This window comes from Lethenteron reissneri, chromosome 32 (genome assembly GCF_015708825.2).
Source record: "Lethenteron reissneri isolate LAM-NWPU_2019-01 chromosome 32, ASM1570882v1, whole genome shotgun sequence".
NCBI lineage: Eukaryota > Metazoa > Chordata > Hyperoartia > Petromyzontiformes > Petromyzontidae > Lethenteron > Lethenteron reissneri.
The window spans coordinates 11,137,281-11,259,176 of record NC_083810.1 but is presented as its reverse complement, the minus strand read 5'-3'; the positions used below and the strand labels follow the sequence as shown (position 1 = coordinate 11,259,176).

Below are 121,896 nucleotides of genomic sequence, written 5' to 3'. Positions count from 1 at the left end.
TCCCTAATCTCTGCCATTACATACAATGAAACAAGAAAAGGTAAAAAAAGAAAAAACAGAGCAATGTAATACAATACACTATTCGACATTATTGTAAAAAAAAAAGTCCATCCTATGTGTTAGTGAATTTTTAAATATTTTAGGCAGGAAATGGCAGGAAATTCTGTTCAAATTTAGATTATTTTTTTCTGGGGGGGGGGACCCCCAGACCCCCTGGAAGATTTGGTCCCCCCCAATGTTGACTCCACGGCTACGGCCTTGGTGTCCAACAGGCATCCAGGCTGCTGTGGATCTCCACTGTCACCAGAACTGGCAGTGCAGCCCAATCCCCTGCTGTACTGCACTCCGCTCCAACGTCTATGGCCCCATGCCTTCGCCAACAACAAGCGCTGACCAAACCGGTCTTGGAGAAGTGCGGTCAAATAATCCCTCCCTCCACCCCCCATGACCCACACGGCGTGGGCAGGCCCTCGTGGGGTAGAAGCTGACAAAAGGGCTGCGCGGATGTACACACGTACAACAACAACAACACGCGCGCAAAGTTGTTGTTGTTGTTTAAACCAATTAAGAAAGAAAGAAGGGCACGTGTCTGTGCACAGTGAGGGTCAGATTTTGGGATGCGCGGGCTGTCAGTGGGGGGGGGGATCATAAACTCCACCGTGTACACTGTCACTCAAACATCCCGGGAATGCGCGGGGCAGAACGAGATTGTCGCATCAAAAACAATGTAAGCAGAGCTTAATCCAAGTATTCCACACCCCCATCATACAGCTGGACAAACGTGGCTGTAGCTGGGTTTTTTAAAATTATTTTTCTTCGGTTCACCTTACTCAAATAGATCTTCACTTTGCCTCCAGGGGGCTTTTTTCTGCGATTCCATGCAATTAAATTAAAACAAAACAATATTAACCAAAACAACCGCAGAGCCAATTGGGATCGGACTTGGCTCTGTGGTTGTGTAATTTTTGTTCAGCATGCCACCGCGAGTCACCTGGGAATTTTGGTCGTTCTTCCAGCTTCTGGAATAGCCTGATCGTGGGCCTCATCAAGGATTAAAATGCCACGTGGGTGCGGCTGTGTGACACGCCGAATAGATCCTCTGCTGTGGCAGACAGAATCCAGGGAAAGCGGGGGCCTCAACGCGGAGTCGGATAAAATCTGATTTGTGGAAGTGTCCTCCAGTTTTTCCTTCTGGACTTTCAGCATCACGGGGCGATTTGGATTTTGCGGGAGCAGTGATGGCACGAAGCATAAGCAATCAAAACTAAATTCTTAGAGCCCCAAACAGCTCAAGGGGCCCTGGATTCATGAAAATAATAAGGGTGAACCAATATATCAGCTCAAATTTAAATTATAATAAAGTTATAAATGACGCAACAAAGCTAATTTATCTCTATCATCCCTATAATCTCTTCCCTCAACCAACTCCATATTTAACCTCTTGTCTACATCTCTTATTTCACTACATCTCTGCCTTATCTATACCTCTTTTCTCTCATCTTTTCATTTCTCAATCTCGTCCATCTCTCCTGTTACATCACTTGGAGTTTCTTGCTTAGAGCCCCCAATTGCCCAGCACCACCGCTGTGTCGCAGAAACCCAGCGGCTGATGGGTGCGCTGTGTAAAGTATCCATATATGGCAAGTCCTCGCTTAACGTGTGGTGTTCACACAATGCGTTTCGCTATAACGCGTTTTTTTCCATTAGAGAAACACTCCTCGTACAACGCAGAATGCGCCCGTTATAACGCGGAACGCCCCCTGCCCCCTCCGTTATAATGCTAAACTCGCCCGTTATAACGCGGAACACGCGCTGATATAACTCAGTTTCTGTAGTGGTCAACGGCGAATTACTTTCTTGAGCTGCGTGGACGAGAGGTACGATACAGTTCATGGAATGATATAAGTAATGCGGTCGCATACCCTGAGTTGTTTGTTTCGCTATCTCACCGTGTGTGCGTAGTAGTACATCTTAGCTCGCCAAACTTTATCGTGACGTTCTTTATGGGGAAATTTTTTCGCTGAAAGCATTTTTCGCTCGATGTTGCACTTTTCAGGAATGCATCTACCACGTTAAACGAGGAATTACTGTACATTTGTTCAGTTATGTGCACTTCACATACTTACAACCACCTACAAAAAATGTTTTTTTTTCAAATATATGAATGCACAAAATATCTTCATCCCAATACACCGTATGAAAGACATTGTGTGTGTTTCATCGCAATAATATTATTCACTACGCTCTATGTCTCATTTGTTCTTGAACTACACCTTATACATTCTTAATCTGAACTACAACCGTTAACATTGTTATCAGTGCCCAATGCCGAAAAGCTATGAAAGCTATCCGCCATCATATCCGCCATGTATTCATCAGAGCAAGTTTTCTTATCGCCATGGTCAATCCACTGCGGGGTGAAGATATCCACAAGTCGCCGCCACCACCTTCCGTGCTCCGGTGTTGTTACAATCCACCCAGCACGTGCACCCTAGTTACATTTCACTGCTCCATCTCCTCAGTGGGCAGGCAATCGGATGTGTTAAATTCCTTGGCTGGCACTCTATCACGCATGTCGGTTTTTAGGTAGACACTGGCACTGAGGAATCTACTCAGAACTCTGCGCTCTGACGTTGACACTCAGTTTGCGTAATTTAAGCGTGGAATTCCTTGGAATCAACGCAGAGGTCATAAGGCTCAGAGACTCCCGAAGTCATCAGAGTGATTGCTGTTGCTAAATCTCGCATATGGGAATTTTATGTAAAAAAAATTAAAGTTATAATTTTAGCGAAGAGGCAAGATGTTGTGTTAGCTGCTGCCTTCTCGCCGTCCAGTGTGTTGTGGGGATGTGCACGTCTTGCTTGTTTGGTACGATGTCCAACTTCGTGGTTCTTTCGGTAAAGTCACGTAGAAGGGAAATAATAAAATAATAAAAATAAAACATTATAAAATGATTCCCTGCAGTCACGAAAGCTTTAAATCGAAACGATGTCCAACGTTTCACTCCACGTTGCGGGTGCTTCTTTAGTTCCATCATGAACATTGGAAAGCAAATACAGCACAACCGCGAAAACCTACACAGTGTTAGAACCTGCCTTATTGCATCGTATGGAAGTTTATGTATTTTTATTATTATTATTGCTATTATACATTATAAAAAATATATTAAGTTGTCAGAAGAGAATCGCATTCACATCAAACCAAAAATAACCAAAGTTTTTCAAATGCTTTATTTCATGCAGACATTGTATTATAAACAAGTTAGCCAAAGTACGACCGTGGAATTCATAATAATTGCAAAGAGCACACACGTGAATGTCACAGTGAAAAATTTCGCTGCGATAAACATTTTCATGGAAACCTCGATTGCTTTTTTCACGGATGACTACTGGGCATCTGTGAAAAAGAGCGTCATAGTTCATCGCGTTCCTGCAGTATAAATACACATTCTGATTCTGCTTTCAGTTGCCAACGTTAGGCAGTTAAATGATAAAATGCACCAGTCTCCAAATTTGCTTTTTTGGGATGTTTAATATTCACGACAAAGTTGCATAAAGGGAAAGAAACATCTTTAAAACATGAACTAAAACGTTAACTACAAACACTGGCTGCTGTCAATGACCAAACATTGTCTGTTTAAGGAACACAACTATTATCAATAACAACGAAGTCAAAGTCATTTCTTTATTTAATGAGTTCTCATGTCCTGTCTTAGAGCTCTGAGCCAGCAGTGGAAACTCTGCATTCCCATGGCAGGGGCCGAGTCCATTCATAGGACGACCACTGACGATTTCCCCACAACATGGCACCGGCTTTATGATGGGCCGAATCAGCTCCCCAAAACCAGGATTTGAACTCGCTTGCAAGCCACTCGCTCTACCCATAAGCCACCTGGTCTGAGTTTTTGAAAACTCATATGAAGTTTCAATAAACTCATTGGACAATATATATTCCCTCGCTCACGGAGATTAATTGATGCATTCATCGTTTGCACACTGATTCATTTAGTAGCAGATCACTGACGCGACTAAAGCATATAAAAGAGAAATTGACACCAACTATATAAAATGGCATATTGGAGACTATATGAGATTATAATTTAAGTATTTGTTTGTGTGTGTACATCTCTATGAACATTTTCAAAGAACCTTCAATTAAAAAAAACCCTCTGGTGGAAGTACGTGTATGAAGAGTATTAACACGTAGGCTTTCACGACCAATAATATTCATAATAAAGGTTTTTGAGTTAGATCGCGTAAATACTCAAATTGTAAATGTTGTGAATTTACTCACCAACACACCGGTGGGCTAAAGTAGTAATAATTGGCGCGTTGTTTATGTGACAAACCTTACTGGCTATGTCGGATGGTGGAGGGATACGACACATTTATGCTTACGTGATCTAACCCAAACACCGTTATTATGAATGAAGAGTATTAATCGATAAAAAATCAATCAGATCCTAAAATGAATTGCGTAGTTTCCCAGGAAAAAAGTATGATGTATGTACACATTTTGTTGCAAAGAGATCTTTGAAAATAGTTTTAAGAAAGTAAAGACTGTACTCCTTTCTTCATTCCATTTTCTTACTCGAAAATGTTTTTTTGTCCTGGAAAAAAAACAACAAACAAACAATCATCAAAACACACACAAAAAATCCACAATTACAGTACGCACGGTTCATCAAATGTTTAACATTGTATAGTACTTGAAACACAGAAATAATGTCATATTGTGATCATCAAAACATGTATTTACAACTTTGCCTCAATCTGCCGCTGAATGAAGGCCTCCTCATGCTACGTCAGTCATGAGCGTTGTTTGACCACACTTCAAACGTGCTCTTGAGTGCAGTTTGGTGAAGTCTCCAGGACTGGTGTAGATATCACCTGGTACTGACGTTAGCCACGGTCAGGAGTCAAACCCACGTGCCCAGGTTCATAACGTAGTGCCCAAATTACCGTGCTAATGCTCCCCCGGGTAGACTTCAACAAATCACGTCTTAATTTTGGAGCTTTCGTGACTGCAGGAATTATTCTTTGGTTCTTTCGGTTAAGTCACGTCTAAAGATAAAATAATAAATTAAATAATAACATATTACGACGTTTCGATTGCAAAACAAGCAATCATCATCAGGCATAAAAGAAATAGCAACAAAAATCTAACTAGAAAACTATAGACAGACATACAAGCAGACAGACATCACAAGGACACACAGAGAGAGGACACATATCGGCACAAAGAGAGAGGTCGTTTCTGTGACGTCTGGGAAGCTGCCATGGTGTAAGACTACACTGGACTTACAACCCAGAGAGGTTTCAAGATCAGCACTTGCCCACCGAGCGGTATAAATGGCTACACCGTAGTTTGTCGATTGCCAGGTGGTGTGTGGTGGGGTAAAGTGTGGGTACTCCCACCTATTTCGAAGTCGCTTGGCCAGCGGGTAAGAGTGGGGTCAAAATGCTCCCTGGAGCTCCTTTTCTTGCGCGAGCAGTTGCGTGAGCAAGCAAATGCCGCCGTGGCTGCACCTTTGCCTTGATTTAATAACTTATCCTAGTGCTAGAATCATTCACTCGAGGAACTATGAAGTGCATCGGACAAAGGGCCGGCACTGTCACAGACAGAAATGTGCGGTGCGCTGCGAGCATTACCGCTCTGCGCCGTGTTACCGCCGGCTGTGTTTTGACACATGTCGGCACATTTTTCAAATGTTGTACATTTCTGACAGGACCATTGGGGTTCACGCTTTATTATTTTTATTTCCTCCTGCTGCACTGCAGACTGGAGGAGTCGCCCCCCCCTTCCACCTCTCCCCCTCCCACCGTCCCCCCGCGTGATATTTTTCCAATATCGTCACCCTTTCCACGCACGACACCTCAATAACCCCCAGCAGAGGATTTTTTTGTCTCGCCTCGCTGTAATCTTTACATCAATGGGTAGCATTACGTGTGACGGACCACCGCTAGCTGAAAAGCATTTTTGTTATTTTCCTACATCATCGCCATGTCTGCCCAATGATGTAATTCCCCTTACAGGAATTTCGCAGATCGCTGCTGGTTTACATTGATCGCAATGTTGAAATGACCGCCTGTACTGCACCTCTCCCAGTTATGATGTTGACCTCGGTGACCTCGGCGACCTCTCGCCACTGGGGTTTATTCTTTATGAAATGCAACGTCGGGTTTTCGGAAGGTCCTTTAAGCAAAACATCCAGTAATTCCTGCTCGGGCCAAATGAAAATCCACAAACACGCGAGGACGGCTCGGACGTGTGGCTCAGAAGATAACACAGGAGGATGAGTCACTTGTCTGAGGCCAGATTCTTCAATCTGCACGTCGGCTCAGGCAACAGGTTTCATCGAGTGTTGAATTTAGATTACGCAACAAAAAAAACCCACGTAGAACCCAGTTGCACACCTGATATTGCCCTGCACGCCTGAGCGCTTGTGCAGGGTATTTATTGAAAGATTAAATTTAGCGACACGAGCAGCTATTCAAGGCTCGCAACGCACATCACTCCTCCGCAAATTGCGAAAAGCACCAGACCATACTACGTGAAGAGTGATTAAAACTTTTGGACAGTGAGATATTGTTTCACGCATCCGATTGTTACAGCCACGCGTTTATCAATGCGGTCACGCTGACTGCGTTTTATCGGTTAGTACGCAATAACGGATCTTCACCCTGACATTAGTTTAGGTATGATATTTTTTTTTAAATACTGTCTTCTCTAAATAGCCTCACTCCCGCTCCTAATTCCGTGTGCCTTACACTACACGCACGTGCCATGCAACTTGCCACTCTATTCCGTGAGAAGTTTCGGTTTTGCGTTCGTGCCATTTTTGCCACGTGCTGAGGCCGCCTCAATGTTTTGTGTCTCACTGACAAGGTCTCAACCCCGAGAATGGAGAGAAAGAGAGAGAGAGCTGTGCATGCAATTCACGTGCCAGAGGCTAGCACGCCGAGGAAGCCGGGAGTCCAGGTCTCAATCCTGGTCTCCGCATGTACAAAAGAACGGGAATAATTGCGCTGTCAAGGCCCCTGCTTTCAGGGTTTTTATGCCATCACCTCTGCCAACAGCCACAAAGGTGGATGCAGCAGGGCAGGAGGCAATTGTGTTCTGCGCGTTGAAGAAACTGGCCTCAGCAGTTCGCCAGATGTGTTCAACACAATCTGCCTGTAATGCCGTGACATCTAAATGTTGTATGACGAGCATACGACTTTCAAATAAAAGTGTGGATTTAAATGTGCCTATATTGCCAATAGCTTTAGGGTAAAAGTATAGAATGTAATTGAAAACGTTCCTCATGGAATACAAATATGTAATAACGAATAATGCTGTAACCATCATTTTTTCACTACTGACAAGGGATAATCGACTTTTATTGAGTTTTAATCTAATTAATGATGACCAGTCAACATGATGTTTCTTTTAAGGAAAGTAGGCTAGGACAGCGAAATTGCCTCACTCTATGCGAATTCTATCCCGTTCTTACATACATACATTAAAAAAAGCCCATATTAAGCACATAACATGGGCATCGTACCTCCGATCGTCACGGTTGGCTACGTACGGTGCAAAAGAAGTTCAACTAACGTATATCCGTACACCTCGCTGGAAAAAATGTTGGCCGGTGTTCAACACTCGCGATGGAGTGACAGCCGTAAGAGGCACCACGCCGAGGAATGGTTTTACACCGCCGATATGGAGAGATGAGATCGGCTCATGTGCAAGAGCTAGATGGATTGTTGCTTTCGGACACCATGAAAGATACGATGGCACATCATCCCGTTTGATAGATCACGGCCGTCGATGACAATGGTGATTGATCATGATAATACAACTAATTTACATTTCTAACGCGCATTTCATCCGTAGATCTCAATGCGCCATGTGTGAAAAGTAGAAAATATAGAGAACCAGGGTGAATGACCAGAACTGAGGGGTAGAGGCTAATTTAAAGAGGAACAAACATGATCCCTGCCATGACAACGTGGAATTTCGAGATGAGTGTCCCCCAATGCTCATTCGTGAGTGCCACTCCAATGCTCGTTTTAATATTAGGACCCTACTTTTGCATAAATAACATTGCTATCTGAGCAGCAGGACTGGCACAGGCCATATTCTTAGGTTTTTTTCGGTAAAGTCACGTAGGTAAAACATTAAAATTAATAAAAGTAAAATAAAACAAAAATAAAAATCACGACGTTTCGGAGGCAACACAAGCTTCCGTCTTCAGGTGGAACCGTCACAGCCACGACAGCTGTATCAAGTAAATGAGAGATCACAAGAGCTACCACTCCGTATATATAATGGTTGGAGAGGGGAAGGGCCAAGTAAGGCTGACAGGCCAGTTTGGTTTGCATTGCCAACCACTAATCCAAAGACATGCGAATAGAAGTCCCTTGAAGTTTACAAAATGCCACAGAGATATATCAATTCATGGGAATGGTTTCCAAGGCATGCATGTTTCCAACTAACACGTTTGTGATCAACGCGTTACCAACACTACTTTTAAAAATGAAAGACTCGCCATTGGAAATCCGATACATCATTCAAATATAGGCAGTGATCCGCACTAAAAAAAATATTTATTCGGTTTCAGTAAAATTGTATGAATTGAAGTAGAGAAATAACGGGCAATTGTATATATATATATATACGTACACATCTATTGTTAGTTGCGGAGAGCAGCGGCACAGTGGTTAGCACACTCCGCTATGAGCCCGGTAACTTGAGTTCAATTCCCAGGCACAGCTGACATCAGTGGTAATATCTGCACCAGTGCTGAGTGCCCCCTTCGCCAAGTGACACTTGACCAGCACGGTATCGTTATTTCAATGCAGACCGCTGAAAGTTCAAGTTCATTTATTAGGTATAGACCTGTGAGCCATTCGGCTCTTGAATCGGGTGCAACCGCAACAAACAAAAACATGAACAAAAACATTTCAAAGTGAATATGTGACTAAGTGCAAACAGAAAATCCAAGAAAAGACAGCAAAACCTTGCAGAAAAAAATCACCGTACACCAACGCTGTGTGCAAAAATCCCAGTGGGATGCAAGTCAAACAACCAACAACAACAACAACCACAAGACAACTTAGATTAAGACTGTCATCCAGAAGTGCATTGACAAAGGGCCGTAGATTGTGACTGCATTTAGTGAGATGTGTCAATATTATCTTATGATTGTAACATCTTTTTGGCTGAAAATGAGACCACGTTAAAATTGATTAAGCAATCCCATTAAATGTAACGATATTGAACCACAATAAACATTTACTATCTGTACCAGCCTGAAAGATTAAACTGCATTTAATGGCGTGTTTGACTTTTGGCTGAAGCTGAATTAAACACACAAAGGGCCAATGCCATTAGAAAGTAAAAGTGAAACTACGCAGACTTTAAACTGTCACTGCTGCAATGGGAGTAACGGGTTTAACACAACTCAGACACACCGAATACCAAGGGAGAGAGGTTTAGCCTAATCTCAGTGTCTGCTTCTTTTTTTACGAGATAATTGTCCTTTAAGAAAATATTCCCCCAACCATACTTGCTATTTCACAAACTGATAAAAACAAAATGTACGGCACATATCCATCCACACAAACCATGTTACTGATGGATGTGAATCATTTCATTGCGTTTCAAAGCAGCGGGTGTATTTTGAAAAAAATATATATAATAACGTCAACTTCCTTTCGTTTAACCATTTATTGCGACACTCCATTAACAATGGTGCATAGGCACAAATAACAAACATCATAGTGATGTCACGAAGAAGGGCTCTAGCTTGAAATGTCCCAAATTATACATAGAGTACGTAATTTTTCCTTTTAGGGCAAATGTATGGAATTTTTGCGCCGTTTAACCAAACAAGCTATTTTCTGTATACTTTGTGGATGTGCAATAACTTTATTTGTTTAAAGTAAGGCTCTTGATTTCTGGTGCACATGCCTCTACGTTCAGCAGCCACATGTCCTCACGTGACAATGCACAGCACGCTGAGCCTGAGAGTTGAGAGGGGGATGGGGAGAGGGGCCCAGACCACCTGTGCAGTCAAAATTCTTACTTTCACGCAGTGGCGGCTCCTGCAAAATCTCTCAGGGGGGGCAAATGTCTGGATGATTGATAAGGATAAGGTCCACCCATGCAATGAATAAATTAACAGCTTAAGCATGTAAAGGCAACTTCACTTCTTTAATATTAATGAAAAATAAAGTGACTCTTACAATACATCTTGTTTGTTTATATACTCACTATTAAAACAAACCACTCAAGTTTATTTTATTAAAGATTCCACTAGGTAGCAATAAATTATATTGTTGGATGAAACGTGCTTACGTATGATGACGTAAGCACGTATGATGACGTAAGCACGTTAGGGCGAGCCCTTCCGGAAGCCATAGATAATGCATTGGAGCGCCCCCGTTCGAAAAAAAACATCTTTCAATGTAAGTCTATGGGACCACTCGGGGCGATTCTCAGCCGGAGTGAAATCGCCCCAAAAGAGGCGGTACTCCACAGAACGTGACATGACGCTGATTGGACTATATCCAGAGGCTGCAGTGACGGCTAGCGTGACTCTGTGGTTGAATGACATTGGTGGTGCGTCGCCCAATCGCCCTAATGAAGAAACCGCCCCTGCTTTCACGTGAATTAATGTCCATGGTTAAATATCATTCTCTAAAATACAGGGCGAGGTTAGGCCACGTATGATTTACTGGTACTGGTCAATCTAAAATACAGTACAGGGTCAAGTAATTACTTATATTTTGCTGTCTGTGCACCAAAAAATCACTTGGAATTATTAAACTTTGACTGAAATAATATATTTTTAAAAATACATATATTGTGCCTTTATTCAAAATGACATCTAGCCAATGTGATAGTCTGCCGACTTTATGCTTGCATAACTGGCCTTCAACAACATGCTTGCATTGTAGGTTCTTTATTTTTTTCACGCCAATGCATGAAGTCAACTGAAAGAGATACATCTTGTTAAAATGAGCATTGAGGTGGTGCTCATCTATCTGGTAACATCCACATTCCTATGGTTGGGATGAGTCTATCTTATCCTATTGTAATTTATATAGCGCCTTAAGGAAGGCGCAAAACAAATCGTGATTTTTACAGCAGAAACGTGATGGGATGAGAAAAAGGGCGGCAGTGCACGAATATGTCGATGATGATGTGCGAAATAAACGATGATGAAAGTGAGGACGAGCACGAGCGGTTAATGATGAGGGTGATGAATGGGTAAGGAATTTGGGAAAGAGGATGATGGTGTTGGTGATGGAGAAGGGAGGGTGAAAGAGGAGTTTGAGTAAGCGTGGGTTGTTAGTGATTTTTCGTGGTAAGAACCACTGTTGACTTCCCTACAAAGTGGTACTCGTTTTATCGACCCCAGAGAATGGGATTAGCTCAAATCCCCAGCCAGGCTTTTAACTCGCAACCTAACGATTGGAAGCCGCTCGCTGACTCTACCGTTCTCACGCTGACAATTTACGCTCCATGGACTCCGCGCTACTCTCCACGGCAATATCAAAGAGGCTGGGTGATCGTGCATGCTACTGCTATGCACAGACACTGTGGAATGCTGCTTTTCCTATCCAAGTCAAAAATTGTGACCGTTTTGATTTAAAGCTTTCGTGACTGAAGGGATTCATATTCTTGGTTCTTTCGGTAAATTCACATAGAAGGGAAATAAAACAATAATAAAAATATTAAACAATGAAATGTCTCACGACGTTTCGACTGCAACACAAGCAATCATCATCAGGTGTGAAATCCACAGCAATTTTCTTGCTGTGGATTTTCTTGCTGTGGATTTCACACCTGATGATGATTGCTTGTGTTGCAGTCGAAACGTTGTGAGAATTTTTATTGTTTTATATTTTTATTATTTTTTTTATTTTATTATTTCTCTTCTACGTGACTTTACCGAATAAACCAAGAATATAATTGTGACCGTGTTAGAGCATTTACATCTAGTTTGAAAACCTAGTGTCATTCATTGTTTTTTTTTGTACATTGATTGGATTCTACCCATATTGCGAGTGTAATTATTATCATTAGCTTTTATCATAGTTGTTCATTGTAGCTGTGTTGTGAAGGTGATTATTGTTGCTATTTATATTTAGTTTAGAATCTATTCATAGTTGGGAGTGTAGTTCTATTTGGACGACGTCTTGACATTTTGTTATTAAGGTCGCTTTTTAAAATTAAGATTAGCATCATCATTACCCATGCCGTGTCATAGGGTGCAAACAATATCCACACACCTTTAGCCCTGAATATAAAGGGAGCAAGAATGTGTGGGCGAGGGGTAAGGGGAGCGGTAGCGCAGTGGTCAGGACAGTGCACTATGAACCCACGGCACCTAAGTTAAATCCCTGTCTGCGGCTATAAACATCCGTTGTGAGAGGTCTTCTGACCCAGGCACGGCTCCTGCCATACCGCTCAGCTGAGTGCCTTTTCTCAAATGACACCAACGTGGCAGTGGGTTGTCAAACGGCCGATATTTAATATGACTCTTACGAAGGGATGAAGGACAATTTGTTAACTCTTCTTGGTTTTTTCGGTAAAGTCATGTAGAAGGGAAGTAATAAAATAAAAATAAAATAAACATAATAAGATCATTCTCAGCCACAACGCAAGCAGCCGTCCTCAGGTGAAGAATGCAACACCACCAAGCTTCATTCTTCACATGAGGACGGCTGCTTACGTTGTGGCCGAAACATCGTGAGAATTATTTATTATGTTTTATTTTTATTATTTTATTATTTCCCTTCTACGTGACTTTACCGAAAGAACCAAGAAGATGAATCCCTGCAGTCACGAAAGCTTTAAATAGAAATGTGTTAACTGTTACAAGTGAAATGCATTGAGATGTATTTTAAAGTAATAAAAAAAAATCATTCAAAGTGTTCCGCTAAACCTCTTAGTATCATGCCACAGGTTTTATTTCGTTGAAATTCTATGTGCATTAATTATTTACGTGCAAACTCCACAGCCAGTGTTCTACTTGAACAAACTTACCGATCACGACCGCAGCGAGAATTTCCCTTAGCAAATAGCCGGCATTAGAACACTTAAATTGGGGGAAATGGAAAAGTTGATATTTTAAACTCTTAAAAAGTATTATTTTCTCCTCTAACCTTCAAACACCACCGCCTCCACCACTTAAAAAAAAATCCTCCATCAAACTGGAGCGAGGAAAATATCGCGTGTAACCTGCAGCTCCAAGAACAGTGGCTCGTGACAGCTTCGAATGAAAGACAAACACCCCGAGTGAATTATTGTCCCATTCTCGTGCCGTGACAGTTCAGGACAAAGAGGAATCTCATTGCATGCTCGTTGGCCCGTAATTGCAAAGTTTAACTCTTCAGCTTTAAGTCACTGGCCGTGTTCACCTGTGTAAACAGTGCCATTTGGCAGCACTGCTAAGGAATTAAAATAGCATTGAAATTGTAACCCCCACTTTCGCCTCCTAACCGTATTTCCATTTGCACGTCGGAAAACGAAAATACTGCAGATTATTTTTAAATAACAAAACTGTTTCTTAATATATTTACGAGTTTTAAAGAGAACTGTTAAATATACAGAATATAAAACGCACATGCTACACAATTGCCTTTCGTTCTTGTTTCACACTGTGAGCAGTTTTACTCTGTTAGGTAGCCTGTATCGGATTTAGTACGCTAACTCACATGTCTATTATAAGATGGTAGCAGCTGGCGCTGATACATCGGGAGGCCCTACAAAGTCTCGGTAGGTTTTGATGCACTTAGGCGATAACAGAGAGCCAATGATTCAGCGGGCATATTTTTGCCAGTGCCACCAAAGTAATGCAAATGCCTTCCAACGTCGACATCCCTCCCAGCGTTCTACTTTGAGTACAAGAGGGCTACTTAAAACCGAGGCCTCGCAAGGCTCTGCGCGAGAAATAGATTCAACTGACGAGGCGCAGGGTTTTGTGAGGGCATTCACAGCTCAACATCAAATATGAGCAAAACGTTTGGGAAGAAAACAAACACATTGGCAGAATTCTCCATCAACAAATACTGCCTTAGAAGTGGAATAATGCGGTATTGGATAATGTTCTTTCGCGAGAGTTCTACTCATTTCCGATCAGAGAGATTAGAGAGGATTATGAGTCGTATTATTTCGCAAGGTGGCTATTAATCGTTAATTAACTCGCTGAAACAATGCGAGAACGAAACTCCCGAGGCAACAGGTTCGCTGCACTTGCGAGCACATGTTGTGACTTGAACATTAGGCATTGTTGTTTTATATTTGGGAGGGGGCGAAAACGCATCATTGTTGCACAAAGCATCCCCTCGATATTACAAACGCCTCAACACGTGATCCTAAGATTGAGGCGCAATGCCTAGGGGCACATTGTAACAAATTACGCACGCTAATTGAACACATGCCACACAAGTTGCAAACAGCAGCACTAACAGGTACCCCCCCCCGTCCCAACCATTTGTGCTCTGTGAAGGCGGTGGGAATAAGGGAGAGACAGCTTAACGTTCCTAATGAGGACAAGGTGCTCCCATCTCTAACAACAGAAGGCCACAGTCGATGGATGTGCCATCGTGGGAGCTCCTGTACTGGGGTTGGTGTGCGTGGTCTCGCAGGTAAAAGGCTTCGAACGATCTCCCGCGGGCGTTTCCTCGCCCCATGTGTCACCCTCACCGTGCGATCGGTATGGATTTAAAACTCTTAGTTATTTCGATAAAGTCACGTAGGTAAAAAAATGAAATTAAAATTAATAAAAATAAAATAACAAAATCACGACGTTTCGGAGGCAACACAAGTCTCCGAAACGTCGTGATTTTATTATTTTATTTGTATTAATTTTAATTTCATTTTTTTACCTACGTAACTTTACCGAAAGAACCAAGAGTATGAATCCTTGCAGTCACGAAAGCTTCAAATCTAGAATGGATTTAAAACTCCCACCCCCGCCAGCTCTACACAAAGCGTCAGCTGCGCATTCAGCCCAGAGACGCAATCAAGCGGTGGAGCGGAATACGTGTAATTTTCAACAACAACAACAAAAATCATTCGCACGCCACACCTTGGTGGTGGGTTTTTTTTGGCGAACAAGCGGTGGTGTTGTGGCGGTAGGTGACGCGGGGTTGGGGGTGACGCTTTGCGGCGAAGGGCGTCAATGGAAACAATGCTCTCCTCCAAAAGCGTTCGTAGGGGCACCTCCACCCCCCCACTCCGCTTCTGTTGCTAAATGAAGCGGCTCCCAAGCAACTGGGACAAACTGCATCGCAACCGGCCGAGGTGTGTGTCAAGCCGCTAGGAAGGCCACCCCCCTTCCGTGTCGCAACCGTAAACAAAACAGCAAAAAGGGCCAGGTGACGCTTTCAGACTCTCAACATTGCCCCAGTGACATTTTTTTTCTCTTCTATTAAATAAGCATAAGCACGTGAATCATGAGCGCGTGTGTCACGGGGAAAGCTGTGCTCGTGTGTGCGTGCGTGCCCACCGCTATGGGGGAGCGGTGGCTTAGCGGTTAGCGCACTGCGCTACGAACCCGGCGAGCCAAGTTCGACTCTGGCTCACGGCGAACTCTCGTGACGATTATTATCTGAGTCGGTCTTGGGCCTCTTCCCCCCCCCCCCCCCCAGGTCAACCTGGTGCCGTGTGTTAAACATCGACACTGGGGAGACAAAGGCGGCCGGGCGTCGTGTTGGCCACCCACCCCCTCGTGTGCCGTGCCGGCCTTCATAGGCTGCTGCTCGCTGACAGCACTTGCCCCAACAGTCTGTTAAAGGCTATACGGGGGATCTTTGTCTTTGTCAATGTTGGGCCACGCACGTGCAACACAGCAAAGGCATTTTTACTGTAGAGAGTCTGAAAATGTCAAAGTGCTTTTAAATGCGTCATTAGAATGGTGCCAGAGAGGCGAGATTAACATCGTTCCCCACGCATGAATCAGCACGGGGTAAAGGTTACCGCTAGTTAATTATTAATATGTCGTTTTGTTGCGTGAGCAGGAGGATTTGAAAGAGGAGGCGCCGTGAAGAGGAATTAAATGAGTGGAATCCGTTCATCATTAGCAGCTTGCCTTTACATTGGAATAACACACGCAAATAAATAAATAATTGAGCACCCCCTTTATTCTATTTTACTGCAGGCAAGCAGTCGCAGCGTGGCCACGACAGCATGGCTAAAGCACACGTTTACAATTTGCGTGCATGTACAATGAACAAATGCAAAAACTTTTTTAACACATTCCTGCGGAGGGAGCTGGTAGGAACGTTGGGTTGCTCGGTCAATGGCCAGGGTCAACGGCGGCGTGGTGTATTCCGCAAATATGCCCGACTGTGAGGGCGGGCACAAGCCGGCGTGAGTAGGTTAAACGTTGAGTTTTATAAGGGCACCACGGGGTGACCAGCCCCTCCCCACCCAGCCCCACGCTCCCCACCCAGCCCCTCCCCACCCTCCCCACCCAGCCCCTCCCCACCCTCCCCTCCCCACCCAGCCCCTCCCTCCCCACCCAGCCCCTCCCCACCCTCCCCTCTCCACCCAGCCCCACCCCTCCCGTTTTTGGATGCACGACGGACGGACGGACACAATTATCTCCTGTGGGCTGGTGTAACCAGGAGGTTCCTACCAGTAAAAAATATAATTTAAGCCCACTTCTTTTGCAATACTGTAATACAATTTAAATTGTGATACTACGTTGACTGTCGTGCATAGGTACAAATAACATAAACTCAACACACGTGTCGGGCCATGGATCCTCATCGCAGCACAGCGAACGCATTCCTCTACTATGAACGCCCCTCTCTGGGGCTATTGAAGTAGGGTCATTGCCCGAGACGTCGTCTATTGTAGATTTTGATTTCGTTCGCCACGGGGCGTCCGAGTTATTGGCGGGTCTCTTGAGATTTGGTTTTCCTTTGTGCAATAATTGTTTCCCAACTCTCCCTTCATGGAAAAAGCATCACCTTGAGTGGCTTAAGGCTTTGCAACGATCCCGTCGCGAGCAGCCTGTGCCTTGTCAGCCCTTTTGCAACCCCCTGGCTCTGGCAAACTCCACCATGGCAACAACCCTGGCGCTGCGGGCAGTGGCAGGTCTCGCGACATGCCTCCAGGGAGCTGCAGCTCGAGGGCAGATGGGAAGCGTCCTGTTGAATGTGCCCTTGGGGAGGACCGGCTTCCCGTGGAAGGTATCCGCGGTCACAACGGACACACAGTGGAAGCATTTCCATGTACGAACTTAAGTAATTAGGATGAGAGGAGGGGGGATTTATAAAAACAAAACATGCCAAACAAACCCCTGCCCTCGATGAAAGCTGGCATGAAGTTGAAATAGATCTCATGAGTTATTTGTATTTTTTTAAGTTAAAGGTGCAGTCCTGCAATTGCCTTCACTTGAGATTGCTCCATGTAAAAGCCCCTCTCGAGGCTATTTTTGGCCTCGTTGTTTCACGCTGGCAAGATGTCTTGGAAGAGGTGGCAGTGCCCATTGGCTAATGGCAGTGGAGTCATTTAAGGAGCTTGCTCCATTGTTTCAACTGCCGTGCCGGGAGATTGAATCAAAGTCACACCATGGCAACAACCCCGTTTTATTTACAGTGTTATACTGCTCTCTGGGTTTAAAATAAATTAGATGATTGGTTTGACTGCAATTCGTGATGCATCAGTGCTCTGCAAACTCTGAAATTAAATAACGTTCAGACATTTTTGAAATGGCTGTGAACATTTTCCGTTGCCTGCACAGTTCATAAAAAAAATATTTTATGTCAATTGAAACGGTAACCCGTTACGCTTGTACCCCGCCCCTTGGCAGTATGGTTAATATACCAAGGATTTCCCTCAATTTCTCCACAGAACAAAAAAAATAGAGATAAAAAAAATTAGATACCGGTCCTACTTTCATGAATGAAACAGATACTATAAATATCATTGTGCCTTCGAGTGTCGTTTACGTTCATGGGCGGGGGAAAAAATAATCCATGAAAGAAATCATAAATCATGGATTTGCATTTAGCAGGAACGTAAAGATTGGCTGAGCATATCTGGTGCTGCAAGGCAAAAACTAAGGTCTAGTAAGCCTCACTGTGAGCTGCCAGTCTTAAAACCGGCTCCACCACAACTGAACCATCAGTTGCACAACCAAATCACTCTGGGAATATCACAGTACTGGATTGCCCCGCGACCGCTTTGTCCTCATCTCTGAGTAGTTGTGCAACACGGGCAGTAAGCAGAGTATTCAAAATTGTAACAACCAATTGGGGTTCGCATATGTGTGCGCGATGAAATATGCCAAATCACAAATCACCGAGCAGTCCGATGCTTCTAAATTCACAGCCGCTAGAAGTTTGCTTGCAGTGGACGCACCCAACCAAGTTACGACTTGCAGACCCGGCCCATGTTGGACATCTGTCAAAAAGAGCTTCATAGCTCATCGGATTCCTCCTCCTGCAGTCCAAATATTCTGATTCAGATCGCTCGGGGTCGGACCCGGCTTCATGAACCAAGCGTGAGAGAAAGCCATCAGCTCGGGGAGAGATGTTGGACTCTTTCCTTCCACTCCACCTAAGCGTCTTTATAAAAGGCCCCAAAAACACCGTTGCCAGTACTCGGACACTGTGCTGCAGTTGTGGCCCAAGTTAACGTGAATGTCAATTAACAAACAAGCCGAACGTACAATGAAAACGAGAACGAATTTTGACAATGAAGGAAAAAAATTGGCATTCTACTTTAGCAAACGAATGAAAGATTTGGGGGGGGGGGCGGGTTAATGATGTCCATGCCTGTGTTTGGGGGAAAGTCACCGTGGCCTCGTGTTTGGCCCAAGCGAGTGCAAGGCCAGCCCCTGGGTTCATTTCAAAACACTCGCCAAACAAACCTCTCTCGCGTGACAAGTGATTGGAACTAATTATTTCCTCAACAGCACAAAATGCTGCTGAGAAGGTCAAGGACGTTAGCGTTTAACAGGTGCTCCAGAACACGGCCATTCAATGGGGGTTGTGGCTGCTTTGGCCGAGTGTGCCAAGTGGAGCGAGCAAGGGGCCTCCCTTGTCCACATAAGCAGTGCTCATGCCTTCAAAATTATTTCGTTTACTCAATAAATCAGTAAAGCAGAGGTACCCGGCTTACCGTTGCCGTAAAGTTGTTTACTTATTCATCTCGGCAAAGCCTCACCGAGCCTGAAGACTACATTTCAGGAAGGTGCCGTATTGGTATGTTTAACCGATTCCATTCATGGGTGGTGGCATGTGGGGAGGAAACCGGAGTTCCCGGAGAAAACCCACCGTGCAACAACAACAACAACAACCGCTATTCGCTACTAAGTGGCGGTGACGTCACCACGACGCTTGTGCCAGGCCAAGTGCGTCTTGAGGCCACGTGAAGTGTCGAACGCCCGCTGGCAGGAGGTCACGGGGCAGAGCCAGGTGCCACGGGTCGACTGACCGAGATGACCGTGCATACGAGGGGGTGACACACAACAAGCCCCACACAGCCAGGCGGAGGCGAAGCCAGTTGCTGCCACTGTGACGCTGCCACTCGGCTGTCGTGAGAGGCGAGTTGTGATGGGAATATTCCTCGTGCCTCTGTCGTCGAAGGTGCAAGAAGATCCTTTGCTGGTTTCGTTCACAAGTGCAGGAAGCACAGGGTGCGAAATTGCTTACCCAGTGTAATTGAACATTTCGTTTGAGACTGACTCCCAGAACTTTGACAAACCTCATCTTCATTCCACCACGTAACTTTAAATTGCAACAAAGAAAACATTGTGTAACCTCCAAGATCCTGCCACTGGCTTAACCGTCTCAGTTCAGTGACATGATCATTACTGTGCTAATGTGCAAACTAGGCTGGTGAGATATATTGCCTGAATCTATTTAAACACGATAAATGGATCTCTCAAACAAAGTGAAAAACCGTGAGCCCATTACTCGGAACAAGTTTCCATTAAACCCTTCAAATTAGGTTGAAGTGGAAAAGAACTGCCATTAAATATATAATGTCTCAAAGTTGTCGCATATGAACGCAATAGCCATGCCTAATGGCTCATGGTGCGGCCTGTAGAGCAGTACTGGCTGCTGGCTCATGCCACCTGACTCTTAGCACTCATTGCCCTGTGCTTTCTGCATGGGTCCCAGACACTTCAACCCTATCAGCAGTCACTAAGAGAACATGGGTCAGGTCGCTGGGGGGGGGGGGGGGGTCCCCCATTCACTGCCGGTGGCAATTAGAGAGCAGCGGATGTGTGCGTGGCCTGGGATTTGAAATAAGGCCGCTTGGGGCTAACACTGCAGTGCAATAGCCGCTGCATTGACAATGTTGCTAAACCTGAGCCTCTTGAAGATAAATATTTGAATGTATTTACACAATAAAACAAAGATCCCCTGTGTAAGCCACACGGGCTGTTGGAGCAAGTCGTGGTGGCTACAGCACCGAAGAAAGCTGCCATGGGGCACGCATTAGACGGTGGTGTGGCCGGGAAAAAAACATGACGCCTTTGTCTCTCCAGTGCTGATGTGTACACACTACATCAGATACCCACTTAAGGCTGAGTTGACCTAGGGGCGAATCCACAAATGTTGCATATAGATTCGCCACTGATGTTGAGCGGGAATCAAACCCGGGTCGTAGCACAGTGCGCTACGAAACTATCACTCCCCAATACCGCTTCATCATGAATATAAACATGCACACTGTGCGTTGACCCCATACTAAACCTATTTTTGTAAAATTGCAGTCCACAACATAACTTACGTTTGATTATTTTTCAAAGCGTGTACCACCAGCATGAGCTTAACAGCTTGCAAAGTAAAAAGAAAATACGGTGTCGAGAATGTTACCGTGTTACCGAAGCTCATAGCTTTTACTGGCCGTGTTGTTACTGGAAACATGCCCAGTGCCGTGAATATTCAGTCAAACACCTTCACTTTGCTGAATCAACAGGATTCTAATTTATTCCAGTCGACAAAAATAGTATTAGGACATCAACCATCCAGAAGGCCCCGAATCTTGCTGCGTTTTCTTAATGACCGCAATTCACGGTGAATGTGTAAATTAAAATGCAGGAAATTGCCCGCATCAATCACACAACGTCGAAATAAATAAGTAATAATAAATTGTAAGTAAAACAATCATCGAAATGGAGAAATATGCTTTACAGCTGGTTAGGAGGGTCTTCTGTAAAATACGATTCAACGTGACGGCCGGCACGTGACGAGGGCACGTGTTGCAGTAACTGCTGCCCCCCCTGGCCACGTGGTTGTCACAAGGCCAAACTAGCCGGAGAAAGTGGTTCCCAAGGTACCCCATGGAATAGATTTCATGTCGAGTATGGTGACGGTTAATTTAGCGCTCGAGAAAAACAAACAAGTAAAAAAAAAACATGATAATTTAAAAAGCGATGGAAAAATGTGTTCTCTCCGTAAAGGACGCCGACCAAATATGGAATACATTTTGAAATTTCAAAGAGCTGCGTCTCATCTGAAGGCTCCCTTGACCGTACCGAGACAACATCTTTGGACACATGAAACAAACAAAAACTATTTTTTTCAAGTCAATGTTAACATCGTTGCCTGGAAATCTACTTCATCGAGACATTACGGATTTTTTTTCCTACATTTAATAATTGCAGATCGCCGATTAAAGTTGTTGCAGCTGTACTTGGTGACATCTAAGATTGAGACCTTTCTTGAAACTGTATTGAAGCGACATGTAATGCATCGAAATGCAGCGCTCGCTTGGATTTTATTTATCAAACTTTATTCAGCAGATTTTCACTCGAAAATCGTTGGCCCATCTGTGGCACATGTTAAAGCGTTACTTGGAAATGAGAGAGAAAAAATGTCCCCAGGAACGTTTTCATCAGTGGAACACACTTCCAGTTGTAACATTAGCCAGCGCGTTACTCCGCAAACGATGACTTTGGCATTCATCCAGCCGTAAAGTTTGATACAACCGCATCACGTAACGAGCCTGCATCGGGCTATGCTACATTTAAATGTGCGAGCCAGAAAGATGTATGATGCTGCATCTTAAGGACCGGGGGGGGGGGGGGATTAGTCTGATGACAGATTCCCACGATCAATGATTTTTCACGTTCCCCTGCAAACAGAGTCTTGACACCCAGTGGCTTATCGGCTGGCAGATCTTCCATCACTCCCTTTAATGCCGTGTTATTTAGTATCTGTTATCGGGCAAGTGGTGACAATGATCATATTTTTTTTTCTTCCCCCGGGAGATCTAATGCGCGTCTGCGTCCGCGTCCGCACACCTGCAGAATTGTTTTCCTTGTTACCTTATCGTCGGTGCCGAGTCATGAGCGAGAAACGTAAATCGTTTCCAGGCGTTTCATGTAACAGATACCTGGAGTTATCCATCCGATAATAGAAATTAACTTGCAGTGTCAGGTTAGACTTTTTAACACGTAGGCTTTCGCGACCAATATTATTCATAATCAACGTTTTTGGGTTAGATCGCGTTATTTATAAATGTGTCGTAATCCTCCACCACCCGACACGGCCAATCAGCAAAAAAAGTGTCACGTTGACAAAAGACAAATAGTTCACTGCTTTAGCCCACCGGTGTGTTGAAGCGTGAAACCACAACATTTACAATTTTTGAGTACGACGTTTCGCTGGTAATTGCATCCAGCATCATCGGGCAATTCGCCAGGTTTGACTATGACCTCGGACTGAATCATCCACAATGCGCCTCGCGCCGTTGTAGCACAGAAGATGAGCAGGCTTGAGCCTGGATTGTGCAAGGACGGGCGACCACCATGCATACAACAGGTATGGAAGGTGTTGTTGGCGGCAGAGGGTAGTGTACTCTCGCCTTCGCCAACTTGCACTGACCAGCGTGGTGAAGTAAGGTCAAATAAGCGTCGCTGCGTGCACGTATGTATGTTGAACTTCTTTCACACCGTACGTATCTAACCGCGGTAATCGTAGGTGTGTGGTGGGGGGGGGGGGAAGGACAACAAACTAAACACAAAAACGGTGCTAAAGAAATAAGTTTTAAATCTAGATGTTTGCAAAGCTTTGGGAGGCCCACACCCAGCAAGCCCCTCAACAAATGGGTCGTACAAGTTTGTGCTGAAGCATTTGATTGTTTTTTTTACAAATATTTGTGCTGGATTAACGATTCTGCAATCCAAACAAATAACCGGCACATATATTTGAGTAACAACAATGCATTGCTGTGTGATGATGCATCTGATAATTTGCCCATAAATTCTATTCAAGTTTGGGACGTAGCTGTGAGAATTCGTTTTAACCTGCACGGAGAAAATACATCTTAAGCCACTATCCATCATTTCACCGTCACATTTTGTTCATCAATGCTTTTCATTCTTCTGTTTCTGGCTAACGTCAGAGAGAGAGCTAGGTGGCTTTTAACTCCTATTCTTGACCTATTTCTAGCAACTCACATTTTTCCCAAAACATCTTAAAAGTCAAGAAGGCTTAAAACAGCTAAAAACTACCCGCACTCACTCAAACAGTTTGCTGGTAAATGCTCACACTTGGGCACTGAGATCTCTAATGAAAGCAAGCACTAATTCATCAAAATTATAGCAAAAATATGTCAAAGCACACACGTACACACAAGCATGCAAAGAACCCCTTGTATGGCCATGCAAGTTGTTGAAGCGATTGCTGTTAACGAGCTCCCATGAAGGATGACACGGCGCAGGAGGAAGGTGGTTGTGACCAGAACCACACACGTGCCACCTTCACCACGCGTGGCTGGGAATTGAAGTCGTGAATCACTGCGACACGGCCCCGCGTAGGAAGACAACGATTCCACGTGGAGTGTCGACACGCAGACCACCAAAGGGCAAACGACGTTTGAGGGAAAATGCCGTCAGTGAGCGCCTATTAAGGCCAGCACGGTGTGCGAGCGAGATTTAAAAAACGTATCCGATGTTTCAAACTGCCACGCCTGGAGATTGGATGGTAACAGTGACCGGTATGAATAACCATTATACATTGATTCTAGATTTGAAGCTTTCGTGACTGCAAGGATTCATATTCTTAGGTTTTTTTTCGGTAAAGTCACGTAGGTAAAACATTTAAATTAATGAAAGCAGGTATTGTACTTCCTGTGATTTTTTATTTATTTTTATTTTACTTTTATTTTATTTTTATTTTACCATTATACATTGGCTGCACCCCAATGTGCAGTGTAATATAATGAATCGAATTGTATTCCTGCCCGTGTTTCACCCAATAAAATCTTATTTGCGCCACCTGTCTCATGGAAGAGGATCTGAAATAGGTTTATTGATCGTTACAGATCCCAGGCACTCCTCCAAATGCTTGCAGACTTTTGGCTGAAACGATGTAAAAACTTCGAACGTGTCTGCATGGAACTCACACATGCCGGCCGCAAATACAACCCATCCAAAACAGAATTTATATGGTAGGTTAAAAAAAAAATCTTGAAGGATGTTATTTCTAAAAGCATACTTGCCTGCATGGAAATATGCACTTGCAAGATATATACGTTAAATGCAAGAATATAAAATAAAAGACAGATGGCAGACTTATTTTTTTTTCCGCCCTTAGCACTACTGCGCACCGCAGAAGCAACCTTTTGGCTACGCTACTCAAGGTGTTGCTAACCGTATTAAATTAGATCTGAATTTCTGGATCTGAGAAGCAAGGAGGGATGCCACTATTTTTTGCACTCTGTGAGAAGGGAGCAACTGCCCAAGTCGTTGCACCACCCCAGTGCAGCAGGTACTACTACACACTTCTGTGCATGACGAGCATCGGTTCGTGAATTGTGACAATTCGTCGAATCGCCAGCGCACGAACTGTTCAACCTCCTGTCCCCGCGGAACGTCCGACATGCACTGACCTGTGTGGGCAGGTAAATGGACCGGAGGAATTGAATGCGCTCGAGAGGATCTCCACGGTGGAGATGGAGCGCTGAGATCAATTCGTGTGCAGGTGCTAAGGCGAATTATTACATAGCAGGATCGTGAAAGGAGGAGGCGACGGTTTGTGGAGGCCTTCATCCAGCAGTGGATTGACCATGGCTGCTGCTGCTGCTGATGATGATGATGACGAAGATGTAAAAGAAGTCACCTATTTCTTGGGGTATAATGATGTGACCAATAAACCACAACAGTAAGCAAAACTAACAGTTGAAAATCAGATAGGTTTTCTATGGTCAAGACCTTTTGGCAGCCGATCTTATAATCAACCACAATGCCTTACAATGTGCATGAGCTGTGGTCTCATATGCATCCTGCAGATGAGCCACGGTTAGAGCAGTGGAGCGTTAGTGCCAATCGCCCGCAGTGTCCACATCTGAGTCTTTGGAACAACGTTCTCCGTCAGAAAAGACGTAAATATTCAATGCTTAGGAACTCTTGCGACCATATGAGGAGCAGATTTATGATTTAAAACATTTTCCATCATATGTCAGCTGGCTATACAATGTCCCACCCCCCCCCCCCATATTTCATAGCCAGTCGCCTTTTATTTTTAACTAAACATTTACCCCCCCCAAAAAATCTTCCTTTTTTATTTTTTTTGGCAAAGAATGTTATCCCCTCTACTCTACTTTTGCAGCAGCAGCAGCTGTAAAGACTTTTGGCCTGCCAAAAAATGACACCAAACAGGCACCCATTGAAGACTTGTTTCAGACATGCGGAATTTACTGTCCAATTCTAATAGCACCCTGCCAGCCAACAGACCATTGCGCTATACATGCGTTTCAGCGATAGAGAATGGGGCCTTTGGAGCGGCCTTGTTTGCTTCATGGTAGGGCCATGGTAGTGTGCCGCACTGAACGTGCAATCCAGAGGTCGCCGATCTGGCTAAATCTCCCGGCACGCCAGTTGAACTAACGGGGCAAGTGTTTTTTGAAACACCCGTCCCACACGCCCGTGCCCACCCAGCAGTATAAATATAAAGTGATCACTGGCAGAGAGCGAGAGCTGGCTGAGTGCAATGTCGACAGCGGTGACTGGGAGGAGACAGCGCAAGACGGGTCCCTGCGGAGATCCTGCATGCTCAACCGACGATGTCGAACTAGCTGAACGCCGACACGTGACCGCAGCTGCCGAGGAGAGAGCAGCACCGAAGGCCCCTTTCACGCGGCACTGCATCGTCATCCTTCACGTGCGAACTCCGCATTCACTTCTGTGCCACGCGGACCGCACGGATCTAATAACCTTTGCTCGGGCAGTCATGATCGATCTGACGAGACGGTGAATGGATTGCAACCGCGGTTTGATTCGGTGGGCAGGTCGCAATGTGGTGGGGCAAAGTGTGGGCACTTCCCACGGCTTCCAAGTCACCTTCTAGCCAGCGTAGAAGAGTTGGGCCCCTCCAGAGCTGAGGCCCTCCAGCCAGGGGTTACGCGAGCAAGCAGAAATTGCAGTTTTTTTCGGTAAAGTCACGTAGGTAAAAAAATAAAATTAAAATTCATAAAAATAAAATAAAAATCACGACGTTTCGGAGGCAACACAAGCTTCCGTCTTTAGGTGGAACCGTCACAGCACGAGTGCTGTAACAAGTAAATGAGAAATTCCAAGAGATACTAGTAGTCTCAAGCCGCACCTTACCATAATAATAAAAAGTGGGTCGTTCCTGGCCCTTCCCCCCCCCCCCCCTCAACCATTATATATACGGAGTGGTATCTCTTGTAATCTCTCATTTACTTGATACAGCTGTCGGGCTGTGACGGTTCCACCTGAAGACGGAAGCTTGTGTTGCCTCCGAAACGTCGTGATTTTTTATTTTTATTTTACTTTTATTAATTTTAATTGTATTTTTTTACCTACGTGACTTTACCGAAAAAACCTAAGAATACAGATACTACCCCGTATATATACCGGTTGAGGGGGGGATGTGCCAGGCCAGGCCCCCTTTTTATTATTATGGTAAGGTTGGTGCGGCTTGACCAGTATATATACGGGGTAGTATCTCTTGGAATTTCTCATTTATTTGATACAGCTATCGTGCTGTGACGGTTCCACCTGAAGACGGAAGCTTGTGTTGCCTCCGAAACGTCGTGATTTTATTTCATTTTTATTTTATTTTACTTTTATTAATTTAGATTTAAATTTTTTACCTATGTGACTTTACCGAAAAAACCTAAGAATATGAATCCTTGCAGTCACGAAAGCTTCAAATCTAGAAGAAATTGCAGGGCTTGCACATTTACATTTGTTTTACCTTCAGCTGGATGGCATTATGAGTGCATAGTCAAAAGGCAACGGGAGGCTGTGCTTGGCTCTGGGGGGAGGCTGATGGTGCCGTTGCACAGCGGGTGGCGGAGAGAATTCCATGTTGTTGTCTACGTGAGCTGAGAGTGCCACCGGCTCATCTACCCACTGCGGGGCTTGTGATTGTGACATCTTGTCCTGTCAAGTGGCAGAGGTTTTATTTATTTATAAATATATTTATTTATTTATTTATTTGTACCCTTCCTTTGGCGTGCGTTTAAACGTTCGTGGAAAAGCTGCAATTATTCCAAATCACTGCGGCGCGCCGTGCAATTTTCTCCAAAGGTTGCATCTGCGGGAATTGTGCAAAATGTCCTTTAAGCCGAAGGCATATTTTTTTTTTTTACTGGTGTGTGTGTGTGTGCACCAACGTGGATATATAATTTGCAGTAACACCTGCGCCACAGTCAACACATGTAATGCTGCGAGTTTCAATGCAGAATAAAAGAAAGTTTGTGCAGAGATCGAGTCACCTGTTGACGCACAGTTGTGTAAATAGTATTGACGTGACCTATATTTATAGAGATAATTCAGTCTTTGAGTGCTCTCTCCAGTAACCTTGCCTCAATAGGGAACTTTCACCAACTTGCACCAAATAAAACTGCCCATATGTACATGTAGGAATTGATCTATTCCCAGAATAATTCTTACCAAGTCAACGTTTTGGTGCAGGGTTACTTTTTTAATGTAGATTTTTTTTAGGTAGATCACGTAAAGATATAAATGTGTCGTTATACTCGCCACCACCCAACACAGCCAATGAGTAAGGTTTGTCACGTAAACAGAACGTGCCAATTCGTTACTAGTACAGCACACCGGTGTGTTGGAGAGCAAATCCACAACATTTACAATCTGAGTACGATGTTTTGGCAGTAATTACAACCAGCTTCATCAGGCGACAGCCAGATTTGTCTGTTCTGATTACTCGACAAAGCTTACTATACAGCTGTGTCAGCTGGTGGCGGATTTAAGGACGCATTTATATTTACGCGTTCTCACCCAAAAAACCTAGAATGGATGATATTGGTCGCGAAAGCCTACGTGTTAAACTCACTTTTTTAAGGCAGCACCAACTCCTATTTGCAGAACCGTAAAATCCCAGCGGTCCACTACCCTTTTGGAGAGAATGGAACCACGTTTGGAGGCTTGCGAATCGCAGTCTCAAAACACCACGCGCAACTTACTCCTCCCAACGTGAAGCTTCAACGTAAGTGTCTGGCGCGAAGGCGTTTATGGAACGCACAAGCTGCTTGCAACTTCAGCAGCTGCTTAAAATGAGGCCACGATTGACGGAGACTCTCTCTCTCTCTTCCATCAGGGTCAGGAGACCCAACGTGCAAATCTGGTGATGCCTGGGGCCCATGACGACTAGGCTAAGAGCACGGACTGTGGTGATGAGCAACATGATGCCTCATCCTCTACACTTGTATCTGTTAAAGGAGCCATGCACAGCTGACGAATTTGTTTTATTTATCAGGAACGGCCCAATGAGCTGTGTAGCTCTTCTTCAGAAGGGGCCTGGTCACAAATGATAGCTCAACGAAGTGGCTTATCACGTGGAAATGTATAGCAGCAACATACTCTAAACACGTGATGTCGATTCGAAATGTGGGGGAGAAAAACCGGAAGACCCGGGGAAAAGTCCACGTGACCACGGGGAGAGAGACATGCAAACTCCAAATATACAACAGGCGTCACGATTGGGATCGAACCCACGATCTCCTGTATACCAGGTGAGGTAGTCAACATCTCACCAACGTGGCACCCTATTTAATCAAGGGTCTGTGCCCACAAATTGTCGAACCTCGTTGGTACAATGCACACGAAATGATAACGATGATGGTAAACCAATCTTAGTATTCCAAACTTGGTGGCAGATCACTGTCGTACGCTGTCACACATGGCAGTAGTGATGAGGATGCTTGTTGGCTCTCGTCATCACCTTGCCATTGCTGCAACGCAAATGGACTTGTCATTATACCTCCCCCCGACATGTCATTCTGATCACCTACAAATTAATGTCAACGCTCGCTTTGTGTGCGCATTACGTTTAATCTGCCTTTACCTGCAGGCAAACATAACTGAATAAACACTGCACAGATATATAGATGGGATATTTAAATTATGTATATCATATTCCACACAAGGTCAGAAAACTAGCCAATATCCCATAATAAAAAAAGTCATGAATTATTAAAATTGTAATTTTGCATGGCCCACCCCATAACTCCATCCTAATTGCATTTAAGGAGCAAATATTTTTTTCAGGAGTGCTCCTTGTGTCTATTTAAATTCCTCTTTGGTTAGCTTGGCTTTAATAGAAAAAGGGTAATATCTATAATAGAACCAGCTGGCAGTATAATGTTAAATCCAAGATAATTTCAGATAAGCATAATATTGCGTATATTTAAATTCCCAATTCCCAGGAGTTGGTGTCAATTCACAAGGTTCCCAAAAATCACACTAAGATGGCATTCATTTATTGAAACAGCAGAAGATAAATAAGAATGTCAATGCTTCTAATATAAGCATTTTCTCAACGCGATTATTATTACACGTTAACTCGCAAAGGTCGGAGTGAAAACGTGAAAAGAATTGTAATTTCTCAGGCTTCAAATGCCTAAGCTTCTGTCTGGTCAGGGATGCTCAATGCGGTCTGAATAAAATTTACAATTAAAATGAAAATACATACTGATGATTGCAGTGCAATAGAAGGCTTACCGCCTTGCTTGCGATACATGAACAGCCTTTGAACATCAAAGGGCCGGGTGTCACTGCCAGACCCTCCAGTGGTAACGACTCGTCCAGCCCAAATTACACGTTGATACCCCTGACCCTGAAAGTGATTATTGTGGCCCGTGTGACCGAGACAAACACACGCGAGGCAGGATACATTGCATAATGTGGGGCATTAATACCTGTCCCAGATTAGGCATCGGTGTTGCTTCCTTTCAACGATGACAGCTGGACCCCTGAGCACATTTGTCAGTCAGCGGTCAGCAGAGCTGATAAAAAGAAAGTTCATCTCTTGCGCTTTGCTTTCTTACTAGAAATTGTATCCCTTGCAAAATCCTATGTTTACTCACCATGACAACGAGGTAGAATGCCCTTCTCATGCCGTAAGCAGGCCAGCGTGCGGGAGGATTGTTTTGTTGTGAAGGCATTTCATTTAAAACTTACGTAAGTCCGACAGAATTAACAAAAAAGCACACGGGAGGTGCATACCTTCTGCCTGCACTAAACACCGTCAACGGCGTCTCGCGCCCGGTGCGCTCCTCCCCCAGTAAGCTGGCAGGTGTCACGGTGCGCGGCGACGTCATCGTGACACTCACCTGCAGGCTCCTGACGGCCGGCGCCTCCTAGACAAATGCGCGAGGCCACGGGGGATTCGGATCGGAGCTCGCCGCGTGCTCGTTGTCGATCGGAATCGCGACGGCGCCTCCGTTGGCCCGCCCCGACGAATCCGGGCCGCGGCCGTCGCCGCCGCCGCTGCTGCCAGTGTTGGTGGTGGACAGCGTCTCGTCTCGAGCGAAGGCAGGCACCAACAGCGCGTTGTTGTTGTTGTTGGTGTTGGTCTTGCTGGCGGCTTCCTCTTCGGCGCCAGCTTTCTGAACCTCGTGCCCGTCGCCGTCCTGCCGCTTGTCGCCAGACACCTTGGGCTCCACGCTCAGCGAGTCGCCGATGGACTTGATCTCCTCGGGCGAGAGCAGAGAGAGGGACGAGTCCGAGGACCTGGAGTCTGGCGGCGGGTCCGTGCTGTTGGACTTCTCCACCGCCTTGTGCACCGCAAAGTCGCCGCCGCTCTCGGCCAGCGGCTTGCTCCCTGCGTCCTCCTCTGCGGAAAAGGAAACAAAAATGAAAGGAAGAAGTGAAATGTGGAACGCCGTAGGTGGCGCAAAGAGCGTCGCCATTTTTTCACGCCGTTAGTGTGCGCACTCGATCGGCAGGTCGCGTAAAGTGGGGTCAAATGTGGATAACTGCCACTTCTTTCAAAATGTCTGGCCCGCGTGAAAGAGTAGGCCAAATACCCCTCTAGAGACGATCTCTGGAGCTTGCTCCAGTGGAGGCCCTTCCAATAGCAGTGGCGTGAGCAAGCACTTGCAGGGCTTCGCCTTTACCTTCATTATACTTATATAATACCTCCAAATGTTGTTATGAAACCAAACTTCTTTATATTACCAAACTTTAAATTAGGCATGTACCAAGCACCACGATTTTATTGGGGAATGTAAATTTTACAACAGAATACGGAAACAAATAAAGACTTTCACGGGCTGATTAGGAATATTTGTGACGCTAATTGTCCATGACTGGAAAAGTTTGTATAGTATTCATAAAAAATATTAGTATATACATAAATACATGTGAGCCATGCACCGCCAATACAGTCTTTAAAATGTTTTCGCATTTATTGTCATATATATCAGCATATAATATCCAATATGCACCAAAATACATGTAACAAGCGAGCTCATGCAGGAATATATCGAAGGCAAAAACTTTCCCCCATGGTATTTTAGTTTAATAGAAATACATTTGGAAACAGGGCCATTAAAGAAGGAAAACCAACGTTATATGTGCGAGGGACGATTAAATGCAATTGCCTTCAGCAGGCTGAGAAGTCCATTTTTATTAGAATTAGTTTTTGGCTTTGCCCTGTGGCAGGAACATTAATCCGACACACAGGCATTGGCAGAGGTTCGGGTCTGATCAATTGTCTGCACTCCCTCGAAATGCTAAAGAATGAATAGCGCACTTTGATCTCTCTGCTGGGGAGGGAGTATGCACAAGCGCCTTGGCCACGCAATCTTAAGAGCAGCACTCTCAGGAAAAGAAGAGTGACATTAGGGAACAGAAGAGTGATATTGAAACAACGATAACCTACAATCGCTTTCCACAAACGTTTCCCAGCATTACTACGACGAAACCCATTCGCGGCATAATGTTGCTGGACGCGTGTTTATGCCAAACGATTGCATCCGACGCAAGGTCGCATACTTCTGGCAATTTCAGGTTTACTTTTGGAATTTGTCGCGTCGATATAAACGTCTACGAAGCAAACCTGTACGGCACAAAGGTCAAGGAAAGGAACGTGCCTGAGAAGGCGTGCAACCGAGGAGATGGAGCAATGAAATCAGTTCGTGTGCAGGTGGCAAGGTGGATTGTTACATCGAGGGGAGCGGTGGTGTAGCGGTGAGCGCGATGCGCTACGAACCCTGGTGACCCAATTTCGTTTCCCACTCACGGCCAACACCGGCGACGATTATCTGAACCGGTCCCTGACCTCGTCTAGGTGGACTCAGCCTCAAATGAGCATCTGGTGCGGTATGTAAACATCGCCACTGCGGAGACAAGGGCAGACAGGCGTGGTGCTGATCACCCACCTCCTCGTGTGCCTTGCCGGCCTTCATAGGCGGTCGCTAACAGCACTTGCTCCAACAAACCGTTAGAGGCTATACGGGAATCTTTGTCTCCGTGACATCGAAAGGTCGTGAGAAGTGGATGCAACTTTTGGCGTCATCTGGTCCAACACCATGTGAGACTAGGCTCTATGCAAAGCTGTCTCGGGTGTGGAACAATCAACTTCAAGGACAGTGCGTACATTATCAGAGTTGTGTTTTTGTTTGCATTATGACTGCAGGTATTGTGGTCTATGCAAACATGACTCTTTGTAAAAAAAAAGGTGTCAGTTTTGTTGCCAGATAAAAGGGTAAAAAAAACTATTATCAACTTGGGGAGGCTTTTGCCCAGCAGTGGATTGACGACATCGGCAGGAAGCGTACTTTGGCCGGGATTTTCCCCCTCCCGAACGCGTGCACTCCGCGTACCGGTGCAGCCTGGAGAGCGTACAACGCCTTCACGTCGCTGTCGGCGAAACGAGAGGCTGCGATCGCCGCAAAGGAATTGGCAGTGTGAGCCGCAACGCTACCGCGTACAGTTGGAGCCAAGGGGGAACAGGTGCTGGGGTAAAAGCGGAGCCTCGGTGGGGCTATTGGGCTGCTATTCCGTCGGCGTGGCGGCCCTAAAAATGTAAAAGCAAATTAAATTGGGCCCACGCGCTCGTCTTATGATAGACTTCTTGACATACAAGCGGGAAGGTGGCGGGGGTGGGACACAATACGTGACGCCGGGGAGCTAAAAATACAATCTATTATCTCCAAAAATGGAAGCAGACGTTGTTGGCATCTGACACATGATGCCGATAAATGGAAAAAAGTTTTTAATCTAATTCAGCACCGCATTGGCATGGAAGATTTAACCAAGAAAACAGTAAGTTTGGCAGGGTTTAGACAGAATGTACAACCTAACTTGGCGCAATTTGAATGTTTTTGTGCTACAATTTGCAGACGGTGCTTCATGAAAACAACATGAGCTGCCACGAGAAAGCCCCAATCAAGGCATTCGCATTTAGTGCAGATGAACGTTTGCCATTTGCGACGCAAATAGTTTCAGACCTATTTAAAAGTAGTCTCAAGCACGGGTTAGCTTAACCCTTTTGCTTATTCTGCTTTGTTTTGTACACTGTTGCTGAGTAATTATTACCCCCTTACTGAGTAATTCTCTCATGTGTGCCCTGATCCCAGATGGGAGGTGGCACGGTACAATCATGATTCATGACGACGATGTGAACTTTCCGTGAAATGTCCCAAAAACCCGAGCTGGATTTATCCATTTTTACCCAGCACCACCCGTGTCAGCCTCTTGTCGAACGTGAAAAGTCATTCCACTCATCAGAAATTGAAGCAGTCATCCAAGCCCTGACAATCCGTGACCTAAACCAATTATGTTTGTTAATTATTATTATACATATATATATATTTAAGCAAAGATAAAACTAAACTAAACAATGTTTTTTTTTTATTTTACCACGCAAGGCCCACCTCATTGTCAGAAGAGACCTGGATGCAAATGATAGCGCAACGAAGTGGCTTATCATGTGGAAATTCATAGCAGACAAATACTCATGTTTCTAAATGTGGAGGGAAAAACCGGAGGTCCTGGAGAAAAATCCACGCGACCACGGGGAGAACATACAATCTCCAAATATACAGGCATCAGGGTCGGGTTCTAACCCACGACCTCTCTTGTACCAGACGAGGTAGTTAACATCTCACCACCGTGACGAGATGTTAACTACTGAGATAGTATGGCGCAAAAAAAAAATACCCACTATAGTGGAGTCAGGCAAGGAGTCAAAGTTATTCCCAGTCACAGAGGATGATTTCCGAAAATTGGATCGTGAAATAAAGCGCATATCAACGTAGAGGCTGATGACGACGACGACGATCCTGCGCTGCACGTGAACCGTCCTTAAAAAAAAAAACCCGTGCCGGATTTATCCGTTCGCCCCAGCCGGCGCCACCGGCATGATCCCGGTTCCCGTGACGTGAGGACGCCACGCGAGGCAGCTCTGTCATCGGGGGGGGGGGGGGGGGGCGTGGGGGTGGTGGCAGCACGATGCGCGAGACGCAGCAGGTGCCAGGCGTTTTAGACCGCCCCCCCCCCCCTCTCAGGCGAGCGTGGGGATGCAATCGACACTTTGGGGACGCGGGGGACCACGCAAGGCCACGCCGCTTCCAAGCGAACCCTCTTAAATCCCTAATTTAAACCCGCGGGGATAAAATTAGCGGCTTAACTCAGAGGATCCGTGATGTGTTCTTCTGTGACGAACGCAAAGGAGGCTGCTCGTTTATAAAAAAAAAAGTACTGTGGCCGTGAAAGCTGCCAGTCGGAGTATGAATTCTTCCTCTGTCGTGCGGTATGATATTGCAATTGCTTCTCGGTGCTCCATTGTTTTCTGAACAAAAAAAATATATATCTACTGTACTTGCTCATAAGGAGCGGGTGATATAGGCCAGCAGGTATTAATGTACCCGCGCCGTCGAAATGACTTTTGAAAATGAGAACTGGTGAAATTGTAAGGATCTTGTTAAGGAGAGGCTGCCACATGCCGGGTGCATTATGACATTTGTATTGGATCATCGTGAAAGAGAGGAGAGACAAAAAATTGCCCAGTTTAAATATCGACACGTGGAACATGATTCCACATTTGCCAACCCTCCGGATTTAAGTGGCAGAATGTTGCTTTCCTGATTTTTTTTAAACCCTTTCACTGCATGCTGTTTTTCAAGCAAAAAATGTAATCAAAACTTTTTATTCTACAAAGCCAGCGTGATTTTCTTTGAAAATCGGTCTGCAGCACAAAAGTAAAAAAAAAAATTGCCTGTGCTTAAATTGGCGGAGTTTGCAAGTGCATAATACTCTTATGTTAAATGTGCAACAGAAATGTAATATGTCAAAAGTATACATTGCATGTGTATGAGCCGTAGACAGGGTGTTTCAGAAAAGACGTGCGATGCTTCATCAAACGTATATCTTCGCAACAATAAACAGACAACTTGAAATGATAGCTCGCAAAACGCAAGGAGTTTGGGAGTTTTCCATTACGTAAAACACTTTCATTTTGTGAGCCATCAGCTCCCGCGAACATCAACTGCGTCTCGCGTTCGCTTCAATGAACGGCAGCGCACAAGGTGGCACGTAGCACGGAGCCACGTGGGGTTCACGGTGGAAAGTTGACTGCAAGTGCTGGAGACTCCCTCATTGAAAATGTGTTTACGCGAATAAACACATCTTATCTTTTGCCGGCCTATAATTTCAAGCTGTTTGTCGATTATTACTTATGAGAAATACCATCCGATTAACACTGACGCCTTTTTTTAAGGCCCTCTATATTTAGGTACAATTTTTAAATCTTAAAGTTAAAAAACCGCTGTCTTTCCGACAGCCCTGTTCTTCACCTGAGGACGGCTGCTTGCGTTGTGGCCGGAACGTCGTGAGAATTTTATTTTATTATGTTTTATTTGAATTATTTTATTATTTCTCTTCTACATGACTTTACCGAAAGAACCAAGATGAATCCCTGCAGTCACGAAAGCTTTAAATCGAAAAATTGCATAAACTAGTCTGCGGTGATATTTAAAATGGACATTTCGCTTTGTAAATTGGTGAAGTTATGAAACCTGACAAAATGTAATTCTAAACGTAATGAAATCCAATGTAAACATATTGATTACACTTGGATACGAACAAATTAATTGCAGACGTCTGAAATTATCACAGCACAATACGGATGCAAGCAGCTCCTGCTGGAGAGGCACAGAGAGAAGAACAAAGCTGTGCACGTGTCGTTCCTCGACCTTGAAAAGGCATTTGACAGGGTCCCCCACGACCTCATCTGGCACTCGCTTCGATCCCATGGAGTCCCTGAAACCTACGTGCATTGGGTGCAACTCCTATACAAGAACGTCACCAGTGCAGTCAAGTGTGCAGTGGGCATATCACCGCCATTTGCCATCAGCGTTGGAGTGCACCAAGGATCGGCCCTGTCACCACTCCTGTTTATCCTGTGCATGGACACGATCACTGCCGACCTGCACACGCCCCTTCCATGGTCAATTCTCTACGCGGATGACGTCCTCCTCTCAGATGAAGAGAGAGGAGAAGTGGAAAGACAAACGCGCCTGTGGAAGGAACGTTTGGACGAAAACGGGATGAGGTTCAACATCAAAAAGACGGAGTATATGGAGTGTGGCCCCCAAACCGACGGCACCATCAGTATTGACGGAGAAGATCTGAAGAAAGTGACGGACTTTAAGTACCTGGGCTCCACCATCAGCTCAGATGGTAGCATCACGACTGATGTGAGGTCACGAGTCAATGCGGCGTGGATGAAATGGAGGCAAGTCACCGGAGTCCTCTGTGATCGGAAAATGCCGGATAGGCTGAAGGGAAAAATATACAAGACCATCGTCCGACCGGTGGCACTCTATGGATCCGAGTGCTGGCCAGCCACAACTGTACACGAACAAGCTCTCCACACCATGGAGATGAGGATGCTCAGATGGAGCCTCGGGCTCACTCGATGGGATCGTGTCAGGAACGAAGACGTTCGGAAGCGACTTGGTGTGGCCCCCATTGCGGACAAGATGCTTGAGGCAAGGCTTCGGTGGTACGGCCATGTGATGCGAAGTGAAGAGTCATCAGTGGCCAAGACTGCCGTGCGTATTGAGCCAGAGGGCCGCCGTCCACGCGGACGTCCGAAGAAGCGATGGATGGACCGAATAAAGGAAGACATGAAGACGGTCAACGCATCCCCTGAAGATGCCCTGGACCGAGCCAAATGGAGAAGACAATGCCGAAAAGCGGACCCTGCGCCACAGCGGGAACAACGCTAGGAAGAAGAAGAAGAATACGGATGCAAGCAGCGACATTTATCATTGAAGGGGGGTTCTTTCTCTCTACTTACTTTACCTTCAGGTGGCAAATTGCCTCGAGTGAAATGTAAGATATTAAGCTTCCCCCCCGAGATCTCATCTCTGCGATGAAGCGGCGTGTTGCCCTGCAGCGCGCGAGGCTTATTCATTCGATACAAAGCGCAATTAATTTCATCTGAACGTTCTCTCGTTAACAAGCTGAGAGCTCATCGAGGGGCATTGAGTAAATGTTTAAAGGCGTCCATTAAGAACATTTAAACATACGCGTAAATTAACTTCCCTCCCCCCGTAAATTACCCAGGTGGCACAAGATTTAAATTGGCAACCCAGCACAAGCTGCCCGAGCTACAAGTGCTCGACTCACTGGGCTAAACGGCCACCTCAATTCAACAAAGGGACGCCTACCAAGCTGGCCAATCATTTTGAAGACATCATCATGAGCCATTATCTATCCACTGCTGGACAATGCGTCAATCTCTCTGTCTCGAGCACACGAGCGCGACCCTCATCGCTGCGTCCGCAGTGGCTGAACGCCCCCTCCCTAGCAGTGTTCCTTCCCCCAGCCGTCACTCTGTCATCAGTCTCGAGCCATGGGCATCATCCTCTCTGGCGGTGTGTCCTGCATCCAGCCCACTGACATTTCTTGACGGCGAATACGATGTCTCGAACGTGCGTTTTGTTCTCCGATCCTCGTGCGTTCCCTCTTTCTGTCTCTCAGCGATACACGCACACAGGCACCTCTTCGTGCTTCGTGGTGCACTTTGCAGCTTTTATAATAACGCCGATGTGAATGTCTCCCTTTCTGATCCACATGTCATAGCTGGATGTGGAAAACGTTTTCCGTACCATTGACAGCATACGCGCTATTAATCAGGTTCTGGAAAAGACTCATGAATATAAAGTAGCATGATGCTCAGATTGTGAAAACTGATTTAGTCATCTAAAGCTCTTACAAAGCCATTAAAAATACGTCTTTGAAAGCTATCCTGAGATCGTAGGAAGCAACTATTTATATCAGAGTAGAATCAGACTAGAAGACATACTTCCACCAAAATTATTCACAGCAATATTAGACATTTCAAAATGTATTGGAGAAATAAATGTATAAACAGTAGTGGAGAAATAATTAACCATCTCTGCAATGCTGATAATATAATTTGAACAACTAATGGAAATTAATCACGAGAAATTATGAAATAACTTAATATAGGGAAGACTGCGAAGTTTGGAACAGGAGTCACGTGACAGAAGTTTGTTAAACAAATGCAAATTGCCTCGTGTCAGGGACACAACTTGAAAACGTATCACAGCAGGCGTACCCAGGGAAAATTGTGATGGTTGCTTTAAAAAAAATGTTTATATAAAGATACTCTGCTTTTATAAAACTGAACAGGATCATCTTAAGCAGCACACCAATGTACCTGAAGAATATTTGAATGAAAGCTGTGCAAATTCGACAGCATGTTTTTTTTTTCTTCCATTCCATTGTGTGAATATCTTGCTCCTATGTATGTTGAACGTCTTTCGCAGCGTACGTAGCCAACGCTGCTAATCGGAGTGCGCGGGGAAGGAGGAGGGGGGGGAGGAGTACAATGTAGTGCGCCTCGCGGTGCTCCACGTTAACAGGCAATCCACGAGGCCCTCACTCCGAAGCCGTGCGGGGTGAGAAAGCAAAATGACCAGCCTCCCGCTTTCAGATCGAGACGCTAGCGGTGGCTGTCAGCGTCCGCCAGGATGCCGCGCAAACTCTGCGCATTGTGTTGGCGTTCTGGCGCGCGCTCCGGCACGCACGCGCTCACTCACTCGGGCACTCGCGCACGCACTCACTCAGTCACGCACTCACTCACGCACGCACGCACTGACGCATGCCCTCGCCAGCACCGAGCCACGCGATGACACACGGGACTCAGCCGTGATAGCAGTGAGGAGGCACCGGCTGCCCTGGGAGCGATGCTCGCAAGTGAACGTGGCCCACGATGCCCTTTCCATCAAACGAGCCGGTGAATTAACCGGGTGATTGGATTGAAAATCATACTCTTAGGTTCTTTCGGTAAAGTCACGTAGGTAAAAATAATAATAATATAAAAATAATAATAAATTAAAATAACTAAATTTAATCACGACGTTTCGGAAGCAACACAAGCCTCCGTCATCAGGTGTAACAATTTTTTACTGGAGCAGTTACACCGGATGACGAAGGCTTGTGTTGCTTCTGAAGCGTCGTGATTTAATTAAGTTCTTTTCATTCATTATTATTTTATTATTCTTATTTTTACCTACGTGACTTTACCGAAAGAGCCTGAGAGTTTGAATCCTTGCAGTCACGAAAGCTTCGAATCTAGAATGGATTGAAAATCATTTGAATGTGTCTCCTCTGCCACCCCATTAAACAAATTGATTTTGCTTATGTTGGTGGTGGGGGGGGGGGGTCACGTAAATATTTTCATCTGCGAATAGGCTTGAAGAATGTGCAAAACAAATTATAATTGGCAAAAGGGTTTTTTTTACGTAAGCACGGTTGCAGTTTATTAAGTGGCTGATGTTGAAAAGTAAAATAATACTTTAAAAATGTATCTGCTGTAAAGTCAAGCGCACAATTAGGAAATGGAAGCACATTGCGAGCATTGTATTCCTGGTTGAATTACTTACTAAATGGCACATTTGAGACTTCTATAATGGGCGGTTTATTTTCCAAATGTACTTTTAAAAAACAGACTTTTAAATGCCCTGGCTGTGAGTCAACAAGGCTTTGCACCATTGTATTTAGAGGCGATCTTGGGATTTTTGGAAACCTGAGGGAACACCACTGATTGGGCCCCCGGCCACCCATTTATATACACAAGACAACTGCAAAGATCCCTCGTATAGTCTCAACAGACTTTTGGGGCAAGTGCTGTTTTTTGCGAGCACCTATGAAGCCCAGCACAGCACACGAGGGGGTGGGTGACCAGTACCACACCCGGCCGCCTTTGTCTCCCTAGTGGCGATGTTTACACACCTCAGCAGGTACTCATTTGAGGCCGAGTCGATCTAGAGGAGGCCCAGGACAGGCTTAGATAATTTGGCCGTGAGCGGGAATCCAACTTGGGTCACCGGGTTCGTAGCGCAGCTCACTAACCGCTGCACTACCACTCCCCACAACACATATACACACACACACGAACATGCTGTACTCTATATACCAACACTTGAACGTGTACATTATATTGCATGGTGTGATGGGAAGTGGTGACAGAGGAATTAGCGCACTGCACTATGGACCCGACGACTCGAGTTTGATTGCCGGCCATGGCTAACATCAGTGGTGGTGATATTTGAACCCGTAACCATCCCTTCTTTTCAGCATCCCGCACTGAACATCGGAATGAAACATGGTTAAACATCTGACCCAAGCCTGAAATGACCTGGCAAAGTCCCTTGTCCAGTAGTGGATTGACATATACTTCTATATGATGATCATTATTATTAATATGCTGTTTATAAAAAAAACAGTACATGTACACAAGCTAAACAAAAATGCACACATACATAAAATGTGTTGCTGATTTACCACCCTATTTAATTATAAATAAAAAAGACAATTGTTAGAAAAAATTCCACCCCCATGTATCACACCTGGTGGCCCTCGCTCCGGGCTCTCTGTAAATATGGGTCATTCTTACGTCGTTGGAACAACTTCTGCTCCACTCAATTTTGAGCCGCCGCTAGGACAGCTGCTCAAGGCTACTTAAGGATCGCCAAAGGGTGCAAACTCTGATGTCTTTAGGAGCCAAACCGGCTAAAAGCGGGGTCGCACCGTACTGACATTTGTCATTTCTCCCATTTAGCGTTGCACGCTGATGAACGTTTCGCACGGAAAGCGAGGGACGGAGAACCGTTCCCTTATGTGCGGAGCACGGGACAACAAATCACGGCGCCGAAAAATGCTGTTTTGACAACGTTTTGTCAAAACAATCGAAGTTGATTACGGTATTTGGGCATGGGGCCTAAACTCTGCGCAAACTGCTGCGCACTGCGTGGGTTATGTACCCGATGCAAATGACCCGTCAAATTACAATGCAGGGCACGCAGCCGCAATGAAATGCAGAAGGTGTGAACCGAGCGCCGCTTTGTCTTTTAACGGATCACGCGCGATGACTTCCGTGGCGAACGGATTTATAGGTATTTTGTCATCGCGTGAGGTGCTCCCGCAGCAGACAGAATAACTGCCATGACTACACTCAAACAAACAGGGCACAGAATAAGGCAGGGGGGAATGTATGTATGTATGTTGAACTTCTCTCGCACCGTACATGGCCAACCGCGCTAATCGGATGTGCGATGCGTTTTGCCGATCGACAACAAACATTGTACACCTCAACTTACGTGGCACTGAATCGTTTTGCTGCATTCAAGATCACGAGACCTTGTTTTGGGTCACCGTTAATTTGTCCGATGTTGAAAACGAAAAATATCCGGGTAGCCCTAAAAACCGTGAGCAATTATCGATTCCCAGGCGGCATTTAATAATCATGTGCGCGGTTGGCAACAACAAGACCAAAAAATGAACCTACCGTAGGCTCCTAATAAAATTTTTTATCACCACACTGAAAACAATCCGGTGAAGAATTAACCCGCGAAACAAATACACCAGGGATATCAATGTTAAAAAAGCGCTATATTTGGAGTGGAGGTGCATGTACGGTGCATTGCGAAACGTCGCCGGGTGTTCATCTCACTCAATCGCGCCCGGCAATTGTGTAACTTCAATCCACGCCACCAGCTCGCGTTTCTGCCTCCTGAGTAGCCACAATAAAGGTTTTTGTTGGGTTAAATCGCGTCGATATAAATGTGTCGTTATCCCGCCACCACCCGACACGGCCAATTTCTAAGGTTTGCCACGTCAACAAAACGTGTCACTTAGTTACTACTTCAGCACACCGGTGTGTTGGAGAGTAATCCCGTAAAGTCCCGCTAACTCGTTCTAAAGTACATGACTCCCTGTATAAAAGATTAAAAAAAACCTACCGTGGCTCATAGTCCTCCCTACGTGAGTGGGGGGCAGTGAGCCCCAATCTGCTCGCCTTCCCACAAGCCAAGACCACTGAGTTACAACTTCGGACGTCCGCGGAATTTATGTACCCCCCCACCCATCTCCCTTGTTACGGTTCGTGCCTTTTACCTGGCTCATGCCATAAAAAAATCATTCTAGATTGAAAACTGATTTCTTTATTTTTGTGTTTAGTTTGTTGTCCTTCACCCCCTCCCCGCACCTACAATGTGCACGGTTGGCTAAGTAAGGTGCGAAAGAAGTTAAACATACATGCGTACATCATATATCCGTCTTGCAAGCGCTCACTCGCGAGCCACCATTGCATTGGGAAAAGTCAAAGTGATTTCCCCGCTCGGACGGGACACCACGCAGTCAGTGCTCAACTAACTTGGAACTAAATTCATTGGCAAGGGGGGCAGAGACTACAGCATGGGGACTCAACCCGCTTGAGCTCCCCCCCTCCACCCCAACCCAACTTGACTGAGTTCAATGCAATCAACCATCGACTAGTGTGTCCACTGATGTCTGTATCACACGCTCGCGTTCCGGGAAAAAAAATCTAAAGGAAAAGAGGTGTAATTGGCCAACTCTTAAACATTAATTTGATTGCAGAGCACGTTCATTTTTAAAAGGCGACGCTGCTTTCTTATCCCGAGGTCTTAATGAGCACAAGAACCTGGTGTTTCAGAAGCGATTGACTTCGTGAAAGTACAGAAATAAACCGGATGACACCTTCCAAAAATGTTAAAAGAGGTTTCGCTGTCCGATGTTTCGTCAAGATTCAAGAGGATCAGCTCCCCGATGTGTTTTCGGGGGTTGCACCAAGTGCCGTTCAGCAGATCTTCTCTGTCTTTCTCTACATGCTGGGAGCTCGTTACTGAAATTCTGTTCAGGAATTCAGTTCCCCAAGAAGCCCCCACACAGGTGGTGGAATGCATCATACTGAAGAACCAGGCCACGACACGTCAGTTCGTTGATTCGCATCGATGCTTGCACTAACTATAAATGCATCGCACGTGCACAAATCACTTATTTTCTATTTATTGATATGCAAATTATATCATACCGTTACACTTTAGGCTAAATCAGTGAACAAGGCTATACACAAAAAAATAAAAATCAGAAAGAGAATTACATCGACTCCAATAAAACCATGACTCCGAATCGTGAAATCCATCGAATCGCCCGGCAGAGGATGGATGAGTTACATAGCTAGATGTCTCACGTCAAATTGGCCTTTCAACCGGTTGCTTTCATCATCTCCAATAGTGAAGTTTAGTGTATCGCCTGTTGTCCTTTTTGTTGAATATCCTCGTGGATATGGAAAAATTATGTCCGATCAAATGAAACCTGACAAGCGAACTGGATTGGTCAGCTCGACGCAGGAATCAGTAAAACAAATGGCCCTCCACTTTTGCATAAAAATTCCAAACATGGCAGTCAAAATGAATGCTAAAGGAATCATCTTTTGTTTTCATTATCCCAGCCAACACGTTGTGCCAGTGGACACACGAGAATCATCGTTCATCCGCAGCAGACTTCCCTTTCAGGTGAAGCCAGCCGAAGCCCTCGCAAGCCGCTGGATGCGCTCTTATCTCCTTGGTGTTAGTGAAATGGGTACATCGTAAAACTAAATTCAACAAATCTCCCTTCTCCCCTCCGAGCTGTCATGTCTGCTTACAAAAGGGTGTTGATTCATGGCGTTACAATGTTGACAGTAACAAATATAAAAAGTAAGTGTTTGCAATAATAATAAAAACATATAGTGCTTATATCACCGGTTATTTGCCCAGCAAAGCCTCGCTCCATCTGCGATCTCTGGGATGTTTGGCCTATTCTGCTCATTAGCGTGTTGGTGTGTGGGAAGAATCAGGAGTTCCCTTGGGAAAACCTACTCACAGCCCATATCTACAACGTGGCAATATCCCATCGAAGTCGATTGCCCTGCGAGTCTCCTGTTCAAGTACCAGCCGTGTAAAACATCGGACACAAATCACCAAGCCTTTTGGGCATTTTGCTCACAAAAAACTTCAGCGGTTCCTAAAGAAAGGCATTGTGGCCCTCTTGTCTTAGGACACCTTGGAGATTAATGTGAGCAAATGGGACGTTGCTGAGATTTCAAATATTACCTACACATATTCAGGAACATACGATGTTTTATTTTTTTACATAATGCACAAACGCTTTTTTTTATCTCACGTTTTTGTGTTACGTTTGAAACGTGTGGTTTTCCGACCTGCATTATTTGCTGTTACGTTAGGTCTTCATCGCTATTTACAGGTTTACTCACTATACTCAAACCCTAGTGAGTTTTCTGATTGCGATGAAATCACACGCATTCAGGGTGATTTGGATTAAAACTACACGTGGTTAGAAATGCGGGGATGTAGTAGTAAAGCGTCAAACGCAGGTGATGACTTGAATTCAATTTGTGGCCATGGTTATTATTAGAATGACCAAACGGTGGATTGACAAAATACTGTGAGTTCTTACTCATTATAATACACCTGTAGTTATTTTGGAGATGCAAAGCCAGGTAACTAAACAGAGCAGCACAATAAAAAAAAGACCTCCGGAGGAGGATTTGCGAAGCTACCATTCTGGGAGCACATGCGGGAGAAATATGTTCTTTCAAAGTTCACAGATAATCAGTAAACTTTGAATGGCAAGGACAGATATAACACATGTCAATGGAAAAGGCTTAAGTTTTTTGTTTGGATATTTGTTCTCTTGTACATTGCTTGAACTATACATGAAAGAAAATGCCAAGGGCTGGCTTGTATTAATACTGCACAGGACTCCGACTCCTAGAACCTGCTGCCTCCTAGTGACCAAGTTGAGAAATAAATGTAGTATTTCGTTTGAAATAAATGTCCGCAGCGTGCATAAATAACTCGTGTTTTGCCTGCCTTTGCGAGTGATGATTCTGCAGCATTGTATATTGTAAAGCAACGTCTTTGTGCAATTTGCCGGAGGTCCACAAAGCCAAAAACGTTAGAGAAAAAAAAACATGAAAGCATCCCTCAACTTGATGATGTGTTTTTAAACCAAAAATCTATTTACATGACGTTGAAAAAATGTTTACTAAACGTTGATAAATGCAGTGTTGCGGTGTGTGTCAAACAGCGGTACCTTTGCCAAAATGTGGTTCTTTAATCTCGGCAAAACCGTAAACGCCTGAACGTTTATCAATTTTACATGGGCTACAGTACCCATATGTGGACTTCTGTGGCGAATGGACAGATAGAGCTTGCTCTCTGACGATCTAACAGGTGTTCTCCAAGAGGCAATTTCAATACATCACCTTGCTGTTCAACGGCTCCTAAAATATTGACTCAACGTGGAGCTATGAGTCACGTCTTGGTGACTTTTTGTTTCATTTGTCACCATTGCAGAGAGGTGGCTGGGTGACTCAGAGAGCGAGAGAACTTCGCTGGCACTGCTGAGACGTTGAGTTTGATTCTGGGCAGACGCCCGATGATTAAACCCGAATTTCAAGTGGAGTGGTCTAAGCCCAGTGCACGAGTGTCTGCACACACCAAACAAAAATATTACATTAAACTCAGTTTTACACCTAATTTGGCGGAAGTCAAGCTGTATGGAGTTAAAATATCGGGTTGAGTGTCATGCGATGAGCATTCCTCTCTGTAGCAGGGCTTGTGGGAAAATTACGACCTCGAGTGTGGATTAAAGGTCACTTGAACTGATTTCAGGAGGAGGTCTGTGATATTTCCTTCCATGAACCATTCCCAAATAAGGGATGATACAATATTCTGGGGTGGAGGGGGGGGTTGGGGAAATGTGGGGAAAATTTTAAAAACGTCCCGTAACTATCAGTGCATTCTGGAATATATTTGTTTTGGGGCTTTTTTCGATTAAAAAAACAACAACATATATTTAGGTTAAAAGTCTCGCGAGTACATTCACCAGCGCCGTAGAGACACCGCCTGGGAAGCGCCTCAATGTACATGACACTGTTTTAAAATTCCTTCGAAACGTCTACCCTCTTTACATTCTGCCACATCACTCAGTGAGCGAGGCGACAGCGAGAAGAATGAACGCCTCAACTCTGGCCGGACAGCCCTCGAACACGACGGAGCCAAGCGTGTGCACCCCCTCTCCCCACCCCACCACCACCCCTTCCAGTAACCCCAACAGAGACCTCACACTTTGCATTCCTGACACGGAAAATTCCATACGTTTCTGTGGGGTCCGTGTCGTCCATACACAACTGGCTGTGCGTGCGTGCGCGAGCAGGCCTGGAGCAGGTGAGACTAGCTTGTCGCTTACCTTTGACCTCGGACTTTATAAACACGCATACATCAGTATGTCCTTTTTTTGCACAGCTGCCAAGGATCACCCACAATTATCGTCGTTTTTTACGAGCTTGCGCGTACCACGTACACTGCGAAGGATGCGAATTTGTCTCGCACAAATTCGTCTGGTATAAAATATTACCTAAACCAGTTTTTAGAAATATTATTTCTTTACACAACTGTTTTCTTTTCATTTGGCGGATGTGCAAGGGATATGAAACACTTTCAACCCTATCATGGTTTTGGAAGAGTAGGCCAAATACCCCCTAGAAGAGCTGTCCAGAGGCCTTTCCACCACCAGTGGCATGAACAAGCACTTGCAGAGCTACGCCTTTTCCCTTCTTTGTTTTAAATAAAACAAAAATGGGCAACAACAGAAAAGAAACCAACTATTTCACTTCCCACATTTGCCCGGAAGAAACCATCACTTTTCTAATCCTTTAAGTGGGGAGAGCCACTGCCCTCAGAGCCTTAAACAACTCCAAACAGGTCACGGTAGAGTTTCACACCATAAGCAAACAATGTTAACCTGGCACGGGATCGATGAGGCCCCCACTGTGCCAGTTTCGCTGAAGGCTGTCCACCAGTTTGACGAAGCCCGCGTTAATCAGTGGCCAAATGAGAGTGTTGTGTCCTAGCAATTGAAACAAACTGTGCAGGTTCCATCTCTTGGCAATAGCAGCGGAGGAATAAACGCGCTGTGTTTGGACCGTCATTTGGGAGTGGCAGAGACACTTGTGTGGGCTTACGATGTAAGGGGGTAGAAATGAATTGTGTTATTTTGTTGTTGTTATTATTTTGAGCACTGAAATCAAATCAACGAGTAGCAGGAAAAACACTTCAGAGACATTTTTTTGAGTGGAGGCTTCAGACGGAGCACTTTGCAACGATTGTTAAGACAGATCAAGTCCCCGATGAACTTATTCTAAGACTTATGCGTGCGCCAAATCAATGTGCCATTCATTTGCCTTGGCATCGTGTTCCCAAATATGCACTAGACGAAACTGGCAATTTTCTCTCCTTTGTCTGCTGATCATTGCTCGAACGCAACACACTCTTAGCTGATGATCAAGCATTGTCATGCAATGGTAGCCAAGGGACAGAACGCGTCCAAGTAAACGTCAACCGGGAGATGGAACTTATGCAGTTCGTGTGCATATGCTAGGTCGATTTTTGCATCGCAGAACTGAGAAAGATGGAGATGATTTGGCGAGGCTTTCATCCAGCAAAAAAATTGATCATGACTGATTATACTTATTTTTTTTGTATACATGGTGTGTTTTTGATACAAGTGCTCATGTGAAATGTTGCATCATACGCACTTACTTTGTGGATTCACTGACCTGGCCCAGATTGCTGCGCATGGGAATTCATGTTTTTCTTGTCTGCCCTGAGGCTGAAACTCAGGATTATAGAAGTTCTGGTTACATAACAAATGAATTGAGGAATATACTTGTGTATATAAACCCACACACACGTGTATATATATATTTTTATAGCCCCTTTAGAATATACAGTGGATTGGAGTGGGTGGTGCAATAGTTCAATGTGCTATGAACCCGGGGACCCGAGTTTGACTCCCAGCCACGGCCAACAGTCGTGAGGGATATCTGAACTGGTCCAGGGCACCTCCATAAACACACTGACCACAGAAGTAGATATTACAGACCTACTTCGGAAATTATTCTAAAGTGACCTCGGAGTAATGATGAAGCACTTTCGCACCCTCCCTGGTACTGGGAGCAATGTTCGTCCCATGACAGTCAAACTGATATTTTAAATTCTCAGAGTTGGTATTTTTGCCAAATGAATCGCAGAAACCAATTTCATTGCAAACGATTTTTGTTGCGCGCAGTCATCGGTAACCATGCTGAGACAATCAACGTAACACTCGAGATTTAACCATCGATTTAAAACCGAAAAAGCGACGTATCGTTTGCATGCCCCCACACTAACAATCGTGCCACCGCTCCCATAGACAAACGCACTCCACATACGCTGGCAAGCAGGTGAAATACGGCGGTCGCAGCTTGCTTGCTTGGGTTTTTTCCCCTATCTCCAGCATTGTAAGTCGAAAAGGGAAACTAAAAAATCGTGGAGACTGAAGAAGTGGGACAGCGAGACAGAGGGTGGGGATGTGATCTCATAAATTCCCGTATCACATTGCATTTCAGCCCTGAAGAGGCTCCAAAATGAGATCAGAGCCCTCTGTGCTCCAACCCCGATATAAATAATGTGGAGCTAATGTGGCCTCGTCCCATCTGTTCTGTCCAACCCACTTCCAAGTAAATCTGCGCTGCCGGTCAATGGGAGAATGCAATGGGAGATTTATTATGCAAGCCACCTGACCGAGTCCAAGCCATAAAAAAAAACTAAAAGACTGACATTTATAATAAATATAATGTCACCAGCCGAGGCGGGAATTGAAATGCCAGGCTATAAATCGATTCCAAAATTTCTGGAAAATGTTAAAAATATATATATTTTAGTAGAATGTTTAAGTGCGAGTTTCGTGTTGTATTTAACAAAATTTATAAGCAATTCGTTGGCATTAGTACAACACTCTACGTCCATGCTGATTGTTCTACACAAGATCAAGGATTCCTGATGATGAAACAATTACAATGTTTTAATGCACCGATACAGTTTTAGTTCCCAAATTCATCTGTGTTATGCTTTGTGGGGGAGCAACGAGATTTATCGTGGTTACATGTTTAGCTTAATTTGTCATGTATCCGCATTTGTGTGTATGTGTGTATGTTAGTGGGGAGCGGTGGTGTAACGGTTAGCGCGCTGCGCTACGAACTTGGCGACCCAGGTTCGATTCCCGCTCACGGCTAACACCAGTGACGATTATATAAACCGGTCCTGGGCCTCCCCTAGGTCGACTCAGCCTTAAATGAGTACCTGGTGCGGTGTGTAAACATCGCCACTGGGGAGACAAAGGCGGTCGGGCGTGGTGCTGGCCACCCACCCCCTCGTGTACCGTTCCGGCCTTCATAGGTGCTCGCTAACAGCACTTGCCCCTACAATCTATTAAGGCTGTATGGGGGATCTTTATGTTTGGGGGCACAGGTGGTGCATCGGCCAGTCATCTCGGTCAGTCGACCCATGGCACCTAGGTATGTCCCATGACCTGCCAGCGAGCGTTCAACACTTCACGTGGCCTTAACGTGCACATAGCCTGGCACAAACGCCGTTGTGACGTCACCGCCACTTAGTGGCGAATGGCGGTTGTTGTTATTGTTCATTTGGGGAGCAGTGTTGAAGTGGTTAGCATACTATAAACCTGCTGACCTGAGTTCAATTCCCGTTCACGGCTAACATGACATTTGTACACCGGTGCAGTGTACAAATATCAGCACTGTGGAGATAAACGTGACTGGACATGGTGCTGGCTACCCCCCCCCCCCGCCCGCCCCCCTCGTGTGCCGTACCAACCTCAACAGCACTTGCCCCAACAGTCTGTTAAAGGCTTTAATCGGAATCTTTGTCTTTCTAGCGGTTAGCGCGGTATGAAACCGGGGACCCGATCTGAATTCCCACTCGCAGCCACCGCCAGTGATAGCGATTATCTGAACCGGTCTTGGGCCTCAACGAGGTCGACTCAGCGTCAAATGATTGCCTGGTGTAGCGGTGTTGTAGTAAACATCGCCACTGGGGAGACAAAGGCGGACGGGTGTGGCGCTGGCCACCCCCTCGTGCGCCGTGCCGGCCTTCATTGGATGCTCGCTAACAGCACATGCCCCAACAGTCTGTTGCAGGCTACACAGGGCGGGGGGATCTTTGTCTTTGTTTTGTATATGTGTGCGAGAGAGTGCGTGTGATGTGTGTGTGTGCGCATGCATGTATATGTCAGCCGGCCAGTCTGTCTACGTGTGTGCGTGCACCAATCACACGTTTTCTGTGCGCCGTGGGTCGCATGAGGCAACAAACATGCTCTGTTTGCTGGGCAATCGGGTGATGACAAAGTGGAAGTCAGTGGGTCGCTCATCTTGCCTCAGGGGTCATCATCATCACAGTGGGGCAGGTATGAGGCTTGGATCTGGGCTCCTGTGATTCCCTCCAGAGTTTCTGACGCACCGTGGCGATATGAATGTTGCGCACGTGCATCTGTGGCCCTCACGATCTGTGTTCGGGCACGATTTTCTCAACGTTTCGCTCCGCCATGCGGGAAGTTTCTTCGTGCCGGCACGCGGAGGGAAACCTCCTCCGTTGTGCCAAACAACGCACGGTGCAAGACGGAAACACGCAGCACAAGTGCTAAAAAAAAACCCTACGCGGCAGTATATGTGTCTATCAGATTTACTGACCCGGTCGAAATTTCTGCGTGCTCCGGTTTTTTCGGCAGCATTGTCCCTTCGAGCTGTCCGCTAATGCGTGGCCGCGTAAACGCAGTTGAACGAATTACTAAAAATCACACCCATGGGTTGTGGCGGTCACCGCCACAAGCGAGCGGGTTTGATGGAGCCGGCAGACCTCGCGGAATACTCGCGCTGATTCTTAACGCCTCACTTTGCAGACATGTGTCGGCAGATGTTAATCAAAGCGGCCGGAGATGCGCCGGATTAACGCCTCGCGTGGCCGTGAGAACAGGCGAGATCTGCTTGTGCGATCTGTCCAGGATTTGGGCTTCAATGTCTTCCCGACGGGAACACATCAGTGGGTCCTTCTCTATTCCACGAGAAGAAGAAGCAGAAGCATGGCGGAATTTTGCATGCAGATTATTATTTTCTGCATGGCTCATAAAGGTTGGAGGAGGGGAGGGTTAGGATGTCTTAAATGTACAAATTTCATAGCGCGTCGGATTTTTTTCAGGATAAACACAGATTCCGATTCTGAAATATCACAGTTGCTAAATCATGGTTGGTTCAAGCAGGTGTGAACTATAACATACAGCCCGTTGCAATCTACTGCTGGATAAAGGCCTCCTCATATTTCACCACGTCGGTCAGTGCATGGTGTACTATATGACGTGTGCATGTTCGTTGAACTTCTTTCGCACCGTACGTAGCCAACCTTGCTAATCGGAGGCACGCGGGGGGAGAGTCGTAGCAACTGTAACTCAATGCCTACCCATGAACAGACGGAGGAGGGAGATGTAAGAAATGTCTAATTCACAGCCCTTTGTCAATCCACTGCTGGACGAACGCCTCTGCATATTGTTTTCGGTTGTGGGGCGTTGTTTGACCATACTTCATCAATTGCTCAGAGGGGGTTGGTGAAAGGAGTGTCCCAGGACGGGTTCAGCTGCGACAGGCCAACGACGTTAGCCATGGCAGGGAGTGAAACTCAGGGTCACAGGGTTCAAAGCGCAGTACATTAACCATTGTGCCAACACGTCACCCCATCTTTTATGTAGGTCCCAGGATTCGATGTTTAGGCACCAACATATATTTTGCTGCAAGCTTAAACTCAGAACATTATCACGCCCACTAGAAAATATTATTATATGCCTTTATCCAGCGACAATTGGGCAACATTATTGCCAACAATGTTCGTGAAATTTTCCTTCAAAGAAAAATATATCACATTTTAAGTTGAATACGCAACAAATATAGCAACAAATCTTGAAAAAAAAACTATTCATTTAGTATGAGCAGTAAAGTAATACTAATTTAGATCGGGTTGTAAATCCACTGCTTTATGAAAGACTTCCCATGATGTTGGCCATGGGGTTTGTCTGCCCATACTTCTCGATACGAGTCAATGCCAGTTCAAGGCTGAGTCAACAGAGCGAAGGCCGAGGAACAGGTGAGGTATCCAATTTGAAGCCAAACGTGGCCGGGATTTGAACTCAAGTCGGCGGGTTCATAGCGTAGTGTGCCAATCGCTGTACCACAGCTCTATGCCTCTGGGAGGTATTCCGTGCATTCATAAAAAAAGTCTATCGCACATTCTTGTTCGTGCAGATAAAATATCAATTGACTTGAAGAGCCAATTGAAAAACACACATTTTACTTTAACGGTATTTTATCACGGAGGCTTCGCACAAAAAACGAGAATCCTCAATGGCAACGATCCATTCCTGTTAACAAAAAAACTAATTTCCTAACCGATGTAATGTTTAACCCCGCATTGCTGATTGACGAGAACTAGAGAATTTCCGTTCCTGTGCAGATCTAAATCCTGATCAAAAAGCACTCGTGGTATTTGTGGTTGTACGCCACGCGCACGGTCCTATAAGGGTCCCAGCAGGTGAGTGCTTTAGTGGGTGGCCGGATTCGATAATATCAACAGACAAGCCAAAACACGAGGCTCTTGGGGGCCTTCTTTCTCATGAGAAATGTTTTTTTTACACACCAGCCATGTTCGGCTTCTCGTAATATCGGTGTACACGAGCAGCAATGTATTTATTTACACGTCGATTCGTTTCTGTTTTTCTCTCCCAAATCCTGATGGACATCCAATTTAAACATATGAAGCCGTTAAGATTCTTTGCATACTTGCGACTTCGTGGTGAGCGTAGCATAATTCATCTGCAAGAGTACACGTGGCTGATTTATTGTATACAGCTTTTAATAATATAACAATTACCCATAATGCACCACAATAGTTTTTTTTTGTAGTGAATGGGAACCCATCGCTTAAACGGAGTGCTCTTACCCATTAACATCGTGTAATCCAGCGTCATTTGTTTAACAAGCCTGATTCTGCTGATGAGACCCATCAGGTCAAATCTGGTCCAAAGTTTTTATTTTACTTAAACGAAGGTTGCTGGATAGTATTGGTCTGGAAAGCAAAATTGCTGATGGACAACAATATATTGTGTCTATATGTGCACACACAGAGCCGAAGTCTGCTTATAATGCCATCCATGCATTGCGCTTCTGCTGTTATATAGTGAAATCAAAGTGATTTCCGTCTCAAATTACCACTAAAGCAGTTTTCATCTCCTGTTCACAGCTCTGAGCCAGTGGTGGAAATTCCACATTCCTATAACAGGGACACGTCTCTCCATAGGATAACCACTGATGACTTTCCCACAAAGTGGTACTCGTTTCATCAACCCTGGTGGGATGATGGGCTGAGTGATCCCCCAACTGTGATTCCCATCGCGAGCTGCTCGCTCTGCCCCTGAACCACCAGGCTCCAACGTCTTTGCTTTATATGAAGTTAATTTCTGAAGAAATCGGATAAAATTTTTTTTTTATTCGATGTCATTATTGATCAACTTGCGTACGTACGCTACTGACTGCTGACGCACACCAACCACTCCTCTTGCAGCACTGGCACAAATGATAAAGGAATCAGACTCGTCTCAATGCTGGCAGTGCGCGGACGCGTAAATTCCTGCCACCAAACAGCCCGGCACGCAACGAGCACCCACGTGCAGCTACGGCCCTTCTTAAAAAAAAAAGCAAATCTACACTCAAGTGAATTTTACTCCGGGGCTCTCGGCTGAACCCCCTTTTGAAAAAGGAGCGAACTAAACTAAATTTGAATTTCACAAAGAAAACTATCAGTCAATTGACCACTTGCTCTACAGGCATGCATAATCTGAATTTGCATTTATATATATTATTTTTAACGAATGGATCAGTCGTGAGGAGGCCATTGTGTTAGAGCTTAGCACTGGTAATGAACTGGCCTTTGACGGTAAGATCCGCATGCTAATTCTGGTACGCAAAGTATAGAGATCATGCACGGAAGAATGGCCGCAGACACGATGCCAAGAGCGTGGTTTACGCAATTTCTTGAGCGGGGTATAAACCACACGGAGAGCCAAGCTATTACTCTGCGTGGAATCTTTTCTACAAAATTGGTTTCCTTTCCTGACAAAATTACGACTGAGGAAATCCAGTCCACGCAATATGCTCGAGTCACGGGTATATGTGTGTGCTAAACTTGAGATATGTTTCAGGCAAGAACACGAGATGTAACCGGTACGTCCACAAAAAGCTAATGGCACACTCCACACGCAGAAGTCCTAAACATCTCAACTGTTTGCCCCGCTGAAATATCACAGCTGCTCAGTCGTGGTTGGTTCAGGCAGGTGTGAACTATCTTTGACAGTGATAACATACAGCCCGTTGCAATCTACTGCTGGATGAAGGCCTCCTCATATTCCTCCACGTTGGTCAGTGCATGATGTACTTTGGCCGCATGTACGTATGTTGAACTTATTTTGCATCGTACGTAGCCAACTGTGCTAATCAGAGGACAACAAACGAAACACAAAAAGTGCATAGCTCCAGTGGCTTCCTAACATCGAAAGAAAGAGCGTTCCAAACGGCCGCAGCGCACGTGAAAGCGCCGCTTGATGTGGTGAGAGCACCGTCTCTGTTCGATGGCCAGCCACGAGCCGCTGCTGCGAGGATGACCACCGGAGTTTCGTGATGGTGGTTAATGCTCCATGACGAGATCAACAACGTTGTGTTGTTCATTTGTGGCAAGCACTTTGTGTGTAACGAGTGGGACCTTAGAATGTGTTCGTTCGAAAGGCGCCTCCTCGCCCTGAGGGCGAGTGTTTGTGTGATTCACCAACCCTCACATCAGATGAATGAATAACAGTTATTTGTCATTTCACCGCTGGATGACGGATTCCCACGTGTTTTTGGCTCAGGGGCAATGCTGGACCATACTTCACCGCAGTCGTCAGTGTAGTTTCTGTGAAAGGTGCCTCGGACCGATTCAGGTGTCACTCGTCACTGACGCTAGCCGGGGCCAGGAATCGAACTCTGGTCACCAGGTTCACAGGACAGGGCGATGACGACTTTGCCAATGCTCCCCCCCCACCCCCCTCAATAATTATTTGCTTTGTAAAAAAGTGACCTCTCCGCAAAATTTTAGTTCCGTAATCATACACGACCGAGAGCACGCGATTATACACATTTAAAGCGTTATTCTACGATGTAATGGAATGTAAAGGAGTTGCAATGGGTCAGGGCAGTGAAGATGAGGCAAGAGGCACAATGTTTGTGCTGCCCTCTAGTGTCTAACGCCAGACATCGCAGCACGTGACTAATGTATCTGCCCAAGATGGGAGTTTTTAACATCTGCTCTCTCACCAATATCAAGGGCCATTAACCTAGCGCTGACAATGTGTGTCTGCTCACAACCTCGCATAACCCAGTAAGCCGGTGTACCGGTTAGTAGAACACCATTTGTTTGATGTGTTTCTCATTATGCTTTATCTACTTCCTTAATGAAGGTGTCGGGGTATCATTGCCCAAAGCGTCTGGAAGACTCAAGGGTTGGGGGGGGTGGAAAAGGAACTAAAAACTTTATCGCAAAAGCACCGTCAGTTCTGCGTTACAAACTCCCTCGCCGCCGTGTCGCGCATCTCTCGCGCGGAACGAAACGTCGGACACCACGCCGAATGACACGTGGTAGCAACCCGTAAAAACACACCGGCGATCACGCTCCCTTCACATTGTATATATTCCATCAGGGCCCTTAATATCTTGTGATCTCCAACACGCTCGCTTTTGTTAGCGTGCCACACCCAAGCTATGTGCGGCACGCCTTGCCACTTGAAATCAGGCAATCAGAGTCGGGAGATAGATTAAAGTGTTCATATTCTGAGGTTTTTTCGGTAAAGTCACGTAGGTAAAAAATTAAATTTAAATTAATAAAAGTAAAATAAAAAATAAAATAAAAATCACGACGTTTCGGAGGCAACACAAGCCTCCGTCTTCAGGTGGAACCGTCACAGCACGATAGCTGCATCGAGTAATTTTTTATTTTATTTTTATTTTACTTTCATTAATTTTAATTTTTTTACCTACGTGACTTTACCGAAAAAACCTAAGAATATGAATCCTTGCAGTCACGAAAGCTTCAAATCTAGAATTAGATTAAAGTCTGCTTTGTAAAGCCCATCTCTTTCAAGCAGCCTTCCCTCTTCAGTCGGGTCGGTTGGCCCGGTTCTGTTTTTGATTCCTGCTTTGCATTGCGTTATGATGATGATGATGGTGGCAGCCGTGAAATGTGCAGTCCTTTGTCGCTCCACTGCTGGATGAAGGCCTCCCCCCATGCTGTGCTGGTGGTGGGAGTTTGTTTAGATCACACATCACCACACGGTTTGGTTCATGAGATCACGGGACCAGTTCAGATGTCACTTTCCGCTATGTTGGCCGTAGCTGAGAATTGAACCTGGGTGGCTGCGTTCATAGCGCGGTGTGCTAATCACCGTGCCACCACTCCTTTTAACAATAAAGTTTTTTTATCTTTAAAGATTGCCTTAAGTTGCATAATCATGCATTTGATGCGCCAACAATTAGCGTACCTTTGAATAAGTGGAGAGGTGAGCCCAACGACCTGAGTTCGATTCCTGACAATGGTTCAACATTGGTGGAGATGGATAGGTGGACTTGTGCAAATGATGGTTGGTGGTGGAGAATAATGGTGGCGTGGCAGCCAAGGGCGGGAATGGAGAAATTCCACCATGGAGATCGCAAACGGCGGTGGTGGTGACTTTCAGAGGCCCTCATCCAGCAGTGGATCGACCAATGGATGATTATGATGATGTTCTGTATGCGATGTGTTGATGTCACCTCTACAGCCACTCGAGGTTGTTGCCATTCACCAGAGGTGGGACAAAGTCATTGTTATGCAAGTCCAAGTCGAGTCTGAAGTCATCAAATTCATGACTCGAGTCTGACTCGAGTCCAAGTCACATGACTCGAGTCCACACCTCAGAGGTGGGACAAAGTCATTGTTATGCAAGTCCAAGTCGAGTCTGAAGTCATCAAATTCATGACTCGAGTCTGACTCGAGTCCAAGTCACATGACTCGAGTCCACACCTCAGAGGTGGGACAAAGTCATTGTTATGCAAGTCCAAGTCGAGTCTGAAGTCATCAAATTCATGACTCGAGTCTGACTCGAGTCCAAGTCACATGACTCGAGTCCACACCTCAGAGGTGGGACAAAGTCATTGTTATGCAAGTCCAAGTCGAGTCTGAAGTCATCAAATTCATGACTCGAGTCTGACTCGAGTCCAAGTCACATGACTCGAGTCCACACCTCAGAGGTGGGACAAAGTCATTGTTATGCAAGTCCAAGTCGAGTCTGAAGTCATCAAATTCATGACTCGAGTCTGACTCGAGTCCAAGTCACATGACTCGAGTCCACACCTCTGGCATTCACTGCAGTCAGCAGTGACTCTGTTTGGTAAGAGGGAAATCGTACGCTTCTAATAACCCGAATAACTAATATCAATGAAGTATTGAAAATTAACATATTTCCTTAAACGCCATTTAAGGAATAATTTCAAACTAGATTTAACCACGTGAAAAAAAATGTGTTTAACATTATAAAAAGCACGCATTGACAGCTGTTACATGCATGTACTCGGCAGAGGTTGAAGTAAATAACGTTTCTCTCAGTCTGCTCAGACTCATGGGGCATACATGTGGAACCCAGAGTGTCCATTCTGAGTTTTAAAAGTAAATGTTAACGTACTGTTCTGAACAGTACTGCACACATTAGAACCAAGTTGATTCCAGTGAAAATACCATTCCACCTACGGACAATTTTAACCACGTAACATTCAAATGCTTCAGCCCTCATTATGCAACACAATGACTCTATACTTCCTAAAATGAGTCGATGCTATTCCTTCCTTAAATGAGCCGAGTCCCTTACCATATAAGGCGAAGTTAGTCAAACTATGTTTTTGTGGGTAATTCCCAAATGTGGTCTTATAACGACTCACTGTATGGATTTTTTTATCACTTCTAAAATATCACTGCAAACATTCCGCTTATCGACATCATCTTCAAACTTCCGTGGTTCAACTGAAATTTTGTTGAGTTTATTATTGAGTTAATGCCACTCGAAAAATATATTGCTGGATAAAAAATAATAATAATAATAAAAACCAGATACAGCTACAGATGTATGGTTTTCTGAAGTGAACGGTATCAATTTGCCAAATATAGCACCCATCGCTTTATAGAGATGCCTTCATGTGCAGGGCACGTAAACACACGCCCGCACATGCAAGGGCACTTTACTATACGAGCAGCAGTTGCCTATCTCCACTAGCCAGAGGATGAAAACAAATTCTCACGTAGAGAATCGCAGCCTTCTGCTGCTGTTTAAGATATACATTAAAATAACATACAGATTTATATCTTAACTTGAGATTGTGGCCGAGCGATCAAGTGAAATTATAATTATTATGCTGCTTTAGCCAGAAAGGTCCGAGTCTAACGACAATTATAGAGCAACTCAAATTTGCACATAATGATTGAAACAACCGCTAAAAAAATCGGAGTGCAGGCTATGAAACAATGCGATCTAAACAACAACACGCAAAGATGTGAATTCACCGCACACAAGCTCTCACTCTTACGCAGACCATCAGCTCGAGAGGTGCTGCACGTGTTGCTGTCTCATCGCTTTAGACCAGCAACTCAGACGATTTAGAAAACCGTGGCCAACCAACAGGCAGGTCGTCAACTGCAGACGCAACTGACGAAAGCCGTCCACACCACCGCCGTTTTTTAGTTTCGCTGCTGTGCGCGCACTTAACGTGGGCCTCACCGGTGCTTGGGGTCTTCTCAGTCGGCTGTGCAGCTTTGGCCGTAACCTCGTCTGGGTTCGTGGCGTTGTCCGCCTTGTCGTCAGAATCGTTCGAATCTTCTTTGTCAGACTCGGGCTCTCCATCCTCTTTGGGGTGTTTGGCAGCTAGCGGGGAAAAGAAATACGCAAAATATTTATCTCAGAGGAGACAGCTTGAATCCCACCGAAAATGTCTTGTAATAATAACAACACACGCAGATTAACGATATTGGTCAAACTTTTGTAAGTGGACTTCAGACAATCCACGTCACGAGAAAGGATGATCGCCCCTGGCGAAGGATAACCGAGTGACAGACAAGGAAGGAATGCGCGCAACATCCTCGGTGGAGATGGAGCCATGAAATAATGAAGCGTGCAGCTACAATATGGATTATTACGTCAGGTTCGTGGGGTATGGTGACAGTTTGGGGGAAGATTTAATTCAGCAGTGAAATTATCATGGCCGACGATGAACCAATGGGTTTTAGCTTCATTCCGATGTAGGAAAATAAAAATTAGACGCTTGTACTAACACATGCATGGCGCATTAATGCTAAGTAGCTTACCGGATGCGGTGGCTGCTAAATCCAGTGGCACCAGTTCTTGGGAATCCTGACCATTAACCATCTGCAGTGTGAAACTCTGCTTCTTCTACAGCAGAAAACAGAAAATCCAACCGTGCAAATATGTGTTATTCGGCACTGTCTATAATAAAGATAGAGCAATACAATTACAAAAATCTCAACACATTGGTCAATAACACAGGCAACGTTTTGGGCATGTCTCTTATTCATAGCAAATTAGTTCAGATGGGACATTGTCCAATTATATATTTTGTATTTTAAGGCCACAGTGTTGATGATGAATGTGTTGACTTGTTTTATTTGTGCTTGTGCACCACTCAAAAGGCAAATACTTGTTTTTTTAGGTTAACACGTAGGCTTTTGGGACCAATATCATCCAAAATACAGATTTGGCTGCCGCCTGATGATGCTAGTTGTAATTACTGGCGAAACGTCGTACTCAGATTGTAAATGTTGTGGATTGCTCTCCAACACACCGGTGTGCTGTACTCGTAACGAATTGGGATGTTCTGTTTACGTGACAAACCTTACACGTTGGCTGTGTCGGGTGGTGGCGGGTTTAACAACACATTTTTATTTATGCGATCTAACTAAAAAAAACACTGTATTATGGACTTATTATATATATAAAAGTACAGTTCCTCGTCAATCACCTGCTGAATCATCCATGGGGGGTTGTTTTACCATACTTTAACAGTCTGGTCAGTGCAGGATGGTGAAGAGGGATATGAGTATCTGTTCAGATATATCTTGCCACTGATGTTAGCCGTGGCCGGGAATCCAGCTCAGGTAGGTAGACTCACACAGCAGTGCCCAAACCACCGTGCCACCAGTCTGCTCAGCTGTCTCTTCATCTGTCTATATATAGTATCCTATGAGACACTGAATTGCAATTGTTTCACTTAGAACCTAATTCGTAGTATATTTTAAAATGTAGAAAATTAAACAATGCAGAGTGGAGTTTGTTAAATATTAAAAAAACATTACGTAATAAAATATATATTTAAATATGGTGCTGTTTCCAATTAGTCGGTGGAATGGTGGTGCAGCGGTTAGCATTCGACACTGTGACCTCAGTGAACTGAGTTTGATTCCTGGTCCTGGCTAACATCAGTGATATCTGCACCGCGCTCAGCTACCTTTCACCAGTAGTCTCAGTGACCAGCGTGGGGAAGTATGGTCAAACAAACCTCTATAACCAATATAGAGTGGGAGGCCTTCATCCAGCAGTGCAATGATGAAGGGCTCATAATTATGATCATGCATTCCAATTATACATGACTCTTTGGGTCTGTCGGTAAAATAAACGTAGAAAATAAAATATAAAGAGAATACGATGTTTCAGTTGCAACACAAGCAACCATCATCAGGTAAGAATGAATGATAAACGACAGACACTGGAACAGCATAGGCAGACACACATGTTTGTCTTTGTGTGTGTCTCTCTCTGCGTGTGTGTCTGTGTTTTTATCATTCATTCCTACCTGTTGATGGTTGTTGTGTTGCAACCAAAACGTCGCATTCTATCACTACTTGATTTTATTTCCTACGTGACTTTACCGAAAGAACCAAAGAGTAATTCCTGCAGTCACAAAAACTTTGAATCCAATTAGACATGTTTATACATATAACAGAGACAAAAATTGAATGTTAACGATATGTACTTACACGTATCTTCATCCACATGCAGAGCACGGCGATGATGATGGAAATTATAATTATAATAATGACGACGAGAATTACGTACAATAATTTACCTGAAAAAGAAAAGTTTCATGCAAACAAGTTAATCTGTGCTTGGTCACGTGACATCCATTCTGTCCTTTCTTACGAACAAATACAAAAAAAAATCCGGAAGGTTTACGGGTTGATTGACTGAAAGATGTCGATATATTTTAGGAGATATGGAATCGAAGGCAATTTATTACCCAAATTGTTCCAAAAAAGTGACTGGTAAGCTATGATATGATTTAATTTTATTGACTTTTGCACTGATGGTTCATTTAGTAGAGAGGTCACTCACCAACACTTTCCGGAAAAACAAGCAGTATCGCTTAAACACTGCTGGATAACATTGGTATCACATCAGATTACCTGAACTACTGAACAGTGTTTATCTTTTTTGTGGAAATAAGGAATAAATATTTAGATTGTATTTTAGTTACGTATCTATACAACAATACAGGACCAAAAAAATACGGAACAAGGGAGGCTTGTGAACGGATTAATGTATGCCACTGTATTCCACAGCCTTGAAAATGTGATGTCTGTCATTAATTACTGATGCATTGCTTCATGGTTTGTATATATTGCTGCTGTTACGTGTTCTCTTATGATTGATATTTTCTCACGAACCATGAATATATTCACATACGTTTTCCTTCTTCAAATTATACACAATGTTAAGAGATGAAGTTGGGACTGTTATAGAAAACACAAACTTTAAACATTACAACTGCGATAGTGTTGAATTGTAGGAAATGAATTAATAATTCTGTAGCCGGTTTCAATGCAAATTCTGTATGCTTTGCACCGTGAAAGGAGCTTAGAAGTAAAAAAAAATTAACCCGTAAAAACAAAGTTTTTCACTATAAATCCTTTAAATGCGTGGCATCGGTTTTATTTTATTATTCATTTCTGTTTTTCTTGAGTAAGAGTTTCATTTTTATCACATTGGTATTTTAAATTAAATATGAAAAAAAAAATTTCCTAAAAAGTGGAACATTTTGGAGAAAAAAATTTCACGAAAATAAATTGTCGCGCACAACGAGTCTGTGTGCAAAATGTCAGCGCGATTGGATCACGGGAAGTGGGTTAAAAAATGACCGAAAGATTTGCACGGTCGTAAGCGCGCAAGCAAGCAAGCAAGTGAACTTAATATAAAGGATTTAACAAAGTTTATTTCCCGCTAAATTTCATCATTGAGGAGATGTCCACCTCTCGTCTACAGCCTTGAGTCAGTGGCAGAAACTCCACATTCCTAGAGCAACGGAAGTTGATCCAAAGGACAACGAAAATACTTAGTACTTGCCAAAGCTATTGTATAACGTCTTATTATTATCAGAGTTGAACAGGTTCACCAAATTAAGTAAAAAGGCTAATTTAATAAGTTCGGTTTTCATGCAGTCATTCGTGACTGGGCCAAGGACATCAACTCGCCACACGTGAGAACCCAGTTTCATCACAGGTGGCCTGGGCCTGTATTTGAACCAAGGAAGGTCGTGAATGCCACCTCAGTACTTTGACCTCTGAGCAGCATGGCCACTTCTGTGATGCAGCTTTTAAATATACAGAAAGGTACCTACCCTCTGGTTTTAGAGGTGGAGCTGCGCCTGAAGTGGACAAAAAATGGACAGAAAAATGTCATTACATTACACATTATTATTATTACGGTATTTCACAAAGCAAAGTCATTATTTTCCAAAAAATATTCTTGGGCCTATTATAGTGCACATATCGTGCACGTTGCATCATTAATGGTGCATCAAGGTCAAAATTATTTATTTGCTCAAATGAACATTGAGGCAGTGCTGACGTACTGTTTACAGTCATGAACCAGTGGTGGACATTCCATAGTCCTATGACAAGGGGAAGTCTATCCATGGGACAACCACTGTTGACTCAATAAAAAACACGTCATATCGTCAAATCAATGTTATTATTATCCTAAGACTTTGACATTTTTTTACAAATTAAGTAAAAAGGATCATTTCATTCTAGATTTGAAGTTTTGGTGACTGCAAGGATCCATACTCTTTGGGTCTTTCGGTAAAGTCACGTAGGAGCAGATTGATGGAGACTCTTGAAGATAATTTAATATAATAGGTTTTCATGAAACCATTCGTGACTGGCTTAAGAACATCAATTCGTCCCACTTGAGAATCCAGTTTCGTCACAGGTGGCGTGGACCCGATTTTGAACCCAGAAACTCAACAGCACCACCTCAGTAGTTTGACCTCTGAGCCTCCTGGCTACTTCTATGCTTGGAGCTTCAAATGAAGAGAAAGTCACCTACTTTGCGGTGTCTTTCGAGTTGTCGCCTTCGCTGTGGCTGATGTGGAAACAAGAAAGACGTAAGTATGAATTACTTGAAGTAAGAAAATTTCATATTGCACACTCCAGTCCATTACGAATGCGCATTGGTCTGGTCCAACCCATGTGAGACTAGGCTCTATAGAAAGCTGTCTCGGGTGTAGACCAATCAACTTCAAGGACAGTGCATACATTATCAGAGTTATGTTTTTTTTTGCATTATGACTGCAGGTATTGTGGTCTATGCAAACATGACTCCTCGTAAAAAAGGTGTCAGTTTTGTTGCCAGATAAAGGGGTAAAAAACCAATTATCAACAACACTGTTTTGAGTCTGCTGCGGAACTGGCTCAGCCCCAGGGATGGATCCCGAACGTGAGCTGGTAGCGTGCTCCAGGACTTTCGGCCGGATACCCCGAAACTGCGCTGGCCGTATCGCACGCGAGGTTTACACACAGCGGGTACAGCAGCAGGTCGCCGCGAGCTGCGGGTCTTAGTCGGAGTACATTTGGGTGTGTTGAAACTCAGGGGCGGTTTCTTCATTAGGGCGATTGGGCGACGCACCACCAATGTCATTGAACCACAGAGTTACGCTAGCCGTCACTGTCAGCCTCTGGATATAGTCCAATCAGCGTCATGTCACGTTCTGTGGAGTACCGCCTCTTTTTGGGCGATTTCACTCTGGCTGAGAATCGCCCAGAGTGTTCCCATAGACTTACATTCAAAGATGTTTTTTTTCGAACGGCAGGCCCTGCAATGCATTCTCTATGGCTTCCGGGAGGGCTCGCACTAACGTGCTTACGTCATCATACGTAAGCACGTTTCAGTCAACAATATTATTTGTCGCCACCTAGTGGAATCTTTAATAAAAGAAACTGAGTGGATTGTAATAATAGTGAGTATAGAAACAAACAAGATGTATTGTAAGAGTCACTTTATTTTTCATTAATATTAAAGAAGTGAAGTTGCCTTTACATGCTTAAGCTGTTAATTTATCCATTGCATGGGTGGACCTTATCCTTATCAATCATCCAGACATGTGCCCCCCCTGAGAGATTTTGCAGGAGCCGCCACTGTTGAAACTGGTACGCACTGATCGGCGAGATAGGATGGAGCAGATTGATGTAGACTCTTAAAGACGAGTAGTCAGAATTGATACGTGATCCTGTATTTAATAGGAAGCCAGTGCAGCTCATCACGTATCAAACTCGTGACCGGATCATATTTAAACATGATTATTATGGTGTTTCACAAAACAAAGTGATTTTTTTTTTCATCCTGGAGTCTATTTTAGTGCAAATATGGTCCACATTGCATCATAAACGGAGCATCAAAGTCAAAGTGATTTCATGCTTAAATAAGCATTGGGGCAGTGTGCTTATCGTGTTTACATGCCTGAGCCCTTGGTGAACATTCCACATTGCTATGGTCTAGGCAATTCTATCCATAGAACACAATCACTGTTCACCCAAACCATAAAACGTACAATTGTAAGAAAAAAAACGTTTTGATTTAAAGATTTCGTAACTGTAGGGATTCATATTCTTGGTTCTTTCGGTAAAGTCACGTAGAAGGGAAATAAGAAAATAAAAATAAAATATAAAACAATAACATTCTCACGACGTTTCGACTGCAACACAAGCAATCATCATCAGGTGTGAAATCCACAGCAAGAACATTTAACGTCGTGAGAATTTTATTGTTTTAGATTTTTATTATTTTATTATTTCCCTTCTACGTGACTTTACCAAAAGAACCAAGAATTTATTGTTATTATTCACAGCGTTGTAATTTTTTTTTTACCAAATCAAGTAAAAGGGTAAATTTTATACAATCGCATTTTTTTTTGCACGGTCATTCGTGACTGAGCTGGGAACATCAAGCCAGTGGCACTTGAGAACCCAGCATTATCACAGGTGGCCTGCAGCTGCATTTGAACCCACGAACTCATTGATACCACCTCCGTTGTTTTCATTTTCACCTCTGAGCTACCAGTGATGTCGCTTATAAATACAGGGTGCTTCAAAAAAATGTTAACACCTATATGAGACTATCGTTTTTAATGGTAAAAAGAATGGATACTACACTGTAACATGATAAGAAACGTATGTTCATAGGTTCAAAAAGTCAAAGAGTCTCCACTTGTTCGCCATCGTTGTCAACACGTGCCTGGAATCTTCTCCAGGTGGTCTCCAGAGCCCGGAGGCACATTTATTTGGGTATTGTTGCAAATTCTCAGAAGTGTTAACATGTTTTTGAAGCACCCTATATACAGAAAGGTACATACTCAGTGGTTTCTTTGTGGGTGTCGCTTTAGCTGTGGCTGATGTGGGGGAGAGGGGGGAAACAATCGCATAAACATTAATTATTTTAAACATCATGTTTCTAGAAATAAAAATACTTTTACAACTTTTTTAGTTATTTCAGTGCAAAGTGGTACATGTTGCATAGTAAATGGAGCATCAAAGTCAAAAGTCAAAGTGATTTTATTGCTCAAACGAACATTGGAGACAGTGCGCCTCTAATGTTTACAGCCCTGTGCCCGTGGTGGAAATTCCACGTTCTTGTGGCAAGGGCACCTGTATCTATAGGACAACCACTGTTATTAACTCAAACCTAAAAAAAGATTATTGTAAAACCAATTCCATTATCTATTTTCTTCCAAAAGTATTTTTTTATCAACAAAATCATTCAGGTACACAGCACAGAGAATATGAAACCAGGTTGACACCAGCACAAACACATTACAGATTACAGTGAAATGGAAACCTGTCAAAACCACACGTTTCAATGAACTGTTGCAATAAACTCTACAACCCCCTGGTGTACGTAGAGCAAGAGGCAGGAGATGGGGGAATAAGGAAGGGGGAAGGGGGGGGGGTGCTTAAATGCCCTAATGAATGCTCTTTAAGAATCAATGACCCCAATGGAGGAGAGGCAGAGGTCGCAAACGGGTTTTGATTCCTTACCCGTACCCGTACCCGGCTGCACCAGGGTCGCAAACGGGTACCCGTACCCGTACCCTGCCGTACCCGTACCCTACCCGTACCCGGCCAGGTACGGGTAGGGTACGGGTATCGGGTACCTGATTGTGACCTCTGGGATGAAGCCATGTTGCAGGCACGGGTGGGTTGATTCTAGGAACTTGAATTGTGAGAAGAGACAAGACGTTGGGAAATGAGTGACAAACGGTGACTCACCAGTGACTCACGGCCTACCCGTACCCGTACCCGGCCGCACCAGGGTCGCAAACCGGGTACGGGTAGCCGGGTATCGGGTAGGGTACGGGTATCGGGTACCCGGTTGCGACCTCTGAAGAGAGGTAGTGAAGGGGTTTCATGTTTGGTGGTAGGATTCCTCTCTGCCCCTTGGTTTTGCACTTCGATGCTATAGAGCGGCAAATTTTTTCTCCATTTATTGGCCCATTCCTGCAGTGTATGCAATTTCCAGTTGGCTATAATGGTGCGTTTTGCCATAACATTGTATTTTGATCATTTCTATTATTCTCAGCATTGGATATTTTTACTAAATTAAGTATGAGGGTAAAATGAATTATAGCTTTTGCGCAGTCATTGGTGACTGGGCCAAGAACATCAACTCACTACACTTGAGAACTCAGTTTAGTCATTGGTGGTCTCAACCTGAATTTTAATCCTGAAACTCATTGTATGTACGTGTTATGGCGAACTTCTTTCGCACCATACATAGTCAACCGTGCTAATCGCAGTTGCGGGGGAAGTACAGCAAACTAAACACAAAAAGCAGTTCTCAAAAATGTGTTTTTAATCTAGATTTAAAAGAGCATAGCTCCAGTGGCTTCCTAATATCGGAAGGAAGAGCGTTCCAGACGGCCGCAGAACCGCAACTAAAAGCACGTGATGCGGTGACCGTCTTGGCCAGGTGACCCATAAGCCACGTGACCACTTCTCTCCTTGAGTCTTTAATTAAGCAGAACGGTACCTACTCGGTGGGGAGCCTGTAGTTGTCACTTGAGGAGTGGCTGAAGTAGACAAAAAAATACAAATAATATTATTATTTTGATAAACATGATTATTATCATGGTGTATCTAAAAGCAATGTGACTTTTTTTATATATATAATCATTCAGTCTATTCTAGTGCAAATTTTGGTGCATATTAAATCGTAAATGGTGAGGCGGTGCTTATGCATCTTTTTACAGCCCTAAGACCGTGGTGGAAATACCAGACTACTATGTCATGGGTGAGTTTATCCAAATAACAAACAACTGATGACTTCCAACAACCACTTTGCAATGACTTAAAAAGCTCAATAAGGCCTTGGTCCTCAGTACCTGCAGTCCCGTCTGGCCCCCCAGACGTCTGGTAGATCTACCTTGCGTTCCTCAGGCCAGGCCTTGCTAGCTCAAGCTAAAATATTTCATTCTACGCTGGGCGGTAGCAGGGGCCTTCTCCACGTGTCGCGCCGAATATTTGGAACTCTCTTACGCCGGCCCTCATATTGGCTGTGAGCACTAAACAGTTCAGGAACTCTGCAAGCCTCATTTTGTCTTTTTAGCTTTTCCTTGAGTATGTCCTCTAATTTTGATGTTTGTACATGTCTCTTGATGTTATAGGTAGGAGGACTACCTTCGTTTAATTTATACCGTCAATTTCTGCGACGCCCTCTTTACTGGGGGCGAGTTTTTACTAAAAAATTGTATTGAATGAATGAATGAAAGTATACACCCAGTGTATTGACTCCAAAGGGATGATGAGCTGAGTCAAACCCCCAAACAATGATTTGAACTTGCAACGTTCTGGTCACAAATGGGTTTCATTTACCCGCAGAGCCACCAGGCCCAGAACACCTTGTTTCGTTGTTATGCCTTACCTGTTGTCTATACGTGAATGAATTAAAATTGGTTGCTCTAACTTTTAGAGCTCTTCCATTAATTACAAATTGCTTTAACTATTATGGAAGGCAGCTCAATACATTTAGCTAATTCATAAATGCTTTAACCCTTTATTTCAATTAAACAATTTGCCAATTGTATATTTACATGAGAAAGGATGACTTGAGTTTGATGACTCTTTTCAGAATGTTCCTGTCTGAGGATGTTTGGCTATTTCCATTAAAGAAGCATTTGGCATGTGGGAGGAAATGGGAGCGCCCTTAGAAAACCCCACACGCACCAGGAGATAGCACTCAAAGTTCCACGCAGATAATATACAATAGGCAAAATATTTATATATGTGTATGTGCAATGAGTGTACAAATTTCATCTTTGGACCTTACCCACTGATGTATTGTAATCTTCTGTCACGTTACCGACTGTGCAATCAGACATGGAAGTTCATATATTTAACTTTTATTTTATTTACCCCTAACCTTTGGGTGTGTGTGTACATATATATGTATCAAGCGCCATATAGGTTTAATTCGCTTTCATATTTCATGAGTTTCAAAGTGTATTTACTCAGCAATAACACGTAAAAAAAATACTTGGCAAACAGTTTAGGTGTCGTTCCTACTATGTATGTATGAGAATAGGTTTTCCCCTTTTTCTTGCAACAAAACAGGTGTTGAGATGTTAAAACACCAAACTGAAACCTTTTTGAAGCTATTAACATACATTTATTTTCATGTTATAATGTATTATCCGTTCTTTTTCCATTAAAGACGATAGACCTTTATAAGTGTTAACATATTTTTGAAGAAAACCATGTATATATCTGTCGTTTTATGATAACGATTTTATTGTGTCAATATATCAATATACATATTGATTGTTCTATGTCCAATAGAGAGTACTTACACGATGAAGCTTCTCTTTCTTGGGTTGCGTTTGAAGTTGAGCCTGTTAAATGAAAAACATTTAAAAAAATCAATTTCATCTTTATGATTATAATCGAAGTGTCTCACTCAGCAAAGTAACTTTGCATCATTTTGAAGGCTATTTCAGTAAAACTTTGGAATACATTGCAAAGTGAATGGAACATCAAAGGATAAAAGTCAAGCTGATTTCATGCTCGAATTAGCACTGATGTGGTGCTCACCTTCTGCTTGCAACCCTGAGCAAGAGTAGCGGAAATTGGATGTTACAACGGTGGAGCCAAAGTCTCTCCCATGAACAACAACTGTAGACCTCCCCACAAAGTGGCACTGATTTTACCAACAGAGGAGGGATGATGGGCTGACTCAACCACCTTTCAATCGCGTGCCGCTCACTCCTGCCTCTTGCTCTACGTAAGTGCAACACTTGTGGTGATGCATCCAACACGAATGCACATTAAGCTCAACACACTGATTCTAGATTTGAAGCTTTCGTGACTGCAAGGATTCATATTCTTAGATTTTTTTTCGGTAAAGTCACGTAGGTAAAAAAATTAAAATTAATAAAAGTAAAATAAAATAAAAATCACGACGTTTCGGAGGCAACACAAGCTTCCGTCTTCAGGTGGAACCGTCACAGCACGATAGCTGTATCAAGTGAGAGAAATTCCAAGAAAACAGTCCTTGTATATATACTGGTTGAGGGTGGGAGGAGCCAAGGTAGACCCTGAATATTATTTTTGTGAGGTTCGGTGCGGCTGAAGCACGCTCCATAACACTGCTCTAAAAGGGAAACAATACATATTAGAAGGGCCATTGGACGAAATTATGTTGTTTTTTGTTGTTGTAATATGTGCTTATGCATGACAGCCAACGCTGTGACACACTGACAAACGTGTCTTTCTTTGTCTCCTCGGCACTCTGGCCTCTTGAGGTGCATGGTCAAGCAACCTTCATCAAAATGAACTGTGTGCGGAAATTCGGGCGGACGTCGTGGAAACCCAGTCTTAAAGTACATTTACAGATATTCTCTGGGTCTTACGGTAAAGTCACGTAGATAGGTTCAAAGAAAATAACAAAAAGCTACGACGTTTCGATCGCAACACAAGCGTTTGTCATCAGGAAGAGGGGGTTAGCTTCTATAGGGAAACTGTTTATTAAGGTTTGAAATGGGCGTAGCCCAAATGTCAGCAGCCAATGTTAGTGTAAGTGGTGGGCAGCGACCACGACGGTGGTGAGTTTTCCACCAATCAAAGGGCTCCCAAGTAAAAATTAGCATGTTAATGTAAATCGTTGAGCGGCCTCCACGGCCAGCGCCCTGAGGTGGCTATGTTAATGTGAGAGATTAGCGTGTTAATGTGAGAGATTAGCATGTTAATGTGAGAGATTGACATGTTAATGCGTGATCACAGAGCAGCAAACCTCGATGAACGCTTGTGTTGCGATCGAAACGTCGTCGTTTTTTGCTATTTTCTTTGAACATATCTATGCGACTTTACCGAAAGACCCAAAGAATATGAATTCCTGCACTCACAAAAGCGTTTAGTCCATTTACAGAGTTTAAAACATAAGTCAATTTACAGAGATCCGTCACATCAGGCGAGATCTGATTTCTTCTCAAATCCCATTGCGAACAATGTACGAAAAAAACAAGAGCACTTTTTTGCTACGAACGATCGGACGTTAAGGCCACCATCTCAGCCATCCTCTTCCCAATCCAAAGTTGAATGTGAGACATTTATAGCATTCTTCACAGACAAAATGTACAACATCCGAACTCCGGCCCATCTCATCTCACCCCCCCCCCCCCGGCCTCCGTGCTAGATGTTTCCCCCACCTTTCCCCCCCCATACACCATTCTCATAACGTGTTTTTGTGGTTGCCTCTTCAACGGTCGTGAGATTTTATCTCTCAGTTCATTCCCCGTACCAAATCCATTCAAGAATATTCCATTTTACTCTGCCCAAATGTCACCAATTTTGCAATCAATCTCCCATGTCTGGCATTGTCCCTTTGACCTTCAAACTGGCAGCTGTCACCTCCCACCTGAAAAAGACTGTGGCCTCGACTCTTGAGGTTCCAAATAACTATCGCCCAATCTCCAATCTACTCTACATATCCAAGGTGCTCAAATGCCTGGTTGCTTTGCAGTTGAACCACCATATATCCTCTAATTACACATCACTGAAACAGCTCTGGCTAAAATGGTGAATGGCCTTCGGATCACTGCTGACTAGCTCACCCAGTAATCTCAGTTTGCTGGTTCTGAGTTCAGCCTTTGTTTACACCATCGACCATGACATCTTGATTTGCTACTTGGGAAGCATCATCGGGGTCTCAGAAACTGTGCTCCATTGGTTCAGATCTTATATGACTAATTGGGAACGGTTCATATCCACGTGAGATTTTAAATCTGCTCCCAGCGCTATTTCATCTGGGGATCCTCAGGGGTGCCGTTCTTGACGCTCTTCTCTGTTGTATTCATACAGTCCCTCTGGGTCATATTTTCCGACATATTGGCCTAAAATGATATTATAATGTGCACGACACATGTCGGCCACTGGCTTCCTTCAACAGTTGGATGCAACAAAAACTTCCTCCAGTTTAAAAGTGTCAAAGCAGAGGCAATGCTCATCTGATCACCCCCACTAACTACAAAAAGCTGCATGCTTCAGCATTATGATCGAGGGCCAGGTAATCCCTTTGGCACAGAAAGTCAGAAATCTAAGGGTTATCTGCGATCCCACACTGCCCTTAGAGGCTCATTGAAAATATCACAAAAACTCGTTTTTTCCATTTTAGGACCATCTCCCGTATCCAATGCCTTCTCTCTGCTTCAGATGAAGAGAAGATGGTTCATGCCTTCATTTCATCTCGCATTGACTGCTGCAATGGCTTTGTTCCTCGTGTGGCTAGGATTCTCCTGAACAGCCTGCAGTGTGTTCAGATTGTGGCTGCTAGGGTGTTAACCAGAGTTCCTTCTTCAGATCACGTTCTGCCTCGTGTTGGCCTCGCTGCACTGGCTTCCAGTTTCACCTACGATTCAGTTTCAACTTACATAGCTCTGAACCACCTTGCCCCAGCCGACATCAGAGACACAATGCTGCATCCATATGTCCCCTCAAGGTTACTAAGATCGAGGGAATCAGATATTCGCTGTGAGCCCAGGTTAAGGCTTCGGTCGATGGGCGACAAAGCTTTTTTTCCTGAGTAACCCTCAGACTCCGGAACTTTCTTCTGTGGACATCTTTAAAACACATTTTGAAACGTATTTCCTTACTTATGTTTCTTCGACAATGAGTGAATGAAGTCAGCATTTTGTTGCATTAATTATATATTTTAATTTTATGAGTTTTTTTTTATTCTGAGTGTTTCCTGCTCTGTCTTGAACATTGAGATCCTCGATAAAAGGCCGCTATATGAAGTAAATTATTATTATTACCATGTTGTAGTTTAACCAAATGAGACTCTGAAAGGGATGATGAACGTATTGGGATTTCGGAATCAGAATATTTATTTATACTGCAGGAGGAATCTGATGAGCTATGAAGCGCTTTTTCACAGATGTCCAGTCGAGGCGGGTAAGAACGTTACGACAACACACAGTAACAAAAACACGACAGGAGTGCAAAGTACACGCAAGGTAAACAAATCACACAAACACAAACAAATACAACGAAACCATCCCCATCCAAGCAGACAAAGCCCACTGAGGTATTAACATTATCAATCCTAGATTATGTATTAACATTATTTTTCAAAAAGCGACATTCCAGTTCCAAAAGAGATTTCAATGTAGTAGGGATTTCAAAGGTGGGCAGAGGGCATTGAATTGGACGGGCAGACCTATATTGTATTTCTTGCTCCAGGAGCCATGTCGACTTGGCATAAGTGTTCTCACACAGTCAGCGGAAGAGTCTAATCAGCACCGAGCAGCTGCGCTTGGGGTGAAACTCGAGGTTCCGAAGCACCTGTGTTCCCCATCACGAATAGGGAACTTGAAATATGACGTCGTCTTGTAGCCAACAGCTTGCACGTGTCTGGCTGCCATTTTTGAGTTTCGAAACTTCATTGCTGAATAGCCATGCGCGCTATTGGGTTGTGTTCTTTTACATGTTTTAAAGATATTTTTACAAAGTCTATACTTTGTTTTGAATTATCCATAACGGAGTCTGTTTGGGTTAGATCGCGTAAATGTGTTTGTCGTTAAACCCGGCACCGCCCGACACAGCAAATTAGTAAGGTTTGTCGCGTAAACAAAACAGGCCAATCCATTACTAGTTCAGCACAATGATGTGTTGGAGAGTAAACTCACAACATTTACAATTCGAGTACGACGTTTCGCCAGTTATCACAACCAGCCTCATCAGGTGACAGCCAGCCAAAACCTACACGCTAAACTGGGTGTAAAACAAGCCTCACCCAAGGACGCTACACTTGGCGTCACAACCAAGTCCTTAAAAAACCTTGCGTCCGCCCTGGAGGACAAGCGAGCTGCCACCAACTCCCTACCACCCCCAGCAGCATCACACCCCTTACGGACGACCTTTGTCCGCGAAGGGGCTAAACCACCGAAGAGCGGCTCTACACCAATAGAGCGAGACCAGCTGCGCTTGGCCCGCGACTGGAAAATGCTAGCTGACATTGGCCGGCAACTTGTGTTTCCTCCGGAGATCGCAACCACCACCCTAAGACCTGACATGGTGCTCTGGTCCCGTTCGCTCAAGAAGGTCTTCATCATTGAGCTCACAGTACCCTGGGAGGACTCAGTAGATGAGGCTTATGAGCGAAAACATCTGCGCTATGCCGATCTAGCTGCGGAAGCAAGGCATCATGGCTGGAACACAGAAGTCCGACCAGTGGAGGTGGGCTGCAGAGGTTTTGTGGCAACATCTACAACCAGACTGCTTAGAGACCTGGGAATTAAGGGCCACAGCCAGCGTTCGGCAATCAAAGCTGTATCGGAGGCGGCAGAAGGCAGCAGTCAGTGGCTCTGGATGAAGAGGAAAGACCCCAGCTGGGCCCCAAAGTGAGAGGGCCAGGAGGTATGCAGTCAACAATGCTTGACTCAGGGAGGAGGACGCCCCTGCCATGCATAGTCCCATGGGATGTTGGCTACCAACAACAAGGCAACTCCTATGACTTATTGGGAATGGGACGCAAGCGTAGGATTGATCACCCTGTCGCTGGCCGCCTTTGGGGAGGGTGTATATTATGAAAGGCCGAAACACCCTAGGAACCAAAGGGTCACTACTGACGATGCGCTCCCCAAATTTCACCAGGCTCACTGTTCATGAACTCTTGGAAGTGCTTGCACAAAGGATAGTAACATCTCATCCTGTGTTCTTTGGAATCTGAATCGCGTGTAAAAAAAACTCGGAGACACCCTATAAAAATATTATAATAATTGTAATTATTTCCCATTGTGAAAATTATATATACAGGATGGAGTTTTAATTCATAAACTGTTAATTGGCACCCCGTGGTTCCATCAACTAATCTGTCCACCAGTCCCATTATATTTAATATAATTACTGTAACTTTACTATTCATAATTTGCAGTGCTTTACTCACCTATTGCTGGTTAGAGACATCCCCACGTCAATTCAGTCGTGTGCATTGTTTGACCATAGTTCACCACAGTGGTCAGTGTGTGTGGGTTGGTTGAAGTGGTAGCCAGGGGTGCATCAGTTAAAACTTAAAAATACTAAACTATTTTTTATCTTACCAGGTAAGGCTCACTGAGCTATATAACTTCTTTTTCAGAAGCGACTTGGCCACAAATGATAGCTCAACGACGTGGCATATCACCTGGACATTTATAGCAGCCAAATACTCTCAACGCATGTTTCTAAATGTAGAGGGAAAATCCGGAGGACCCAGAGAAAAATCCACGCGACCACAGGGAGAATATGCTGACTCCAAATATTCAGACATCGTCAGGGTCGGGATCGAACCCATGCGTCCTGCCTACCATGTGGGGTAGTTAACACCTCGCCATCTGATGTTAACGTTAATCATGGTTAAGAATCAGGCTCAGGTGACATCATTCAAAGTGCTGTGCGCTAACTACTCTGACGCTGCTCCTCCCCCATCATTATTGACAGGGGTGACGGCATGGTTATACAATAACAATGGTAATTATTTTCCCAGGAAATCCCCACCACATCTCAATAATTATTTTTAAGGATGGTCCTGCAATTTGGGTTGTCTACACAATGGGATTCCATTAATGAGTGGCTTCTTTGTGAGAGGAGGCCGGAGTACTTGGAGAAAATGGAGTGAGTGTTGTTCAGCAATGCTATCCCATGACAATCTCGCAGTCCCATGCCTACATCCCCTGTTAGAGCCTCGTGGTCACCCATGCATGTACAATTCAAGTGCTTAGCTTGGAATATCTGGCAAGATCGGATACATTTAGGATGACTTAGTCGGTGGCAACACGTGCATCTGTGTGTAATTTTAGTATCTCAATCAATGCACATTTTGTCTGTTTCTTCCTAATTTACACTCGACGCAGCAAAGCATCCAAAGGTGATCACCACGAAAAGCCGAGCAATGAACGCGTCGTTGACGTTTTCGAACGCTATACAACCTGCAATCATTTACCTGTGCTTGATGTCATGGCGATTGTGCTTGATGTGGCGTTCGCAGAAGGCGTGGTGTTCGCAGAAGACGTATCATTTGAAGATGGGACATTGGTTTGTGCAACGCACACTGCGCCTGTGATGACAGTACAGCCAGCAATACGTTTCACGGGCCTGATTTTAAGTCAACCTTTTTATAAAAAACAAAATTGCAATAAATTACAAAACAAAGTCAGAACGAGACATGTCAAATACATTGCGAAGTTGATTGTTATTGTAAGTGGAGCTTGCTGTCCCTTATAGCTATGAAACCGTAGGGAAATGATTCATGCTGGCAGGAAACATTTATAAGAAAACTACTCTGACTATTATATTCTTGGTTCTGTCGGTAAAGTCACTGTAGAAGGAAAACAATAAAATAATAAAAATATAAGACAATTAAATTCTCACGACGTTTCGACTGCAACACAAGCAATCATCATCATGTGTGAAATCCACAACAATAAATTTATAAAAAAAGTGACTTTGAATCAAAATTTACTCTGACTATTGTTATACAACATCCTATTTATTAAATTCTTTATATTAAGTTCACTTGCTTGCTTGCGCGCTTACGACCGTGCAAATCTTTCGGTCGTTTTTTAACCCACTTCCCGTGATCCAATCGAGCTGACATTTTGCACACAGACTCGTTGTGCGTGACAATTTATTTTCGTGAAATTTTTTTTCAAAATTTTACACTTTTTAGGAAAAAAGAAATTATATTTAATTACCAATTGCTTACTGGTGGCAGGCAATCATCTGACCCATAAGTGGCAGCCATCTCAAGCCAGAGGACTAGAGGACTCTATCCGCCACGCATATAAAGGATTTATAGTGAAAAACTTTGTTTTAACGGGTTAATTTTATGCACTGCAGTGTATACACATTTCACACTTTAAAAAGTCAATGACAATCCTGCCACTCTATAACAAAGAGTATGACCAATTACTCTCGTCAATTATCGTAACACGTGGCCATGGTTTTAATTGCAAATAATATTCATTGGATTAAATGGGAGAAAAAAATACCCTTTGAAAAACATATTTTGATCGTCAAACTTAGGACGCAGTTAAAACGTGCAAATAGAAAACATGGGTGGTATATAGAAGAAATAATGTGGCCACAAACAGGCGATAAGGAAACATGCTGTGCGTGGCCGTTAGTCTCGCGATTAGGTACTGATTATTATAAATGCATTATTTATATATTTGTTTGTTTCCCGTGCCCCCGCAATTTTGTGCCATGATGGTAAAAAAAAAATCCATTTATAATTCTCAAAGAGCAGCCCCTGTATTCGACAATGATCTACGGAATCAAATTTTGCAGAAATACATCTGAGATCCCTCTTCAGGTGACATTTTCTTCACACATTAGAGGGGGCAGAACTTTTATACCTGACCTGCTGCTCAATCATGTTCATGGCACAACAGTGAAAAGTTTTCTATTTTTTAAGTCTCACAACTAGATTTCAATTCAATTGATTGCAAAACCAAATTAATCTTGACGGGGTTTTTTTTGTGTCGTCTATACCGGGGCTGAGACCGATCAATTCAATGCTTTTGTGACTGCAGGGATTCATATTCTTGGTTCTTTCGGTAAAGTCACGCAGAAGGGAAATCATAAAATAATAAAAATATAAAACAATAAAATTATCACGACGTTTCGACTGCAACACAAGCAATCATCATCAGGTGTGACATCCACAGCAAGAAAATTTGCTTGCTGAGAATTTTATTGTTTTATATTTTAATTTTATTTTTTTATTTCCCTTCGACGTTACTTTACCGAAAGAACGAAAAAAATATATATATTTTTTAATCAAACTAATCCTGCTTACTACCATAGTAAAACATATTTTTAAAAATAATCTGGCAACCAATAGCTGTATTCCATGAACTACAAGTATTCTCGATAATATTTGTAATCATATCTTCACTAATTGTCACTTTACTTGTTTTGCATTTTGAGGTAAAAAAACAGATGTTCGCCTTCACTGTCACTCTCATAATGTTACAATGCAGTATTTTGCATGCTGTATCTAGCTAAAGCGAATGTTGTACAACTTTCTGCCACACATAAAAAATACCATGAAATAAAAAGTTTTAAATCTATACATATCACAAGAGTAATGTAATCAGCCTAATTATGAATAAACGTTGAATACTAATGATCCGTCAGTTTAACATTAGTTGACACTGATTTTTATTTTAGTTTCCACAGCATCCAAAAAGTATTTCTTCGTTGACACTTAATCAAAATTGTCGTTATCAAAGCTCACATACACGCGACATTAACATACATTCTTAGCCAAAAACGATTGCAAGCCAAATCTGAAAAGTTTACAGAAGCCCTTAAAAGCAAACATTTCTGCGTTCCAACAGACGGGCAACGCCTTAAAAGCGTAAGCCTAATTTATCGTTGGCACAATTAATCATCCAAAGGTGCAAGTAACAATCCGATGATGAGACAGGGAACCTGCAAACCAGGGTTAACTCACCAAGCAGTCCAAGGATGAGCAGACGATACATTTTCGTAGAAAGTAAATGAAAATAAATGTAATGTCTGGGGTGGGGGAAAAAAATGGTGCGCGGATCTCTGAAAGAAAACTAGCTACCGTGTTGTACGTTTATAAAGATGGGGTTGACTTTATCTAAGTGAGCAGAGTTTCCTGTCGCCTACACCGTACAGCCCTTACTTCCGCAAAACTCTGGCTCACACACTCACACACAATCTGCGCAGCAGATGCGGGGAGCATGTGGAATACTTAAGAAAAAGAATCGCAAAGCACACACCCCAAAATATTGTTTGATGTGCTTCAATCATTCCAGTTATACTTTTTGTATACTGCATATATATGCAGTTGAACCGTTAATTTAGAATTTGCCCTGTGAGCTAAGAAGCTCTTGAATCGGGTTTGATCAACAAAACAAACAAAACATATTAAATTAAAAACACAACGTTTGCAACAGGTCTCGTGAAAATTAAAAATACAATGAATACAGCAATTAAAAAAGTCAACAAATTGAAATAATTTACAATATATTGCTTAATTAAAAATTAAATACTTATCTAAAGTGAACATTAAGATTAGAGAAACATATTGCAAAACAAGGGATAGAAGCGCCTTTGGTAATGATAATCATATTTTAGCCGGAATACCCTTTGAGATGGAACATCTCGTTTGCAAGGGTGTCCAGGATGCCAAGTGACACACACAGACACCGAATCTAACATTTGAGATAAATGCCATATTCAGTGCATGTTTATACAATTTCGTGTACTTTAATTCTGAAGTGTGTCTGCCTTTTACCTGGTATTCTTAGGATTTTTCGGTAAAGTCACGTAGGTAAAAAATGTCAATTAATAAAAGTAAAATAAAACAAAATAAAAATAAAAAAATCACGACGTTTCGGAAGCAACACAAGCCTCCGTCTTCAGGTGGAACCGTCACAACCACGACAGCAGTATTTATTTACCGAAAAAACCTAAGAATATGAATCCTTGCAGTCACGAAAGCTTCAAATCTAGAATTTTTACCTGGTAATCATAAGTAACCAGTAAATATGCCAACGTTGAAATAACGTTGGACCAACAAGCCATGTTCACTGGGTACTTTAGACATAAGTTCCGTGTTCGAACAAAATATCTTAGGAAACCATACCTAGGATTTTATAATCCTGCAATTGTAATAACATACAAGATTCACATTTACACGAGTGGTACTTTGTGCTGTCACGGCAGATGGAATTGCGGATTTGGTGTGATAAATATTATACATTCTCCAACATTTATTAACCGAGTGTGATATTTTCACTGCAAATATTGTGCATAACGCAGTGGTCTAAATTAAAACGGGACATTTGTTCAATAATTACTTTCATATATTATTAAGAGCCACCTTGGGATTTAGAATTTGTGCTGCGAGAGGGTGTTTGTTGTTACATTTAATATTTTTGTTTACTGCGTGGTGATCCGGTATTTTTTGCGGGGTCTGTTGAATGGTGTTTTTTCTTTCAGTAATAGATATTAAATCAATGAATAAAACCCATTATCATCAGCAACGATCAATCCACTGCAGGAGAATGGTCACCCCAAGCCACCATGATCTTTCACAGTCCCCCAACGATGCAATCCAGCGCAACACGTTAGGTTTTCGTGACCAATATTATTCATAAATGTGTCGTTAAACCCCGCCACCACCCGACACAGCCAATTATTAAAGTCTGTTACGTAAACAAAACATGCCAATTGGTTACGAGTTCAGCAGACCGGTGTGTTGGAGAGTAAACCCACAACATTTACAATCCGAGTACAACGTTGTGGATTTACTCTCCAACACATCGGTGTGCTGTACGAGTAGTGAATTGGCACGTTTCGTTTAACGTGACCAGCCTTACGTTACAATTCACCGCACTGCCTGGCGAGCCGATTTATTCTCGAGCGCTGGCCACCGTCCCATCGAGCGATGTGTCCATCCCAAGCCCCACTTTTCTTAAGTCAGAATCGTGCCAATAACCTTTGTACGTTTTGCAGATCCATGGCGGCTAGTCCCCCCCCCCCCCCTTTCTATATATTTTAATGTATTTTCAAGCATGCTTCTTTCCACGACTCTTTGTACATTGTTCGGTTTTAATGTTCCATTTATGCGATGCAGTAGAAGCCCGATATGAACACACCTTAAATAAGCACTGTTGGGATATAAGCAACGCATCATCGCGTCATTCTTGTGGGGGCGCAAGGCAAAGGGCAACTTCGAAATAAGCTCAGAGGTAGAGAAAGAGGCTCGCAATCACAAGGTTGTGACTTCAAATCCTGGTTGGAGGTCCATTATCTCTCTGGGGTCACAATTAAACAAGTGCTACTGTGTGCGGGGAATTCAGCAGTGGTTGTCCTATGGAACGACTTGCCCTCGCCATGGGAATGTTGAATTTACACCACTGGCTCAAGGCTGTAAACACAAGATGAGTGCTGCCTTAATCATAATTTAAGAAGGAAATGTTGTGGCTTGGATCGTGACTCCAATATAAACACGTTCCTGCGGAGGGAGCTGGTAGGAACGTTGGGTTGCTCGGTCAATGGCCAGGTTCAACGGCGGCGTGGTGTATTCCGCAAATATGGCCGACTGTGAGGGCGGGCACAAGCCGGCGTGAGTAGGTTAAACGTTGAGTTTAATAAGGGCACCACGGGGTGACCAGCCCCTCCCCACCCAGCCCCACCCCTCCCACCCCCCACCCAGCCCCACCCTCCCCACCCAGCCCCTCCCCACCCTCCCCTCTACTCTCCACCCAGCCCCACCCCTCCCATTTTTGGATGCACGACGGACGGACGGACACAATAATCCCCTGTGGGTTGGTGTAACCAGGAGGTTCCTACCAGTATAATAACTGTTGTACAATATACTATTACAAAGGCAGGTGTACTAAACAGGGCCCATTGTAAAAGTAGCTCTAACAGGTGCCAGTTTGGTCACACGCCATATACAGTGTTGCGATTGTACGTTGTTCATTATTTAACATCCCACAACTTCCTGATGACACACACTGAATGTTTCAGTCTGGGTGTGGTTCTTCAAGAGAGCGTGGCAAATGGAAATTGTTGCGACACGATCGTTATGATTCGCAATACGCCATGGCCTAACAAACGCTATTCTGTTAAGCAACTGCACATGGTAAACGTTGGACGTCCAGGCGTCACTGTGAACATGCTCACATGCACCACAAATTGACGGATATCGCTGCACGCACGGTGTTGCCCCCCTTTGCTCTCTCGTCCGTTTCGACGTCGGCGGCGTTCATGAAATTTACGCCCCTTTGCCAATCCACTGCTGGATAAGGGTCTCGCATTGTCAGTCATGGGGTTAAATTTCGATTTAAAGCTTTCGTGACTGCAGGGATTCATCGACTTTGTTCTTTCGGTAAAGTCACGTAGAAGGGAAGTAATAAAATAATAAAAATAAAACAATAAAATAACAGGTCTGTCGAGAAGACAGCGCCATTCAGACGCTGTCTTCTCGACAGACCTGTTCTTCACCTGAGGACGGCTGCTTGCGTTGTGGTCGAAACGTCGTGAGAATTATTTTATTATGTTTTATTTTTATTATTTTATTATTTCCCTTCTACGTGACTTTACCGAAAGAACCAATAAGAATCATGGGGTTGTTGTTGTTGTCAGATGCCACTCGTCAATGATGTACGTGTGTGCGCTGAACTTCTTTCGCGCCGTACGTAGCCAACCGTGCCAATCGTTGGTGCGGGACGGTGTGAGCCATGGTCGGGAATCGAGCCCAAAGGCAAAATAATGTTCTTGCACAAGCACTGCCAGTGGAGTGGGCCCTCGGGCTGGTGTTGTGATTTCGGGTTGTACCGCGCGTGCTGTCCGGTGTGATCCTGAGAAGCTCCCGGCACGTGGAACGAAACGTCGGACATCATGCCGAGCAACACGCGCTGCAGCCCAAAAACACACCGGAGAGCCAGTCCACCCCACATTGTGTCATGACGACTCACGACGATGACAGTGGCAGCTGTGAAATGTATGACCCTTTGCCACTCCACTGCTGGATGAAGGCCTCCCTCGTGCTGTGTAGGTGATGGGGGGTCTGGTTGACGTACTTCACCACACTGTTAGCCGTGGCACTGCGCCCACTGACTCAAACTGCGTGGTTGACTTCCTTCTTTCATCGTCGTCGTCGTCACTGCGGTCGTTCGGCACCGTCGTTTATTATTCATATCGCACGAAATACGACGCAAAAAAAAGGTGAGTCACACACCAACGGCGAGAACGTTAAGTTGCGACGGACAAATGAAACTTTCAAAACCACGATTCATCAAGCAACAATAGCTGGTGGCAACAGCGATCGTCAGCGACAAAAGCATTGGAGGGAATCGAACACTGGAAGCAATTACCCGCACAAGGTATATTAATACTGGTAGGAACCTCCTGGTTACACCAGCCCACAGGGGATTATTGTGCCTGTCCGTCGTGCAGGGAGGGGCTGGGTGGGGAGGGAGGGGAGGGGCTGGGTGGGGAGGGTGGGGAGGGGCTGGGTGGGGAGGGAGGGGAGGGGCTGGGTGGGGAGGGTGGGGAGGGGCTGGGTGGGGAGGGTGAGGCTGGGTGGGGAGGGTGAGGCTGGGTGGGGAGGGTGGGGCTGGGTGGTGAGGGGCTGGTCACCCCGTGGTGCCCTTATAAAACTCAACGTTTAACCTACTCACGCCGGCTTGTGCCCGCCCTCGCAGTCGGGCATATTTGCGGAATACACCACGCCGCCGTTGACCCTGGCAATTAACCGAGCAACCCAACGTTCCTACCAGCTCCCTGGGCAGGAATGTGTTTGAGGGTCGAGTCCACGAAAGTTTCAAATAACCTCCACTGACGTTCGCTCCCGAACTCCGGTCACCTGGGTTCACACTAGCCACTGTGCTCCCTCCCCACCCGTTATCCACTGTTACACACAGACACTCAACGAACATCCAGGCGCTCGGATTGAGAGAGGAAGCAATGCGTTTGATTAATTATTTGGCCGCTATAAATTAACAAATGATAAGCCCCACTTCGTTGAGCTATTCATTTGTGGCCAGGTCGCTTGCAATAAATTAGTTATATTGCTCAGTGGGCGTTACCTGATTTAAAACATATAAATAGTTTAATTTCGTTTTATCTTTGCTTAAAAAATAATGAAAACAAATTATTGGTTTACGCTTGGATGACTGCTTCAATTTCCGCTGAGTGGGATGACTCTTGATGTTTCATTCATGTACGGGACGCAGACGTCATTGGACACGCGAGGAAGAGAGGTGATCGTCTCGCTGTTGGGAGGAAGCGAAGGGCAGTTGCTGGGAAGTTGCACTGGGAAGTTGCACTGGCTGTGGCGTGAAATGTCAACGCGACTCGGGGCGGAATTGAAGAGGCGGTACCCATTCAGCAAATGTGCAACCAGCGAACGATGCGTTTGTGCAATACTTTACGCACACACATGCATACGTATTATGTAAGAATAAAAAAAAGTTAAAATAAAAAAATAAACACGTATTATGTGTGTGTACTTACATACGTACGTGTTGTCTCGACAACCTAACAACTGTGCCACTACACTGGACAAAGTGCCTCTGCGTAAGATGCATGCATTCGCTTATCTAGAACGTCAGCAGGCGCTGCGTAAATGTATAACACACAATCTGAACAGAGATCTCAGGCATCTGGCGTGTGCATGCTAGGGAGCGGTGGCGCAGTGATTCGCACACTGCACTACAAACCCGGCCACCCAAGTTGGATTTCCACTAACGGCCAATAACGGTGGTGGTGGCGAATATCTGAACCGGTCCCGGGCCTCCTCCTCCCCCTCCCCTAAGTCGACTCAGCCTTAAATGCGTATCTGGTGCGATGTGTGTAAACATCAGCAATGGGGAGGCAAAGGTGGCCAGGCGTGGTGTTGGTCACCCACTCCTCTCTTGTGCTGTGGCGACCTTCATAGGTGCTCGCTAACATCATCTTGTCGCCAAAAGTTTGTTAAAGGCTACACTGGAAATCGATGTCGTTGTCTTGTGCGATGTACAGTACTGCTTATGCACCAAAACGAAATTTTATCATTATTTTATTTTATGTATGATTCATACTTCTAGAAAGAACTGTATATGCTTTAATTTTCACATACTCCCATCGGTATTAGGGTCGTTAACTGGTAACTGTGTTAAACCGGGAATCATTTTCGGAATTATCAGAATCGTAAGTCAGATATTTATAATCTTAGCACGTGCGACCTTTCAATCAGCACGGTGCATATGGCTCTGATTGGTCAGCCGAAACCATCTTAAGGCACTAGTGACAGCCCCAAGTCACCGTGTGGTCCATTTGCCCTCGTTTGTCAGTTAAAAGGTAAAAAAAGGTGCCTATATTGCCAAATATTTATATGCGTGTGGGCAATCAGTAACAAAATCAATAACCCGTGATTAGTGGTAATGGATTATATGTACTTATTTTAACAACCCAAGTTTATATTTATAGCATGTTCTATATTCTATTATTTAAATTCCCTCTTGGAAACAAAGCTGATTAACATTAATTTGCATAATGCTGCACAGTTCAGTCTTATTACCCTGCAATGCAAGGGTCGAGAGCCTTCACTTCATTAGCAATGTGATGTATTTCTTCCAAAGAAGGAAGTTATGTAAAGAGACGTTGGGTTTGGCTAAATGCCCCCATTTTTTTTTGCTATTAAGCCTAATTTTTGGTAAAATTCCATTTCCATGCTGCTGCTGCTGCATGAAAGAGTCTTGATTCATATCACCTGTGGTGTCCCCCAAACCGTGGCAACAAACCGTCACCTCCTGCAGCTCCAGGTAGATGAAACCACAGTCGATTGAAACAGAATAAATTAGTAATTTTCTCCATGGGTGGAGTTTGCTGGGGGGCGTGGGGGGCAACGCTAACCCCCCACAAACTGGACACATTTATTAATTTATTTTCAGTAGTTTATCATTAAGATTTACAAAAAAAATTATTAACTACGTGCACCCGTGATGAACGTCACGTGATCTTTTTCATGTCCACTGTGACGCAGACAGCGCGCAGTTATTGTTCATACACCCGCAGTATTAACCAGGGTAGGCGAGTTTTGAACCAGACACCTATGCGACAAGCGGCGAACGCGTGGTAATTCTGTGACAGATGGGGGTATAGGAACTACCACCTCCTCTGCATATTTTTGAAAACAGGTAATGTCATTGTCCTAGATACTCGTTTTGTGAATGTTCCCCATTTTGACTGCCATGAGTTTCATTATTAAATATGGTGACGGAGTCCGTGGGCGAGTCATCGTTTCCATATGTTGTTGTTGTTGTTTTACGTTTTCTTGTCCATTGCGTAAAGGAGAAATTAAGTAGAGGAGGCTCTCGTCTATCCACGCTAATGACGGGGAGGACAGCCGCGGAGAATTTAAAATCTCGGACAATCCAAAAATATAAATTGTCCGCGGATCTCTATTCCAACAGCAGAGCCAATAAAAATAAATCAAACTTCGCCCACTACTGTGGGCGATCACGTGGATTTCGGATCTACCGGATCACACATTTGTTCGGTTTAAGCACGTGTCTTGTAATAAACATTTCCAAGAATAACAATGCATCACTTGTTAATAGGGTTTTCCCCTTTTTTTCTGGCAACAAAACTGAAACCTTTTTACGAGGAATCATGTCTGCATTAACCACAATACTTGTGGTCAGAATGTAAATAAAAAAAACACTGATAATATATGCATTGTCCTTGAAACTGATTCGTCCACACCAGAGGCAGACTTCTTTTGAGCTTAATTATTATTTTGAGCAAAAGAAATCTGCTTCTGGTGTGGACCAATCAGTTTCAAGGACAATGCATATTTTTCAGTGTGTTTTTTTTTGCATTCTGACCACAAGTATTGTGGTTAATGCAGACATGATTCCATGTAAAACGGTTTCAGTTTTGTTGCCAGAAAAAAAGGGGAAAAACCAATTCTTATATTTTGGAACTGGCAAAGGAGGTATCATGATGTAAATGAATGCATAACTTGTTTTTAGATTATCAAGTTATGCTTCGCAGAAAATCCCTGAGTTATTAATTAATGTCAAAATCTCAGGTGCGCGCTTGATCAGCAAATCGGATAAACCGCACGCGGATAATCGAGAGTCGACTGTACATGAAAATTGAATGCAGAGAAATGTGACGACCAACTGGCGTTAATAAGAAAAAATTAACCCGTAAAAACAAAGTTTTTCACTATAAATCCTTTATATGCGTGGCGGCTAGAGTCCTCTCGTCCTCTGGCTTGAGATGGCTGCCACATATGGGTCAGATGATTGCCTGCCACCATTAAGCAATTGGTAATTAAATATAATTTATTTTTTCCTAAAAAGTGTAAAATTTTGAAAAATAATTTTCACGAAAATAAATTGTCACGCACAACGAGTCTGTGTGCAAAATGTCAGCTCGATTGGATCACGGGAAATGGGTAAAAAACGACCGAAAGAGTTGCATGGTCGTAAGCGCGCAAGCAAGCAAGCAAGTGAACTTAATATAAAGGATTTAATAAGAGCCACTTCCACCGTGACTACCGTGAAAACACGCACGGGGTGTAGAAGGGAATTCATAGAAACGTTCTGTTCCCAAAGCATCAATTGCTCTTAATGCACAAATTGCATTTCAGTACAGACAGCAACATTTTCCATCAAATTAGCACGCACTCATCAATGCAAGCGCAGTGTAATTATATAGCCCCCCCCCACCCCCCCATGAAAATAAGTGTAATTTGTACATGTGAGAGCAAGTGTCTGAGCAAAGAACGGGGAATTGGTTCAGTACTATACGGTGACTTTAAAATATACATTTTAAATGTTTAGAAATGCATCGCTAGCTTTATAATTGATCAAACTGGCCTGCTTTTTTTCTGCAAGAAACACATAATGATTCATTGATTCAATCATGAGAGGTTCCATTACCACACTGCACCTATGAACTCCCTGTTCGATTCCTGGCCATGGCTAACATCACTCACCAACGCTGTGAAGCATGGTCAAACAAGCTGCATAACCAAAAGCTTTGAGAGGCCTTCAGCCAGCAGTGGATTTACAAATCGCCGTAAATGATTATCATTCTATTTTAACGAACATGTGCATTGCGTGCATGTCATTTGTATGAATACATTATGTCATGTGCCCTGTTAGAATGGCTCTTGAAAATTTATAATCAAAGCACGTGTTGAGTTAATTCAATTAGCCGCACCTGACGCTTGCTCTGTGCAAAACCCGGCATGGGAACCCCAGGCAGAAGCGTGAAGGTGGCTTTGACCCACTCAATATATGTGCCACCAATGAAGCAGTAACTGACCGCTTTACAAATATAAACAAAGCAGACATTATGTCTCCGTCATGTATATATATATGTCCACGTAAGAAAATAAACTATTCTTACACGACCCCTCGGTCCCACAGCCTTCTGGGAAATGATTAAATTCAAAAGCCCGTCCAGAGTTTGCGAGCGCTGTCTCATTGCTGCCGAAATGATACACTCCCAAAAGCCCGTGCAGCCGATGGTTCGCATACAGACAACTTTTTATTATTATTTTTTCATGTGGATTTTATTACATCTACGTCTCATCCAGAGCTCATTTGCATTTATCTTGCTTCGCATCTCTCCTGTCACCTCAACAAGGAGTTCGAAAATTCCAAAGTTGGGTTGGCCCCCAAAAAATAACGTCCGCTTTGGGCCCTCGACTGCTGACAAGCACGGTTAAAAAAAGAAGCGCTGACTATGCCTTAGCGCTCACACGAATCCTCCAAACACATAACCCTGCTGTGAACAAATCGCACATTTGCCTTCTGCTAGTGCACGTACACATTATGCGGCTTGAAATAGAAGGCAAGCCTAGAGTCCTGCCGGCTAAATCAACACCACACCCGACGGTAAATGTTACCCCTAATATCCCCAGAGAGGCGTTAAGGCAGATTGAAGGCTGAGGTTCTTTTTTTTTACAATGAGGGTCTTGATTCCCTCCTGCCCCCCACACACCAGAAATACCCATGACGAGTACACAGAGCCCAATAATCAACCGCCTTTGCTTAACCAGTTAAGAGCCCATTTAGATTGATTATCTCTTGCCATGGTTACGCGCGCATAATTCATTTTTTGGAAAAGGCGGTTTAACTCGGAGAAAAATGTCACGCTTGGAATTTAAGGTATCGCACGGGCACATGTCCACACATCCGCAGACGAGGGTGTGTTTTGTTATTCACAAAATGTGGGAATAGAATGGTCGATGCATCTCCTCGCAAACTATCTCGTAGGCAAACGCCAGCCACTCGGCTACTCCGTCATGCGGGCGTGGGATGTAAATACTTTCCCCAGGCACTGCGGATCTGTCTTTCGTGAATTTGTGAAAGATGCACCGGGGGCCCCAATTTCCCAAACCGCATCAGAGTATGTGCAGGGATTATGCTACCCACAAGGCTTTGGTTCAAACTGCACGGAGGTAGATCCGTACACAAAGAAAGTAGACTCTTGTGCAAAATATAAGAAATAAGGGGCACAAATATTGGAAATGGGAACCAATATTTCCCAATATCAGTTGATTAAGTACATGACTATTGGTTCCTGGGTAAACCAATATTGAGAATGAACATATATTCTTTGGCATTGGGACTCTTAGGGTTGTTTCTATTTCTCTCTGTGTTTTTGTCTATTTCTCTCCGACACTGTGTGATTATAGAACTGCTCTTGATTATAACATTTAAATGCATACATCGGAAAATGTAGAACCATTCATTGTGCGGCTCCACTAGAAGCCTCCTATCAATCATCATCTGCCATGTTCAATCCACTGCTGGATCAATGCCTCCCCACGCTGCCGCTACATTTCACAATACTGAACACCACCCAGACCCTGCACACTCATTTTGTTCGCTCCATCTACTTGTTGGATGTTTTCTTGGGCCCCTGTTCAATCCTTGGCTGCCACTCCATTCACCAGTCGCCATCATCCCTTTTCAGCGATGTGCTCTGCACACGCCCACGAACATTTCTTCACGTATGTTCTCTAAACCACCGTTTCCTCTTTCTGCCTCTGAGAGTAATTGCAAGCATTAATCTCTTTCTCTATGCTTCTCTGTAAAATGTTCAGTCCACGTTCCATATCTTTCGTCAATGCCCGTGTTTCCGAACAATATGCAGGACACAAGCCAAACGAGTACAACGTTCAACAATCCTCTTGTGTCCTCGTTGCAAGTCTGCTCCCAATCACCTTCCAAAGATGGACGAGACACATCTAGCAGCCAGCAACCGCTTATATTTGCCTGTTCTCTAATTATAATGATACACAAGCTACACAATCACATGTATGTCCCAAAAGACAGCCTATATTACAAAACGTCCACAAATAATGCAGGTATTCCGGTACACAAGTAAAACTCTGTCCACCGATTCATATCTCTGTAATATATTATTTTCCTAAATTATCAAGGTGGGCCCTTAATGTTATCTAGTTATTTCACAGCTGGTGTCTGTGCACTTAAACAAAATTGTTTTACCAGGTAAGGCCCACTGAGTTGTATAGCTCTTTTTCAGGAGCAACCTGACCACAAATGATAGCTTCAGCAAAGTGGCTTATCACGTGGAAATTTGCAGCGGCCAAATATACTTTAAAACGCGTGTTTCTAAATGTGGAGGGACAAAACCCAGCGAAAAATTCCACGTGACCGCGAGGAAAACACGCAAACTCCAGATATACAGCAGCAGGCGTCAGGGTCAGGATACAACTCACGACCTCCTGAATACCAGGCGAGGTAGTTAACATCTCGTCACCATGACGGACCGAATTTGCATGAGGTAATCAATAATCGTTGCAAGGGCATTCATGGCTGTCTTATGGATATACTTGGCCCCGCCATGCTGTGATGGTTAGCACACTGCACTTGCAAACCAGAGGTCGCTGCTTCGATCTTCCCATACGGCGGTTGATAACAACAGGGAGCATCTTCTTCTTGGTTCTTTCGGTAAAGTCACGTAGAAGGGAAATAATAAAATAATAATAAAACAACATTATAAAATTCTCACGACGTTTCGGCCACAACGCAAGCAGCACTTTAAAAAAATGTTTTACCAGGTAAGACAGGTCTGTCGGAAAGACAGCGTCATTCAGACGCTGTCTTCCCGACAGACCTGTTCTTCACCTGAGGACGGCTGCTTGCGTTGTGGCCGAAACGTCGTGAGAATTTTATTATGTTTTATTTTTATTATTTTATTATTTCCCTTCTACGTGACTTTACCGAAAGAACCAAGAAGATGAATCCCTGCAGTCACGCAAGCTTTAAATCAAAATTTAACGGGAAGCTTCCTTAAATTCCTTCCGTCCCCCGCGTCCACCCAGAAGATTCAAGTGAGTCCACCACAGTTAGTCGATCAGCGGGCCGTGTGTGGCGGGGTAAAGTGTGCACACACGCCCGCCTCTTCCAAGACATCTGCCCGCCGTGGAAGAGTAGGCCAAAATCACATCGAGAGGGGGGGGGGGGGGGCTCTCTAGAGCTCCCCCTAGCGGAGGGCCGTCCACCTTTAACACCAGACTCCTAACGGAGTAATGCTTCGTGGTGTCTATAACCAAGTGGCACACCACGCGAACAAGAAAGCAATACGCTCATTGTGTAACCCCCCCCCCCCACCGTACTGTTTAAGAGTGTGCACGTTTCTTGCCCTGTTTTTCTTTATTTGTCGGCTTGATCAACTGTTAATGTGTTTTTTATTGTGGTAAACGCCTCACAGGGGAACGTGAGATTTAATGCAAATGCAGGCTGGCCTAAGGCCCTCTGCCTAATTAAACTAAACACCAGCTCGTTATACGTGACCCCGGGCACAATTGCTTCAGACAAAGAAGGACGCGTACCAAGACGTACAGAAACAACAAGCTACCAAACACCCGTGCTCTTTCCACTGCTTGATCAAGGCCCGTTCCTTGGGTCCCGCGATGCCGCAATCCATCTAGCTCCTGCGAAAGGGCTGATCTATCCACTCCGTCCCCATGGTTATTGTTCTTTAGCTGTCGCTCCGTGAGCAGTCTTCACCAATGGCCATCTTCTTGCCTGCTACTGATGTGGCCTTGACAAGCCCATCGACGTTTCTTCACAACGCGAGCATCGCCAACTCGTCCAATGGACCATTGGTACCTCATTTGCCAGTAGCAAAATATGATAATTGTTTTTTTACCCTTTTATCTGGCAACAAAACTGACACCTATTTTACAAGGACAGTGCATACATTATCAGAGTTATGTTTTTTGTTTGCATTCCGACTGCAGGTATTGTGGTCAATGCAAACATGACTCCTTGTAAAAAAAGGTGTCAGTTTTGTTGCCAGATAAAAGGGTAAAAAACTAGTATCATATTTTTACTGGCAAATGGGGTTCCAATGGTGTAAATGCTTACTCCGAGCTCTCATACTCTGATGGTGCATTGTCCTTGAGGTGTGCGCCTTTTGGCGTCATCTGGTCCAACACCATGTGAGACTAGGCTCTAAAGAAAGCTGTCTCGGGTGTGGACCAATACATTTCAAGGACAGTGCATACATTATCAGAGTTGTGTTTTTCGTTTGCATTCCGACTGCAGGTATTGTGGTCAATGCAAACATGACTTCTTGTAAAAAAAAGGTGTCAGTTTTGTTGCCAGATAAAAGGGTAAAAAAACAATTATCATATTGTCCAATGGACTTCGACAAAACAGCTTTGCAATCTGCTCAATTGTGGCCCAATGCACGCTTGGACTGCTGTCACTTCGTTAATTCCTTGTGATGCAATTATGACAATCACCCATTGCATTGATAACAAAGATCAAACATGAGCAACAAGTCACTCAAGGTCACCAAATTTGATAGCAGACAACAATTACGTAGCTAAATTTTGCCTCCAGTTAACCACTAGTTCTGTACATTTCGATTTAAAGCTTTCGTGACTGCAGGGATTCATCTTCTTGGTTCTTTCGGTAAAGTTACGTAGAAGGGAAGTAATAAAATAATAAAAATAAATATATATAATTATTTTTTATATTATTTTATTATATTTTATTTTTATTATTTTATTACTTCCCTTCTACGTGACTTTACCGAAAGAACCAAGAAGATGAGTTCTGTACATGTTACAGAACTTACTATGATACGTCGAATTTAACTTGTCCAGTGCAAGAGATGTCCAATTTGCTGAAGTACTCTTCTGCTCAGGTCATTGTGCAATGGTAGAGGGACCCCAGGAACATTTTGCATGTCACTCTAGAAAATATTCAAAATATATATTTTATAAAACCACTGATCTTTGGTGTGTTTGGGAAACATAGCGCAGTGGACCAACCACTGCCCCTCCACTCCCAGTGGTAAGCGTAATGCCACCGCAATATGTATACTTAAGTTCACGTGATAAAAAAAAACAGTAACAGTGCATATATATAAATATGTACATACATATATACATTGTTGCATAAAGTACCTGAAAATCATGCATACAGAATATATATTATGGGTTCTTTCGGTAAACCACGTAGAAGGGATATAATACAAATAAAACAATAAAATTCAAAAACCATAGCAAGAAGATTTTCTTGATGTGTTTTTCACACCTGATGATGATTGCTTGTGATGCAATCGAAACGTCGTGATCATTTTATTGTTTCATTTTTATTATTTTATTATTTCCCTTCTACGTGACTTTACCGAAAGAACCAAGAATATGAATCTCTGCAGTCACGAAAGATTTAAATCGAAATTCATACAGGATATGTTCATTTTTGTGTAGATATGTCAATTTTTAGAAGCTTACAATTGACTAATGGGTTTTTTGGAAACAGTATTGTGAAAATATTATTTATACATAATGTATGAAAGAAAATGCACGTATTTTTTTCTACTATTTGGTGCCATTTCGAGGTCAAAAGTTAGAATCGATAGCAACGGCCTCCAACGGGAAATGAACCGCGATTGATTTATTGATCTGTATAATATGGCCATCAGACGATGCATTTATTTGTGACCGCGAGCTGGACGAATGAAACGTGATACTTTGAGTGGTTCTAGTTTATCGCCGCGTTTCCGATTTACATTTCTGCCGTTTTTAGAAAGAGTTTTCCATGCCTCCAGCTCGGCTCTCCGATCACACGCAAAGCACTCCAGGTAGGATTGCCACCCCTTGCAGGTACAAACAAAGAAAATGGAACATACCATCGGAAGAAGAATTTCTCACGGTACCCTTCTTCTTCTTCTTGTTCGTCCATCAAAGTTGATGTTGACCATGGCACGTTTGTCATTTTGTTGGGTTTTGACGAGTGCGCAGATGGCTGAAGAGGCCAATCGGAGCCCGGAGTTCTCTGTGGCACACTGGACAGGTCAGGGAGGATGTAGAGCTCTGAGGTGCAGCCACACGTCCTTCCTTGGTAGATTTGCGCTGCTGCCTCTTCAAGATAGCACAGGAGCTTCTCATACTCTCACAGAGGACTGCACCGTCCTGTACTTTTCTTCTCCAGGCAGGTCGGTCCGGTACCAGAGGCGAGGAGAACCACGTGTGTGGATGCATTGTCCGGAGTGATGGATTATTATGCAACTGATGAAAAAAAAGTGACTTTTTTGAGCTGAGATATTTCTCAGGACAGCTACCTCAAAACAGGACAATCCTGGGGGAAAAAAACCAGACGAGTGTCAGCGGGCTCGATGTCGGAGCCAGAATCCATCGAGAATTCTGAAAGCTTTAGCTCTCAGCGCTTCCTGTAGAGTGGAAATAAAGTACATCTCATCGACACTTCCTGAATTACTTATTTCATTGATCATTTATTTACATGACAACTGCCGTACCCAGAGGGAAATACTCCAGAAACACGATCAACCAGACAAAGGCATTCAACAACTCTAACGTTGCCGAAGCGAAATCCCCTCCAACCCATCCCCCACCTTCCCCATCTATTGTGAGCCTTACAATCATTGATGGAACGTAACGATTAGATGTCGGAGTATCTATTTTGTAAACAGATCCGATGGCTGCTTGTAAGAAATACCAGGATTTATTTCAAGGCAATCAGAAAATAGTGCAACAAATTGGTAAACAATAGAATTAATAGTGCCCCAATAAGTACGCAATTTAATTCGATAAAGTAAGTTCTTAAGCAATGAATAGCTTCAATAATGATGGGATGGATGAACTGAAACACGTCTGTAACTGCAATTAAAGCGTGCGTTTGTTTGTAAGCGTTAACGACACCGAGCAGCCAAATCTCAATCGGGAATCAATTCCACTTATGCCAATTTACATTGAGAAACTGGCACAATCAAGAGCTTGACTAGATAAGCAAAGCACTCATTTGAGATACAATAGCATCAGGTTGATGAACAGAATGAGCCGCATGTATAAGATGCCAATTTTTTTTTGTAAATAGGTAGTGTGCAAAATGCGTGCAGCATTGCTGTGTGTCTGTGTGCTCCCCTTCACAAAGACAAGAATACCCCTATCGCCTGAACAGCCCGTTGATGCTGTGAGCACGCACCTATGAAGGCTGTCACGGCACACAAGGGGTTTGGATGGCCGGCACTACGCCGGACCGCCTTTGTCTCCCGAGTGGTGGTGTTCGCAATTCTCAGCAGGTACTCATTCAAGGCTGAGTCGCCCATTGCCGTTGCAGATAATCGTCACTGCTTTTAGCCGTAAGCGAGAATCGAACTCAGGATGGCGGGTTTATAGCGCCACACACAATGACACTTGGCGTGTGACATGATCACCATGGTTGAAAAATAAATATTTTTAGCGCTCCATTTTTTCTATCGGTGAATTTTGAGCAGTCCTCTTTGCTACATTTTGACAGCTTTCATTCGAGAAAATCTCCAACGGCGACGCAACTTACCACTAAATGTTTTTTCACGTTAGTGAACCTTTACAAATGTAATCATGACTCTCCCGCTCCAAACTGACAGACAGAAAGAGCCAATACTTGAATGATTTTGACCATTCAGTAGTTGGAAAGCGTTAAAAATATAACCCGTGGTTATTATTGCAAATATCTATACACCCCCATACACCTTCCGTTTACCGTGACATTTTCAGGCTTGAATTATTAATTGATTATTTCCCACTGGGTGCCTAATCTAACAGTGTAAAAAAAAAGACGAAAAATTACATGCCAGTGAATTTAAATGACCCTTCAGTTTTCTGCCATATTAGATGTTTGGCTGCATGCCTTTGTTTAAATACAGGGTGTCCATAAAGTTATCACCTATTATTAAATAATTATAAATGAAACAGTAGTTTGAATTGTATGACTAAAATGTTGTCAACATATCCCATATACTGTATAGGTATTTTTTTTTTTTTACCCATATATCTTGAGTGATCTTAGACGGCGCACACACAACAGACTAGTTTAAAAGAATCACACTTGAGATTGTAGCAGACACCTGCGATGCGATATGTGTGACCAACACCAGGGCAGACGTGTGACAGCTGAAAATAATACGAACATCCTAGTAGCACCAGGCGTGTGTGTGGTGCAGTTGAATTGAACTTAAAACTGCAGTATGAGTTTAATGAATTTCACAAAATTATAATACATGTGCAGACACCCTACATGATTCGTGGTGATAATGGAATAAGATTCGCTCACTTGAACATGTTAAACAATATTATCTGAATGAGAATTTGTATTCATTCTGAGAAATCCGATGATCTAAGAAGCTCTTTTATTATGGATGTCCAGTAGGGGCGGATCATTATCCGATTGGTGGCCTTGCCTTTGGTCAGCGTACATCCCGCTGCTGTTTATAAGACAGTCGCCAATCTTATCGGTTTTTTTATTGTTAAATAATAAAATAAATGGACGTACACAAAAACAAGTGTGCCGTGTCCAAAATTGAAAACCTCTTTAACGCCAGCAAAGGACATCGCTGTCTCTGCCTGACCGTCTTAATAAATTCAGTTCCGGGTGGCTTTCCATCACCTCCCTTGAAAGGTCAGTATATCACCTTTTGTCAGGCTCGTCAATAATAACTGTTCACGCAGCGCAGGGCACGCGTGCCAACAACGTCCACGCGGTCAAAGCGAAAAACAGGAGAAACGGTTTGAAATCTTCCATTAGCATCATACCCACGTATTGCTTCACATAATGGCAGACGTCAATATAATAAGCGTACAGCGCATTATGAGGGATGCTGCCATGCACGGCGTGACGGTTAAAGCACGATGGCCTAGCGATCCCAGAGGTTGATCGGTTCGTTTTTGTTTCTGGCACGGCTATCCACCCAGTGGTATAAATGGGATCACCACGTACGTCGCACCGCACGTCACCAAACGTGCTAATCACAGTCAATCGGCAGGTCCGTGCGTGGTGGAATAAGTCGTCTGGCCGGCGTGGACAGAGCGGGCCAATGTATCCTCAAGTGAGAAGCCCTTCAACTAGTAGTGGCGTAGGCAAGCAATCGCAGGGCTCCACCTTTGCCTTTTTTTGTTACGCTACAGCAAACAATACGTGTTTATATAACGTTACTCTACATTTGATGAATTTGTAAGTCAAACACCCCACGGACTCCCAGCGCAATGCTTATTTTAAATTCAAAATGCTGTCAGCGACACCCCGTACAATCCTCCCCCCCCCCCTTGCAAAATGAATGCGGTACCTCGTTGAGTGCGCGCAACGCAATTAATATTTGAATGCGTTCGAATATTTAGCCTCCTTTGACAGCTTTGACGCAGACCATTACTCGACTCAACATTGGCTATTCAGGGCCCGGGAGACGCTGCTTCGAATGGATAAACAAAAACAAAAACATCTGAGGAGTGAAATCTCAGAAGCCCATTGGCAGCAGTTATTATCACACAAAGATCACCCGTGTAGCCTTAACAGACTGTAGGGGCAAGTGCTGTTAGCGAGCACCTATAAAGGCCGGCACAGCACACGAGAGAGTGGGTGGTCAGCAATACGCCCGGCCGCCTTTGTCTCCCGAGTGGCGATGTTTACACACCGCACAATGGTACTCATTTGAGGCTGAGTCGACCTAGGGGAGGCCCAGGACAGGCTCAGATAATCGTCACCGGTGTTTTCTGTGAGTGGAAATCGAACCCGGGTTACCAGGTTCGCAGCGCAGCACGCTAACCACTACACCACCGCTCCCCACTATTCAAACGCAGCCCGCAACCAAACACCCCCGAGCAATCAACCCTCAAAGCGTGCCACACAGCCCCATTGCTGATTTCGCTTTCCTCTGCAACCTCCGTTAAACCCTCCTCCTCCCCCTCCTCCAGCACCAGCCGCCCGCTTCCCAAAAATCCTACAACCAAATCAACACCCCCGGCCCCTCCCCCCAAGCGCACAGCTGGCTCGGACCGAGAAGCGAGTACAGAGAGCGAAGTAAACTAGAGATAGCCGCAGAGAGGAGCGGGGGGAAAGCGAGACCAAATCCACACGAGTTAATCTCTGTTGCACTGACAAAACACACGCTCCTGAACACTGCCTGATAAGGGTTTGCGTGCGTGCTTTGCACATTAATGCGTCTCTCCTCGAGATGGGCCGTTTCATATTTTATTTTTTTGCCAATAACCGGCTCGGGCAGGGATATTAACGGAAAATTGATCTGCTGAGGCCACGCAAGTTATGCACGGTGTGGAAGAGCGGGTCGGGAAGCACAAACGCGACGTGAGTTTATGCAAAATAATTGTGCGCTGCGCTGCAAAAATAATAATTTGTGTTGTGTAAAAAAAAATGTTTGAACAACGTACAGACTTAGCGCGCTTTACAAATTTTAGTTCAGTTCAAATAAATGATTTATATTTTTATTGAATAATAATAATCATCCATGAAGGCCACCGATTTTCACATATAAGCCATTAAGCGTAGCAACCAAACTTTCGTTGGGACCAGTTTTGCAGTCGATACAATTTGCTAAAAGCATCGATTTTGGAAAGACGTCGCTGTTCTCAGCGTTTGACACGAAACCGTCATCGTGGCACTGGGACTTTTGGCACCAATGTCGAGACAACGTGAATTCAGCAGTGGATAGAGAGTGACAGGCCATTATGGAAATCGTGATGATTGTCGCAGGAATAACAAGCAATATAAATAAATTAAAATTGCATGTCATCATTTAATTCGACTACTTTTATCACATGTTTTAAAAAAACTGATAATAATTTATCATCACTTCAATACACTTTAAGGCGAAACAATGGTAATAATCAGATATGCACGTTCCTAAATTGTTCTAAGATCAAAATTGGCAAAGGGAAATAACGAAAGAGATTCACTTGCCAAGTGAAATTCTATTTTCAAATTCTGCAATTGTCACGTGTGCGCCTTCGTTGTCACGGTATCGTGTCTTAAAAAACAACCACAAACACGCCGAACATTACAATTCTTACGGAAATAGTTGACCTAATTAACTATTCAAAACCAACTTTTATTAAAAGTGGATAACTACACAATATTAAAATCCAATTTCGATTTAAAGCTTTCGTGACTGCAGGGATTCATCTTCTTGGTTCTTTCGGTAAAGTCACGTAGAAGAGAAATAATAAAATTATAAAAATAAAACATAATATTTTATTATATTTTATTTTTATTAACGTAGAAGGGAAATAATAATACAAATAAAACATAATATTTTATTATGTTTTATTTTTATTATTTTATTAATAAAACATAATATATTATTACGTTTTATTTTAATAATATTTTTATTGTTTTATTATTTCCCTTCTACGTGACTTTACCGAAAGAACCAAGAAGATGAAAATCCAACACAATGCATTACACATTAACGGCGTGCTGCCAAACACAACACTGCAGTACGTACCGCATATATATAAATACAATAACGAGTGCCAAACTGTACATCGCATATGCGTTCGGTCGTAAAACCAAAAAACTGGAAATAACCCCGCCAGTCGAGGTATACAGTTCCAAGAAGACCCTAAACAGGACGCGCGAAGAGGAAGGCAGCCGTGGCGAAAGTGACATTCGCGTGCGGAACGAAAAATTGTAATCAGCCATGTGCCCGTCGTTAGCACGGGGGGGGCTCGGTGGTTGCACGTGGACTCTTTCGTGAAAGCTGGCGTGCACAACATCCACGCGATCGCAGAAAAAAAAAACGCTTGGCAAAATTTGCAACAACAAAAACAACAAAACCACCCGGGCACACCTGCGATTTCAAACTTTCCGACGCCCACGTGGGCAGCGAACGGACCACAAATGTGCGTGCATCATGCCAGCTGCTTGCGTTACATAACGTGACTCGCCGTTCAGATGGTAGGCACGCGTTGGCAAGTGTATTCGCCTCTTCGGATTTGACAAACAATTGTTGACTTGCCTAGCCGCTTTTTTAAATTATTCACGCACGGCCCTTTCATCGTTTCACTGCGGAATGAAGACCTTGCCATGCTGTGCATGCTATGGGGGGTTGGGGGGGTCTTAGTTGATCAGATCTTTAGCACGCTTGTTGGTTGGCTGGTGAATCGTGCCTGGGAGCATATACGTACGGTACAACAATGGATGTTGTTGCCTTGCCCGCCTGCTACCCACAACGTCAGCCCGAATCCGCCGACAGCACCTGTTTCGTGGTGCGGTGGTCGCCCATCCAAGCACTGTCCAGGCTCAACTCTGCTTAGCCTCTGGGATCCGATGAGATTCGGTTCGAGTTCCTTGAGATTTGGCCATCGGAGTGTTGAGTGGACAATAACTTTAATGGGCAGCCACCGTGCATCACATGCGTTATAGGCTGTCGTCGGCAGGACTGCGCCGTGGATACCATAGAAGAGTGCACGGTCTGCCGATGGCTAATCACTGGGATTATGGGCAATATACAGGGTGGTCCAGACGTCTTGTGACCCCCAATTAATTGACCCCTAACATTGTTAGATACTTAAATGGGGGGTCACAAGACATCTTGACCACCCTGCACATTGGCTATCTGAGGTACGCCATAGCTCAGTCAGTCTGTGCTTGATCTTGTCAGATCACAGGAGCTATACAGACTTGAGCCTGATTCGTCCTTTGATGCGAAACTGCCTTGGAATACCAGATGCTGTAGGCTTGGGCAATGGGGTGAGCAAGAGATGACAGTAGAGGAGTTGATTTTTTATTGATTTGAAGCTTTCGTGACTGCAGAAATCTCTCTTTGGTTCTTTCGGTAAAGTCACGTGGGAATAAAATAAATTCAATAATAGAATACGACGTTTCGATTGCAACACGAGCAACCGTCATCAGTTAGAACTAAGTTTGATGCTCCTCCACATCAATGAGGATGTAGCTCGCAGGAATAGAAACATCTTCAGTTACGACGATGCGTTTTAATATCCAGGCGAGACCACTCATTCACGACTACAACAACACAAGCAACACACATTGCTCTATTACAATTGGGACATTTGACTTGAAATATATTTCTCGAGGAAAGCGCTTTGCACACCAATTATAACCTCCTTAGTTCTGTAGTAGTCCCCTCCAGCCACAGATTTTGCTAAAAATGTTCATCGACGTACTTTATTCTACACACAATTGCTTGGCTTTTGCCCGGTCACACACATGGCACTGATTTCTAATCCTTATCTAAGTCCAGGAAATGTCTCAATTGTATCTCGGCAAGCACCCGCAGACCGGCGATCACCGTGTGATCCTCACACACCCTCCTGGCAAATCCGCTGGGATCAATTCCTCACAGACGTTGTGGGGAAGTCAATAGCGTGATAGGATCACGACAAGTTGCATTCAGTGACATTATATCGCCCGCCGGAATTCGAAATCTAATTGGTTAAGCGCAAGATAGGGGATGACAAACCGTGGAAAGATCATTCTTTGGTTCTTTCGGTTAAGTCACGTCTAAAGATAAAATAATAAATTAAAATAAAATGATAGCATATTACGACGTTTCTCTCTTTATGCCGATATGTGTCCTCTCTCTGTGTGTCCTTGTGATGTCTGTCTGCTTGTATGTCTGTCTATAGTTTTCTAGTTAGATTTTTGTTGTTATTTCTTTTATGCCTGATGATGATTGCTTGTGTTGCAATCGAAACGTCGTAATATGCTATCATTTTATTTTAATTTATTATTTTATCTTTAGACGTGACTTAACCGAAAGAACCAAAGAATAATTCCTGCAGTCACGAAAGCTCCAAAATTAACGTGGAAAGATCTTTTACATCACGTGGAGAGATGTGTTAACGATCGACACTTTTTTTTCTTTACGGCGCTCTCTGTCAAGATAACTTACGTAACGTTAAGCTTTTCTCTTTTTTAACGTATATTTTCCCCAACAAAAATAACCTGAATCGTTTCCCCCACCCGCGTTGAGTCTATCTTTATCTTTGGGTGTTTTGTTTTACCCAACATGCATGTCCATGCATTGCCTCACTCTCGCGTGCACATCGATCGGGCTTGCCTAAGATTGGCTATGAAATCGTTTTACATTTGTCAGTGCCAAAACCCATTTCACATATTTGCAATTTTCTTAGAAAGTTTGTTTTAAAAAAAAATGTTGTCAGGGAAAGCGGATCACACGTTATGCCTTTGCCTACACGGCTGGTTTGTTGGTATCGGGCCTCGTTTCAGATGATTGTGTGTGGTGTGCGGTGTGCTTGCTTTTCCTATGAATTTGGCATAGCAGTGGCCCTGGATATAAAGCATGCATTTAGATTAGTTATATTATTTAGCTGCTATTAATGCCCACATGATCAGCCACTTCATTGAGCTATCATTTGTGGCCAGGTCGCTTCTTTAAAAAAAGCTAATATCTTAGTGGGCTTCATCTGAATTATGGCAGGCAATATATTTTTTATATATATATTTACATTTAGATTGAAATATTTTGTGATTTGCTTAACTTTCCTGTACTTTTCACTCCTATCGTGTATTTTTTGTACTATTTGTTGTTGTAACTTTTCTGACCTGCCCCTACTGGACATGTGTTAAGAACAGCTTCATAGCTCTCATTCAGTACAAATAAAGTTTCTGATCCTGACTGCGATCAGTTATTAATCTGCAAAGCTCCCCCTGCTCAGGTTGTTGCCGTTATTCTGCACACATTTCCAAAGTGTTTTTCGCGGATCGCGTCCGACGTTTCACTCCGCGTGCCGGGGGCTTCCTCAGGTTACCGAATTCCCTTGCCTTCATCAAACACGCCTCTGCCCAATGTGGCGAAGCATGGTCATATAACACCCCCCCCCCCCCCCCCCCCCCGTGACCGAATTCACTTACCGAATAAGCTCCGAGCACGTGGAGTGAGGCATGCGACACCGCAGAACATGTGACGCAAACCCCACAGACTCTTTCTTAAAGCTACGATGCTGTTACCTACCTCGTAATTTGCACTTGGCTAGATTGTATTTTCTTCCCGCTATACCTTGTTCTCTGAGGAGCGCTCTCTATGTAGAGGTGGTTTTTGCATTGATTACTCCAAGGCTGTAGAAGGTCCTTCCCTGTTGTTCTACGTTCAATTGATTGAATTGGCAATCTGGATACGTTTGAATTAAATGGTAAGAACCTTAAGGGAAGTGTTTTGGGTAATTAAGATAGCATATGCTGCAAATCTGCTGAGATTTCATGCGGATGAAAATTGCTCTTTCACATTTCTTTCACTTGAAATACCAACATTTAAAATTATAATTAACCATAAAAAATGTAATCTCGCGAAGCGTTTGCTTTAAATTTGGTAAAATCCATCGTTTCAAATGCCGATGATACAATATTAAAATAATACTCTCTGAAGTAATGTTTAATCATTAAAGTGCCCTCTGATGTGTTTTGGCTCCGTTCACCTGGAGCTTCTCAAGCCAGGATATGAATTGATGAAGCTCCCGGCAAACGGGGCAAATTGTCGGCCACCATGCCAACTGACAAACGGTAACAACCCAGAAACACATTGTGATACAAATATACGTGTTCCTTAAGCAACCCAGCTCTTAACACCGCAGACAGAGGTTTGCATTTATCCTCATTATAATAATTTACACTTCTAAACCATATTTCGCCCGGAGCTCACAAGGCAGTGTAGAAAACAAAGACAAAGACCTCCCGTGTAGCCTTTAATAGACTGTTGGGGCAAGTGCTGCTAGCAGCGCCTATGAAGGCTGGAACGGTACACGAAGGGGTGGGTGACCAGCAACACACCCAACCACATTTGTCTCCCTAGTGGCGATGTCTACACACTAGGTAGTCATTTGAAGCTGAGCCGACCTAGGAGAGGTCCAGGACCGGTTCAAACAATCGTCACTGGTGTTGGCCGTGAGCGGGAATCAAAACTCAGGTCGCCGGGTTTCATAGCGCAGCGCGTTAACCGCTGCACCACCGCAGGCTCACGCCAACGTATCAATTTAAATCACATTAGCGGACACAAACAGCAGTCAGGGAGCTGCGTGCTTTCTGCCAGTTGTAGGGCATGAGCTCATTGGGACGGTGTGATGCATGCCTGGGAATCAGATTAACCTTTTGCAGTGAACGGAGGTTAATGGCCAGCTAACCAGATTCACTTACAAAGCTAAATGTAGTCACAGGTCAGAAGACATCCAGATGTTCGCTGTAAATCCTGTTTCGAGTGCGCTTGCCATGCGGCCAGCACAGCCTCTTCTGCACAATTAATTCCATTATTGGGGCGCCATCCGTATCACCCTTGTCTGATCATGACTTCTAGCAGACTGAGTCAAAAGCGGGGCCTTCGTTTATATTAAACTAATAAAAATAAAACATAATAAAATAATTCTCACGACGTTTCGGCCACAACGCAAGCAGCCGTCCTCAGGTGAAGAACAGGTCCTGTTCACCTGATGACGGCTGCTTGCGCTGTGGCCGAAACGTCGTGGGACCTGTTCTTCACCTGAGGACGGCTGCTTGCGCGTTGTGGCCGAAACTGTCGTGAGAATTATTTTATCATGTTTTATTTTTATTATTTTATTATTTCCCTTCTACGTGACTTTACCGAAAGAACCAAGAAGATGAATCCCTGCAGTCACGAAAGCTTTAAATCAAAATTTATATTAAACTAATTGTTAACCGGGAAGGAAGTTATTGTTTAATGCAGCATCATTTGTTTTCTTAAGAGCCTGACTCTTAATTAACTGAGTGCTGCCTTGTGTTCGTCATGGTAATTGCATAATTGAGAAACATTAACAATTCACATGTTATTTTTTTGTTTGTTTCAAAATGCAATGATCTCCACCTAGGGCTGAGTATATTTAATTCAGTAAAATAACATGAGCAATTCATAGTAGTAGTATATATATAGGCCAATTAGGCCATAGCAATTTACGTGCAGCCCTTTGTCAGTCCATTGCTGGGTGACGGTCTTTCCCATGCCATAATGGTCATGGGAGTAGTTTGACCATATAGGCGCGCCGTGGTGGCGAGATGTTAACTACCTCGCCTGGTAATCAGGAGATCGTGAGTTCGAATCCGACCCTGATGCCTGTATATTTGGAGTTTGTGTGTGTCTCCCTCCCCATGGATTTTTCTCCAGGTCCTTCGGGTTTTCCCTCCACATTTAAAATCAACATGCGTTTAAGACTATTTGGCTGCTGATATAAATTTCCCCATGATAAGCCACTTTGTTGAGCTATCAATTATGGACAGGTCACTTCTGAAAAATAGCGATATCGCTCACTGGGCCTTACCTGGTAAAATTAAATTTAAAAAAATTGTTGTAAACATTTGAATGCAAATATTTCACCACGCTTGTCAGTGTGGGTTGTTGAAGTGGGATCACTTGGGACATCACTTGCCACTGACGTTAGACAGGGCCGAGAATCAAAACTTCAGCATGCTGCACACTTCCCCTGCCATAGCAACTTCTGCACGTAAAATATTCAATAATAAAGAAAACAATGCACCATCACACACAGTACGTAGAATGACTGTTTAGCACGTAGGCTTTCGCGACCAATATTATCCATAATAGAGTTTTTTTTGGGTTAGATCGCGTAAATATGAATGTGTCGTTAAACCCGCCACCACCCGACACAGACAATTAGTAAGGTTTATCACGTAAACAAAGCGTGCCAATTAGTTACTACTGGCATGTTTAGTTTACGTGACAAACCTTACTCGATCTAACCCCAAAAAAACCCGCTCTATAATGCATATAATTACTTTTTGAAAGACTGAAAAAGGCAAAAAATGTGATTCCACTTGCGAGCACCCATTAAGCCACTTTGTGGAGTGCGTTCATCCTCGCTTTGCAGAATCGCTCGCCAAAGAAGCAATCAGCGGGGCAATTTAATCGCAGGGAATCCACTTCTCGTCATTCCCTTGCGATGGTCCTTGGCAGCGTAATCACGTGCAATGTGAGCCTTTCGCGAGCCCGAAAAGCACTCACGCTTCAAGGAATGTGGTCACCTCTACCAGACCCACGTCGCAAATTGGATGAGTCCTATTGACGCTGAAAAATCCATACAACGTATGGGGTCATTTCAGGAATAAAGCTGCAGTAGGGGTGAAGCCCCAATGACTGAAAAGTGAACATGTGTTTAACATATCGTGGCTAGAGCCAGTGCCGGATTAAGCTAGTGTGGGGCCTGTAGCATATGCTATAAAGGGGCCCTAAATAAAAATAAAAAACAACGTAAATATTAAAACACACATTTTTAACTTGCATAGTAAAGTAATTGTATTTTTTCATTTGCCATACAGCCAGATAATGCGACAAATCGATAACCTTAAACGCCCAGTCGTTCATAAAAGTTGAAGGCAGTATAGTACTATAGTAATAGAGCAAGTGCAGAATCACGGAACCGGAATTTATAGCTTGAAAGGATTTAGCGCGGGCCCCTTGAAAGTGCGGGGCCCGTAGCATATTTAGTAGCTACTACATATGTAGTAGCTACTACATATGTACTACATATGTAGTAGCTACTACATATGCAGCTACTTTTGCTACTGGGATAATACGGCACAGGCTAGAGGGGTGGGTGCTCGCGGCTGCGTTGTTGGCGACAGTGGTGTTTATTCAACAACCGAAACGTACGGCAGAGTACACCTTTACATTTGATGTGACATCTGCTGGATAACGTCACTCGATGAACGGTCCAATAATTATAATCAGTGGTGGGAAGGATCCTAAAAACGAAGAATGAACGGCACGAGCGTTAATCCCTCCTGACTAGTTCTTCCAATTTTAAATCGTATAACAGTCAAGTTTGGATACGCAACGACACAGAGACACTAATCGAATGCATTACGTAAGGATGTAAAAAGGCAACAACGCGAGCTCACGATGCCAGCTTGATGTGATTGCTCGAGTAAATCACAGTGATAATTCACGAGAATGCCCACACACACACACACACGAGGGTGACACTCAAAGTTCTACGCTGGCAGATCCAAGGACCGAGAGCGGTGCTGTCATCTCCTGGCCATCTCGAAGCCAAGCCATACGACACGTGACTTTACCTGGAGTTTCTCACCCAAGAATTAAACGGGCTTTATCCCCGCGTAGCTTTCAAATATGTGACAAAATCGAGCACGTTTACGGTGATTTGAGCGTTGGCGAAATTTTAACGACTACATCTAGCAGTATATGTAGTTTCACAATAAATGTGACTATATTTGGCAACGTTTCTGCTGTATACGCCTATTTGGGGCGACAAATTCCCCCGGCACTAAATACGGACACTGGGGTTCTAAGTTCCTTTTAAAACGTCAGTAAAGTACTTCATTTATGACATGCTGCATTTATACATAACTTGTAACCTCTTTAATTATGTGAAATATTGAAATAATTGTATTTACGATGTGGATAAATGTATGAATACTGTTTCAATCTTGTGGCTATTAAGTTACGAGGTGAAAACTAACATCATCGTTGAAAACAAACATGATTGTGTGAGACAAATTACAACAGTTTGTGAAAATGCTTTGATATATTTATTGTTTTATCTTACCCCGACACTTGCTGGATTGTCATGCTATCCACCCATGTACATGAAGAAAAGGTTACCCAAATGCATAATCAAAGGTGGCAAAACTAAATATATTTACCGTGGAGGAGATAGGTAGCGTGGTTGGCCACGTACGGTGTGAAAGAAGTTCAGCGTACATACAATGTGAGATGAAATATGAGATTGGGTTTTGCGAGTGGTTAACATACGTGACACCATAGTCTACTGGGCCTGCTGGCGGTACTCGATGGATAATGTCTTATTTTCTATGATATTTATAGAGCACCTTTGATGAAGGCGCTTAACATACATTTAAAACGTGGTAAAAAAAACACAAGGAAGTGATTTAGATGGCAGGGGATGCGCAATGGGTGACCACGATCCGGGGTGCGGGAGGGGTTCGGATCAGCGAGGGGAGGAAAGAAGTGGAGGGGGAAGAGGGGAGGGCAGAGGAAGGGAATAGGCAACAGAGAAGTGGTGGAGCTTTAATGGAATGAGGTTAAGGAGCGGGCCCCGCTTCCGTGTAATTCATAGCCCTCTGTCATTTCACTCCCCCGTGCTGAACGTCGCCCTCTGATGTGGCGGTCTGATGATGTGGCGCGCGCGCGGCGGTGTGGCGCAGGGCGGTGTGGCACGCGTACCTGCGGCGTGACGTGCGCGTCGCAGTAGGGTCCGCGTGATGGTGTGGTGCACGTGGTGGTGTGACACACGTGTCGCGGGTATCTCGCGGGGTGGTAGTTGCGTGCGCAGCGGTGTGGCACACATGACGCGGAGGAATGTGCACGTGGCGGTGTGGCTCGCGCGGTGCACGGGCCTCGTTGTCTAGCGGTGGTGATGTTACCGATGACTGTGACCTCGAACCATCAGGGGAGGAAGTGTGGAATAAGCGGGGGGGGGGGGGCCTGCCAAGAAAATAGGTGGCAAAGCTCGAAATGACACAGCGCGTCGGACGCTGTTGCGCGGCCGGTGCGTGGGGATTGCGGTGCCGGCGTTGCGCGTCGCGGGGCGGCGGTGGGATGGTGAGCTGTGGTTTTTTGGTGTCGCCATAAAGGCTTGAATATTGCAAAATTCCAGGGCAATTTGCCGCTGGTGAATAAACTTATAAAAAGTCAAAAGTCTGATGTGTCTTTGGGTTGTGCCGCTTGCGTGTTGTTGTTGTTGGGCACGGCGATCGACGTTTTTTTTTTTTTCTCCACGCGCTGCGAGCTTCTCAAGTTGCTGGAGTTCCTGCAGCGGTTCCTCGGCAAGTGGTCAGTGCAGATTGGTGATGGGGTGGGGGGGAGAGAGAGAGGTTTATATATCACTTGCGGACTCAGGTCACCGCGTTCTGAGTGCGCTGCGTGAGTAGTCACTGCACCACTCTGGCAATTTAAAATTGGCTGTAAATTACGGGAGGCGGTAACTGGGATAAACGGGATTAGCAGGGACACCTGTCTGGAACGGAAGAATGTTGCAGCACTACCCACGTCCGTAATTCATCTTTTCAATTGCCTGGGTGTTTTTTTTTTTGGCAATACCCACGCATTTAATTGCTTCATAAATCCAACTGTGGTCTCCATATTTGTATGGGGGCACTTTGAATGCTAGAGACGACGTATTGAAAATAAGTCGCTCCCAAACCGTTTTTATTTTTTACGCCAGTTGAATTATGCCTATGATGTTTGGTTATTGTCGGCTCACCACACAGGGCATTCTCACAACGTGTTTGGGTCAAAATCGCGTGAAAAAAAACACATTCCTGCTGCGGAGGGAGCTGGTAAGAACGTTGGGTTGCTCAGTCAATGGCCTGCAGGGTCAACGGCGGCGTGGTGTATTCCGCAAATATGCCCGACTGTGAGGGCGGGCACAAGCCGGCGTGAGTAGGTTAAACGTTGAGTTTTAAAAGGGCACCACGGGGTGACCAGCCCCTCCCCACCCTCCCCACCCCCCCCCCCCCACCCCCCCCCACCCTCCCCACCAGCCCCCCTCCCCCCCCCTCCCCCCCCTCCCCACACCCCCCTCCCCACCCCAGCCCTCCCCACCCTCCCCCTCCCCACCCAGCCCCTCCCTCCCCACCCAGCCCCTCCCTCCCCACCCAGCCTCTCCCCACCTTCCCCTCTCCACCCAGCCCCACCCCTCCCATTTTTGGATGCACTACGGACGGACGGACACAATAATCCCCTGTGGGCTGGTGGAACCAGGAGGTTCCTACCAGTATAACAATCTTCTTGGTTTCTGCCAGAGCGTTTGGCGATTGCATGCGAGAGAAATAAAATCACGTTAATTTGAAAATTAAGTTGAACAACAATATCTCAATGCAAAACGCCCTTATTATACAATACAATTCAAATAGCACTACTTATGTTTGAGATAGTCTGCTGGAAATATAACATTCAAGTTGAATACAATGTTGACTCAACAGTGTGTGAGCTCATCCTATTATGATCACCTTTCAGTTGTATAGATCTGCTTTTAGAAAACTGTTTCACTTTTATACTCCAGCCTTTATGTTCCATGCTTTTATGTATTATTGACCCAAATAAATATATATATATCAAAGTACGTCCTTCAACTGTGTCGCTTATTATTTTATACCAGCACATCAGGCACTCGAGAATGCTGGGCTGAGAGATATATATTTATCATTTTTCATGTCACTCCATCTCACGCCTTTCAAAATGTGTTATCTACAAAGCAAATGCAAGTCACATTGTATTTTAGAATGTCTAGACTTGTGTAATATTTATACCATTGTACAAATGTTATGATGCTAAACACGCCTGAGCATCTGCATAAACATGCTAAGCCAGAACCTTCAAAACACCAGCACCCAAAGCCTCTCCACAATCCGTGTTTCCATGTCTGCCGATCTTTTCCATTCAACTGACAAACTTCAGGCACATACCTGATGATTGTAAACTCACTCTGGACGAGGAGTTTAGGAGGATTATGTCTTGCAACATTACTTCATCGTTAATGCAGGATTGCTGGGTATTCTTCCAATGCTTTAATCCTTGTGAGAGGGTTTTATGCCTTTATATATGCACCGTTAATTTGTTCAAAAACAGGAAACGGCGGCAATTCGTCCATCCATAAAAGCTCCAATACTCACTCCAAATATCTGATGGCCAAATCACCCTGAACGTGCTCAGAAGGCATGCAGCTTTGGGCTTCGTAAGTATTTTAATGGGTGACCACTGTTCGCTTGGCAGGTGTTGTGGGCGTGGAGGTGCCAGGTGTGGCTTGTAAATGCGAGCGCTAAATAGTCACCCCCCACCCACCCACCCCTGATTTGTGAGGGGTTTTTCTCCGGGTTCTTTTGTTTCCTCCTCGGTGCGACAAACCCTCATCGTGAAATGAAATTGTCCAAAAGGACACAATGCAGGACCCTCCTGTCAACAAGCCGTGAGGCTCATTGGAAGCTCACCTGAGAAAATGAAGGGCCCGTGAAATAGAGCTGCCCTACTATTGGGCCCTTGCTGCTGAAATAAAAAATAATGCATCTATCTGTCCAAAGCTATTGTCCAAGTCAACTTATGGAAAAACAATTGTATCTATATTCTTGATTCTTACGTGACTTTACCGAAAGAACCAAGAATATGAATCGCTGCAGTCACGAAAGCTTTAAATCGAAATTTAATTGTATCTATGTAATGTCGATTCGTGTATATGCGGGATTTAAAAGTATCTCCTGCAGCATGGTTGTTTTTACTCTGATTTATATTCGCCTCATTGTTTATAAACATCGCTTTTTTTTGCCTTGTTTTCTCCCCATTTGGTGACCCGAGTTGTATCGTGCAAAACGAGGCTACCCAGATCTCAATGACTTCTCTCGCACGGTATAACAGAATAAACTTGAAGCTTGAGCCAGTATAACCAATACGACAACCACTATCCCATGAGTATACCAGCCCCTGGATGATAAAAAAAACCGCATTGTTATTATAATTACGGAATTCCGTCCTCAATTGCATGGACACATCGGCAAACGAGTGTTGACCGCGCGAGGCATCTCAGTGCAATGCAAAGTCGCGTCTCGCAGTCACGCGGCGGACGATGAAAAATGGCGGCGATGGTGCGTGCCTCGCGTGCCCGCTCCAATGGCGGCCGACGCCCTGCCAGCCAATATGCAACAAAGATTTCGATTTAAAGCTTTCGTGACTGCAGGGATTCATCTTCTTGGCTCTTTCGGTAAAGTCACGTAGAAGGGAAATAATAAAATAATAAAAAATATTATATTATAATATGATAAAATATTTATTTTATTATGTTTTATGTAATAAAACAATTATTGTATTGTGCTTTCTTTTTATTATTTTATTATTTCCCTCCTACGTGACTTTATACATCATAAAATAATTATTTATTACATTGTCTTATTATGTTTTATTTTATTATTTATTATTTCCCTTCTACGTGACTTTACCGAAAGAACCAAGAAGGTGCAACAAAGATGTATGGCGTCTCTCCCAACAGAGGCAGACATTTATCCTTAGCTGAGCACAGAGACACAGTGTCCCCGTATAGACATCGGCAGACTGTTGGGGCAAGTGCTGTTAGCGAGCACCCGAGGGGGTTTGGTGGCCAGCATATTAAACAAGGTCTCCCTCGTGGCGATGTTTACACACCGCACCAGGTACTCATTTGAGGCTGAGTCGATCTAGGGGAGGCCCAGGAACGGTTCAGATAATCGTCACTGGGTGTTGGCCGTGAGCGGGAATCGAACTCGGGTCGCCAGGTTCGTAGCGCATCGCGCCAAATGCTACTCACCACTCCCCACTGAGCACACAGACACTCACCACTCCCCACTGAGCACACAGACACACACGCACACAAGGACACACACGCACACAAGGACACACACACAGAAACAATAAAAACAAACTGAACGCATTTGAAAATAATGGCCCTTCTTTATAGCACATACATCGCATTATGTGCTATGAAGAAGGGCCATTGCCTAAAACGTTACCTATTACATTTTGTATATATATATTTCCCTTTAAGAGAGTGAAATTGACAATTGTGTTTTTTTTTTTGTGATTTGTACTTGTGCACTGCCGCCAACGCAGCATCACCCCCAGATAATTCGTTTTAACAGAAACAACAGTCATCTTTCAGTCTTTTTATGTTTCAGTCTAAGATGCCTGTTCTATCTGTAAGCATCACCATTAGACATGGTCCCCGCACTTGCTGGATCAGTGCCTTACCCAGCCGCCATCCACCTCTCATAAATCTGCCATGCAATAATCCAGCCAGCATCTGCGCATTAACTGATTTCATCGCTCGGTCTCCACATTGGATGTGCTCGCCGAGGCGGCGTTGCATTCCTTGGCTCGGATTGTAACAATCCTTCGATGAACATCCATTTCTTGAGATCATGATGCGTGCATCGAATAAGCTGTGTAATATTCGTTGTATTATTGTTCTTGCCTTTTATGGTATGGACTTGAAAGGCCTCTACAGGCACCAGAGCCAGCCACATTCACAACAATGTATAAAAAAGAATCACACACTCTTTGAATCAAAACATTTCTTTGAATGTTTAGTGTGCAATGAGAGGAGATTTTCACATTAAAAACTATATTTATTTCTTCAAGCCAGGGCAAGCAGCAATCTCTCTCAATCCATCAAATCGCACGTGGAGATTATTTGATTAGACCATGCTTCACCGCCCTGATCAGTGCAGGTCGATGAATGAAACCGCGGCCCTGAATCATAACCATTCATAAAATCACAAGGGGGGCGGGAGATCTTTACATTCATATATAATCCTTACGAAGAAAGGCGGCGGGGCAGATCGTTCAAGGCGGGCAGGCTATGTCGGTGGACACTACGGTCCCCCTCCGAGTTTCGCTCGTGCTATGCGCTTATCGTCGCGCGGCCAGATAACGCGTTTCGTGGGCGCACGCTTCATTATAAAAACCCGGGGCATTCATCCACGGGGTTTAGCTTCCACGCGCGCATTAATGAGCCCATTCCTCCCCGTTCTTTGCCAAGAAAACGCACACGAGGCAGCATTTTTACAAACGATCTGCACTGCGTTGACACTGCAGGTGGAGCCGGTGACTTGGTTCGTACACCGCAAATAACGTCAATACATTGTGGAGGGTGAAACACGCCGCAGAATGGCACAGTCGGAGGCACTTCGCAGCGCATAGGATGGTGGGAAGGGGGGGGGGGTCCTCTAGCCGCATCGACTTTATTGCTGTTTAATTCCCCACTGCACTGATGAAGAGACCCCCCGTTGCACCCCGACAATAAAGGGCCACGCGCGTTGCCCTTATTGTGCAGTTCTTGCACGCGCCCCGTGGGTTTCACGAATGCCTTCCCCTCGTGCCAGCCGCGTTGCGAGATTCGTTTCGCAGAGAATATCTGCCGTCGTCTTTAACGCGCGCACACTGCTGCTGGATGGAGGTCGTCCCCCCCCTCCCACCCGTTGACACACCGTCGCCGGTAGGCGCGGGTTGGTGAAAGCGCGCAGCTATGAGACATCAAGGAAGGTGCTTTATGCAATAAAGATGTATCATCGTTAGTATTACTACGGGTGGTGTAGCGGTTAGCGCGCTGCGCTACAAACCCGGCGACCCGAGTTCGATTTCCGCTCACGACCGACACCGGTGACGATTATCTGAACCGGTCCTTGGCATCCCCTAGGTCGACTCAGTCTCAAATGAGTACCTGGCGCGGTGTGTAAGCATCGCCACTAGGGAGACAAAGGCAGCCGGGCGTGGTCCTGGCTAACCGCCCCTTCGTGTGCCGTTCCGGCCTTCATAGGTCCTCGCTAACAGCACTTGGCCCTAAAGTCTGTGCAGTCTATCCGGGGGATCTTTGTCTGTCTTCTCTATTATTAATATGGGAGCATAGAAGTACATTGATTTTTTTTGGCACTGCCCTCTTCTGTCCAACGTGTAGTTCCGCAGCAGCCTAAATCTGTGTGTGGTGGCCACTCATAACATCAGCATTACAGACTCGATCAGGCTTAGCTACCACCACTCCACTGCATACAAAATGAAATTATACGTTATGCCGAGAACCCAGACCTCTCAGCTAATCGGATTGTCTCTTTTTGACCATGAAAGAAACACCACGGACCGTATGGAAAGAGCCCGGTTGCAAATATGCCGTCCGTTAAGCTCTCCAGTTGCCAAAGCAATAAAGTTGTAGTGAAAAAAAGTGGGTTTCTTTTTTCAGATAAAACATACTCAGCTATTTTATGCTTCAGGCCAAACTAAGTTGGGACCAAAAAATGCACACATTTTAATGTTTCCCATGAAATATGAATGTCTTACTGGACCTGTATTCATACCCAGGGCCTTTTATATGTGAGACGAAATGAAACGCCTTCAATTCTCAGCAGACGGGCATTTAAACTGAGATCGTCCGAGACGATACCCAAATGTAGCTCGGCTTATTGGCATTTCGACATGTCTATTATTGAGAAAGTGCCATCTGCAGGCACGGGGCAACATGAGCTCAGATCACGTGCAGGAGCCAGGTGGGTTACGGTGTAGTGACATAAGAAGGGAGGGGCTGCTGGGGGCTTTGGGACCCTGGGAGGGCCAGACGCTTAATCCTCTGGGCGCCAGGCGTTGGGTTCCCAGGCGCTTTTAAGCCTCTTGGCGCCGCCAACGGGGGGGGGGGCTGTGTGTGCTCTGTGGGATGTCTGGTGGCGCACATGGCCCCACCCCTCGTTGGACTGGGCATAAAAGGGGAGCTCCCTGGACGATCTAGGCGAGTTGTAACTCAAGACCCAAGACCCACGACCAGCCATCTGAAGACCCTGGGATGTTGTGAGAGCGAGTGGTGGGACTCTGGAACTCCCGACTCTACGATCTTGTGAGGGCGAGTTCCAGAGCGTAGCCAGAGTAGAGTATCTAGGCTGTGTACCTAGGCTGTGTACCTAGGCTGTAACAGAGTATCAGGAGTGTTGGAGAGTTGGAGAGTTAGAGAGTTGGAGTGTTGGATTGTAATAAAGAAGTTACCTCTACAAATGTCTCCGGAACCCGTTACAACGGTACTGGCGACAGCTTGGGTAGGCCTTCATCCAACAGTAGATAGATGATGGCTGATTTCTGCTGATGATTACTATGTGCACTGCAGAGATGTGGTGAGTTAAACAAGGAATGAATACGTCTGTTACTGTTGTACTTTATAGATTTCTATCCCTCGATAAATATTAAAGACAATGTTCGAATTAAACGATTTAAATGTAGAAGGGAAGTAATAAAATAATAAAAATAAAACATAATAAAACAATTCTCACGACGTTTCGGCCACAACGCAAGCAGCCGCCCTCAGGTGAAAACCAAGTCCGTCGAGGCGACAGAGTCTGAATGAAACAGCACACGAGCTTGGAGCATATATATAAGCTGGGCGCATTGACAAAGGAATTTGCATATCAAAAGGAATTTAGCATATTTATGGGAAATGCAGGAATGTGATTAGTACTGCATATGCATGTGCATTATGCAGGATTAACAGCATCAAAGGGAGCTGCAGTTACTGCTGCTGCAGCAGTTGCTGCTGCTGCTGCAGTTTCTGCTGCTGCTGCAGTTGCTGCTGCTGCTGCAGTTGCTGCTGCTGCACTTGCTGCTGCTGCTGCACTTGCTGCTGCTGCTGCACTTGCTGCTGCTGCTGCACTTGCTGCTGCTGCTGCACTTGCTGCTGCTGCTGCAGTTGCTGCCTTATCCATTTTAATATAACACTATGTATTATTCTACCCACCCTAATGTGTATCATACTGCTATATGTTTACTGTACAATTACGACACCATACATTACTCTGCACACTGCACCATGCCAGTGAGTGGAACGTGGTCTGAAAGTCACCGTAAACGTGAACACAATCAGTTAAGATCTGAAATGGTTTATTACGTCCTTCCAATGATTGCTAAGCCAGAATCCATCTTCTCGGTTGAAATTGTCTCTGTGTTTGTATATGTGGATCGCCTCATGAACGAATCTCTCATGATAGCCAGATGGCTTGCAGAGAACCTCTGTCTTGGAGAAGTCAATGTCATGTGAGCCCACTGAATTGTAACAGTGATCTGCCACGGCTGAGGTGTTTGTCCTACCGTGTTTCAGGTCTGCCTTATGTTCACGGATGCGGTCCGAGACATGTCGTTTGGTTTCTCCAATGTAACTGCTACCACAGAGGCAACTTAGTTTGTAGACGCCAGGGTACTGTATGTCTGGAACCACATCTTTTACAGACGGGACCAGATCACGGATTTTATGTACTGTGTTGAATCGGACCTGGATCTTGTGTTTAATCAGGATTTTGGAGATCTTTTTTGTGACCCCAGCAATGTAGGGTAAGGTGATTGTCTTGAAAGGCTCCTCAACAGGATCCTTCTTGATGGTTGGAGTGATGGCTTTGCGGATTGTGTAGTCGGAGTAACCATTAGCCTTAAGAGCTTGGCGTACGTGTTTGAGTTCACTGGAAATGTGTTCATGGTCGGAGATGCATTGGGCTCTATGATATAGAGTCTTGATGAGGGAATTCTTCTGGGATGGATGGTGGTGGGAATCCGGTTTTAGATAAGCATCCGTGTGGGTGGCTTTCCTGTAGACAGAGTGGCTCATTGAACCATCAGGTCTCCTTTTGATTAGGACATCCAAAAAGGGTAGCTTGCCATCATTTTCGACTTCCATGGTGAATCTGATGGCTGGGTGTATGGAATTGATGTGGTCGAGAAATTGGTCTAGAGCAGGCCGGCCATGTGGCCAGATGACAAAAGTGTCGTCTACGTACCTCTTCCATAAGGTCGGGCGTAGAGTGGCAGTCTGGATGGCGTCCGTCTCAAATTTCTCCATGAAGATGTTGGCTACAACAGGAGATAGGGGAGAGCCCATTGGGGTGCCCTCAATTTGCTTGTAGAAGGTTCCATTCCAGGTGAAGTATGTATTGGTTAAGCAGTGTCTCACCAGGGGGGGTACCCCAGCATTCAGTCCTTGATGAACCAAGTCTTCAATGATTGCGATGGTGACTTTACCGAAAGAACCAAGAAGATGAATCCCTGCAGTCACGAAAGCTTTAAATCGAGATTTAAATGTAATATATATATTGATATAATATATATAATATTAATATATATATAAGAAAGAAAAAAATCGACCGCACACATTGATTTTGATTCCAATTATTGGACGGTTAAATTCGAGCAGACACCCCCAAGGACACCTGACATTCTTATTTAAAAGAAATAAAGAAAAACAGCTCCTCAAAGCATTTCTCAAGCTTTCACAATATTCATATGGAGATTCCTCTTCACACTATGAGAGCAAACATTTGTGCAGTTTAGCCTTCGAATTCACCTTTCACGCCCCTCGGGAATTTCCTCTGATTTATTTTAATTGCAGGTGCGTGATCATTTTAAAAATTTCAAATTCAGCAAGGGTCCGGGCGAGATGTGGTTACATTTAATTAATCCAAAACCAAAAAGCTGTGCAGTTTGCTTGGCCGTTATTCATACCAACAATAACAAGGTCCCACTGACTTTAACACCAAATTGTGGTCGCTCATTTATTTATTGCACGTCGCGGCGGTCACTGATCTGAATTGCAACACCGATGTTTTGCAAAGAGCAGAGTCTATCAAAACAGGAAGCATGCCTTTACGCGGCTTCCGGGCACGTCAGCGTCTGGGACTCGTACATCGTCGGATACAACGGTAAGAAGTTAAAGGAGCACCCACGCAATTACTTGCTCATGCCACTGCTGGCTGAATGGTCTCCCCCAGAGAAAGCTCTGGTGGGTGTGCCCCCCCCCCCCCCCCCCCCGTTAAGGTTGTTTTGACCAAATTGACCAAATTTCTATTCTTTGGTCTTTCGGTAAAGTCACCTAGATGAGTTCAAAGAAAATAAGAAAAAACAAAACACAACAAACAGTAGTTTTTGTTTATGAGTTCCTGCAGGCGCGAAAACTTTAAGTCAAGTCCCAAACTGACCAGACTGTAGATTTGAAGCTTTCGTGACTGCAAGGATTCATATTCTTGGGTTTTTTTCGGTAAAGTCACGTAGGTAAAAAATTTAAATTAAATAAAAATCACGACGTTTCGGAGTAAATGATAAAGATACAGCGAGCGTGCTGTGACGGTTCCACCTGAAGACCGAGGCTTGTGTTGCCTCCGAAACGTCGTGATTTTTATTTTATTTTAATTTTAATTTTTTACCTACGTGACTTTACCGAAAAAACCCAAGAATATGGCCAGACCGTCTTGTTTGAGATGTTAGTACGAACGCTTTACCACCACCGTACGCGACCCATCGACCGTCTGCGGTTTTACCCATAAACAGGATACTGGTGGGTGAGCAGCGGCGGGATGATTTAAGAAACTTCTGGTAAAAAAATAATAATTCCTATGTATACCGCGCATTCCATCCGAGCATTCCAATGCGCAATGCATGAAAAGCAGGAAACAAAAACAGAACCGGGCCAACCAACCCAACTAAAGAGGGAAGGCCGCTTTAAAGAGATGGGGTTTTTCAAATCAGACCTGCGCTGTCATGTTCACTGCGTGCTGGAAGGAAGAGTTGAACCCAGCAACCTCTTGACTGCAAGTCTGATGTGCTCAACATTGCACCGTGGGTAAAATATTCTCTTTCCGGTAAAAACGAAGAGCGATGACGTACAAGTACAACAACGACGACGACGACGAGACCAGAGACTATTGACGACTTTTATCATTCGCTCATCGCAGTCTGTGCTTCACTAATGTTTCTAGATTTGAAGCTTTCGTGACTGCAAGGATTCATACTCTTGGTTCTTTCGGTAAAGTCACGTAGGTAAAAATTTTCATTAAAAAAATCACGACGTTTCGAAGGCAACACAAGTCTCCGTCATCAGGTGGGACCGTCACAGCTCGATGTTTCCGAATAATGATAATAATAAGAAGAAGATGACATTTTTTCCCCCACTTTAGCCACTTCATCTGCCAATCGCAGACAGAAACGAGAGGGAGATGCCGTGAGAGGAGAGGGCGGCAAGCACTTTGTGTTTCTTCGCAGCGGCTCCACGAGTCGCATTTACGGGATAATGAACCGAGTGCCTGGGGGGAAGGTGCGATAACAAATCTGAAAGCTATTGCTTCGTATCATGGAACTGTTCACAATCACTTTGAGGTCGCCTCGATCACCCGATATGGAATGAAACCCTCGTATAATATGGTTTATATGCAACGTGGGCTCCCTCGGGGTCATTTATGAAGCCATTTGTCCTATTGGTAATGAGTCAGGGCCACATTCTCAGAATGCTAATACAAGGGAACGCTGTGTTCCCGGTATCGTTCCATTCAATGGGGAGGACGCGCATAATTGTGATCATAATGACCACCGACTGATGCCGTCTTGCCTTCGCGTGACGCTTTTCACACCTGTGGTTAAAGTGCCGAGTGTTGTCTGTCTGTTCACGAGCACGCCACGGTCCGCGTGCATCCTCAAAGTGTGCCATTAGCAGGGATTCCATTTCAGCTGGGGCTGTTACGGGGTTTGCGCCCCAGAAAATACCCACCAATGATGATGAGCGCTTGTGTTGCGTTCGAAACGTCGTGATTTAATTTTAATTTTATTTTATTCATTGAAATTTTATTTTATTTCTGCATACGTGACTTTAACGAAAAAAACAATGGGTATAATATCCACCAACCTTTACCCCCCCCCCCCGCCGCACCACTGTCAGGATTGAGGAGGCGGGATATTTAAGGATAAATCAAACGCTGGCCATTATAGACTGTCCCCATAAACAGGGCAGCTGGCTGCTGGCCAATAATAACAAATGAAGGTTCTCCACGAATGCTTGCTGTGCTCAAAACTGGATGTGGGTTTGGGGGCGGCGGGCAACGTGCCCACCACACGTGTAATTTCCTTCGTGTTTGTTGCAATACTTTCGCGGGGCCTATAGCTACGCGTGTGCAGTGGTGGCGCTAAGGCATACAACAGCACGAGCAAAAAAATTAACCCGTAAAAACAAAGTTTTTCACTCTAAATCCTTTATATGCGTGGCGGCTAGAGTCCTCTCGACCTCTGGCTTGAGATGGCTGCCACCTATGGGTCAGACGATTGTCTGCCAGTATTAAGCAATTGGTAATTAAATATTTAATTTGTTTTCCCTAAACAGTGTAAAATTAAAAAAAAAATTCACGAACATTCATTGTCTCGCACAACGAGTCTGTGTGCAAAATGTCAGCTCGATTGGATCACGGGAAGTGGGCTAAAAAACGACCGAAAGATTTGCACGGTCGTAAGCAAGCAAGCAAGCACGCAAGCAAGCAAGCACGCAAGCACGCAAGCGCGCGAACTTAATATAACGGATTTAATAAAAAAGCATTTGGCTGCCCAAGCAGCTCAACGGGCCCCGGATTGATCAAAACATAAATAGGCTGCGTCAAAGTCAAACCCTAATGAACATAGCAAGCTAAATAACACGTAAAGGCAGTTAATCCCCTCTTCTCCCTAACTTGTCTGCATCTCGATTGTCTCATCTCATTGCATGTCTACGGCGTATTCGTGTCTAAGTGTCTGTTATCTCACTGCATCTCTTATCTCCTGCCTCTATCTCTTTGGTCATCTCACTCGGAGTTCATAAATTGACAGCGGGGCCAGCCCAAATTGTATTCATGATAACAGCCCTCCACCCTCCAAATGGGCGAGAACAGAGGGTCGTCAGCCTGTGTCTCCAGAGCCGCGTGAGGCTCTTTAAAGACTGCAGTGCAACTCTTGATATTCGACCATAAAATGTCTCTTGTTGTTTTTTTGGTTGCCAACCCCTGGCCATAGAAGTCGAGTTCACCATGGACGTCCAGTTCACCATGGACGTCCAGTTCACCATGAAGGTCTAGTTCACCATGGATGTCCAGTTCACCATGGACGTCCAGTTCACCATGGATGTCCAGTTCACCATGGATGTCCAGTTCACCATGGAGGTCTAGTTCACCATGGAGGTTTAGTTCACCATGGATGTCCAGTTCACCATGGAGGTCCAGTTCACCATGGATGTCCAGTTTACCATGGAGGTCTAGTTCACCATGGATGTCCAGTTTACCATGGACGTCCAGTTCACCATGGATGTCCAGTTCACCATGGATGTCTAGTTCACCATGAAGGTCTAGTTCACCATGGATGTTT

The 121,896-nt window shown here is 44.3% G+C and overlaps 1 protein-coding gene across 2 annotated transcripts; it reads right to left on the bottom strand.

Moving 5' to 3' along the window:
* Nucleotides 1-3,211: 3,211 nt before the first annotated feature.
* LOC133350030 (uncharacterized) lies at nucleotides 3,212-79,101 on the bottom strand. 2 transcript variants are annotated; one of them, XM_061563988.1, is made up of 13 exons: nucleotides 78,911-79,101; nucleotides 76,394-76,507; nucleotides 69,768-69,809; nucleotides 69,248-69,283; nucleotides 67,956-67,991; nucleotides 66,279-66,314; nucleotides 63,977-64,012; nucleotides 63,267-63,293; nucleotides 61,630-61,718; nucleotides 59,944-60,028; nucleotides 59,360-59,503; nucleotides 30,574-31,076; nucleotides 3,212-4,609 (listed from the first exon to the last, which is right to left on the bottom strand). In XM_061563988.1, the coding sequence occupies exons 1-12, from the start codon at nucleotides 78,939-78,941 to the stop codon at nucleotides 30,601-30,603; spliced, it is 1,152 nt and encodes a 383-aa protein (XP_061419972.1). In that variant the 5' UTR covers nucleotides 78,942-79,101; the 3' UTR covers nucleotides 3,212-4,609; nucleotides 30,574-30,600. The 2 variants fall into 2 exon arrangements, with proteins under 2 accessions (XP_061419972.1, XP_061419973.1); XM_061563989.1 differs by lacking the exon at nucleotides 69,248-69,283.
* Nucleotides 79,102-121,896: the final 42,795 nt, after the last annotated feature.

What these genes read in the sequence shown, in the direction of transcription:
- LOC133350030 (XM_061563988.1), bottom strand. Translation starts at nt 78,941, where the DNA reads ATGTATCGTCTGCTCATCCTTGGACTGCTTG. An exon ending in GCTCATCCTTGGACTGCTTG is followed by an intron (nt 76,508 to 78,910) that starts GTGAGTTAACCC and finishes CTGTCATCACAG; the next exon opens with GCGCAGTGTGCGTTGCACAA. An exon ending in ACCCACAAAGAAACCACTGA is followed by an intron (nt 64,013 to 66,278) that starts GTATGTACCTTT and finishes TTTCCACATCAG; the next exon opens with CCACAGCGAAGGCGACAACT.